Source organism: Caretta caretta, chromosome 27 (assembly GCF_965140235.1).
Source record: "Caretta caretta isolate rCarCar2 chromosome 27, rCarCar1.hap1, whole genome shotgun sequence".
NCBI classification, from domain to species: Eukaryota; Metazoa; Chordata; order Testudines; family Cheloniidae; genus Caretta; species Caretta caretta.
In genome coordinates this window covers 12684614-12815713 of record NC_134232.1, presented here as the reverse complement: position 1 = coordinate 12815713, position 131100 = coordinate 12684614, and the positions used below count along the sequence as shown (strand labels likewise).

At 49.7% G+C, this 131100-nt stretch overlaps 2 protein-coding genes and 1 long non-coding RNA gene across 7 annotated transcripts in view; 2 read left to right on the top strand and 1 right to left on the bottom strand.

The window, feature by feature from the left end:
* The window catches only part of NEUROD2 (neuronal differentiation 2), a 7661-nt gene extending 1170 nt beyond the window's left edge, over positions 1-6491 (top strand). Inside the window, exons 1-3 of one of the 2 annotated variants that reach the window (XM_048830363.2) lie at positions 1-221; positions 1036-1312; positions 3207-6491. The exon at positions 1-221 is cut by the window's left edge and continues 1170 nt beyond it. In XM_048830363.2, the coding sequence (XP_048686320.1) occupies positions 3212-4282 (1071 nt within the window). In that variant the 5' untranslated portion in view covers positions 1-221; positions 1036-1312; positions 3207-3211 and the 3' untranslated portion in view covers positions 4283-6491. The remainder of the gene's footprint in view (positions 222-1035; positions 1313-3206) is intronic. The other variant, XM_048830362.2, reaches the window with a different exon arrangement.
* Positions 6492-56183: 49692 nt separating this feature from the next.
* CDK12 (cyclin dependent kinase 12) lies at positions 56184-130385 on the bottom strand. Of its 3 annotated transcripts, XR_007353815.2 has the most exons (15): positions 128755-130385; positions 121535-122419; positions 116190-116366; positions 113619-113758; positions 111722-111892; positions 110073-110262; positions 108707-108763; positions 107999-108100; positions 103656-103733; positions 103035-103151; positions 102163-102294; positions 99498-99712; positions 97478-97927; positions 77759-77894; positions 56184-57265 (listed from the first exon to the last, which is right to left on the bottom strand). XR_007353815.2 is itself a non-coding variant. In XM_048829910.2 (14 exons), exons 1-14 carry the CDS (start codon positions 129816-129818, stop codon positions 94180-94182), a joined length of 4452 nt encoding a protein of 1483 aa, XP_048685867.1. In that variant the 5' UTR covers positions 129819-130385; the 3' UTR covers positions 90927-94179. The 3 variants fall into 3 exon arrangements, 2 of the variants coding, with proteins under 2 accessions (XP_048685867.1, XP_048685868.1); XM_048829910.2 differs by lacking the exons at positions 56184-57265; positions 77759-77894 and adding an exon at positions 90927-94853; XM_048829911.2 differs by lacking the exons at positions 56184-57265; positions 77759-77894 and adding an exon at positions 90927-94826.
* Positions 62567-80981, top strand: LOC142070198 (uncharacterized). Of its 2 annotated transcripts, none has more exons than XR_012666205.1 (2): positions 62567-63283; positions 80571-80981. It is a non-coding gene; the product is annotated as an uncharacterized LOC142070198 (long non-coding RNA). The 2 variants fall into 2 exon arrangements; XR_012666204.1 differs by having other exon boundaries at positions 80568-80981.
* Positions 130386-131100: the final 715 nt, after the last annotated feature.

The window sequence follows — 131100 nt, the reverse complement described above, 5'->3', positions numbered from 1 at the left end:
AGGAGGCGGGTGTGTTGAGAAAGGCGGTAATGACGCCCCATTATGCTGTATGGGGGCTCGCCATTACCCTGTTATTACCCACTGCAAGTTTGCAAACACGACAGCAGCGAGCATCCTAGCTGGCAAGCCCGGCCCTGTGATTATGCCTCACAAAGTCGGGGGCTTGTTCCTAGCCGGGGTCAAATCTGGGAGCGGCTTGATTTTTATCCTTCTCTTTACAGGTAGAGCCAAAAAATAGAACCACGCTCCTGGATTGTTAATTCAGCCGTGTGTGTGTTGGGGGGGGGGCAGAGAAAGACAGAGGAAGGGGTGTGTGTGAGAGAGAGGGGGTGTGTGTGTAACAGGGGAAGGTGTGTGTGTGTGTGTGAGAGAGAGAGAGAGAGAGAGAGAGGTGTGAAATATAGGAAGGGGTGTGTGTGACAGAGGGTGTGTGTGTGTGAGAGAGAGAATGGGGGCAGTCTTTGTGCACAATATTGGCAAATGCCCAGACATTTACCTACCCTCTAACCTGCTTAGTGTGTATGTGGGGGGGGGGGGGGAAGCTAATCAATAACACAGCCTCTCCCCAGATACAATTCCACCTTGTGTGGGGATTGGATACAGCAGAAAGGAGTGTCCTCTGCTAGAAACCTTCCCTGGCACCTGGCTCTGGGGTCCTCCTCGGGGGGTGGGGGTGACATAAATTTGGGAGCCTCCCCCGTGCCGCCCCCCCCGCTACCGCCTGGGCTCTTTCCCCTGGTTCGCTGGTGGCAGATCTGAGGAGGGAGCGGGGCTTGTCATTTTTTTGCAGCCTGCAAACCGCCCGGGCTAGATCTGGGTCCCTCGGTGCAGCCCCCTAGCCCCCCCAACATCCCCCCTGCCTCCCCGCGACAGGAGCCTGCCCCCCACATTCCAGGGGGGCGTTGCTCCGGCTCGCTCCCTACACCCCATTGTTCAGCCCCCGCGCTGCTTCCTTGCCCGTGGTCCCATTTTGCAGCGTGTGGGCAGATCTGTAGATTTGGAAAAAAAATTTTTTTTTTTTCTTTTGGACTACAGAGTGACAGATGGCGATTCCTCCTTCCCCAGAGAGAAAAATCTCCCTGAATGCAGGCGCATGTCAATCATTGGCTCTCATGTGATCGCTCCGGCCGATGACGTGCCAACCATATGGCATGAGCATCAGAGCCGGTACCCCCTTTGCTTGGTCGAGATGCCACTCTCGCCTCCTTTTGGATAGCGCACTGAAGAAAGCTGAGCACCTTAAGGAGCAGTGCCCGAGTCCCAGAAGATGCTGGGGACAAGGAAATAAGAATCCCCCCCGTTAGCTTTGAAGGTAAGTTATGTAAGAAGTGCAGGGGGGGTGCGGGGCTGGAAACTTGAATGGATAAAAAGCAACTTCCAGGGGCTTGTGGGGGGGGGTTCTCCCCCCCCCCCCCCCAGAACTGGGTTTATTTATTTATTTTTAAGATCCGATCTGCTTTTTGGTTGAGGGGGGCGGGGAGCCTCATTGAAATGCCCCCGATTTAAGAGGGCATCGCTCTACAAAAATGAAAATACACCCAATAAACTATCTTCCATCTGTTGTCCCACCCGGGAACCAGACAGCTCTGTGTATCTGCACACATCGGGTAGGAACAAAGATGAAGCTGGAGATTTTTTTTCATTTTTTGACGGAGGCGAGGTGTCTTCAAAACCAGAAGGCTCCGGCTTTAATTTTTTGCTGGTTAAAAAAATAAAATAAAAAATCGCACACAGACTCACACACACACACACAGACACACACGCACACACACACGCAGAGACACACAAATTGACATGAGATCGCTCCCTTCAGCCGCCTGGCTGGAGCGAAAGATTCTGGCGGCGAGATAAACCTTGCAAAGCAGAGGGAATTTGCTAGTTACAGCTCGCGGGAAACACACTCCCGCTGCAAACTCTGTAATTTTAGCAAGACACTCCCGTGTCTGGGAGCAGGGCTGGCCTCGAAGGGGCATTTTTATTCTTCAGTTGGATTTTTTAATGCCTCTATTTTTAAAAAATCGTTAACTGCGCTGGTTTGGTTTTAGTAGCCGCCTCTGAGGGGTTGATCTGGAGCCGCAGCTGGGGTGTGAATTATGTCTCGCCCCATACAGGGGGCTTGATCGAACCCGCAAAAACGGGGCGTGGGCAGGGGACAGTGATCGGATGCAAAGTTGGACAGCTGGGCCGGGGTCGGGGGGGGGGGGTGCCGGGGGTCGGATCGGGCCGGTCTGGGGAGAAGGGAGGGAGGTCAGAGTTATTCATAATAATGGGAATGACCTGATCCCTGTTTCAAGACGGGCGAAGGATGGGGGGACACGGGTCTGTTCTGACCCACACGGAAGGAAAAGTTGAAGAGTGTTCGCAGTGTCTTGGCCCGCAATGAATGGAGCAGAAATTGACACCCAGGGGGAGGAAGTATCAGCCGGGAAGGTGGGGCGGGGGAGAGAGACGCGAATGGGGTGAAATTGGTTTCCTAGCATTTAAATCCCAGCCCTGAGCCAAACGGGACGGAATAAAGACGGCGGGAAATAAAAATAAAAAGTAATTTAATTTTTTTTTAAATAACCGGGAGTTCAGAATGAATTGTGAACCCAAATCGATCAGCCAAACGAGACGCCCTTTCCCGGGATCCGTCGCAAGGCGATGGGGAAGCCAGTTAATTGTAATCACACTTCGAAACGATTGGATCGTTTTGACAAGGGATCTGGAGCGGTATCTCAGTCCTTCCGATGGCAATTTCTCCACCCTCCCAGCACACGCTGGGTTTCCATCTCTCTGTGTGTGTTCCGCGTGGGGAGGGTTTCTCACCAGCTGACTGCAGGGCGGAAAGTCAAGGGCAGAATGGCCATCAAACGAACATCCCTCCCCGCCCCCCTGCTTCGTCTCCATGGCCAACTGCACCCCTCTGCCCTCCGGTTCGGCGCCTGGGGAAGCACCAATGCAAATCGCGTCCTGTCCCCACTCTCCACCGGCAAAAAAAAAAAATCGAATCGCTGGCCAATCACCCCCCCTCCCCTCCACGGGTCAGGGGCTGAGATGCTGCTGAGCCCCCGCTTCATGCAGCCGAGCCAGGGGTCAGGGGACGGAATCGCCGCCGGGGCGGGACGCAGCCGAGACAATGAGCTGGGGGCGGGGGGGGGGGGCGGGTTGGGAAGGAGCCTGGCTAAAATGTTTCCTCTCCCTCCTCCCCCGTTTCCCCGCTCCAGCCATCATGTTGACGAGGCTGTTCAGCGAGCCCAGCCTGCTCCCCGACGTGCAGAAATTCCCCAGCTGGGCGGAGGAGTGCGAGGAGGATGAGCGGAGCGACAAGGAGGAGCGGAAAGGGAAAAGCTGCCCGCTGCAGGAGGAGCAGAGGGAAGGCTCCTTGGGCGAAAACAAAGAGGAAGGGGACCTAGGCGGGGACGAGGAGGAGGAGGAGGAGGAGGAGGAGGAAGGCGCGGAGGAGGCCGAAGGGGACCGGCCCAAGAAGCGCGGCCCGAAGAAGAGGAAGATGACCAAGGCCCGGCTGGAGCGCTCCAAGCTGCGGCGCCAGAAGGCCAACGCGCGGGAGCGGAACCGCATGCACGACCTGAACGCGGCGCTGGACAACCTGCGCAAGGTGGTGCCCTGCTACTCCAAGACCCAGAAACTCTCCAAAATCGAGACGCTGCGGCTGGCCAAGAACTACATCTGGGCGCTCTCCGAGATCCTGCGCTCGGGCAAGCGGCCCGACCTGGTCAGCTACGTGCAGACTCTCTGCAAGGGCTTGTCCCAGCCCACCACCAACCTGGTGGCCGGCTGCCTCCAGCTCAACTCCCGGAACTTCCTCACGGAGCAAGGCCAGGAGGCCGCCAGGTACCACGGCCCCAATTCTTCCTTTGCCCTGCACCCTTACACCTACCAGTGCCCCCGGCTCTCCGGCACCCACTGCCAGTCCAGCACCATGGCCAGCTCCCACGCCCTGCGGACACACGCCTACTGCGCCACCTACGAGAGCCTCTATGGGAACGCCTCCCCAGACTACAATAGCTCGGAGTACGACGCCCCCCTCAGCCCCCCCCTGTGCATTAATGGCAACTTTTCCCTCAAGCAAGACTCTTCCCCGGACCACGAGAAAAACTACCACTATTCTATGCATTACTCTGCCCTGCCAAGCTCCCGGCCGGCCGGCCACAACCTGGTGTTTGGCTCCTCTGGGGTGCGCGGGGGGGTGCACTCCGAGAACATCCTGCCTTATGACATGCACCTGCACCATGACAGAGGCCCGATGTACGAAGAGCTCAATGCGTTTTTCCATAATTAACCCCCTTGTGACCACTGGAAATCCACCCCCCCCGACTGCACATAGCAACCCCGCCCCCCCCCCAGAAACCCACTTCCATTCTGCTCTAGGTTTTAAATGTCTCCTCCGCCCCAAAACTGTGAACGTACAATTGTTAGGTGTCTCCCTGTAACACACACACACAGAAAGCTAGAATTTGCTCAACTCACGGCTGTATGTGAACTAGTATCCCCCTTTACTTGTCCCCCAAGGATAGCAGACCAGGACAGAGTATACACGGACAAGAAAATTTACTTTGGTGCAATATATATATATATAGAAAATGTACAAATATTATTGTTACAAAAGCTAGCCTTCGGGTTTGCAGTCGGTTGGAACAAGTGTCCATTCTGGCCACATGGAAAGAGAGTTTTAGGGAGAAAAAATTGGAAAATTAGAAAGCCCGTACCACTATTTTAAAAAAAATCATAATGTGGACAGTAAAAAAAGGGGGGAGGAATGGAGAAATAAAGCAATTTTCCCTCCCCTCAAAAGTAAAGTATATTGTTTGGCAACACATCAAAGTAAATTTTAAACAATGCCAGCTCGTTGGGTTTTTTTTTTTAAATTTTATTTATCAGGATGCTTGTAGAAGGGGTTATCTCAGACCAGGGGAATTCTATATTCTTTCCGAGGATTAAATAAAAGATCCCATGGAAGTGTAATGAAGAAACACATAATGTTTGCCTCTTCAAATCAGCATTTCGATGCAGTAAGAACTTTTAGAAGCAATAAAGAGGCAAACAGAAGATAAATATATATATCTATATATATCTATGCAAGTAGGCTCTGAACTAGAAAAGTAAAACACAAAAGAATTCATATGGAATATTAGACCATGGACCAAGCAACGTGTTGAGGTTAATAAAGGTGCACTTTTTGATTTGAAGGGAACTGAATGTTTGCCTTCCCTTCATTGTTAACAATCAGTGACTTCAGCTTTTTTGAACACCCTCGTACCACAAGTGACATGCTTTCCAAATTGTGCGTCATGATGTTTTTTACCTGTTTTAAAAACTTAAAAAAAAAAAAAAAAAAAAGAGGGAAAAACAAACAAGATTTCTATGAAAGGGCAAAAATTTTTCGTTATGCGTGGGTGGGAGCAAAAAACAATGCAAATATGCAAATGATAAAGGTGGTGTGAAGAGAGCATTCACTATGCTATATATTTTAGTTGGCTATTTTTCCTACGACGAGAACTCTTTACTTTAGTTCTTTATGTGATGCATTTTTAGGGGAGGGAGGGAAAAATTTGTGTAACGAATACATCCGTGTAAACCCATGATACCAAGAGCCCGACTGATACATCCCGGTATATTTCTTGGTGCATTGCTCTAATTTGTTTCATTATTATTTATTCCAATTGTCACGCATTCTTTCAACCAGGAGACACTGTTAAAATATTTCTAACCCTGCCTACATCACCTTTAAACACACCAGCATTTTTAAATAAAAGGGAGGAAGAGAATTTCTGATAAATGTTTAAAAAAAGTTTTACAAAAAACAAACAAACAAACTTGTAGCCAAGGTGAAAATGTCTGTCGGACACCAGAAGTGTTTTTTTGTGTTTCTGTTCCGTTTAATTAAGATGAATAAATATTTATGTCAAATGAAATGCAACAGAAAACCAGTTTCTTACAGTGATGTAATTTTTTAAAAAGCAGTCCTCTTTTGCTACAATCATTTACACAACGTCTCTTGCTTTTACAGACGTCCCAAAGTTATTCGACATTTTAGACAGCATCGTAAGGCAGATTCTGAAGGGTTAGGAATGGCATCCTATTCTGTATTTTCCCTTAAATCTCTCTGGTACTACTTTTTAAAAAGTGAAACCAAGAATGTGACGGTGTAAGCAAACCAACCAGAGATTCCGAGAAACTTACCAGACGGGGCGGGGGGGGCGGGGGGGGGGGAGGGCTGCTTACAAGCTAGAGAAGTTAAAAAAGTAAATAAATAAACTGCATGCATCAGTATAAAAAAAAAGTAAAATACTTTTTCCAGAATCTAAACTCGTATTCAATTGGATGTTTTAAGTATTACTCACAGTGGAAATTTCCACCAGAGCTGATATCTTCTGTGAAATGCACCAGTATACTCATTTGACGTTAAGAGCAGCAGTCAGTTGTGATTTGATTCAAAAGTGTAATTAACAAGCGTCCTAAGACGACAATTAATAAATATTAAATGTTGACTCTGTCATGTTTACTAGTTTACTTGAAATACTCATGCTAAATATATATACACGAGACCCCATTCTTTCAGCCAGAGCACTCTCTGAGTACTTTTTTGGAGTGAGGGGCAAAGGAGATCTCAGAACTACTCCACTCCCAGAAGCTTAACTTGTCTTCAAGGCAGCTGTCGATTGGCAACATGCTTAAAAATATATAGCGACTTTTGGAAGAGTCACATTCGATGTTATAAAGCTTAATGCAGTTTCCTTGTCTTGTACAGCTGGCATCTCCTTGTAACCTTTCTAAACAGTCTTTTTCCTTTCCTTTATTCTGTACGCCAGTTGCGCGATAAATTCAGAACAAAAATATATCTAAATACTGGTGCAATGCATGCATGGTTTGCAAACAGGGGAGAAAACACAGGGTTTTGGATAAGGTGCATAGGGCTTATATTTTAATATTCCGGCTTGCAGATTTTTTTTAAAAATACATAATAATTAACATTTGAAAATACCCACCAGCGGCACTGATATCGAATCTCTCTATACCAGGAAGACACCGTAGAGATAGTGACAACAATATCACCCCCAAATAAATACATAAATGCAATCTAGCTGCTTCTGATCGATGGGGGAGTCTGAGCCATTCACAATGGCACCCGGAGTTACCCTAAGGGGCTGGCAAAGAACGAAGAAGCGTTTGGTTCCCTTTCCCCCCGAGGTTTGCTATTAAAAGGCATTGTCTGAGGGACGGCCAGCGTGTGACCAGGCGGATCCTGGGAGCTGTCCAGACTCCCAGGTGCTGAGCAACCAGCTCGCAGGCAACCCGAAGCCTCCCATTCAAAGGGATCTTGGGAAGCGCAGACACCTGATCACCAATCCTTGTGACCCTGGATCCACCCTGGTCATTTCGTTCCCCCCCCTCCTCACTCGCCTTGGCTCATAAACCCAGAGTCGTGTCTAGGGAGGGCAGAGGGGTTACTGTCCACACGAAACAACCAAGGCATCAGGGAGGGTTTGACCGGCGCATGGTTTGCGCTGCCAGCCGCCGCACAAAAATGTCACAGTGGCCAGCCGAGAGAGTTGGAGCCTTGGCAATCCATGGACGGACAGGCAAAGGCACCCCTTAAAACACCGGGAGATAAATATCTCCCGCGGCTGATCGCTCCCCTTGGGGGGAGGTCTGGGGAAGAGGCCCAAGCCAAGAGGCGCCCTTGCAACCTCCCATGTGATGCGCCACGGCGTTTGGCCAAAATTCAGACCAGTGTTTTTTGTTTGTTTTGTTCCCCTCAACAAATTAATAAGTCATCAAGGTAGGTAGAAAGATGATCTTGAACTTACCAGCCATTAAAAACGGAAGAGGGGTGGGAATTCGCACCTTTATTTGAAGGCTAATTGAGGGGCTAATTGTGTGTGGGGGGGGTTCTTCCTATAACTCGCTGCGATCACTAAATGGACCTCCGTAAGTAAGGCTCAGGATTCCTATAGGAGAGGGTCTCCTTTGCTTAGTACTACGTCCTTAGGGTCTCAGTCCCTGGGGCAGGGGCCCAACTGGGCTGGGCAGCTGCCCATAGGGGGGTGGGAAAGAAGAAAGAGACGTGATTCTGGAACTAGCCAGGCAGTGGCAGTCAATCTGCAGTGCCCCTGGGTGGGAATTCCAGGACCCCTGGTGCAGTTCACCCTCATCTCTCTCTCTCTGTCTCTCTCTCTCTCTCTCTCACACACAAACACACACACAAATACACACACACACACCATTTTCACCCCCTATTTTCAAATCTTTGAATTTGAGGCGAGGAAGCAAAGGATGAGCCTGGAGCCACCCCGCCACGAGGATTTCTCCACAGAGCTGTGTGTGGACACACGCAAGCAGGCAGCCCCCGCACTGCCCGCAAAAGGAGGTGACCTAGGCTGGGCTTTGGCGTTTTGAATTTCCCAGCAACAAAGTTCGCCGGGATTTTCAAATCGACCCGCTTTCTGTGAATCCCAGGCACGCTCGTTATGCTTGGGTCGCCCTTTGCTAGGAGTGTGACTACATCGCACACACGTGTGCGTGGTCTGTGTACACTGCGCAGCTAGAGTTCCACGTCTCTTTCATGTATGATCTCTCTGCTCTGAGTATAGACACGTTTCTGGTCCAGTTATATTGATCGCACCTTGATGGATCATATGGAGGACAGTTATGGCTACACCTCGGTTGGAAACCTATTCGGAGGGGGGGGGGCGGTGTCGTGTTTTGCGGCGTGCCAGCGTCAAGATGAAAAGGAAAAAGGCTTTTTTGTGGGGGAAAACCACTGGCGATTTCTGAATTGCAGAGGGAAAGGCGCACTGGCGAATGAAAGGGAGCAGAGCAAGAGCAAAAGGAAGGCGTACAGCTGAAGACCCACTTAAGCAATTGGGTCTGGGTACAATCTGAGTAGCCCAGAAAATGTCACTTTTAAAGTTCGCATTAATTTGCTGTTTGTAGGATGGCCTGAACACCGCCCCCACCCCCATCTCCGAAGATGCGCGGGGCAGGCGAGGGGCCCAGCTGGCCTTCTCTTACACCCAGAAAGCTCCTTCCTCCAGGGAACCACCAGTAACTTGTTTCAACAATCTGCCCTTCCAATGTCCACCTTGGCTGGAAACGAGCTCTGAAGGAGAAACTACTTTCTAGTCCCCCCAGAGGGAAAGCCAGGGAAACCTCCCCCCGCCTCAATAAAGAGCTCAAATGTCGAACTCTTCGGTTCAGCTCCCAGCCCCGGCCAGGAGCTCCGGTGCCCACCCGCCCGAAGGACAGCAGGAAACGGAATCCATTCGCCGCCCCTCTGACTTCTGAATCCATCAAAATATCCCCGCCAGAAACAGACCCACCGCGACCCTCCGCGACCAGCGCTGAAAATTCGATTCGCGGCCGCGCGGGCGCAGGCTGCGCTGGTTCGGTTTGGTTGGAAATGGCAGAGATCGGACAGAAGAGCGCAGAAGTTCGGAAGTTCTCTAAAAGAGGGGCTAATTTGAGGGACTTTGGAAGAGGGGATCGGATGACATCTGGGGGTTATAATTTCACCTGAAGGCCACCTCACACACCGCCTTCCCCGCGCCCCTTTGCAAACTAAAGTTTGCCTGTTTTGCGGAGTTCATTTCTTAACACCTCTTTCCAGATCCGCTTTCCGCGCCGGATCTAAAAATGACCCACAGACCCGTTAGCGGTTTAAGCAAAACGCACCCCAGCCTAAGACATTCAGCAGGATTTCATTGTTCCAGTTCAAAACTTTCCCCCCTCTTGGCTTCCAATCTTGCCGTTTTCCAAAGGGAAAATTCGGGGTTTGAATTGCCACTTTCCCCCCTAAAATTCATTCCTTTCCCCCATTCATAAATGCACCGTGAAGCGGCTCGCTCAGAGTGCTCACAGCAGAAACAGTCATTCCAGCCGAATGCGAAACTCCATCAACTCCTTGTTTTTCGTTCCGGGAAGCAGATCCGGGCCCACAGTGCGGGGCGCGTGTCCCACTACCATCGCCTCTCCCGAATAACCGGAATTTGTAGCTAGATTTGAATTTCAGGCTTTGGAGTGTAGCATTATGTCCAGAGCGATTATTCAAACGTCCCCGTCTGGTCTATATTTTCAGTACCTACAGAGGCGGGGTGACAGAACCTTCTCCCCCAGAACAACTATAAATAGAAACAATTTCTAGATTGGGTTTATACAGTAGTCAGAATTACAGGTAGCAAAAATTCGCCCACGCAACAGCTTCTGGAAGCGAAGCAAAACCAGAAGAAAAAAAAAGTTTTGCTCACTTTCCAACCTTGCTGAGGAAAGGGCAGTCTGGATTTTCAGAATCGCATTTTCAGACATTAAAAATGTTCCCGTTCCTAACCAGGGCTCTATAACTATCTAACTCGGGATCTGCCCCTTTGGGCTGTTTTTTTTTTTTTTTTTTAAAAAGGGCTAAGCTTTTCAGATTCCTACTGTCTGGAAAGCTAGCTTAGCTGTAACATTTATACTTCGCACGCCGGCTGCTTCTCTGAGCCACGGTCTCTGGTTCCGCAGTGGTAAACCAGAGGTTCTCTTTTGGGAGTCTAATGCCAGGCGCTATTTCGTGCCAACTGCCAGCCAAGGGGCACTGCGGGGAAGAGGTTAGCCAGCTATCCTGATTCTAGGACATCTGTTCATTATATAGCAGTTTTAAAGGGAAAGGCCCCTGGTATGCGAGGCACACCCCAGCATACGTCCATTGCACTAACCTGCCGGCTACAGCTGAGCAAAAGCAAAGCCCTGAGACCTGAGGAATGTACCGTGTAAGAGGGGCCAGAGGAAGAGGGGTATTTACTAAGGTGGGGTGGGGAGGTGCGGTGGGAACTAGGATTCATTTGCAAATGTTGGAAGGCTTCTATTTTCTGAAGTCTCTTCCCTCCCATCCCTCATTTTCCTTGTTCTTCTGCCAAATTCCCAGACTTACAAATTCAACATTTTCTCCTTTTTCACCAGAGTTCGGCGTGATACAATAAAACTCTCTGGGGTTCCCCCCTTCTCCTTAAGAGCAGCTACTCTCTGCAACAATCCAGACTAGTTCCATATGGAAACGGCTGAGAAAATATGGGAAAAAATACGAAAATACAAACCATAGTAGCTGGCCGACGGAAAGATAGGGATTGTTGATGTCACCTTGGTCTTACTGAAGAGAGGGCAAAGATTTCCTGGTGATGGTGGCATCAAAATAACTCGACGGGATAGGGTAGATTAGGCTAAAACCCATCAAAGCTTAGATACAAGGGTGAAGGGCTTCACATAGGACCCTAAGATAGATAGATAGATAGATAGATAGATAGATAGATAGATAGATAGATAGATAGATAGATAGATAGATAGATAGTTTTGCGTGGCTCTGAACGGCATTAAGGATTTCGAGCTGGGGAAAAGATTTAGACACATTTAAATCAAGTCTGGAATCAACCCAAATCATTAAAAACGGAGATTTCCTTTTTCAACCCTACCATCCACGCAGCTGAATTCTGGATATTCCTCCCCCAATATTCGAGAAACACAATTTAAATTCATTTAAAAACACTAATATTTGATAACAATACTAGCAGATCGCCAGCGATACCGAATCACTCAGCTGGGCTCCTTTGGTCTATTTCATTTTAAAAGTTTGATCCCCCCCAACCCCAACCCCTAACTCTCTTTTAAAAGCGGCGGTAGCCAAAGGGAACAGCAAATCGCCCCATGGTTTTTTTTCCCCCCCCTTTCTTTTTTTCCTTTCCATGACAAAAAAAGAAGCGAATGTAAACACTCCTGTATGCCAACCTACTGCCACCGTGTGCCCACTGGGCAGTGCCAGCCAAAGAGGGGGGGGATGATGGGAGGAGTCATTGCTTCAGTTTAAATTTCATGGCATCTGTTCATTATTATACAGTGTGGATGTTTATATGGACAGCTAAATTAAAGACAGATTTCTGCCAAAATTGCAGCTCCCATAAAAAAACCCGATGATACAGAACCTGGTGGCTTTGCTTTAACCCCCCCTAGAACGGGATAGCGGGGGGGACGTGGGTTTTACTGTTACAGTAAGTTTTGCACAGGGTACGGGAGATGTGATATTTACCAGATTTCTGTGTGGAATAAATATAGGCGGAAAGCTGGGGGGGGGGGGGGGGGGAAGAAGGTCTTTTCTTCACATCGCACTAAAAACCAGGCAATTCCACCATTCTCAAGCTCAGAGCACGGGCAGTGGTGATCATTTTTAAATCGCCGGCTCAGATTTCTTCCGATGATGGCAGGCAGCTACAAAAAGGCAGAGAATGCAGGAGGCTTTTCGGGTTGGTTTCTCGCAAGAATCTGAAAATTTCAATTAAAAAAAATTCACAGGGGGATTGGGTTAGATTAATTTCCAGGTATTTTAAAATAAATAATAATAATAATAATAATTAAAAGACCCTGGTGGATTTAAACCTCCCCTGAATTTGAGGCGGAAGGATGGCAGTTCAGATTTCTCTTTTTCCTGCCCCTTATACAGTCTGTCTTTCCATTCCCCAGCCCCCTCCTCACCACTCCAGTCTGACAGGATTCATATCAAAAGAGTTAAAACAAGGACATCTGTGCCTAGAATTACTGTGAATATCAAAACCTGCCAATGACTGTTGGCATGAACCGAGTAACAAATGCTTGATACTCCGGAATGCTGAGCACTTGGCAACTCACACGCTGCTAGTTCGGGAGAGAGAGAGAAAAACCCTCCCAACTGGACCCAGTTGAAACTTGCTGCCCCTCTCCCTCTTCTCATAACCCGGCCACGTCTTTCAGGGCTGAGCGCCCCCGCGCTCGGCCTCTGCTGAGCTTCGCTCTGGAAGGCAACGGGACCCACACATTCAGTGCACAGATGGCAGGGAAGCCCAAGTTAAATCCAGCAGCCCCGAGGCTGGTTCCCCTCGAAGGTGAGTTGCTCACCCTAGAGGCAGGCGGGGTCGGAGGGCCGGATCAAAGAGCGAACGAGCTAGTTTTGAAATGCCCAGGGTCCAAAATGCTAAGAAAATTAATGACATTTGCACGGGAGTAGACAGATAAAACAGGTACCGAAAAAAATACATATATAATATATAACCCAGTCACACATTTCATATTCATGGAGAAAGACACGCATATATATTACTAACATAGATAGATAGATAGATAGATAGATAGATAGATAGATAGATATTGGGGTGTGTAGGGGGATAGATAGATAGATAGGATTATACCTTATTTTCACTTTATTCTACCTATATACAATATGTACATCGACAAAGATATATGTATGTACAGAAGAAGAAGGAATTTATATATGTAAATGATAAACGCGGGTGATGTGTGTATTATGTGTGTGTGAAGTAAAATTTCAATCTGGTCAAGTGTATTGTCCATATGATATCTAGATAAATAGAAGTCTAGATACATAAATACAGTGAGGGGGTGTAACTTTATTTCTACTTATTTAGAGACAATATGTGTGTACTCATAACATATAGCTATATATATGAGTGACATCAATTATATAATACACCCTCGCATAGGTTATCTCTGGATTATAATATGCTCTGTATTCACACCTTTAGAAATCACAGACCCTGCATTCTTTTTCGCTCGGGGTAGGTTTTCACTCCGCGTGTCTAGAAATCGGACAGTCAGAGGCAGACGTGTAGGACGGATTACAGACATAGAAATGCCGGGCTAGAAGGCACCTGACAGGTCACCGAGTCCAGCCCCCTGCACTGACGTAGGACAAAATAACCCCAGATTGCGATATACACACCTCGCATTCTTTAGTTGTGTAGCACAAACACACACGCGGATTTCAGCCCATCTATATAATTTATGACACGGCGATACAATCCGCACCCGGTGTGTGTAGCCATATCGGGGTGTTTACATCTCCTACGTCCATGCCTAGTACAACGGATCACACACCACGCCTCGATCAGCCCCTTTATCGGTGCACGCTGGTTTGTGTCTAGATACACATGGCTCATCTAGAGAAAAGATACAAAGAACCCCCCCACACGTATACACATAGGTGTCTACACCGCACCCCCCTGTACTCACACGAGGAGGGGGGGAGAGAGACGATGTATCTACATTACTGGGCCAAACCCTCAGCGTCGCTCCACTGAGTTAGCGGAGTTACACCGTCTACACCAGCTGGCGGAGGGAAATATACACAATTTATTACACAACCACAACACAAACCCATTCCCTCTTTACAAAGGGCTCTTCGTTTCTCTCTCTAATTGCACACCGAGAGACAACACGCCCAGCGCACAGGAGAGGTGCACAGAAGGGATGCCACCCTCCCACGTGTGGGTGCGTTTATTTTGCACACCCTTCCATATAATCCACCCCCCGCCCTCCATCCATCGGTCTCCCCACCCCCCGTCTCCCCCGACTCTGCTTCTCTCTAAATCCACATTTGGATGTGAGACTGGCCGGGCTTGTATTTTCCCAGCCAAAAAAGCAGGGAGCTTTTCGCCAAGAAAATGAAGCTTTCTCCAGGGGGAGTCGAGCGCCACTCCGTGCCCAGTGCCAGCTTGGGGGGGGGGGAGAGATGGGGGCTCCAAGGAGGAGTCTAGCTCGCATCTAAAATTCCAAGACATCTGTTCACTATATAAGTCAGATCCCGCTCTGGTTCAAGGCACGACAATTCTTGCCTAAGCCTTCAGCCCTTGTCAGTATCTCCGGGAGAGATGTATACCAGCCCAAAGATTGGGGTGTGTTTGTGTAGGGGGCGGGGACCCCCTTCCAGAAGGACTTCCCCTTTTGTATACTGGCCGAGAGCTGTTGAAATGGCTTGATCTGAATCCTGGGAGCTGGGGGCGGAGGGGCACTCACCCCCTCACAATTGTGCTAGATGGGAAGCCGAGCGATCTCGTTAAGGATGCAAGTCTCTTTCCCAAGCTGGCAAGGGTTTTGGCAAGGTTGCCACGAAAGGTTAGAGGACGAGGCTTTCAGTAGCAGCCAGAATCAATTAGTCGGTGGCCCTGTTATTACCAGTTTAATTTGGATAAAGGCTTAAACACACAAGAAAACTGCTTGACTCTTGTATCTAAAACGGATCAATGGAGTGGGGGTGGTGGGGGGCAGGCAAACGTTGTGGATCAGGACTGGCTGGGAGCTCAGGGGCAAAGGGACAGATTCCCTTCTCCCAAGGCGTGGGGAGGATGGGTTTGGGAAGGGGATATCGAAGGGAAACCGAGGAGATCACCGTCCGCGTTGGCACTCAGTGCTCTGGAAAAACCCACTGAACCAGAAAGAAACAAAGCAACGAGGCGCTCGTCTAGTGGGTTCTCTTTCAAATTTACTATTTAACGCCAGGCGGTTTCAGACCTACCTGAGAGGAGGGGCCCAGGGATGGGAGGACAGGGGCAGACCAGGGCTCCAGAGGACATTTTAGATCTAGATCTATCCTGTTGCTTGTTCAAATGCTCCTGATTACATGTAAATTCCGAGGCAGCGCGGGCAGCCTGTAATTAACCTGGGGGGGGGGGGGGATTTCAGGGCAGTTTGGCTCTTCTGCAACTGACAAGAAGTTGAGAGGGCGGCTGGGGATGGCATTTTTGGGCCCGGGTAAGATTCGGGTGACAGGGGGTGGTTGTTTATTTCCACACCCGCCGTGGGAAAATTCCTGGCTTTCCTCGTGCTGAGAGGACTTCGATCCACTGATCAGGTCAGCCTCAGACAACACCGCTCAGATCTCTCCAGCCTGCCGAGATATTTACCCTCCGATCCCACGGCTTTAGGGCCGGGGCTGGGAAGGGATTGCTTTTCTTTCTTCTTTTCTTTAAATGACCTCTAGTCATTTTTTGAAGGGCACAAATCTCGTTCCTGCCGCCTGGCAGGTGATCGGGCAGAGCTCGTGGAAGGATTTGGATGGTCAATTTAGTTTCAACCAGACAGATTTCAGACAAAGTGCTGGCGAATCAGAAATGCGCCCTCCCTCCACTCAGCCAAATAAATGAGAGCCAAAAAATGGCGATCTTGTATGGGATCCACAAGCCGCCGGCCCTGCGAGGATTTGCAGGTGAGCTAATGGAAAGGCTGGCCCCGATCCTGCAGGTGTTTAACTCTCCGCGCTGTGCGGTCCCAGCGGGGGAAATCCTGGCCCCGCCAAATGTTGTCTGGATTTCAGAATTTACCCCCATGGCGCTCGCAGGGCGCAAAGCAAAGCAGGTGGCCAAGCGCTTGAGGATCTGGGTCGTTCACAATTTCTATCCACCCAGTTTGCAGCTAGGGCAGGGTGACAAGGGCACTGAGCTAGTTAAAGACCCTCCCCATCTCCCCCCGCCCCCCCTCCACACTGAGAGCTGGGCGCTCTGCAAGCAGGGTGACAAAGGAAGGTGCCGAATAACTAGCGCAGACTTCAGTCCTTGGCACTTGGCTGTATCTGGGCTGCAGCTTCCTGCCTCCCTGGCCGGGGATGCGCCAGGAGCAGGTGCTACCCACCTGATCAGCTGTCCCCAGGCGGCACTGCAAAGGCTGGTAAGTGGGTTTCTGCTGCCATGTGGCCTGGGTCCTGCTGCCGGGCCTGGCTGGGGGTTTTTAAAGCCACAGGAACAAATGGAACCCCCCAGGGCAGGGGAGCTGGGTATTGGCCCCTGGGAGAGGGTGGATAATTGGGAGGGGAAATCAGCTCCCCCTCGCTGAGAGGCTACAGCCCAAACCTTTGCACATTCAGTAGCTGTCCTAGCTGCATCATACACCCATGGCTGGCTGGCATTTCAGCCACCCATCCAAACCAGGGACCCGGGTCCGAGTCACCCCATTCCTTGGCTGGGGGAAGGAGGAGCTCAGTTGCCTTTAAACCCTCTTTGCAATCCCTGTCTACATTGCATTGTAAACCCAGGTCCGTGGGACCCAGGCTCCGTGACTTGGTGGTTCCAAGCCAGCGCTTCAGCCTCCTTGGTTCACCAAGGCTCGGCCCGGGTCTCACAGCTGCGTCCGTGCTGCACCTGACTCTGGTGTGCGGCTTGACCTGCATCCACACTGCAAAAGGACATGGCTTGGACACGAGTCACACCGGGACTCGGACGCTGAGCCACACACCCCCAGCAGAACCCTAGGACCTGGGTCCTGAATGCTCACTGACCCAAGTCAGGCCAATTTGTGCGTGGACACAAGGGGGACTTGGGCTCAAACCTTAGTCAGAACCTGGGTTTAGTGCAAGTGTACACAGACCTGCAGGGCTGGGTGGAAAGCTCATAGGCCTCAGGGCTGCTCTGACTTCTGCTCTGCATCCCATGCTCCATCGCCATGGTCTGTGGGAAGCAGAGAACAGCTGTAGTCCTAGGAACACTGCTCACATCCTCTGCGCCCCTGCTCAGGGGGAGGTTTCCACAAGCAAACAGCATAAAGGGGCCTTAATGCAACTGGATGAGGCCTTGGGCCAGACGGATCACACATGTTGACCACAACCAAAGATAAACCAAATTATGCTGGCATAGTGGGGCACCTACTCTCCCATCTACCCTCTGCTGAGCCCAGCTCTGGGTTTTAGCCCCAGCCCAGGGCTGAGGAGAAGGGCAAAGTGCTGTGATCCCCAAGGGCATTGTCAGCCCTGGGTTTTTGTATGCGTGTGTGTGAGACAGAGAGGTCTGGACAAATTGCAGAAAGGCCAGAGAAGAGCAACAAAAATGATGAAAGGTCTAGAAAACATGAGCAATGCGGGAAGATTGAAAAAATTGGGTTTGTTTAGTCTGGAGAAGAGAAGACCGAGGGGGGACATGAGAACAGTTTTCAAGTACATACAAGGTTGTTACAAGGGGGAGCGAGAAGAATTGTTCTTCTTAACCAGTGAGGATAGGACAAGAAGCAATGGGCTTAAATTACAGCAAGGGAGGTTTAGGTTGGACATTAGGAAAAACTTCCTACCTGTCAGGGCGGTGAAGCACTGGAATAAATTGCCCAGGGAGGTTGTGGAATCTCCATCACTGGGGATTTTTAAGAGCGGGTTAGACAAACACCTGTCAGGGATGGTCTAGATAATACTTAGTCCTGCCTTGAGTGCAGGGGACTGGACTAGATGACCTCTCGAGGTTCCTTCCAGTCCGATGATTCGACCAGTTCCTGTGTGTGGTAGTTGTTGCAAATTGCATATGGGAAATGTCCATTTTGTTGCTACTTAAAAGCTGATTTACAGCCCCATGTCACCAGCCTTGGTTTGGCCTGAATCCCTCCCCTAACATGCCCATTTCTCTTGGCAGCTTGGGGATGGCCAGGCTTGGGGGAGGCCTGTATTGGATCAAAGTAGCTCTCCCCCCCCCCCATCTCTCTCTCTCTCTCTCTCTCTCTCACTTACTCTCCCTCCCAAGTGACTTTAAGCAGCCTGTTCTTCATGCTGGTGCTCACAGCTGTAACCCATCTGCTTTGATTGAACATTGACAGTGACGAGACAGGAGCATTGCTTGATGCATCCTGCATGCCTTGTGCTGACTGCGGCAGGAGGGAGGGGCCTTTATTAGTAGTAGTCGTACTGGGCTTGCATCTTTTGGGGGGCAGGAGGGGACCAGGCTAGTAAAATCCGGGTGTCCTCAGTGGGGGGGGGGATTAAAGGGATCTTAACTCCACCCCCCCCCCCCACCTCTTAGCTTCCCCTCTCTGGCAGGGACCTAACACACACCCACAAATGTCTAGCGCCTTTAAAAAAAAAAAGACAGGTGGGCTTGACACAGGTGGATGGGTTGTAGGTGGGGAAGCCTTGATAGAGGAGTGCAATGCAGAAGGTTTAGAGTCTGGTGACCAGACAGCAAGTCTGAAAAATCGGGACAGGGGATGGGGGGGGGGGGGGGTAATAGGCGCCTATATCAGAAAAAGTCCCAAATATCGAGACTGTCCCCATAAGATCAGGACATCAGGTCATCCTCGTTTAGAGGGACTGGAGCTGGCTGCTTCTCAGATGGACCCACACTGCCCACCCCTGTGGTATTCCTCCCAATAGCTCCGATGAGCAAGATCAAGGCTCTGAGCCTCTTGTGGGATGCAGGTGGCTGGATCGGGCCCAGCAGACACTGGTGACATTTGGAAAGCGAGGAGGCAAAACTGACATGCCAGAGATCAGGCAGTGCATGACTTCTCGCCTAACCCAGCCTTGCGGTCCTGAAGGGGGGACGGGGCCTTCTCTCTCCCATGCCGGGGTATTCTAGATCTGGCAGAGATGACAGCAAATGCGTTCACACAAGGGGTGTCAATGGTACTGCTCACAGACACGTCTGCTGGATCAGGGCCTGGTTTTTTAAAGGGGCAGGGAATCAGGTTGTAGGGAGATACTTCCCCTAAAGGAGGGGATGCCTTCCCTTCAAAGAGAGTGTGTGGGTTCTGGGGACCTCAGGGGACCCACCTAAAAGGATGCAGGGGATTTAATCTCTACTGTGGATTCCTGACTGGGGCCAGGCAGAGGGTCAGAGAGAGTACAGTATCTCCCCATGGAAAGTGTTTGGTTTTGATTCCATGAGGCTGCCTTTTTAACTCCTATGACATGCCAAAGGTGCAAGCTCTGCTCAGTCCTGGCACACGCCCCGAGAGATACAAACAGAAAGACTCCTGCTGGAAGGCTACTGCACTAGGGCCACTTGATTTCTTAGAATTCAGAGCAATAATGCCCAAGAATGCCAAGTCAGAGAGAGAGAAAGCAGGCTGCTCCCTAAAACAGGGGCACAATTCCGCCCATCTTATTCTAGGCTGGCTGGCTGACAGCTGACTGATTGCTTCTCTACAGTGCCCTCTAGCCTGCAGATAGGACCAGGAAATCCCTGAGGATTTTAAAAGTTATAGCTCTACAATTGTAACACAGTTTTCAACATACCGCATCCCCTTTCCTAGTGGAGAGGACAGGAGGGTTGCTCCTTGCTTTTATCAGGTGGACCCAGGCAGGATCAGGGCCCCGTGAAGAGATGTAGCCAGAGGCAACAACCTCCTGAACAGCTTACAATGTAACATGCTGATCTGCAGGTGGTCCTGGTCTCATTGAGCCCCCTGGGAGCCGGGCTACCCCCCGTGGATCTAATCCCAGGGTGGAAGGGTTTGAGCTAGGTCTTTGCTCCCTGCGATTAATGCTCATGACCCCACTCAGCCTCTATTCTCTGGGGGCTGGGAGAGGCTAACTGAGAACTGATGCCAGGACAGAGAAGAGACACGAGAGAGGAGGGAGGAAGAAGGTGAAAGGGAGGTGGTATTGCCTAGTGGTTAGAACACTGGTGTGCGTTTTATTCCCAGTGCTGCCACTGGCCTGCTGCGGGACCTTGGACAAGTCACGTCTCAGCTCTGGGCCTCAGTTTCCCCATCTGTAAAATGGGGGCTAAAGATACTGACGTCCTTCATGATGTGTTTTGAGATCTATGGATGAAAAGCGCTAGATAAGAGTTAGGGCTTATTTTTCTCTTGGCCCGTCCCTCTCCTCATGGGCAGCATCGAAAACCTAGATACCGCTTTAGGATAGCAAGTTCTGTGCTGTCATTACAGGTGTGAGGGGAGTGTTCTGGGTTCAGCCCAAGGGACTCTGGCGGCTCATCTGTGAGATGAGTTGGGGAGGTCTCAGTCCAGTTCCCAGTGGACAGAGCCAAACCCACTCTCATGCCTGGCATTCACTGGCCCCCTGGTTGGGCAGCCTCAGTAGAGACTGAGGACCACATGGGCCATGACAGTGAACTGTGCCTTTGGCCTCAAGCCCCTAGATGGTGCCTTGGACTCGGGGGGTTGGGGTGGGCAGTGTGAGGAGCTTCTTTTGCTGGTGCCCATGCGGTACCCATGCTGGGAATAAGCAGAGCACTCCCGTCAAGCCAGCACTAGACCTCACCTAAAGGCTTGCACTGTTTAAGGAGAATGGAGGACCTGGGTTTAATGCCCAGCTGGAGCACAAGTGGCCCGTCCCTGTCTTCAAACCACTCCAGTCGGGGGCCTTGCTTGAAGCTGCCATAGAGAGCAGGGGCCTGGCTGTAAATCAGGATTAAGGTGCCTCAGCACCTAAACACAGGCCAGAGAGTTGCCCCCCAGCCCCACGGGCTAATCCAACATCTTTTACAAACACACCCAGACTTGATTTGAAGACTCCAAATGTGAACTTGCCCTACCCTTGGGGCAGCAGCTCCAGGGTGAAATTCCCTCACTATTAAACATGCCTCTTATTTCCAGGTTGAATTTTGTCTGACTTCAAATTCGGGCTATTTGATCTCATTCACTCTTTGTCTGCTAGGTTAAAGATCACTTTACGCTCTGTTCTCTGCTCCTCACGTCGGTGCTCATAGACCACGCAAGAGTCACCTGGGAACCTTTTCTCCAAGAAGCTACATCGACTGATCTTCTCCCATCGCTCGCCAAGGGCCCTGCTGCAGCTCACCCGTCCGTCCGGGAGCTCTTCTCTGCAGCCCTCTCCAGTTTTCCAAGCTGGTCCCTGACAGCTGTAATCAAAACAAATCTCTGGTCTAGGCGAGGGCAAAGCTAGTCAAGTGTAGCTGGTTCTTTATCCTCACCGTCCTGGTTGAGACTGGGAGAAACTGATCATTTGTATGGAGAGAAAGTCCGAGTCTCCTTTCAGGCTTTTAAATGTCCCAGTCTGCTTTAAACACTCTGGTTCCACTCTGAGACCCGTTGTACTCAGTGAGTGAAGGAAATTGGACCTAGGGCCAGATCCTCAGCTGGTGCAAATTGTTGGCATCAGTGGAGCTCAGACCTTTTCAGAGGCAAGTGGGGAGGAACTCAGCACCTGGGACAAAAATCAGACCCTTCGGTGCCGTTGCTATGATTTTTGACCTGCGATCCCCGCGCAGTTGTGCTCATTCTAAACCAAATGACAAAAACCACCACTTGCTAAAATAAAGAGGCACCCTCCCTCCTGGCTTGTTACAGCGAATGCATCGACATAATAAGGCACACGAAACAATCCAATTCCAAATGGTTCGTTCAACTGTTATTAATGCTCAACCCACTCCACACACACCCGCACACTTCACTGGCTCTTTCCCTGGCACTCAACTGCGGCTGCAGCTTCGCCGTGGCCCAGTAATGCATTGCTCCCAGCAGTGTCTTGGGCCCTGCAGCTCTGGGAGTATAATGCCAGTGTCAACAGCTGGAAGAACAGTCTGGAATTCCCCTCCTCACGCAGGAAGCAGGGCATAATGATGGCACTCAATCAGCCCAGCGTTAGCAGCCTTTGTGCGTTATTAACAAACCGCCGTGTGCCGCCGAGGGGGCATTTGCTGGACAGCCTCCTTATGATTTCAATTTTGCAGGGATCCCTGTTGGACACGGTTGTTCTTTCCTGCAACGGGATTTGTCCAGGGCGACCTGGCCTCCACACGCAGCGTCTGAGGAGATGCAAGTGCAGAACAAGGAGCCAGCAACGCTTATGTTCTAATCCTCCGAGTTGGATCACAAGTGCCATGAGTTAGCTAGCCTCAGCCTGTGCCATAATGGGCCCACGCGTCTCTCCATAGGTAATCCACCTCCCCGAGGGGCTGTCTACACGGGGGACTTCGGTCAGCTTAACCATGTTGCTCAGGGGTGTGGATCTTTCCTAGTGTCGGACCCATTTCCTAGCGTAGACCAGGCTGTATCTGGTGTGACATCACTCATTCCGGGATGCCAAGGCCAGGTGGCTGGACACACACCAGCCCCTTAGCCTGTAATGCTGACACCGTGCATGCTCAGTACAGATCTCTTCCCGACAACTCCGCCTGCCTGCTGCATCCCTTATTGCTCACAAAATAATCCCTGCCTCAGTTTCTCCATCAACAAAACGGGGGTTACAGCCATTACTCAACCACCTTGCAGCAGTGTGAACCATCCAGTTGCTTGGGAGTTGGTAACTGATGTAGGATTCGGCTGAAGACATCGAAGGACCCATCCCCTGTGGTAGCCCGTGGTGGAGAACAGGCGTCTGCCCCCTTTAGAGCAGGTCGCTGCATCTCCTCTCCCGGGCAGGATTCTAACCCTGCCTCCCAACCTGTCACTCTAGCTAGAGCGTGGAACGGGCACCTGTCACCATAGCAACTTAGGGGCTTGGACCTAGATTTTCAAAAGGAACTAGAGATATTGGGTGCCCAACTTGAGATAACTCGACGGGGGGCCTGATTTGGGGGAGAGGGGCTCCGCAATTCCTGAAAATCAGGCCTCTTTATGGTGCCTTATGGTTGGGCGCCCTCCAGAAAAAAGCCACCCCCACCCCCCACTCCTAGCCCCCCTTTCAAACCTCGGCCATAGACTCTAGTCCCCGCCCAGGGGAGTGGAGACAGAAGAAGGGGGTGATGCTGGGAGCTGCCCCGTTGTACTGAGCTCAATAGGGTGGGCTCAAAGGTCAGATCCTGGCCAGGTCGTAGATTTAGACATGATGGAGACCTCAGGCAAAGGAGCGGGGTGGGGGATCTGCGTAGTTTGGGCGGGCGGGCGCACCATCTGCCTCAAGGCAAGGGGGGGGCCCAGCAGCTTGCTGCTCCTTTGACCAGCTCTCTGCACCTTGCGGCTTTAGGCCTTGGTCCTCCCCCGTCCCCAGCCTCGAGTCCCCCAGCAGGCCAGACGCAGCCCCCGTCTGCTTTGCTCTGGTGCCTGCAAGGCCAGGAGGGGGCGAACCCTGGGCGACTCCGCATCGCAGCGGTGCTAACATCTGTTCCTCCCGCTCTAACCCGGCTAATACGGCAGCAGTATCACCAGCCCGGAGAGCACAGGAGATGCCTTTGTGAATGCGAGAGAGACAGAGAACAGTAGGATCCAGACCAGATTCCTGCTCCACAATCTTATAGCAGGCAGAGATTTTTCCAAGACCCCCCCCACCCATTGTCAAACCTCCCCCCGGCCCCCATCGTCTGCTCTTTTTTCCAGGTGATCTTTGCAATGAGACAGGGAAGAAAGAAATCGGGGAGGGGAAACGTGACCCTCCCAGATCTCTACAGGACAAAGACGTGACTCCCGTCCAGACAAGATCAAATACGCCAGGACTGGCGAACGAACGTACACACGTCCCCGTCTCGCTAATGAGCAGAGCTTGGGCACAGGGCCCTCGCCGTGGAGGAAGAAAAGAGAGCGGGGCGGGCTTCGAAGAGGGGGTCGGCGGAGCTGGCTGTGGGGTGGCCCCCCGCGTCTGGCCACAGGAGAAGAGCCGACACCTGACACGAGGGTGGCCTGTTCCAAAGCCGGAAGGGGTCGTTCTTCCCGGGGATCTGTCAGGGGTGAGGATTGGCGGGATGGTCTGTGGTGCCCAGCAGGGGGAAGTGAACCCAAAGGACGGAAGAGAAGCTCCCCACTTCAGTGCCAACCCTTGAGGTAGTGGGGAGGGTGGTGGGAGCTATCGGGCGGGGACCGCGGTCAAGTGTGAGCGAGTAGGGGGTGGGCTCCGCACCAAGGCCGTAGGTGCCGGGGTTAGCGGAGACGGACTCAATGCTGACACCGGTGGTAAGGCAGAGCTGAGCTGCCGAGGGAGATGTAACCGTTTGTCACCACCCCATGCCGGGGGCTCGGCTCTGCAGCCCCGGCTGAGCTTTGATTCAGTGGGACACGGGGCAGATGGTTCCTTGATTTCAGAGCTGATTTTCTAGGCCACAGGGGAACTCGTTTCATGGAGGCTTGGTGAGCGATTTTCCTGATTTCAGACCTGATTTCATGGGACAAAAGAGGGACTGCTGTCCATGCATACAGGACACTGGTGGGCTGATTTAATTGATTTTTGACTTCATTTCACGGGGCACAGGCAGGTGATTTCAGAGCTGATTTTGGTGGGATACCAGAGGGACAGATTTCAGTGTTTTCATGGAGCACACTGGTATTGATTTCATTGCCTGTGGGACTGATTTCCTGGGACCCTGGAGAGTGATTTCACGGATTTCAACACGGAATGGCCTCCTCCGTGCTGCAGCTTTCCTGCTCTTTGGTCAATGTTGAAAACTTTAGCAGGCAAAGTAGTGGGGATAAAAGGCCAGTTCCTGTCCCCCATTAGACCCACTGCAGTGGGGCTGAACCTGGGAAGGGTCAGGGCCAGGCTGCAGGGAGAAAGGATGGCTTTTAGGCAAGAACTAAAGGCAGTAAATGGCTCCTAGACTTCAAAGCCAGCATGGACCATCGCGATCACTTCGTCCGACCTACTGCAAATCGCAGGCCACAGCCCCTCACCCAAGCCCTCATGTCTCAACTGCATGGAAAGTAGCAGTGCGGGTTGAGAAGGTGGGTATTGAACGCAATGCAGTTAAACCCGTGCAAAGGGCTTTGCGCCTGCGCTTCATTGTCAGGCCTGACCTGTATATCACAGCCATTACGTTTCCCCCCGTTGTCTTGAGCCCAGTGACTTGTTTGGCTCAAGCGCCTTGAGGTCTGCGGGGTAGAGTAAGTCAATTGCAGTGTCCGCCCTGGTTTACCTCTGACGACAAGGGGAGTGATTCTTTTACCGCTCCAGTTAAACCGGTGCAATGCCTAGTGTGGGGGGCCGTTATCCTGGCATCAAGGGGTCTTCAAGCACTTTCCTGGGCTTTGCGATCCCATTGAAAGGAGACAAGCACCTTCCCTCTCTCCAGCAATTTCTGCCCGGCGGAGGCATGGGGAGATGACAGACCCACAGTGGCAGGTGCTGAGAACCTCCAGCAAAGGTCTTGCCTCCCTCTGACTTCCCTGGGCCCTGAGGGCTGGAGAAGGAGGAGAGGTGATTTTGGGGGTGGGGGGGGTTGATCTCCCATGGAGCTCTGTAACCAGCAGGACTGGGTTTTGAACTGGCTCCAGAGTGCAGGGGTCAGAGGAGACGGATTCCTCCAGCCAGGGTCAGTCCAGAGCAGGTCAGAGAACATCTCCGGGCCATCCAGCAGCTGCATCTTCCTACCTGCCAGAGACCCTGGCCACAGCCAAACCCCAAAGAGCGAGTAGCACCGGGACAGTCAGACAGCAGGGGCTGGCAAGTTTCCTCCATCCCAATAGCAGCACGGGCGTTAGTCCAGGAGCACGTGTGCAGGGAAGGCGAGTGGCCTGGGATGAGGAAGCCTGGGGGAAACCTGAGGGTCTATGAGCGCAGCAAGGAGGGAACATTGAAGGAAGCTGGGGGTGGTGGTGGGGGGATTGTTTTCCAATCCCTGCCTGGACAGTTAGGGCCTTGTCCGGGAGCAAGGCTGGTCCAGGGCTCTGGGAGACCCCAGTGGGATTCCCTACTTCCCTGGACTTCAAAATCCTCCACGAAACAGAGCGTGAATCCTCCACCCAGCTTGGCTCCCAGCCTATTAGATTATTCTCTGTACTGCAGTAGCACCTAGGGACCCGAGTCATGGACCCACTGTGCTAGGTGCTGTACAGGCAGAACAGAGATGGTCCCTGCCCCAAGGAAGGTCCAATCTAAGTACAAGGCACGAGCCACCAGCTGGGTGCAGACAGACCGCATGGAACCGAGAAGGCCACATCATGCGGCAGCAGGATGGGACGCTGTCAAGTTCTTTGCAGGCACCAGGATACGAAGGACAACAAGGATTTTGTGTGTGTGTGGGGGGGGGGGGGGGGGGGGGGGTTATGGAGAGGTCAGCCTGGGACAAAGCCCAAAGGTGCTGGTTTGAAAATGTAACAAGTGGGTGATGGCTTGTCTCTCACTCTGTGTTCGTGCTCCACCGAGCGCAACGGGCCCCTGACCTTGGTGAAGGCCTCTGGGTGTGACTGTAATAATCACAATGGGCTTTTCTCTCCCAGATTCCTTGACTCGGAGAGATCACGGGGACTGCTCGGGCGTCCCTTGCCATGCAGTGAAAAGGAGCCAGGCACCCAAACCTGGGCCTGTGAAGTCTCTACCTCACCCCGCCAGCCTGTTCCCTGGGTGCCGGTGATTCCCGCGGGCCAGCCCTTTTGCACACGCCTAATTGAATTTCACTTGACTATAAATCTTACCGTTAAATGTAATTGAAAAACACACCTTTGGAATCATCAGATTAACCCACCATCCTCTTTATTAGAGTAATTAAGCCTTTCTAAAGTTAAAGCCGGTAGCATAGGCTGGAATGCTGCATAATCCCGGCAAAGCAAACAAACTCAGAGCAAAACTAATTACATTTGGAACAGCTGTGATAATAATCCTAATTCAACCCATTTGGAGCCTAAATTCCAGAGATTCAGGTGGCTAAATGAGGGGTGGGGGAGACACGCAGGAGGCATGGTATGCGTCAACCTCTCCGGGGCCGAGAGTCAGTTAGCTTTGGATCTCTGTGCCCTGGAGTTCTCCCAAAGGGTCTTGGGGTCCCTCACTGCACACCAGTGGGGTGAAGGGGTCAGAAAGACAGCGAATCCAGCCAGCTGACAATGCTCCCCCCCCGGCCCCCAGCTGGTTTAGCTGTCTCTACAGCTGCTCATTTACCAGTCCCTGGTGGCGGGGGGGAAGAGCTGGGGGAAAGCGGGCGTGGTCAGAGTGCTCCTGCGCCCTGGCATTCCTCAGCAGAGGTATCATCCCTGCCAGCAGAGTTTAGGGAAGTCCTGAGGCTGCTCTAAGCTACACTGGGACAAGGCTGGCATAGAACTGGGCCCAGGATCAGGAAGGTGCACGTACATCAGCAGAGTCCGGAGTACAACACGTGCTGCTGACAAGTTGGTCCAATACCAGATGTTCCCTCACCCGCCTTGTCTCTCTAATATCCTGGGACCGGCTGCATTCAGTGGGTCCCACTGCAGCCCTCAGGGAAGTGCCGGGAGCATCGTACCAAGCAAGGTAAAACAATGCACTGGGGAACAAGCGCCATGGAGACAGAAAGAGCCGAAGGGCTGAACTTTGGGACCACGGCCTGAACTTTCAGGCCCAAGCGGGGAGCTCAGGCAACCGTGGAGGGGGCAGGCCCATCTACTGCATTCAACTGACTACAACAGCAGCGTCTTGGGGCCACGCTGGGCTCCACCCTCTCTCACCCCTTCGCCGACGGCCGCGTCCACCAGCTGGACTGGAGGAGACGCAAACCCCAGGGCGCGGCGCAGATGCAGCACAAGGCCTGGGCGTTACTTCAGGGCTCAGGGGTTGTGTGCAAAGGGGTATTGCCACCCCCTTCCCCCTGTGCCGAGCAGCTGCCTGCAGGGACGCTGGCTGGCTCTGGTCCCCTCTGAACCCCATAGGGTCCTGCTCAGAGGTCAATGTGATCCAAAGGGTGGGGCTTGTTGTTATGGGAGTGAGCTCGGAGCCCCATGAAATCCAATCAGATTCCTCTCTCTCCAAGAGCCAGGGAGCAGCTCCAATGCCAGGAGCTCCTATTTGCATAGTTACATATGCAAATAAGGCACCTGCCATTCCAGTATTCCTGAGACAGCTTGCCAGGGAATTGATTGCCGAGTGGTGCTGGGAAGCCACCCAGAGGGCAAACGGGGACCCCCCAGGCATAAAGGGTGGCTCAAAGGGAGAATGGCCTCAGCCCTGGAATGGCTCAGCTGCATGAACTTGGACAAGCCCTGCTCACTCATCTATGCCTCAGTTTCCCTATCTGTCAAATGGGGGCTCTCCTGGAGCCTGTGCAGTGGATCCCCACACATTATGCTTTATGTTTCAGTTTGGCAGAATTCCAGTTTTATAACTTGGGAGGAGAACATCAATGATTATTTCCAGCATTGCTTAGGATTTTACCCAGTTAAATGTTCACAGTTGCACGAAATGATGGGTTTTAAGCATTTTTACCTATTTAAATGTTCACAGTTGTGTGAAATCATGGAGGGGGCAGGGTCAGACAATTATATAATGAGAGTAGACGGGGAGATTCACAAAGTTAAAGCTTGCCAAACCTCTCAAGCACAACTTGTCAACATCACACATCAAAACACACAAAGTCCGTATCCTGAAATCAACAACTCAGACCTGTTTTCACTACGCTTTCCCGGTCCGTTTTTCAAACGCCTAATTCAGAAGCAGCATTTCTCTTGCTTTGCTCGTGATAAAGGATGATCATCATTAAGGGAAATCTTTTTCGTTGGTTCATGTGCGTACAGTGAAATCAACACACAAATCTAGTCCTTTCCCACCTACTGACTGTTGTCTGAAGAGCACAGCTGAGATCACAGGGCGCCCACTGTGCAGACCCACAGGAAGAGACAGTCACTGCTCTGAAAATCTTCCCATCGAAATAGACACGACCGATAGGGAGGAGGAAACTGAGGCAGAGAGAGAAGGAACATGCCTAAGGTCACCAGCCAATCAGTGTCAGAACCAAGAATAGAACCCTAATTGCTCAACCGGGCGACATTCCAGGAAGGTATTAACGGCGCTGGACATGTCACCTTGGAAGGCAACCCTGCGCCATGGCCTGGGACAGCTCCCAGGGGGAAGAGGTGGCACCGACCCCGCCCTCCCGCTCCCAGAACACACCCCGGGGGGGGGGGGGGGGAGACAGACAATGGTACCGGTTGCACTAGCCTGGTACAATGTGTCACAAACGAGTCTGCTCCCACAGTGGGGTGCTTTGCAGTGACAACAGGTCATTCGGCTCCAGGTGCAGACGGCTGGCTGGGTAGCCTAACGCCGGCCCGGGGGGGCCTCAATTGCTCCTGGTGCCCCAGGGGAGGGGAAGCCAGGGATTTAATCTGGAGCACCCTGCTGCTCTGACCAGCTGTGAGGGGCGATGCCCAGAATGGCACAGCCATGGGCCGTGGGCACCTGGGAGATCGGCCTTGAACTTTCTGCGGTGCTTTCCCCGCAGGTCTCTGCGACGAACCTTTGCTCTGAGCTGCAGCCCCCTCCCCCCTCCCAGCTATTCCAGCCACAGGCTCCCTACAGCCAGCTCGGCCGATGCCCCTCCATCCCAACCCTCAGCCCCTCCCCCTGCAATTCCAGTCCTGCACCCGCCCCTCAGTCCTGACCCACCGCCCTCCTTTGCTCAATCCTGCCAGTGCACCCTAGTCCAGACCTTCCGTTTCCCCTGTTATCCCAACCCTGGATGCACACCCCCAGACACACACCCGACACACCCCCCCCCAGACACACACTGCTTTGCTGCGTCCCGTCCCGCAGCCCCTTTATATTCCAGTTTTAGTCCTAGGCCTGCATGGCAGCTGCTGACTATGGCACGTTGTGCGGTGACATGGCTGAGTTGAGACCACCAAACTCATCCCACTTGTGGCTTCAAATCCCTCCTTAGGGCGGAGGCCTCCGGGGAGATCAATCTAGCACAGCAGCCCGTCGTCCCCTCCGCTCTCCTCCCTGGGCTCCAGCCCCCGGCAGCAACAGCCCTTGCAAAACTACTGCTGCCGACTCCCCGTTCGGTGGCTCAGGCCACGGACTCCAGCGAGGCCCTCGCAGACCGGGTGAATTGTCAGGTGGGCCCGGGAGGGGCGAACCTGGTGGTGCTGCTTGAAGTCTGAATTCTCATCTCGGGGAGCTCCGCTGATGGAGCGGCTCAGAATCCGCACTCTCCTTCGGGTTCGTTTGCGGGGCCAGGTCTTTATTTCCATGCCAATTTAAACAAACAAACAACCCCCCCCCACCCAGCCTCTCTTAGCGCAGCCTCTTTCACAGCTAAATAACCTTGCATCTAGGATTAGGATTGTTCTCTAGAATAGAGTGTGTGTGGGTGGGGGGGGGGGGGGAGAGCACGTGCCAGCTACGGGGCAATTTATTTACAAAAAAAAAAGGGGGGAGGTGAGACGGGAGGCGGTGGGAAATAAAAAGGTTATTTGCATCTTTGGAAGATACCTTGGGGAGCGTTTGCTAGCAATGTAGAGTGGAGCTTTTTATTAAAGTTGCCAAAAATTTGTGTTAGCTAATGGCTTCTTAATTCTGTCTAAAATGAGAGAAGGAAAATTATGCTATTCATCTTGTATTGGTTCGAAATCACATCTGACAACTAATCGATCATACTGTGGAACATTAACTCTTTGGATCGGGGCCCAACTTGCTCTCTCTCTCTCAATCTCGCTTGCTCGCTTTTGCCGTTAAATTAACTACTTTACTGCTGGTATTTGGCAATAGTTGCCAGGGCTTGTGTGTGTGTGGGAGTGGGGGGGGGGGCTCTCTCCCATTTATAGCTGGCTTGTTCCATTTCATTGTGATTATTTTTCCCCCCCTGTCTTCTAAACTCATGGCTGTGCCTCCCCTCACTTGGCTTGCCAAGGATTTGATGGGTGACCTTCACCTGACCTTGCTTCCTCCCACCCCTGCTATAAAAGGCCGGCAGGGTTTGGCCCCCTGCTGCCCTGCTGCTTTGGCCCAATGCTCCGCGACCCTGCGGCTGGGCCTTCACTCACCATTATCCTCCATCTTACGGTGCCATTTACAGCAGTGCAAAGGTGGGATCCGAATGAGAGCGTTTCACGCCTCCTTGGGGTGACCAGAGACGTCCCAATATTAGGGACCGAGATGCAACAGAAAACAAAGCATCTGCACGGGGTGGTTGAATCGGTGCCTTGTTCATTCAAATGATGGTCTCTGAAATTCCTTCTGCAATTTCTCAGATGCTGGGGATGGGAAATAAAGTGGTGACATTTTTCTCCCCAATTTGAAATTTCAGCCAAAATGTCAATGACTCCCAATTTTGAAAATTAACTAGGAAAAAAGTCCCAAATTGATCAGTTTTCCCTGCTGGTGGGTGTGTGTATTAAAACACTGGAAAGTGTGGCCAAAATTTGGAAAAATACCTTGTGTGCGCATTGCAGCCTTTCCAGTGAATGAACACCGCTCTGGTTGACACCTCTCTGCAAGTGTGTTGTTATTAAAGAAGGGTTTGGAGGGAAATTTTGGGGAGCAGGGTAGGAGAAGGCTGGGGCAGACGCAGGGCTGCAGGGCAGAACTCAAAGAGACACAGAGAGATCCAAATCCTCAGCGGATGTAAATCAAGGTGTCTCCCCCAACAGCAGAGGCCTGCAGTGATTTACACCAGCTGAGATCTGGGCTTACTGCAGTGAGGACGATTGCATTCAAGCGGCACCATTTCCTCCCTCCGTTTTGGCTGGCAGATGGGACCGGAGAGGTGACAAGAGGCAGGGCCCCATTAGGTCCCGCACAGATCGAAAGGGGCTGCATGGATCCAGAGCTGCAGCTGGGTAATGCGGCCTGGCGCTGCAGCCATTGTTCTTGGTGCAAGAGACACCCCCCCCCCTTCACAAGCCTGCCGAGGGGGCAGAGGCAGGCAGAACAAGCCCCTGAGATCCTTCGCTTCCCCCCCCCCACCCCCCAGTCCCTCCATCCTTGTAAAACTGTTCATTGCAAAAATCAGTGGCCGTATGTTGCCTTCAGAGCTGACCTCCTGGAAGCCTGGAGGCAAAAGTTAATGCAAGAGCAGTTTGAAAAGTAACTGACTGGAGAGCAGATGAAACCATATGTCGGATCAAAACAAAATATCTAGAGCACACGTTTGGGCAGCTTACAGGGAACAAGCCACGGTACGTCTAGCGGCCCCCCCCCCCGTTACCGGAGCGGCTGAATGCCCCGCTCTGTAGCGGATCCTTCCAACCCCTCGGATTTCAGTGGGAGCTAGGGCCCTGAACATGGGGCTTTGGCAGAGCTGGGTGTGGGCCCAGGGCTGCTGCAGCAGCAGGGGGAGCTGAGGGCCTGGAGAGAGAAATGTGGGGCCCTGGTACATCACATTCCCTGGCGTCCCATCCCCTCCCATTTCACCCCGCTCACGCGGATGTTACAGATATATAGGGAGCCCCCCAGACGCGGGACCTGATACCATTGCCCCCTTTTCTCACCCCCTTGGCAGCCCTGGCTGTGGGTGACGCTGGAGCAGCAGAGCAGAGAGGAGGGGGCCCAGGGCGTTGATTGGCAGAAGCTCAGCACCTGTCTGCAGCTCGAATCTCTCTGCCGTTATTAATCTCTGGCTTTCATGGCGGCCAAGTTGACAGACGAACTTACACCTTAAGAACCCGGCGACGCTCACCGCAGCTACCTCCCCCAGGGACGCAGAGCCCCCGAGCCCCCGCTCCTAAGAACGTCTCAGCTGGCTGGCGATTAAGAGCCCCCTGCTCCTCCTCCAAAGCAGGTACAACCCCTCCCCGCACACTTCACTCCAACTCAGGTGGGGGGGGTATGTGGGGGGGGGCGGAATTTGCCCATCGCTGCTTGAGTCGGTGGCATCAAGGACATTTCTGTGACGTGACTTCGCAGCTCGCGTGACCCTCCCAGATGAAAAGCAAAGACCCTCCCGGCTCCCCCCCCGTGTTTCTGATCTCCCTGCTCCTGGTTCAGGAGGCAGAGATCGGACTGGCAGCATCCCACTGCCACCTTCCAAACAGCCTCTTTTGTTCAGCCGCCCCCCCCCGGGGGGGGGGGGGAGGCACTTGCCCGCAGTGGGGCCCACTCGCCACTAGGTGGCTTCGCAGAAACACAAAGACTCAGGGGACTGGCATCTGGCTGCGGATATTGCCCAGGGAGGCCTGTTGGCTCCTTGGCACGGGTTCCTGGCCAGCTGCTGATGGTTTGTAAAATCCTTCCTGATCTAGGCCTGGCCTCTCGTCCCGGGTCCCACCCCCACTCGGCTTCCCTCCTCTGGCATGTCCTTGGCCTGGACACGAAGGGCGATTAGTTACCGAGGCTGCTGGACCCGTCGTCCCCCCAGCTTGTTATTGTTACTCGATGGGAAACCACCCTGCGCTGATTTGGCCGCTGCCCTTCCGTCCTTTTCCTTCCCTGTCCTCGTCGCTCGTCTGGGTCGCCTCCGTTCCCCTCCCTGCATTTCGTTCCTTGCAGCAATTCCCACCCCCGGGCGTCTCTCCCACACGCCCGTCCGCGCCGGCTGCTAAAATGAGCAGCAATGGATGGAAGCGTTTACTCACTTCAGGTGGCACAGCGGCCTCTTCTCCTCTGCCGACAGGCACTCCTGTGACCAGGGAGAAACCGAGTCCACACGCCGATAGCCTGGCACCATCATGCCAGAGCTTCAGCCCAACGTCAGGCTTTGTGGGCCCTCCACCGGGGTCTTCAGGCCACCGCCCTGCATGGGGCGGTGGGGGGACCTAGGCCAGCCCTCTGCTCTGGGTTCCTTCCAGAGCAGGGACCCTGGACAAAGCAGACTTGGCCCATTTTTTCAGGCCCTCTGCTGTATCCCTGGGCTGCTTCCTGCCACGGTGCCCAGCTTGGCCTTTCTCAGTCTCTTTCCAGGCTGACTCTTCTGTGGAGCTCCCAAAAGAGGAGCCAAACTACTTAAAGGAAATAAAAGGTCCCCACCCCAGGCCTACCTGCTCCCTGGAGGGTCAAACATTGAAGAGTCTCTAATTTGGCTTGCCAGGCCTTCCTTCCAGAGCCAGCTAAAAAGATCCACTCCCTCACCCAATCACCTACTGCTGAGCTGAGCTCTTCCTCTTTAGCTCTTCCCTCCAGGCTTGACACCTGGCCCAGGTGTAACAGGGTGGGGCTGATTGGGGCCCCAGGCTTTCATTAACCCCTTCCTGGTCAGGGTGATGCCTGTATATCCCATCACACAATGCCACAGTCAATGTCAAACTTCAAGCAGTATTTTAACTGCAAGGCCAGTGAGATAAATAGAGGGTCAAGGGGGTCACATCTGCTTGAGTCATTGTTCTAGGCTGTCTGCAGACTCAGGAAGGCAACACTGCAGGGGGTTTGCCCTTGGAAGGTTTCCTTCACAAGCCCCCAAGGGCTAGAAACTTGCAAGGAGTAGAGATTTTTCACAACCAGTTGTGCGGGCCACAGAAATCCAGCTGGCAGCCCAGATCCAACCTGCAGGAGGTACATATGGGCCTCCCCCTTCGATCAGAATCAGGCCATTTAGTTATAGGACCAGTAAGGTACTTATATCCCCTCTCACAGCAGCCCGGGAGGCAGGACAGTGTCAGGATATTAACATCATTGTACAGAGCAGGCCCAGAGATTGACCCAGGTCACACAAGAAGCCTGTAGCAGGGCATTGAATCAGACTCCAGGCTCCTTGGGACTAGGCTAGTGCTCTAACTGCTAGCCCATCCTTCGTCTGCAGCACCCCGACCCCTTTGGAGGGGCTCAGACCCCCAACCTTTTGGTTAATGACCAAACCCATGAACCAATTGAGGCGCAGGGACTGCCGACTCTCCGTAGCTGCCTGCCAGGCTTCCGGTCCTTCTGCCCTTCCATTTTTCCCGGCTCTGCTTCCTTGGAGCCTGCGTCTCTGGAACAGTCTGGTTGGGTCTCCCAGTTGCAGGGCCCAGTTTGACTTAATCTCTGCTCAGCCTCTTGGATCACACACGGGAGATGGGCTCTTTGTACATGAAATGAGAGTTAAGTAGCATGTGGCCAAAATGCCCTTGTTTCTTTCTCGGCTACTACTTAAGCGTCAGCCAGCTTGTGGCTGGAAGTTGCGGCAGCCAGATAAGGGTGTTCAGGGGCTTTGGAGGAAGAACTGCTGCTGTACAAGCCACTCCAGCTTGGGCTGAAGGGATCCGCTGTGAGAGGGCCTGCAGCTGTGCGGTCTGCCCCCCTCCCGCCACCTCCCCAAAAGCGATGCAATTGTAACACTGATAGACCCCAGTCATCGGCGGACAGGATCGAACCTGGGACCTCGGAGCTTTAGTGCATGAGCCTCTCCTGCATGAGCTAAAAGCCAAACAGCTCTTAGCTAAGGCTACAGAGCAGACTCATTTTCTCTCTCTTTCTAAGTGGTTTCGGGGCCATTAGCTGGGGCAGAGCGCCACACCCAGGTGCTGTGTGGGTTACACAATCACCCCCCTTTCAGAAGCTCTGCCTTAAGCAGAAGGGAGCAGTCACACCTGCGCACAGCCTTTCCCGCTCTGCACCTCCGCTCCTTCCCTGACTCATTTGCCCGTGTCCCCCCCGACCACAGGACTCCACTCCCCGAGCCAGCAAGAGAACCCAGGAGTCCTGATTCCTCGTCCTCCCACTCCAACTGCCAGACCGCATTCTCATCCCAGAGCCAGGAACCCTGTCAGCTAGTCCTCAGCTGTGTTAACCTCTGGACCCCATCCCCTCTCCCAGCAAGAAGTAGACCCCAGGAGTCCTGACGCCTTGTCCTCCCTGCTCTAACCACTAGTCAGCAGTCACCGACCGATTCCAAAAGCCACTGCCCAGCCAGCCAGCTCCCGGCATAGCTGTAACCAGCACCTGAAAGCCTGCAGAACCCTGGCTGTTCACACATGTCTTTATAGACTCAGCGAGAAGCTTTAATTACTCCGCTTGGCAAGGAGCTAACCCTTGCTCTGGAGAGTTCACAGCTCCCTGAGCCGTGCGGGGACTGGAGCACCAGCCGCCTGCTACAGCTGCAGAGCCGGGCTGCGACATAATGCTGCAGCGTTTTCAAACGTCTGTGTCAGGAGGAGATTGACCTGCCTTCCCCTGCCAGTGCGCCGGGGCTGCTGCCGTCACAGGCGGGCTGGAGGGGAGAGCCAGGCTGGGACCGACTCATGCCCGGCCCAGGTGAAAGGCGCCGGCTGCACTGGTCTGGGCGACACGTGACTTGACCGAGCTTTGCTGAAGCCACTGGACTGCTGCTAGCAGGTGATGCCTTGGGGTTTCTGCTGGCCCCGCTGCATGGGGAGATTTCACTTGCACAGAGGCATGTCACACCCGTGTACTAGGCCCATGGACTTGGCCAGGGCTTTGGAGCGGATCTGGTCCAACGGATCAGGCACGAACCACAGGCTTGTGCTTCAATTCCTGGCTCTGCCACAGATGCTCTTTCGGATATTGGTCAAGTCAGTTCGGCCCATTGATTTCATCCCCATGCGCATCATCCATCCATCGCCACACACGCTCCTCTCTCCATCCACCCATCCACCCCCATGCACATCATCCATTCATCCCCATACACACCTCTATTCATTCACCCATCCATCCACCCCCATGCACGTCACCCATCCATCACCATACACACTCCTCTCTCCATCCATCCACCCGAATACACATCATCCATCCATCCCCATACACACTCCTCTCTCCATCCACCCATACATCCACCCCCATAAACATAAACCATCCATCGCCATACACACTCCTCTATCCATCCACCCATCCACCCCCATGCACATCATCCATCCATCCCCATACACACTCCTCTATCCATTCACCCCCGTGCACATCATCCATCCATCCCCATATACACTCCTCTATCCATCCACCCATCCACCCCCGTGCACATCATCCATCCATCCCCATATACACTCCTCTATCCATCCATCCATCCATCCCCATTCACATCATCCATCCATCCCCATATACACTCCTCTATCCATCCACCCATCCACCCCCATGCACATCATCCATCCATCCCCATACACACTCCTCTCTCCATCCACCCATACATCCACCCCCATACACATAATCCTTCCATCCCCATACAGACTCCTCTATCCATCCACCCATCCACCCCCATGCACATCATCCATCCATCCCCATATACACTCCTCTATCCATCCACCCATCCACCCCCATGCACATCATCCATCCATCCCCATACACACTCCTCTATCCATCCATCCATCCATCCATCCCCATTCACATCATCCATCCATCGCCATATATACTCCTCTATCCATCCACCCATCCACCCCCATGCACATCATCCATCCATCCCCATACACACTCCTCTCTCCATCCACCCATACATCCACCCCCATACACATAATCCTTCCATCCCCATACAGACTCCTCTATCCATCCACCCATCCACCCCCGTGCACATCATCCATCCATCCCCATATACACTCCTCTATCCATCCATCCATCCATCCACCCCCATACACATCATCCATCCATCGCCATACACACTCCTCTCTCCATCCATCCATCCACCCCCATACACATCATCCATCCATCCCCAAACACACTCCTCTCTCCATCCACCCATCCACCCCCATGCACATCATCTATCCATCCATCCCCATACACACTCCTCTCGCCATCCACCCCCATGCACATCATCTATCCATCCATCCCCATACACACTCCTCTCTCCATCCACCCCCATGCACATCATCCATCCATCCATCCCCATACACACTCCTCTCTCCATCCACCCCCATGCACATCATCCATCCATCCATCGCCATACACACTCCTCTCTCCATCCATCCATCCACCCCCATACACATCATCCATCCATCCCCATACACACTCCTCTATCCATCCACCCCCATGCACATCATCCATCCATCGCCATACAGACTCCTCTCTCCATCCATCCACCCATCCACCCCCATGCACATCATCCATCCATCACCATACACACTCCTCTATCCATCCACCCATCCACCCCCATGCACATCATCCATCCATCCCCATACACACTCCTCTCTCCATCCACCCATACATCCACCCCATACACATAATCCATCCATCCCCATACACACTCCTCTCTCCATCCACTCATCCACCCCCATGCACATCATCCATCCATCCCCATACACACTCCTCTCTCCATCCACCCCCATGCACATCATCCATCCATCCCCAAACACACTCCTCTCTCCATCCACCCATCCACCCCCATGCACATCATCTATCCATCCATCCCCATACACACTCCTCTCGCCATCCACCCCCATGCACATCATCTATCCATCCATCCCCATACACACTCCTCTCTCCATCCACCCCCATGCACATCATCCATCCATCCATCGCCATACACACTCCTCTCTCCATCCATCCATCCACCCCCATACACATCATCCATCCATCCCCATACACACTCCTCTATCCATCCACCCCCATGCACATCATCCATCCATCGCCATACAGACTCCTCTCTCCATCCATCCACCCATCCACCCCCATGCACATCATCCATCCATCACCATACACACTCCTCTATCCATCCACCCATCCACCCCCATGCACATCATCCATCCATCCCCATACACACTCCTCTCTCCATCCACCCATACATCCACCCCATACACATAATCCATCCATCCCCATACACACTCCTCTCTCCATCCACTCATCCACCCCCATGCACATCATCCATCCATCCCCATACACACTCCTCTATCCATCCACCCCCGTGCACATCATCCATCCATCCCCATACACACTCCTCTATCCATCCATCCATCCACCCCCATATACATCATCCATCCATCGCCATAATCACTCCTCTCTCCATCCACCCATCCACCCCCATGCACATCATCCATCCATCCCCATACACACTCCTCTATCCATCCACCCATCCACCCCTGTGCACATCATCCATACATCCCGATACACACTCTTCCATCCATCCATCCATCCACCCCCATGCACATCATCCATCCATCGCCATATACACTCCTCTATCCATCCACCCATCCATCCCCATACACATCATCCAACCATCTATCTGCATACACATTCTATCTGTCCATTCTCATACACATCTAACTATACAGCCCTCCATCCACCTTATCTGTCTCTCTCTCTCTATCTGTCCATTCTCATATACATTTAGCTATCCAGCCCTCCATTCACCTCCATACACCTCATCTGTCTCTCATCCACCCATAGCCATACACAATCCTCTGTCAATCCATCCATCCACCCCCATGCACATCATCCATCCATCCCCATACACATCATCCATCCATCCATCCATCCTCATACACACTCCTTCTCACACACATCTAGTTATCCAGCCCTCCATACACATCATCCATCCAGCCATACACACTCCTCTCTCCATCCATCCATCCATCCATCCATCCACCCCCTTGAACCTCATCCATCCATCCATTCCCATACACATCATCCAATCTAATCTATCTGCTGCACCTCTCACCATGGTATTCAGGTGCCATAAGCACTGATAAAAACCCATCTGGAGAAGGACATAAGCTCTCCACTGCCTCCCCATTGCAGATGCTGTCCAGAATGGGCCCACTGGGCTCTCAGGTCCCAGGCCATCCCCAGCTGTTACAGGCCTGTGCAAAGAGCTGGGCTCTCGCTTTGTGCCCGTAACCAGGAAAGCCTCAGAGCCATCCTGGCCTGCTGCATTAGGAAGCCTCACCGGGGACTGGCCAAGATGAGGAGAGGCTCATGAGCCGAGCATTGCTGACATCCCACCCCAGGGACCTTTCTCCAACGTCGATGCCTCCTGCTCTCCACTCACATCTCCCGCTTCACAGAGCAAATAAAACACCTTCTCCCTCACTTCTTTGGGGCGCAGCTCACTAGGCTCCATCTGAAACTGGACCCCCTGATCTCCAGGCTAAGAGGGCACCCCAACAACACCACGCCACGCTCTGGAGCCAAGCGCCGGAGCAGGGTTGTGGCACTTTCCCAGATGCAGCCCACTCCCTGTTTTCCTCTGGAGCCAGGCCCCCACTGTGTGCTAGCAGCTAAAGGAATCAATCACCGTAATGAAGCTGCAGCCTGCCATGCATGCCGGCTCACCACAGGGGCACTGAGGAGAGGGAAATGGTGCCAAGTCCTCCAGACGGTTCAGAGATTCGGGGCCCGGTGCTTGCGTGAGCTGGGCCGTGCCGGAGCAGGAGGGATCTGACAGGCTGGGTTTGTCCCAAAGCAACTGCACCTTGGCAATGGTCACATTCACGTGGCATCAGAATCAGGGGGCCCAGGTACAGTCTCTCTCCTCCCTGGTTCCCCCCGCCCGTCTTTTCATAAAGCTCCAAGATGGCAAACAGGGCCGGAGTTCGGCTGCCACACAGGAATCTGGGCCCGTGCGGTGTCAGAGACCTGCCCGTTCCCTGGCTGACGGGGTGCCAGGCTGGGTGCTGATAGGGGACTCAGGGGACCTCCTGTGGGCAGCGCTCCCACCCGTCCCGCAGAATTCACCCCGAACGTTACAGCCCAGCCGTCCGTAGGGATGGCTCCCACGGCCATTGCGCCACGGGGTGTTTACATGCTGGGCAGGGTGCAGACTGGGCAGGGTCAGGGCGGGAGTCACCCTGTCACAGCTGAGCAACCCCGCCCAGCACCCAACACCACCACCGCCCTGCCCCAGAACAACAACGGTACCTCCATCAACGCCAACAGCTCCATCCATCACCGTCACATCGATACCGTCACCTCCGCTATCCCACCAACACCTCCACCATCATCTCCACCCGCACCGTCATCCCAGAACTTCCACCATCACCCCAACACCATCACACTGACGCCAACCCCTCGCACTGAATCTAGCACCCCCGCCGTCATGCCGCCCCCCATCAACACCTCCGCTTTCACTTTGCCACCCTCAGCTTCGCCCCCACCGACACCCGCATTTCCTTCCAGTGTCACACAAAGTGGTGGGACTGGCTTGGAAATGAGCTAGGGCTCCTCTCTCCCCGGTGCCATGTGTGGCAGGGCGAGCCACCGATCTTCTGGAACCGGCTTCCCCGCTGCCTGGGCTCGGACCCTGCTGATTGGAGTTATGTGCTGCCCGCTCCTTCAGACCCGAACGGGCTCTCCCTGCCCCAGCACCGAAGCAAGGGGCCAGCGCTGTTCCATCAGAACACCACATCCCAAACAGCAGCAGAAGAAAGATCGGCCGGCCAGAGCAGGCCATGGAGTCCAGCCCGCTTCCAGGACATTTCAGATGAAGTGATCTTCTCCCCGGAGATCCCTCCTCCCCGGAGTTGTCTGCCTATTGATGGCCAAGCACGGCAGCCTCTGCTCTCCCTCCCTCCCCCCGCCCCACCAGCTCCTCCCCACAACGCCCATCTGTGGATCATCCTGCATCCTACTGACATTGAGAGTGACAATGTCCTACTGGTCTAGAACCACTGGCTTTCTCAGCAGGAGCCATCCCGAGCTGGTCCCAGCTGGGAGTCACCTCCCCAGGCTGGGCTGGTAGGAGGGGGTCTGAGCCAACAGTCACTCTCCAGAGATCTTACAGATGCCTCATTTTGCTTGGCGTGACTTGATCCAGAGGCCAGAGTGTAGGACTGAGAGCCAGTAGCTGTGGAGTTCCAGCCCCTGACACCCACTCTCTCTGAAGCTGTGAGCAAGGTACTTAACTCCTCGGCCTCAGTTTCCCCATCTGTGAGTGGGGATGGGATATTTCCTCCCCCTGGGGAGCTAAGGGGATTAGTTAACATCCGTGCAAGGGGGTTGTATTCCCAAGGGCAATGGAGAGCTCCCTGGTGTGGGATGTGCAGGCTCTGAACTAGCCAGAAAATACAAAGCCTGTTTTGTGAAAAATGTCAAGGTTTCAACAATTTTTTCTTATCCCCGAGACCATTCAATATGTTTCATGAAAAACTAATAAGAAAGAGAGAAGCCCAAGCCCAGATGGCCAATAGCCCAGTGGTTATTCCTGGGACACAACAGTCACAGGGTCAGGTTCTCAGTCCAAATCATAGAGCGGAGGGAGTTGAACCCAGAACTCCAACAGCCCTGGAAAGTGTCCGCCAATGGGCTATTAGCAAGGCTACTACTGGCCGTTTGCTGGTTCTCGCTCTCCCTAGTTCTGACCACAAATTCCATCCGGGCCCTCAGAACCTTCCCAACGAAACTTTAATTTAAATCGAGACGTCTTTTATTCCAGTGTCGACTCCAGCTGCAGGCCCACCACTCACGCACGTGTGCTGACCGCCCCCCCCCCCCCAGCTGTGGCCCCCTCCATTGCAGACCTGAGCCGGTGCTGTTAAAGCAGGGAGAGTTTGGCCACCAATTTCAGTGGATGCAGGACTGGAACTTCTATAAACAGCTTCTAGCGTTTCCATTGCCCAAAATCCCAGGATGGGAAGGCCAGGCCAGGCACATTACAGTCATCGAGGGCATCCTGCTGCATACCCAGACTAGAGCATCTCCCCGCCAAATAAGGCAGTTATTCAAGGGACAGCCAGATTTGAACCAGTGACTGTTTGATTGGCACTCAACCACTGTACCACTGAGTATAAGCCCACCACTAAAGAAGCATCCGTAACCCTGCTACATATTACTTCTATGAGACTTGCTCTGCAGAAGCACTTAAAAACTCACCTGCAAAATCTTATTGAAAAGGGTAGAAGTGTCTTCTCTCCCCTAGTTCTTTGGAACCTATGAAATTATCATCTCAACCCTCATGCTCCAGGGCACAAACCAAGCTCTAACCTAGTGGGTCAGGAAGAAACTTCTTTTATTGAGTGGTTATTCAGTAACTGTCCACTTCTGAGACCCAGCTCTCCAGTCAGGGAAGGTTGGTCAGAGAAAAGCATGATCTAGGGTTGACCCTCTGTTCCCCTTAACTCTGACCTCATTGACATTCCCCAACTTCAAGAGCTTCCCATGTATGTGTGGGGAGGCACTCTCTGGCATCAGATCCCTCCCTTGGCATGGAACATTCACCCATGCCAGGCAACTTCTGCCTACCCTCCCCCCCTCCACACACCATCCAAAAGAAAACAAGAAGCCCAGCAGCATATTCCTTCCACATCCATCTATGCCCATCAAATTGCCGAAGAGGGGAGGGTCCGTTTGCGGTGGTGGGGGGGGTGCGATATTGTTAGCTTTTGACTGGGTCCCTTCTGTGCATTCGCTCTCATTTAAAATTCCGATTTAACCCAAAGAGCCTCTTTAAATTTCCGCATTAGCATGCCGTTTGTATGTTAGGCCAAGATGCTGGGGACGCGTTTGGCATGAGCCATCCTCCGACAGCTTTTGCCAGCAATAAAATAACACATGAATAAAAGAAAGTGAGTCGCTCTGGCACATGATCGCAAGGTAGCTTTGTACTCGGGGGGGGATCGAAGAGCAGGGCCGGGGGGCGGGGGCGTTGGGAGCTCAGTTCTGAGGGGTTCGGGTCCCCTTTGGCACTGTGCAGTGGAATGCGGGGGTTCTGCTGGGGACCGAGAGCAGAGCACGATGCATTTGCAGGGGCAGTTTGAGCCCTTTTATTATCAAAGGGAAGGTCTCTCACTCGCTCGCCCCCCCCTTAGCCCAGCCCCCACTCCCCTCCCTTTTCCCCCTTGGGTGATATCTTCCTTCTTGGAGGGGACAGATGTCTCCTTTGATGAGGACATGAGGATTTGGCTGGGATCCTGTTCAGCCCAACTTCATTAATGGGCTTCCACTGAGCTGGGGAACAGGTGGGGTCAGAGCGTGATCAATTCTCCAAAGAGCGTCTTTGCGCATAAAATACGACGTGTGGGATGGTTCTGACAGACCGAAGGACGGGGAGCAAAGCCGTCTAGTTACTCACAGGCGAGGGCTCGGGAAGGCGTCTCTCTCTCTCGCACACGCACACAGACGCGGCTAGGTTACTGATCACTAATTCTATGGGCACGCACACACCTTGCTTCACGACCAACGCGCGTGCACGCCTCCTGCTCCCAGCGTGGCGTGCCGGCGTCTGCTAATCTCAGCCCTCCTCAGCTCCGGCCAGCAGCCTGCAGTGGGTGACTCACTAGGCAACAGAGTTGCCAAATGCCCTCCTCTCTCCTCTGCTGGTTTGTACAAGACGGATCCATTTAGCCCTCTGTTTATTACAGGGCTGGGGCGATAGGGCAGGATCTTAGTTCTGCCCAGGCCAGCCAGGGCACAAGGCCCCTGCCAGAAGGGGAGCCTGGTGCATCTTCCACCATAACAAGTGGATGAGGCTCAGGGGGCGGAAGGACATCATATGTGCTTGCATGAGCCCCACTGATATTGACAAGCATCTTTGTTTATCTGCTCAGTAGCGTCCCGCCATGATACCCCGGGGCATGACACCCTCTCTCCTACAGTCCAGCCAGTTCAGCTGGCCCTGATCCCTAGGTCTCCTCCTGGCAAATGTGCACGAAGCTATTTGTTCCCCCAAAAGATTCCAAATCTTCCATGCTCCCAGGTTATTAACACCTGCTTTGTCTTCCTAAAGCATCTTACCTGGCAGGAGCCGAGAGCCCTTTAGATCCATCCATTCACCAAACCTCCCAGCACCATTATCAAATAGCTGGCTTTATTCCAGATGAGTAAACTGAGGCACGGAAGTTAAATGACATGCCCAAGGTTATCAGTAAGGCAGGCAGAGATAGAGCTGAGAATAGAACCCAGGAGGCTGGAGTTCCGCCCCTGTCCTCTAACTCGGAGGCCTGCTGAACCGCTCCTGTTGACGATGAGCTGCCAGGCGTGGTTGGCAGAGGCACCAGCTCTGCCTGAGATGCTGTTAAGTTCAGCACTGCGGTTTCCTTGTGGAAGGCTGCAGATGCCCCCTGCGCCCCAGCCGGCTGGGATCAGACAGAGGACGTGGCAGGTTTTGAAGCGGTGGTGGAGGGGCCAGGGAAGTGCCACGATCTCACAAACAAGGAGTTTGCTCTAGACTGTCACTGGCTCAGAGCAGCAGCTGCTCTTGGTTGGATCTGAAGAGGCCTGGGCCAGCTCCTTCTGCTGAGAGATCCCAGGCCAAGAGGGGGATGGGCGTGGGGGCAGCCCCATCCCTCCAGCGGGGAGGGAACATGAGCAGCCTCTGCCATGCAAGATTCACACCTTCCTGCTGCCAAACCCATAAAGCCGGTGTCATGGGCTCTCCCATAGTGCCCCCCACCACCCTGGGCCGATCCTTTCGACAGCAAATTCCCCAATCGGGAGCCTCCTGGGCGGGTTGAAATACAATTCAGGGACCCCTGAGCCAAGGCCTGCCCCAGATGCAGGGCCCCTGCGTGCAGCCAACAGGCGCCTGATTGGGGTTTTAACAGCCAGGAGAGAGCAGGGCTGGGGAAGCAGGGCACAGAACAGAGCCCACCTGCTGTGCCAGTCGTGGGGTCCTGCCTACACACACCACTCCACTGCTACCCAGGGCTTAAGTTCTCGTAGCATCTTTCCCGGGGCTCAGGGCTTCAGCCCCGACTCCGGCCGGCTCCAGCTGAATTTAAGCCCTGCTGATAGCCCTCCGTCCCACCCCAGGGCTCCCCCTCCCCACTATCCCCACCCTGGGCTGCGCCTCCAGCCACACCTCCAGTAAATACCCCTCAATCCTAACCTGTAACCTCCACTGCTCGTCCAGTCCCCCTCCCTCTCTGCCAAGGCATCTCTGCAGCTGGCCCGCTGCCCTTCCAGGCTTCCCCCTGCCCCGCTCTTGCAGCCCCCCCTTCTGGCAGTGGGCTCACCTGGCTATCACCACAGGATCTGAGCTGTCACAATCCCTTCCAGTATTTCTCCTCCCTGCGGGGCAGGGCGGGGCTTTGACCCCCATTGCACAGCGGGGGACCTGAGGCCCAGGGAGGCGAAGCGAGGCTCCCGTGGTCACGCTGAAAGTCCAGCCGAGCAAGGAATTAAACACACGTCTCCCAAGTCCCAGGCTAGTTCTCTAACCACTGCACCCTCCTTCCTCCGCTGCTCCAGCTCGGTGCTTCTCCTGCACAAAGACAGACCCCAGCCTTGGACGGGACGGTGGTGAACTTGGCCTTTGACCCAAGCCAGAACTGGACACCAAGGTTCCTGCGAGGAAGGTCCCGAGCTCCCCGTTCCTTCTGACTCTGCACAGGTGGTGCCAGGCCAGGCTTTCCAGCCCTCTGCCCCCCAGGGCAGCTCAGTACGCTCACGGGGCCCTTCCGTTCTCAGTCAGGGGGGAGGGGGGGGTTCGGCTTCCATTTTTGTTTCCCGGAGTTGCATGAAGGTTTCTTCAAAAACAAACAAAAAAGCCCCCAAAAGAACAGTAATTGACCCCCAGACCCAAAGGCCCCAGTGCCAGGGATTGATTCAGAAAAACGGAGTGGGTGTTGCTAAGCAACAGGTCTCCGCAGAGGGCTGGCAGCGTGATGCCCCCCCTGCTGAGAGGCACTTTTGGACCACTTGCCCAGGATCAAGGCGGGCGCTGGGTTCCCTGATCTGAATCCAGGGTGAAAGGGACGATGGGCTTGAACCAGCAGCGGGGCTGGGCTGACGTTTCTCATGTTTTTTTCCCCAACAGGGTTCAACGTAACGACAAGAATTTGCTCTTCTCTAGCCCCTTACAGCTGAGTCACCATGCGCTTTGCAACCAGGGTGCAGCTCCGTAAACCCACATCATGACAGGGAGGTTTGACTCAATCTCAGTTTTACACATAGGGAAACCGAGGCAAAGTGACACCGTCAACCTGGCTTACAAACCCCAGACTCCTGACTCCCAGTTCTCCTCGCTGGCTAACCTGTCTCAGAAAAGATCTAGCGGAAATAGAGGAGGGTTGGCGATAGGCGATGAAAATGGCTAGAGGTCTGGAGAGATTTTTGCATGAAGAGGGGCTGGAATGATTGGAGCGGTTTAGACAGGAGACTTGCTAGAGAGCTACAAAATAACGACCAACCAATTTATTTGAGCATGAGCTTTCGTGAGCTACAGCTCAAGTGAGCTGTAGCTCACGAAAGCTCATGCTCAAATAAATTGGTTAGTCTCTAAGGTGCCACAAGTACTCCTTTTCTTTTTGCGAATACAGACTAACACGGCTGTTCCTCTGAAAAATAACGACCGTCATTGAGGGGTAAAAAACAAACCTCTTTCAGTTTTCAAAACCACCCAATGAAAACCCTGCTTTCTCCATATTTTCATTTCATCCCACTCTGCCAGTGGCAAAGTGGGGGAAGAAAGTGGAGGGTTGGAACAAAGTAAAAAACAACAAAAAAAGAGAAAATCCAGAAAACATCAAACTTTTTCACGGAAAAGTTTGAGAAAAGGAAATTTTAAAAGGAAATGCGTGAAACATTCTCACTAATTACATGAAACACTTGCCACACCTTTGATAATTAGCCTCTGGAACTCATTGCCACGAGAGATCTTTGAGCTTAGGAGGACTCTGGACACTTATATGGAGAATGAGATCACCCACAGTTGCATTAGAGAGCATGAAAAGCATTTTGTTTTTTAGAAGAGATAAATTCTTGTATCAGCTCAATTGGTAACCGACAAGAGTTGAGGGAACACTTTCCCTATGGAAAACTGACCACTAGGGGGGTGTTTCTTGCACCTTCATCTGAAGCAACTGGTGCTGGAGACAGCTGGGGATGAAATACTAGATGGAGCAGAGTTCCTCATGATAACAGTGGCTGCACACTGGCCCCGCTGGCCTTCTCAGGGAGGCAGATAATTGGCCCACAAGGAATGATAGCAATGGGAGAAGATGGCTCTTTCCAGATGGAAATTCTCCTTCTCAGATCAGATGAACTATTGTGATGGGCACATTATAGGTAGCTGTTGCCCCTTCTTCTGACTCCAGTGTCCCACTACTGCCACCATCCTCACCCCTTTGGCTAGGAGTAGCAGGTGTCCAGGGCCTTGCACGTTAGCTTTCCCACAGAGGAGAAATGAGTCTCATGGAGTTGGGGTTTGCTCTGTTTTCACACCCCCACCAGTCCTGCAACGATGACACAGCACACAGGCAATCCCTGCTCCCAGGGATCTCAGCCCACCATCTGTGCCCCATTCCCGAGAAGCAGTTGAATTTGCCCCAGTCAGAGCTCGAGGCCCAGTGCAAACTCCTGCTGCTTGTACGGCTCCCAAAGTCGCCTCTGCACAAAACCTTGCACAGCCCAAAACTTACAATACCCCCAGCATGTCTTCCTCCCAAGAGTTAAAACTCGCTTGCATGCCAAGAACCGTGTGCAGCAGCACTGCCTACGGAGGCAGCCACAGCAGTACAAATGTGGACAGCCCAGGGCTTTTTGGAGGTTCAGGAAGCTTTGGAGCCAAGCCAACCTAACCCACAGTTCCACCCCACATCCCACTCTGTTTCCAGGACCAGTTTTGCTCAGACCAATTCAAATCCCAAACTCACCGTGACATTTGGGGAGTGGGGCATGAACAACCCCCCCCCCAAAGCGAGGCTGGAGGAAAAGGCCGGCTTCAACGCCCTGCAGGCCAAACACACGTAAACTCCTTGGCTGCAGGAAGCTCCAAGCAGGAGGCCAGGCTGGCTGGGGAAATAAATACTTCCCTTAAATGCAACGGGGTGCGCACATAGCATTTTGGGTGCCCACTAATGGCAGCTGTCATGACAGGGCTTCTTAGTAAAGGAAACGCAACAGCGGGGGTAGAACTCAGAACCTCTGCATCCAACTGCCCAAACTAAAGGAGAATCTCTACTACACACAAACACCGGGCAGTGTGGGGTCTATGACACAGTTGCTTCGTGCGGATCTCACCCATTGGGGGGCAGCGGTGCGCACATCAGCCCTTCCTCTTTTCTCTCCCATGTGATGCTGAAGGAATGGAACTCGAGGGCCCTTTGGAAGCGGCTCGTGGGAGGTTCCTAGGGGCTCAGAGCCTGCATCTATGGCTTCTGCCACTGGAAGATTGGCTGGGGTCATCCGTGGTGCAAGACTAATTTACACCAGCCGAGGATTTGGCCCAGCCCCGGTGCTGAGACTCAGCTAAAGAAGCAGGGGGGCAGCTGCTTGGCAAGCAAGCTAGCAACCTGGCATGGCGCTGGGCAGCCCTATGTCCAGCTCTACCAGTCGTGCGGGGTGGGGAATACCAAACCACTTGGGGTGCAGGGAAGGAGGGAGACTGGCACCTCCTGCTGGCTCTTTAAAGACAGCTTCCATCTCAGTCGCCTAGAACCGCGCCCCTTTGCCCTTCCCCCATCCCTTCCAGCCAGATTGGTGAATGCTGCCAGGGAGAGGGGGCACTCACTGGAGGGGAAGGAGAGGAGATAGGCTGTAAAGGAGATTGGTGAACATCTGGCCCGATCTGGAGTGACTCTTGGTTCAGAGCCAGGAGGAGGAACCATCCTCAGATGCTTTGGCGGGGACTGGGGAGTGAAGAGGAACCGCAGGGCCTGTACAAACCAGACTGAGTAGAAGAGTCCATGGGGAGATGCCCAACGGGGTGGGAAAGGGGAGGGGGGGCGCTAGTGTGGGAGGGGAACAGAGGCAGCTTCCAAGCAAGAGACATGGATTTTTGAAGGGACAAAAGTGGGGCTCTTTGACCGCAGTAGGAAGCTGTTCCCCCCCCCCTCCCCTGACTGCTGCCATCCAGCCACGAACAGCTTCGGCCCACGGCTCAGCCAACGCCCCACCAGGGGCTTCTGTGGCATGTCAACGTGGCAGGATCTGGCCATCCCAGGTCAGGGCTGTGGGACGAGATTAATAATGGGGGGGGGGGCAGAGGATGGGTAGGAAACCCCCTCCCGCTGCCCCAGCTGTCCCGTCAGCCCCGCCAAGCTGGAAGAGGGCAGCAGTCGGAGCAGAGCAAAGGGTCAGGGCAGGACGAGCAGGAGCCTCTGACAGTGCTGTCTCTTACAGAGTGGCTGGGAATACCCGGACACCTGGGTTCCAATCTGGTCCCTTGTCGAGTCAGTGGAATTACACCAGGGCTTTCTGTGAAGAGCCGGATTGATAACGGTTGCCCCCTTTCTGAGCCTGATTTAGGCCAGCCATGGGGGGGCTGGGCACAAAGACTGGGTTAAAATTTTCAGAGCCTCCACCTCCCCTCCCCTCAAGGATACAACACAGAGCTCCTCCCCACGGCCACAAAGTGCCCATCACCTAGGTATCCAGGCAAGACTGCCCTCTCCGCGCAGCCAGTCGAGAGGAATAACTCGAGACAGCAGGTTCTAATTTGGCTGCCGACGAGTTTTGCCCCCGTGCGCCGTGCCAGACGCTGTCCAAACGTGGCCAATTAACTGGCCTAAGGGAGAGGAGGTTCAAAGTTCCTCAGAACGAACCCCCCCCCCCGGCCAGCTGCCTCCCCTTTTCATTTAACCCTTTGCCTTGCTGAACCAAAACACCGCACCGGGGGTTAAACTGGGGGCGATGGGGGGGAGCAGGATAGAGGCATAGATGCCAAAGCCGGAAGGAACCATTGTGATCATCTAGTCTGACCCCTTATATGCCACAGGGCAGAGGCCTTCCAGACATCTGCGTACAGTAGGCTGCAGAATCCAAGCCAGACACACACACACACACCCATGCACAGGGCTGGGTTTTCTCTCACTCCTTGGAGGCTGGGGGTAGGGGGCTCGGCAGGAGGGCGCGAGTCACCCCCTTTATCGGGAGCCCCCCGCTCCCCAGCACGCAAAGGCTAAACCCCAAAAGCCTGCCCGCCTCAAGATGGGCGAATTAAGATATAGAATATTAACGTATGTCAGGAATAAATGACTGCCACAGAGGTGCCTAATCTGTTTTTCTAATATGACCACAAGCAGAGAGTTAGTGGAATTAGGACGACAGCTGCTGTGGGGGTTTTTTTTTTCCTCCCCTCCCTCTGTCTCTCTCTCTCTCTCTCCTCCTCAGCGCTCCACACACCGATCGAAACGGTGCCCTTCACTCTATTTCTCTTCATCTTCCTCCATTCTGCGCTTTTTCCGCAGGCTGTTCTGCCAAAGCTGGCTGTCGTTGGCGTCACACCTTACTGCTTTTAAAGATTGCTCCGCAGAGAGCTGGGGGAAATGGCAATTTTGTGTTGATGCAGCCTGGCAGCAGTTGGGAGCAGGGGAAAGTGAAGAAAAGTTGGAACCGGTGCCAAGTTTTCCCTTGGGAGAGATACGGGAGGGAGGGGAAGAAGAAGAGAGAGACACACACACACACTGAGAGGACACACACACACACACACATACGCACAAGACACAGATGATGGCTTATGTATGCTAAAAGCCCATGAATTTATAAGCCCTTCTGAAATCTACCACCAAGACTCTAAGCATGTGCCAACACAAGACATGGAGCTGTATGTTGCTGAGTGTATTCCTGCGTGTGTGTGTGTGTGTCTGTGTGTATGTTCCCTTTTTTTTTTTTTTTTTGGATAGCAGTAGAATGCAGTATGCAAATGAGATGGTTATTACCGCAATGTTCGTCAAGCTGAGCTGAGAAGACATTAATAGCCTGATGAATATGCATGTGAATTTGTTAATTAAGTTAATTATTCTGCTGAAAATGCATTCGTCTTCCAAGGACATTTTCCCAATGATTTTTACATGCTTCAGTCATTAGTCATGCTATATTTTATCAGGGAAATGAGTTTGCTTAAGTTGTAAAGAAAAAGAAAAGAATGTAAAAAAAAGGGGGGGGGGAAATGAAAAGACAAAAAGAAAGAAGAAAAGTTGAGAAATGCAGAATTTATTACCAGAAAAAAAGTTTGGAGAAGTCTTTGTGATTTGGAAACTAACCCAGGATTTCTTGAGGGGGGTGGCTTAGGATAAATTCTACTTTGCAATTTTTTTCTCTCTCTCTTTTCCTCTCTCTCTCTTTTTTTTTTTAAGACAAACTTTTTTTTTCCAGTGCCAAATTTCCAACACATTAATTAATTGTTGTAGCCAATTAACTGTAGTTGTGCAAATGAGTTTAGCACTAATTACCATGCAGTGCTTGTAATCACATAAAAAAACTTGCTGAGAGAGAGAGAGAGAGAGAAGGGGAAAGAAAGAAAGAAAGAAAGAAAGAAAAGAAAAAAAGAAAGAAAAATGGAAGAGAAGCTATGCATTTAAAGGACCAGTGCCTTGATTCCACCCTACGCCCCTCCACAGGGGCAGAGCTGAGGGGAGTGGAATCGTAGGGGAAGATTCCTGGATGGCTGAGTAACAGCGGAGAACGCGCATGAGCTGCCTTTTGTCTCCTAAACGCTGGTGGGATTTTAAGAATACAACTCAAACTCCAGCCGTGATGATTAAATCAAGTCATCTCCGCTTTACATAATATTTCTGTCGTTCCTTTAATTCCACCGCTCGGCAAGGAATTAAAGCAAGTAGCCCCCAATGGAAATGGCGATAAGCAGCCTTTTTAAAGACCTCTTTTTAATAGAAGTGAGGAGATTTGTATCCTTCCAACGGAGGCTGGGCGAGGTAGTTTTCCTAGTTTAGAAGTGAATTTAGCACCTGTGAAAGTTGCCAACGCCGTGGAATTATGGGATGACCTGGGCAGTTGCCGTGCAGGCTTCCTGCTCATATGCACACTCCGGGCCTCTGCTCAAATTCAGAGCAAGCATCACCATGGGAATTTGGCCTCCAAGGCCTGTTAAAACCCTGCAGCTGAAACTCACCTGCCTTGCTATTACATGTATTACAGTAGCACCTAGAGATCCCCAGCTAAGATCAGGTCTCATTGTGCTGGATGCTGCACAGAGGTAGAGGCCGTCCCTGCCCCAGCAAGCTTCCGATCTAAACAGGCAAAGGGAAGATGATTCTACCCAATTGACAGATGGGGAAACTGAGGCTCAAAGAGATGGAGTTTGTGCCAGAGACAGGAATTCTGTCCCAGAAACCCAGTTTCCTACAGGCCAGGCCAGCACCTTACCCACAAGCCCACACAGCCAGGTCGCAAACAGGCATGGGACCATAGCCACTTTGGGTTGCTGTTGACCTGGGCTGCATTCAAAGCCATAACCAAGAGGTGAGAGCCTCCATACCCCACTCCTCCTAGCCTGCCCATCTCTTCTTTCTTTGCCCTAGAAACAATGGCAATGCTGAAGCTCCGTCTCCCCCTATCTAGTTGCAGAGCATGACGTATTCTGGGCTCCTAAGAGCTTACAGCGTAAAGGCCCAACCCAACTCCCAGCCACACAGGGGGCCCCAAGGTAGGCAAGACACCAGTGCCAGAGCGGTTCTCACAGACAACCCTTCCAGTCAGCGAGGGTGTGGGGCCCGGTGGGTAAGAGCAGGAAGATGGCACTGTAGGGGGCTCGTGGTCGAAGGAGCAAAGCCAAGGCTGGGAGAGGGAGGCCGAGGGAGCAGCGAGGCAAAGAACAGAAGAGCGAAGGGAGTGAGAGGCAGTGATTTTGTTATTCTGGTTACAGCTGTGCCCCACCTCAGGCCGGTGGTAACGTGATGGCACCACGTGCTGTTAGCAGCGGGTACAACCTATCGGCATCAGCTGCACCCAGGAAAGGGTTTCTCAGGCAGAGGGACTCAGGGAGGGACCAAGCTTTACCAGCCATGTGCTCATTGTCTAAGTACTGCACCATAACTGGCAATAAGCATTTCTCCAAAGATCTAATGCCTTTGCAGTCAGATAAACGCAACCCTGGGCTCATGGACAAGCAAAGCACCCGGCCATTTGGAGCCCACAACTCACAGGGAGGCCTCGCCTTCCTCTTCAGCGATGGAATCAGCTCACCTTCACCACAACTTCCATTCCAGCAGTAGGAGCAGAGGAGGAAACTCAAGGCCAAATCCTCCCACTCCATAAATCTAGGGGCTCGTTGTCACTTGGGGGACTCTTGAACAAAAATCACAAGCCCCCAGAGGCAACCAGGAGAGCCAGAAGGGCACAGACATTTAAGAGACCACTCACGAAACACCTTCCCCTCCCCGCCCCCACACACCTGAATGAACACCCAAAACATTAGCCAAAACTTTTTTGAACCTCCGACATGGTCCAGGCTGGGACTAAGGTCCCAAGCTGGTTATTGGATCTAAGTCAGTTGTACTGCTGTCCACAGTTCCTACTTCCTATCAGGAAAACCCAACGGTCTTTGATTTCTGCTAGCACAGGGTGGCATGTGGGTCAGTTACAACCCTATCATGAGCTTGGTGTCAGCCTCTGAGCCAGGGGGCTATTTCTGTCTCAAGAACTTGCTAGTCTCCAAATGCTGATGCTTCCTCAAGCAGTAGATTCCAGAAGCCTCTTTGACCCAAGCACAACCCCACCTCTCCACCAGGTGGAGCTGTTTTTTGTCCTGCTTTGTTGGGTGTGTCTGGTGTAAACTCAACTGCGATCTGCTTTGCAGAAGTCCCCACAACTGGAGCGAGCAGCAAACCCACTGGGGGGCCAGAATCAAACCGTCAAGTGACCTGCATCAATAGGGGTGTGAGGGCAGCTTTGCTCGAGATGTGCGTCAAGGGATACGAAACCAAACAGTTCAGATACACCGTGTGCGTGTGTAAAATGCTGCAGCTTTGGTTTTAGCTCCTCTCCTGATTACCCGCATGCTTTTCATGCTCCCAAGCAATTGAGTTGCTTCCGGCAGGTCGGGGACTGGGAAAGGAGAGACAACGCATGGACTGTGAGACTTCCTGGGCAAGTCACTTAATTGCTCCGTGCCTCAGTTTCCCCAGCTGTAAAATGGGGGTGAGGGTCCTGCCCTCGATGGCGGGTTGGGAGGGTCTGTTCATGCTAGCAAAGGGGGAGGGGAGAGCTTAGCATTCACATCCGGGCTGCTTTCCACAAGTGCTGAGCACGGGCAGCTCCTCTTACAGGAACACTCTAGACACGAGGGACGTCTGAACACACGTGAGTAGCTGGTTAACTAACGAGGTGCCAGGGGTTGGCGCTCAACAATACGGAGCATCGTTCCTGGGGTTTGCAGGGGTTGGGCTAGAGAAGAACCGATTGTGAGACGCAACCCAGACAGGAGCACAAGCGCGTAGGTCACACGCCCGTCGAGTGCAGCACCGCACACAAGCCATTGCACAGAGCAGTGATGGAATCGGACTCACAAGTGAAATCCGTTGGTTGGTCTGTGTTTAGTCCTGAATCCGCATTGCGGAAGAACCACCAGAGGGCTGGGAGCGGCCTCAAGAGACGGTCTGGAATAAGGGGGCACTACAGGCTGAGAGGCATTGGCAAATCTGGACGGGGGAGCCCCAGATTGTATCCGGGGGGTGGGGGGCGCTGTAGGTCAGGAATGAAGACCGCTGGCAGAGCTGGGAGGCCCCAGAACTGGAATAGCAATGGGGCTGCATGCTGGGCTTGAGGGGCACCAGCTGAGCCGTGTGGGATGCCCAGGACGGGAACAAGTCACTCGCCATCTCCAGGGCAGAGGTAGTGACCGTGCTGGGCGACCCGGAGGAAGGGGAGTTTGACATCACGTGGGTTGGCTGAGTCTCTTCTTGAGGGGCCCAAATGCCGCCCAGGGAGGCTGGGAGGGTCGGGGGAGGGAAGGTACCTCATGCAGCTGGGGAGAGAAAGCCAGGAGGGGTCAGGCAGGTTCTATTTGGGGTCCTGGAATTGATCATCTTAAGTCTCCGCGGACGGCTGGAGCTTCTTGTACCTGTCTCCATTTCCCAGGAGCTAGGCTCTGCCCACAGAGTTGAGAAAAGGAGACTGGACCCGGAGAGGAGGGGCCCTGCTTTGCCTCGTCGGTTGCCTCTGTCAGGGCCGCACAGATCCAGGCCAACTGGAAACGTCCCACACGATGGGAGACTCTCGACGGATGGAACCAGCGGGACGTTTTGACCCGTTCTTTAGCTGACGTTTCCCCGAGTGCGATTTCGCCCTGTCCTGGGAGAGAATCTCCAGCCCTACACGTCTGCCTGCTCTGGGCTGGATTTCTCAGTTTGAGATAAACAGCAGGTGGCCTGTTATTACCAGTATCCTGGCATTACAGAGAGGAGCCGGCCGAGGTCAGGGCCCCATGGTGCCAAGCACTGCACAGACAGGCCCTGCCTGAGCAGCTGACAATCTTCATCGCGTCGGGAAGGACCACTGGCTCCATTTTACAGATGAGGAACCAGGGATAGAGAGATTAAGGGCGTTGCTCAGGATCACATAAGGAGCCTGTCACAGAACAGGGATGAGAACCAGGATCTCCCGAGTCCCCACCCGCTGCCTTTAACCACACGGCAGTCCCTCCTGCGCGTATAATTTTATTTCAACAAGCCATCCTTAAACCTTTCCCAGCCTCCCCCACCCTCCTCAGTCACAGGCTCCAATCTGACCCAGGTGGCTAGTAACGTCAACTGGAAGGCAACATCATAGTCTGTGTGAATGAGTTCACTGGGACTCAGCTCAGTTTCTCGCGGGGATGGGAGTCGATGTCACAAGACACCAGGATCGCAACTGGCACCTCTTGGTTTCAGCAGAGCACTCAAGGACCGAATGGGCCATGGAGATGGAGCTCTCCTTCCACAGTTTGAGGTGGGCTGGGACGGGGCAGGCTCAATGTGCCAACTCAGCCAAAAGTGGGCACTGGGGGATGATACTCCCCCCTGCCAGGCGCTGAGCATTCAGCCTCCACAGCACTCCGAGACCTTGCTATGTCTCCCATATGGCAGTGCTACCCGGCTGGCGCCCCAGGCATCATGGCACAGAGGCACTCGACTGATATTGCCATGCAGAATTCACAGCAGGCCCCATCCCCCCCTTCGAACTTTCTGCGTCCAGCTGGGGAAACACCCTCCTGGCCCAAATGCAGGGGCAGCAACCAGTTCTCTGAGCACACAGTTGCTGCTGGGACACCCATATGTCTAGAGAAGATGCCCTGGTGCGGGGAGGGTGTCCAGCTTGGGCTATTTCACATAGTCTCTTTCCAGAAAGATGCACTTTAAAGGTGCCCTGCAAAGAGGAAATGAATGGGCTTCTGCCCTTTTCCTGTGTGGTTCGAAGAGGTGGAGAAGGAAAGCCTGACAGGTGTTTTTTCCTCTGCTCCTTCCTCCCTAGAAATCTCAGGGATGTCACCTCTGATCTTCCCTGGTTTTGCAGAAGAGCTGCTTGCAGGACACTGGGATCGGGGCCTGGGGCTTTTTCAACCCTTTGTCGAAGGGGCAAGGAATCCTTCCCGAAGAGCTTTTTCTCCCCCGGGTTTTCCCAAAAAAGTCTGAATAAACATCACTTCCCTTCTCACACAGCCTTTGCTTCCTTGGTATTCACGACGTCATCTCTCTACCAGTTCTCCTGTCGTCCACGGAGTCTCCCAGGGGAACGAGATCAGAGCGGCTGATGTGAAAAGCAAACAGAATAAACACACTTAATAATTATATTATATATTATGCGCACAAACACAGGGCGCTGCCCCCCCCCACACACACAAAACCAATCTAGATTTTTATGATGTCATCCATTACTGTGTTCTCTGCGTAGTCATAGGCGCATACACACACACCTGACTATGTAAGCTTTTATCAGGTCACCCATCACCGTGGTATTTGCTGCATCAGCGAAGAATCAGTACAAGGAAACTCTTTCGGAGCCTGGGGGGGTGAACTCTCTCTTAGCCAATCAGAAGCCAGTAGATTCTCATATCTATTTGTGAGCTGCTCCTTCTGACCAATCAGATCAAGGGAAAAGCACATTGCATCCTGCAGCCACGCCCCTAACTTTCTAGCCACCTGATCTGAGCCTGCTACTGACATACTTTGGTCCCCTGTGATCGGATTGGTGGGTGGCACATGTGCAACTGGAAGGGCTGCCATTGGTGGCCAATCAATCCAGCTTTTGCAAATTGCAAGCAATGGAAAGCAGTGGCCTGATGGACTCAAGAGCGGATGTACCATTTTGAAGATTTAAAAAAACCCAATGAAATGGAACCATCTGGCAATAAATATTCAGTGACGTCCTGTAAGGTTTGCCAAAATCTGAATGGTCACAATGTTTTCCAGCACATTCCCAGTAGGCCTGGAATAATAAATGATCATAATACTCTGAATGCTTTGGCGTCTTTGACTGGAGAATCTTAAGGTACATGCATTAGTTATTCAAGGTAGGTCAGTGTTATCCCCCCATTGTATAGATGGGGAAACTGAGTCAAGGGGGGCGAGAACCAGGAATCGGTCCCAGCAACCTCAGTTAGAACAGGAAATGGTGAGCCAAGATTCTTGCATTCTATTCCCAGTTCTGGGAGGGGAGTGTCACCTACTGGACAGAGTACGGTGGGGCTGGGAGCTGTTAAACTGCACTTTCTTACCAGGCACGGAAACAGAACCCAGGAGTCTTGGTTCCTAGATAACGCCTCTAACCACTAGACCACCTGTCTCATTCTATAGCTGTACATTAGCAAGCCACCCACACACATGCACATGTAGGGCCCGATCCTGCAGTCGTTCCTTCAAAGGGAGGTTTATTTTGGACTAAGACTCTGAGCACCTCGTGTTGGATAAACAGAGAGAGTCTGGAGGAATTCAGAATCCATCCTACCTATGGAGTAAAGACGAGCAGGTGTGGTACGTACATCAACCACGAACGTATGAACTATACGTACATCAACCACGAACGAGTGGGCTTCATGCAGGAACTGGGGGAGATTCTCCGGCCTGTGCTAGGCAGGAGATCAGACGAGATGTTCAGAATGGCCTAGCAATCTACGTGTGCACACACACACACACACACACACACAATTTAGAGTAACCCAAGCTCAAGCATCAGCACCGTCTCCTCTCAGCCTTGCTCTGCTAGCCGTGTCTGCAATCTCTCTCTAGAGCCAGATCAATTGCATTCATATGAGGGGCTCCCACCCTCTGTTAACCAGACAGCCTCCGAGCTGGGTTCTCTCTCCTGCCAAGGTTCATTCATGCCATCAAGTTTTCACCTTGTGGGCCGGTTGCCTCAGTTTCTCTTAACTCCACCAGGATTCCTTGCTTTCCCACCAGCCATCCGGACGGGAGAGGGTTAAAGGGACAGGATGGGTAAGCTATAAATTTCACATCAGAGAGTGGGGAGAGCGGAGCTGTGGGGGGAAGCTGGGAAAAAGCCAGTGGGCTGTCTCTAGGTAACAATAAACACGGCGAGCAAGGAGCAGCTGTTACACTGACTCTCTCTGCATCACAATGTTGAAATAACGCTAATAAACCACACACGCACACACGCCGCCGGTTCATGGGGGGAGAGGGTCGTACCTGCGGCCCGGGTGGCCTGGACCACAGGCCTGGGGATGGTGAGTTGAGTTTTGCTATCCAGAGAGGGGGCTGGTGGTTAGCACGAGCCGTGCCCCAGCTCTGGAGGGGGAAAGAGGAATGGAGAACAAGTCATAATGAAAAATGCTGCCAAGAGAGGATGGAGGCCGCGATCCAGTATGCTACAGAGCGTGAAGTCAGCGATGGCCCGGGGGCGGAGGGGGTGTCTGTTTATTAGGCCCTTGGCAACCCTGCATTGGAGCAGCTTAGTCATTAAAGGATTCAATCCTCAAACAGCGAGGGGAGCAGCATCCCCGTTTTACAGGTAGGGAATCGAGGCACAAGGCCGGCAGAAAGACTTACCTGAGGAGTCTGCGGCTGAGCTAGGAGACGAACCAAGGGCTGGGAGTTCCCAGTCTGGTACCCTGCCCACTAGGCCACCCACTTGGTTCTACTCACAAGACCAAGACCCTAAGTTTAGACATAACAGGCCACAGTTAGCCCCATGTTTGGATGTATAGGTGCCTATAGAAACACGCTTAGATGTATAGGTACCTATCAACCCATGCTTAGAGGCATAGATGCCTATAGATACACGCTTAGATACATAGGTGCTTATGGGTACATCATGAGATTTAAATCTAGGAGCAGCCCTGTCAGCATCACTGAGTTCAGTGCAACTGCTCCTGCGTGTGCAGCGTTACCAACTCTCTGTTTTTCCAAGTCCTACAACATTTGGTGTTTCTCGAGGTCCCTTCCAGCCCGAATCCTGCTGCTAAATGGGACAGGAGCGAAAAGAAACAAAGGCCACATCTTTTGCAAATGTGACTAGCACTTTGTGGGCTGCACCCTGACACCTTTAAATGGGGCTGGTTTCCAGAGGGTGGGTACTCAGCACTTTCTGAAAGCCAGGCCCTTTGGAGGTGCTTCTGGTACCCCAAATCACCAGCCTAAGATCCACGGGGGTGCGAGGGGAGGAGTTGATGTTTTAAAGGAAGAAAACGGGGGGGAACGTGGTGAACCTAAAAGGACAATATTGGTGTCATGGACCTGGGGCAGATCCCACCACCCTCCAGCACTAAAGCTTTGGGGAGACTGCGCCCCACCCCTCGGAACCCAGCCCAGGTTTTGGGAGTTTAGCTGGGGCTGGGTGGATTCTTCGGCAATGCAGACAGGATCAACAAAGCTCCTGGTTTGTGCTCCTCACAACGGAGTCTTGGGGCTCTGATGGAAGGATCATCGTGGTAACTGAAGAGTTGGCACCCACAATTCTGTGATTGAAAAGCACCCACAGTATGGCTTACACATGGACTCAGAAATGGCCAGTGGAGCCCACTTCCATACTTGACTCAAGGTTGGTGGCGACCATCTGACCATGCTTTGGTGGTCTCCAGGTGTGGCTGGCACTAGTGCTGTGGGCACAGAACAAAACAGCAGCTGCACTTGAACATAAGAACGGCCATTCTGGGTCAGACCAATGGTCCATCCAGCCCAGTCTCCTGGCTTCCAACAATGGCCAACGCCAGGTGCCCCAGAGGGAATGAACAGAACAGGGAATTATCCAGTGATCCATCCCCTGTCGCCCATTCCCAGCTTCTGGCAACCAGAGGCTAAGGACGCTTCAGAGCATGGTTTTGCATCCCTGCCCATCCTGGCTAATAGCCTATCCTCCAGGAACTTATCTAGTTCTTTTTTGAACCCTGTTATGGTCTTGGCCTTCACAACATCCTATGGCAAGGAGTTCCACAGGCTGGCTGAGTGCTGTGTGAAAAAATACTTCCTTTTGTTTTAAACCTGCTGCCTATTAATTTCATGTAGTGACCCCTAGTTCTTGTGTTATGAGAAGGAGTAAATAACACTTCCTTATTTACTTTCTCCACACCAGTTATGATTTTATAGTCTCTATCATTTCCCCCCTTAGTTGTCTCTTTTCCAAGCTGAAAAGTCCCAGTCTTATTAATCTCTCCTCATACGGAAGCTGTTCCATACCCCTAATCATTTTTGTTGCCCTTTTCTGAACCATTTCCAATTCCAGTATATCTTTTTTGAGATGGGGCAACTACATCTGCACACAGTATTCAAGATGCGGGTGTACCACAGATTTATATAGAGGCAACACGATATTTTCTGTCTTATTGTCTGTCCCTTTCTTAATGATGCCCAACATTCTGTTCGCTTCTTTGACGGCCGCTGCACAGTGAGTGGATGTTTTCAGAGAACGATCCACAATGACTCCAAGATCTCTTTCTTGAGTGGTAACAGCTAATTTAGACCCCATCATTGTATATGTAGGGTTGGGATTATGTTCTCCAATGTGCATTCCTTTGCATTTATCAACATTGAATTTCACCTGCCCGTTTGTTGCCCAGTTTTAAAGCCACCTTTAAAGAGTGCTTGACCTCCTCAGCCCTAGGCGGTGGCAGCTCAGGGTTAAGGTCAGGTACGTTATAAGAGGCCATGCGCACGCGTTCTCTGCTCGGTGGCTCAGTGCAAGAGCGTTGTTTTGTAGGGCTAACAATCTTGCACCCTGGCTACCAATGGCGAAAGGGAAATGCAAGCTGGTTTGCTTTGCTGTCGGAAGCAAGGCAGCCGCATTCTTGGGAGTAAGAGCATGGGGGAGGCTCTTTGAGCCCCAAATATAACGATGCAGCTGCTCTAGCTAATTAATAGGCCCTGGAGTGTCTAATTCCAGTAGCTCATGGTGCATGGATCTGGCAAGAAAAATATTCCCAGAAGATCTGGGATACAGGAGGAAAAATCCAAGCCCCATTGGAATTTCAGAGGCGATACTTCCCATATCCATTGGGCACCGATATCTCCACTGGTCCGATTTGACTTTATCCCAGTCATTAAAAAAAAAACCCTGCTTGGCAAGCTGGCGGAGTCGCAGTTTTTGGGGAAGGGATAGCTCAGTGGTTTGAGCATTGGCCTGCTAAACCCAGGGTTGTGAGTTCAATCCTTGAGGGGGCCATTTAGGGATCTGGGGCAAAAATTGGGGATTGGTCCTGCTTTGAGCTGGGGGTTGGACTAGATGACCTCCTGAGGTCCCTTCCAACCCTGATAGTCTATGGCTCTATGACACCTGCAAGGCAGATAAACCCAGAACTGCCCCAGGAGCCCATTTCCTTGGCTCCCGGGAATCTGCAATGCAGGCAAGCGGCCTCCGTGTGAGCCCTGTGTTACGGCAAGGGGGGCCGGGGGGAGAGACTTGATTCTGCCTTTGCAGTCTGGGCCGGTCTCGGAAGCTGGCTTGGGCATGCCAGCTGCTTTCTTGGCACTGCCTGCTGGCGAGGGAGGTGTTTAGCTAGAGACGGCAGCGGTGCTTTTTGATGCCAGCACGCCCAGCCCGGAAGGGGAGCCGCGGATGCTGCCCCCAGGATCTTAGCCACAGAGATAGTGACTATCGGTCTAGTCCAATGTCTCCCCCTTTCTATTCAGATCAGGAAGCAACTGATGCCAGTCAAGTCTATTGCAGCAAGATTCCATCTCTCCGCCTGTCCCTTTATTTCCTCCGTCCCTGTTCTTCTCTTCCAAGTCTCTGTCATTCTCACAAGAGAAACGCTGCCAAGATGCAAGGGGGGTATACAGAGACTGTATCCAGGCGTGATGCACAGACACGTACACACCCCAACCCTTCAGGGAGGTAGGAAGCCATGTAAACAAGCACGTGGGATAGCAAACAGGCCCCGTGTACATGGAGAAGTGCTGTCTGGCACAAGGTCTGGGTTTTCAATTCCCATCATGCCACTGAACGAGGGGGAATTCTGAGTAACATCCGTCCGAGGGAGCGTCGGAGCTGAGAGCAGCATCAAACATGCGAGCAGCAAGGGAACGTCCTGGGTGGAAGGTAACTGTTGTTCCAGCAAAGGGTGAGAAGTAAAGATTCCTGAGATGATCAGGGCTGTGTGCTCTTGTAGGCAGACTTTCGCCCGTGGACTGGCAAAGGTTTTGTCCCACCCTGCCAGCTGAATTCATTTGATCGGTGCGTCAACTCATGGTGCCCACAGGAAAGGAGACATGGCCAAGGATGCACAGTTAGTCCCTGGAAGCAAGAGTAACCAGGGAAATTAGACTAACCATAGAAGGTTAACCGTTTGGAGGAGCGATGCCAAGCAATGGAAGCCAGGTAAGAAGGGATGGAGGGATGGACGGATGGGTGTGCATGGGGATGGGTAGGTAGACGGATAGCTTCACTCCACACTTCCTATAGCAACTCAGGCATTGCCAGAATGGGCCAGAGCCGAGGGCCATCCAGCCCAAGGTCCCATCTCTGACAGCGCCAGCTACAGTTGCTTCAGAAGAAGGTGCAAGGAACCCAGAGTGGACAGCCAGGGAATAGCCTGCCTGGGGGGGGTGGGTCTCTGTCTTAGCCCCCACGCGTTAGAGCTCGGCTTAGCCCGCACTCCCAGGCTCTTGCTAGGAAGAGCCGTGTGTGTCCAGCTGGCGGGGAGATGATCGTCAGGGCCCGGCCTGGGAATCAGGAGCCCTGGGTTCTAGCACGGACATGCCGGTGCCCTCGGGCAAGTCATTTTGTGCCACTGTTGCCCTTCCCTGCCGTCTTCCGGGGCAGGGCCGGTCTCTCACTCCGAGCCTGTGCAGCACCCGGCCCAGCAGGGCCTCTCCATGCTCCCGACAGGCACGGGGCGGGGGGGGGCGCTTTGCCTCCCTCTCTGGGCTTGGCGGCACGTGCTGGCCCACGTGGTGCTGCCGGCACGGGCGGGAAGAGCGAGATCCTGTCGGTATAGAAGCCGGGCCTGGCGTTGGGCCATCGGAGGCGCCTGGAAGAGAGACGCTAACCCCCCTTCAGCAGGCAGCGGAGGGGCTGTACTTTGCATTCCAGCGCAGACGGCGGCCGTGCAGCAAACACGGCAAGAAAAAAAAAACCCCAAATGACACTAAATATTAATGGCTGCCCTACATTAGGCAGCCTGCACCTGACTCGAGTGAGCCGGGAGAGCCGAGTGACTTCCCCACCCCTTGCATTCTGCAGGGCAGCTGCCCTCGCGCATGGCCCAGGAGACAGCCTTCCCTTCCCTGCCAGCAGGACGCCCCCCATCCCGCCCCCGACTGGGACACGCCAGAAGGTGGGGGGGAGGGGGCTTGTGCAGCCGAGCAGGAAGCTTGTGCACCAGCTGCGCTCCCCTTTCCAGAGGTTCCCCTCTCGCACACACACACACACGCACCTCCCAGGCATCGGTGTGCATGGGAGCCAGGGAGGGGAAGATATAAACAAAGCAAAGGAGGGGGGCTGGATGCTAAGTGGGGGCTTCAGGAGGGGTGGGCTTTGCCCCTAAGGGGTAGCAGCACTGACCGGAGGGGGGGGTCTCAGCGGAGGGTTGGGGAGCAAAGCTGATGAGGATCCAGCTGTGTGGGGGGCTGGGTGAAGGGAAGCATTGGATGGGATCCAGGCCACAGAGGGAACCCACCCAATGGAGGAGCCATCAGCCTCCCAGCCCTGGAAGGCAACAGCTCCTTGGACAGTGAGTCGCATGGGAAAAGATCGATCAGCTGTTGAGTCCAGCCCAGCCAGAGCCCGGCCCACCCCAGCCAACCCGTGCAAGTGACGCACAGGGAGGGCCAGGGTCAGCTTGTGGGAGCAAGGCTCCATCCAAGCGCAAAAGGCTTCCCAGCCACGGGCATCATTGCAACACTCAGTGTAGACGGGCCCCCTCATCCACCTGGCTCTTAGCACGGAAAGGGCCCATGGGTCCTCATCCTCCAGGTCTCGCTACGAGGAGGAAGCGGTCACAGGAAATTCCAGTTTGTTGCCCCGGGTTGAAAAGCGTTCCATTCCCAGGCACCTGCTGGGCAGCGCCTTCCTGCCCCACAGCAGGACCATCCATCCCCATCTCGTTCTGGGAACATCCCCCCTCCCTGCTCGGCTCAGCTGGGGGCCCAAACACCATAGCAGCACTCGGGTTTGCCACGCAGGACCCAGGCCAGCTCCGCCCTACACACAGCGCTGCCTCTCCTGGCCAGTGGTGCCCACAGATCGTCCAGGGACAGCCAGTGGAGAGAGCATGGGGGGTAGGGGGGTTCATGATCAGCTGCTAAAAGTGATCCAAAACTCCGTTCTCTCAGCATAAGGGCTGGGCTTTTTGGGACACCCAGAATGCACTAGTGCAGCACAAGGCCCTGCTATATATGGCCACGAGCTGACAGCTTCCAATCCAACTGATGCTGCTGGATGGACGCTCCAAGCTGCCATAACCCAGGGGCCAAGTGAGACGTGCTGAGCTCCTGCCCCTGTGACCCAAGGCCGGGTCCTCGCTTCTGTTTTGCTGTTTCCTCAGGTTGTCCTGTAGCTCCCCGACAGATCCTGGCCACAGAAAGCCAAAGTTGCCCTGGCCCTCCGGAGGGCAGAGGAAGCTTCTATCACAGTGTCTGGGCAACAAGGGGTTACCTCCCTGCTGCAGCTTGCTTCCCTGTCGAGTTTGATCTTTTGCCCCCGCTCCCCAGCAGGGCTGCACCCCCCACCCCCAGGAGAAACCCCTTTAAAGCCCCAGGTCCAGGGTGGAGAGCCGGTGGGCCTGGCCTTTGCTGAGGTGGGGTCTGCATTGGAGCTAAACCCCAGGTACCCGTGTTCCAGCCAAGGGCTGCGCATGGGCACACGGAGAACAGCTGGGAGCGAGGACTGCTCGCCTCTTCGGAGCGACCTCCATCCTGGATCAAGCTGTTGGCACCACATGGCGTCTCTCTGCTTGCTCCAGAGCAGCTTGAGGACACTGCTGTCCTGGAGGCAACGAGCCAAGGGTCACCTACCCCAGCTCTAGAATGGGCACTGAGGATCTCCAAAGGCCTGGAGGTTGGTACCGCCAGCAGTCTCCTCTTAGGGGTGGGGAAGGTGGACTGGAGGTGGCGTCACAGCCCGGGCCCTCCCGTCTGTCCGTCCATCCAGAGAGAGAACCGTCGTGGCTTAAGGGGAAGCAGAAGCCGCTGGATCTCAGGAAGGCCCAAGCGTTGTCTTTGCATTGTGCAGTCAGAGCATCGGCCGCGGGGTCTCCGCAGGGCGAAGGGAGGAGACGCATCAGTGAATCCTGAGGCCGTTAGGGGAGACCGGCTATGGGTCATCCTGCACCTTGCACGGCTTTGTCCGCCTGACTGTCCCACAACACCGTACGCAGCTGCTCAAATTACCCAGAAGTCCCTTCTTTCAGCAACAGGCCTGGCTCTCCAGGACTCCCAGAATGCACCGGGGCAGCAAGGGACCCTGGCGTGAACAAGCAGAACGGTTCCTGTCAACACCAGAGGCTCCAACCCCCCAAGCAGTGGGAGGGAGGGCAGCAGCTGTCCCACGTGGGGCGTGAAGGACAACAGCAAGAGGGCGACAATTAGGAGGGGAAGTTTGCTTTAAAAGAGCCAAACCCGAGAAGAGCCCCAGCTGGCCATCACTGTCTGCACGAGGTGCCGTCTCCCACCCGTTCTGTGCCCGCGCTGCACGAGGGAACAGCGTCTGCCCAAGCTGCTCTCCCCAGCCCAACCATGAGCCGCTCTTGGACGGAAACCCGCCCGCTGCTACCCCGAGGGGCGCTGGCTCCCAGCCTGGGCTGAAGGGGCACAAAGGGCCAGAATGTGGGGCACCAGCCCAGCTTCAACGTCCAGCCGGTCTCAGATTGGGGACCGCCCCGTGGCCAAGAGGAAGCAGACCTGGGGCCTGGCGGGGAGTGGGGTGTTTCCTGTGCGGGTGACGTCAGCCAGCAATTCCCCCAGCGCAGTTTATTTACAGAACGTACCCACCTCCCACGCTCTCTGGGTCCACACTGCACCCAAGCCAGCCTCAGGCCTCTGCCCCATCCCTGCCTCTCTCGTTCATAGGCTCAAACCCCAAACAGATCCATCTACCTTAGCGGACCCACGGTGCCCGTTTTCCTTCAGCTCCTTGTTCCGGGTTTGTACAGAGCCTAGCACAACGAGGTCCTGGGCCGTGATCCAGGGCCTGGCACTGCACAATACAGAGAGCAAGCACCTGGCCGGAAGGTGGGGATGGGGGGGAATTGGGGAAGGCTGTTGGGGGGGGTTAACAGTGGCTGAGGGTGAAGGGTGGAGCAGAAGTGGTGGAGTTGGGGCGTTGCTCTCGGGGCTGGCCCATGGCCAAACTTTCCCCTGCTCTAAACTGCTACAAAGCATGTACACAAGCACGCCCCCCCCCCAATGTAAGGCTGGGTCCAGCCATTCAGCTGGCACCCATGAAAGGCCTCGACTAGACCGGGAAGAAAGGTCTGCTTTCAAAGACACGTTAAAACCCTAGAGTAGACAGGGCAAGCCGCATTTTAAGCTGGGTTAGTTGGTTGGGGTGAAACATGGGATTGGGGCAGGAACTGGGAGTTCGTCTCCCCGCCAATACACATCAAAACTCCAACTGGCCTTGTCAACACTTAGGATTTCACCCCGTCTCCGCGAGTGTACAATCCGCTGAAAGTGAAGAGCTGACCCTGGCTACGCCATGGTGAAACCGACGAAGGGGACTGGCTGCATACCCACGCTGTCCTGCAGTGTACCGGTGTACTTTGGAAGTGACGATACCAGTGTAAAGGTCCCCAGAGGGAAGGGGAATTAGCCAGACTGGGACACAGTGCCATTATACTGGAACGGTCTAACTAGAGTGGTATAAAAATCACCCCCCTTACTGACCCAGTTATTCTGACACAATCTTCGTGAACACCAGGCCGTGGGGCGACCAGGCAGGTCTGCAGTGATTTCACCCAGAGGGGTTCAAATCACATCTTCTGGTCAATCCACGCGACTAGGTGTGTAGACCAGGCCTCAGCCATCGGGCTCTCAACTCGCTGGCTGCTGGCAAATGGGAGTGCAGGGTACATGGGGGTAGTTTAAATTTCTAGACCTGGAGGAGAGGGACAAGGAGCAGCCCTTTGGCTTTCTTAGCCCCAGGGCCAAAGCTGTGGGACTGACCCCAGTCATCCCGGCCTGCGGAACCAAGAACCAACTCCAGCTGCCTTGGGTGAAGGCACAGCGGAAACACCATGAAGCTAGCGGAGCAAGCACCAGGTGGGGACTCAGGAGATCTGGGGTCTTATCCCAGCTCGGCCACTGGGTGGCTAGGTGACTGTGCCTCAGTTTCCCCACCTGGAAAATGGGGATAACAATCCTGCTCTCTTCCGGAAAGCACTTGGAGATTGACTGACAGAAATAAGGTGAACCAGGGACGACGATTATTGGGTTATTACCTCTTGGGAGTGCCTCCGATACAGCAGTGAGGGAAACCCTTCTCAACAGAGTCAGCCACTGAGACTTTGCAGGACATGTGGCTCTCATCTTGGCTGAAGGGTTCTCCTCCTCATAACCCTCTTAGGGCGAACTTGCCCCCTCCCCCAAGCTGGCTAAATGGCAGAGGCTGGAATATTCATTTTCATTTCCCCCCACACACACCCCCCCGCTACCCCTTTTCCCTCCGCGCTGATCCCCAGCCAAGAGTCCAGAGCTGAAAGTAGCGCGTGATTGATGGCAGTGTTTTCACGGTAAGCGCACCCTGTAGTCCAATCCTTGTACCTTTCCCAATTCCTCCCTTGTCCCTATTCAGAGATCATGTTGTCTCATGTTGGTCCCAGAGGCACCATTAATTAAAAATACATCCAATTAAATGGCAGGTGAAAACGTGCAATTCCTGGCCCATTCCACCCCGGTCCCCCTTCCGCCTTGGCTCAGCTGCGCTTTGATTTGAGCGAGAGGAATAGGGGAGGGTTCTCTGAACCTCAGCCAGCAGCGCCCGGGCCAGTCTGTTCGGGTGGGTGTGCGCGTGTGTATGCACGAGCACTGATCTCCATGGCTGGTGGATCATCAGCTGTGCCCTGCTGCTCTTCAAGTCGCACGGCTCCCGGCTCCCCTTGGCCACTTGGGGTGCCAGGGCCGAAGCTGGGACGGCTGGGGTGGGCCCCGGTGAGCAGAGCTGTCGGAGTGACAAGCCGGTGCAAAGGCTTCTGCAGGGTAGAACACCCCTGCCCAAATACTCACTGTGCCCTCCCCCCGAACGGATAGGACAGACAGACAGAGGATAACAGGCCTGGTAATGATGTGACAGCTGGGATACGAATGGCTGAATCTGGCAAGATGCTCATTACTGATTGTGCCCACGGACGCGGGGTGGACTCTGTGCCAACTCCCCCCTGCCCTTACCGCTGGGAGAAATGAATCCTAATGGGCCAGTGGAGCCAGGGTGCCCGGTGGGCATTCCCTCTCAGGGTTGGGGAGGGCGGGGGAGACGGGAAATGCCAGAAGGCCACGCAGGGTGGAGGGGAAGCCAAACGGCGGGGGTGGGAGTGGAGGGACACATGGGCTGATGGCAGAGACCTGACTAGAAGCTGGAAGACAGAGACAGAGGGAGCACAGACACCTAGCCAGAGAGCGGGCATGGCCAGTGGAGAGAGGACTGGGTGGAGACACAGGAGACCTGTGCTCTAGTCCCAGCTCTGGCACTGATTTGCTGTGGGACCTTGGGCCAGTCATTCCCTGCTTCTGTGCCTCAGTTTCCCTTCCTCTTTGTCTGCCTTGCAATTTAGACCGTCAGCTTGTTGGGAGCAGGGACACTCTCTTACCCTGTCTGTACAGCACCTAGCGCCCAAGGGCCTAGCCCCAGCTGCAGTTGCCGGGCACGCCTCTGTTGCAGAGAACAGCAGCTGGCAAAAGTGACCAGGTGGCTAAACAACCAGGTGCTTCCTGGCTCGCAGGCTGCTTGTCACTGTGACGTCCAAGTGCCCTGCAACCCCTCTGCAGTCGCACATTAGCCAAGGAAATGACAGGCAGGTAAACGGCCAGGGCCAGACACAGAAGCCACAGACATGGAGACAGTTGCCAGTGGCCGGGACGCTCTGGTGGCTAGAGCCCTGTGTTAGCCACCAAGGAGGTGGGGCAGGAGCAAAGCAGGGAACTGGCCGGTGGACACACCTCGCCAGCAGCCAGGACCTGTGTACAGCGCCTGGCACCCCACCCGAGGCGCAGTAACTGTGGAAGCAGGCAGGAGGGGGCCAGTAGATTGGGGCTGGGGGAAGGATGAGGGCCCCTGCTCCATTTAGCTCCCGGACAGGAACAACCAGAGTAAATACAAGAGACAGGTCTGGGTGGGAAGGGACAGGAGGCAAAGGAGTGATCCGAACGGGGGCTGAGGTCCTGGGCCAGGAGGCGGTTCAAGGGGGCCAGGCCATTTGGGGCTGGGGAACCCGCAGAGCTTCGCCGGCTTCACTTTAACGCTAATTGGAGCTTTTAATCTTCAGTGACTTTCCGCTCGGGGGGCCGGCAGGCGCACCAGCTGTGCTGCAATTCCACCCGCGCCGGCTTTTTAATCAAGCCGCCTTCGCCGCGGAGGGCTGGGGGAAGGGAGGACGCAGAGCAGGGTCGCTGAGGCCAGGCGGCCTGCTAGCCCTAGCAAGGGAAGCCAGTGCGCCCGGTACCCCCACGCCCAAGACCTGAGCTCAGAGATCTCAGGCCAGGGCCAAGCCCGGGAGTTCAAAGGGCGGCTGGGCTGGGGAGGTCTCATTCCAGGCATCCGGCCTGCACCGCGCTCCACCCCATTGTAGCAAACAGCACAAGGACTGAAAGAACCCCGGAGCCAGACTGCCAGGCTGGGTCCCTACAGCTCTGGGCTGGCCTTCAGCAGCGGGCGGGGACAGGGGAATCTGACGCTGCAAGTTCAATAAGTGAAGCTTCCTTGGCAGATTACTAGAGTCTGATCTCCCGTGTAGCATGGGCTAGAGACCCTTCCCCAGGGGTCCCTGCCTCCAGCCCAGATCTTACGGCTGAGCCAGAGCAGAGCTTCTAGAAAGAGACATCCAGTCCTGAGTGGAAGACCCCATGTGATGGACAATCCACCACAGCCCTAGTGTTAATTCTCCTCCCTTCAAATTCTGCACCTTATTTTTAGCCTGAATCTCTCTCTGCTTCCACTGCCAGCCATTGGCTCTTGCTCTGCCAGAGTGGAGCCTTCTCCCTGTCTAGCTAGTTAGAGATCAAATCGCCTCTTAATCTCCCGCTAAGCTAAACTGATCAAGCTTCATAAGTGCAAATCACGCGAAGGCGGTGAGGGAACAGAACAATCCGGTGAAGGTGGCCACTTGCCCCGGCTCGTACGTGGGTTTTCTACAGCACCTGCCAGCAGAGTCTCGCAAAATGGCGAGATTTAGGCTGAAATTGACAACGCCGCCTACGGGATTTGCCACCCAGTTCTCCTCTCAGCCTCCCTCACCCTACCCCATGTCTCTCCCTCTCTGGCTCAGGGATGTGACACTTTTGAGCTTGTGGAAGGGTGATGGTCAAACACAGGGATCGGTACTGAAGAGAGGTTTGCAGGCAGCTGTCCCCGAGGCCACCTCGATCTTTCAGAAAGGATGACCCCGTGGCTAGGTGCTAACCTGGGACTTAGGAAACCCAGGTTCAATTCCCTGCTCTGCCACAAACATACTGTATGATCTTAGGCAAGTCACTTAGTTGCTGTGTGCCTCAGTCTCCCCACCTGTACAGTAGGGATAATCAGGGTGCTGCGAGGATAGATACCTTAAGAGAGTGTGAAGCCCAGTCACTACGGTGATAGGGCCACATAAGTAGCACAAAGAGAGATTTCTTTTTCCCCCCGAGTGGAAATGCAAGATCAAGCGCCACATCTGAGCTGTTCAAATTGTTCTTTGCAATTAACCCTGGATTGGCCCTGCCAGACGGGTGCCCAATTGCCAAGCTCACCATGGCCCTGCTGAAGCTCCTCACGCAGGCTCCTCTAGCACTGACTCATCTCTGGGTGGCATCCACAAATTTAGCTCCCTCGCTGTCTTCGATGAGAGAGGCAGGGACTCTGGAGAGCTCTGCAGGGCCTTTCAAACCACAGCCCAGGGCAGCAGGCTCCCAACCCTGAGGGGTGTTGAACCAAGCCCCAGCCATGGGAACCTGCATCGAGTTTCTGGTTTAATGTCTGGGTTGAACAGACAGAACCAGGGCTGGGCAGAAAATAAGGGCAGAAAATTGAATGAACTTTTTTTCAAAAACTTGGCTCTTAGAAATTCCAAATTTTGAGGCATTTCTAGCCCCTGAGAAACCACTGAAACAGAAGCACATTTCATTGACATTTTCCCCCACGTGGTGGAGGGAAATTTGGGTTCTGTGACCTCTAACCCAGTAGTTCTCAACCTTTCCAGACTACCGTACCCCTCCGAGAGGTGGATTTGTCTTGTGTACCCCAAGTTTCATCTCACTTGCTTACAAAATCAGACATAAAAATACAAAAAAAAGTGTCTCAACCCACTAGTACTGAAAATTGCTAACTTTCTCCTTTATAGCAGGTTTCAGAGCAGCAGCCGGGTTAGTCGATATCTGCAAAAAGAAAAGGAGGACTTGTGGCACCTTAGAAGCTAACAATTTTCCACTGAATGCATCCGATGAAGTGAGCTTATGCTCAGATAAATTTGTTCATCTCTAAGGTGCCACAAGTCCTCCTTTCCTTTTATATCATGTAATTGTAAAATAAATTGCAAAACCCCCCAACCCTCCCCCCAGTTTGAGTAACACTGATATAGTCTAGAGAGCAGTACAAACAAGTCACTGTGTGTATGAAGTTTTAGTTGGCACTGACTTCGCTTGTACTTTTCACGTAGCCTGTTGTAAAACTAGGCAAATCTCTAGATGAGTCGATGTGGCCCCGGAGAACCTCTGTGTACCCCTGGTTGAGAGCCACTGTTCTGTCCCAAACACCCTGAACTGGTCATTAAATGAGTGGGCCGGGTGGCTTTTTATCTATCATTCTTTTATCAACCACCCCTACATTACCCTAGTATCTGAGCTTCTCCACAATCTTGTATTTATCCTCACAACACCCCTGGGAGGCCAGGCAGGGCTGTAATCCCCTTTGTACAGATGGAGAAACTGAGGCACAGGGAAACTAAATGACTTACCCATGGTCACCGGGGGGGGAGGGGCGCTGTGGCAGAGCCAGGAATTAAACCCAGTTCTCGAGCCCCAGACTAGTGTCCTAACCACTGCGCCAGCTGTCTCTGAGGATGGCTGTTTTCTCAGCAAGCTATCTGAGCGTAAAGTAGGATGAGGTTGCTCTGGATCTACACGTGCGTTCTGTGGATCAACGACTGGTCAAGAGCAACACGGGAAGAGGGTCTTGACAGTTAACTACAGGTTGAGTTCAGCGGGAATCCTGCAGGATTTGCACACACAAGGTCTCGAAGTGCATGTTGTGGGGTGGTAGGTACCATTCAAGGTGCCTGAAGCATTCGGCGCTGATGCGTTTCCGTTTGTCGCTCGAAATCACCCAGCCAAGGTTTCATGCAAAAAAGTTCCCACCGTTGCTGTCTCCACCTTGTTTCCGGTGTGATGGGTTGCCCACTCTGTGCCCCAAGTGGAGGGGTAATGAAGAGGTGGGGAAAGTTGTGATCAAGCCAGCACTGCAGAGAGATGCTGTGGGGAAGCAGGCTGGTTTGCAGGCTCTGGCAGAAACAGGCATTCTGGGCCCCTCTTGTGAGCAAAGCTCAAGAGGAGGCAGGGGAGTTCAGCCCGATCGAGGAAGATGGCCGTGCAACACATTGTCCTGGGCATGCTCCACATCTCTCTCTAATGGCTGGTCCACACACGCGTCTGCTACAGCTCCCACCTAGGAGATTTCGGTAACAGTTGTGCTGAAGGTTGCGAGTTCAAATCCTGCTGCTCGGCAGCATGAGCACAGAGCCTGTTACTCCGGCAGAGAGGAGCGTGGCGCGGCTCTGAGCACTGACAACACATATCTTCTCCGCGCGGAACGGTCCCATGAGCACAGAGAGCCCAGAAGACCACCAGACTATGGCCAGTCACTGTCTATCTTCAGGGATCATCTGGGCCCCGGCACTGTAGTGTCCCAGAGGGGCTAAGTGACATGCTCATGGTTACACAGGGAGTCTGTGGCAGAGCGTGAAATTAAACTCAGCTCTCCAGAGTCCCGGTTCAGGGCCTTAAGCACAAGGCCAGCTCTCCATTGTACTGGCTCATCCCTACGCTAAGGCCAAGCGCCTTCCCGCTCGCCATCGGCAGCCCGGCTCATACAGGCTGCAAGGGCTTTTCCCTGGAACTGCCATCTGCTAGATCCAGCACAGGAGCCTCTTTAGGCACCCACCTCCCCTCCCCGTTCACCAACCACTTTCCCCAGGTGGCCTCCCCCGTCCCATGCGGCTTATGAGAGCCATGAGGCCAAAATTCATTGTGCGCAAGCCAGGCCCCTCTTGACCAGAGGCCGAGTGTGAAACGCCAGGACAAGTGGGCAGTGGGGAACAGAAACCCAGGTCCCACGCGGATGGAAGCTTTGACAGCAGGTCACTCTCCCCAAGACACAGCATGTGGGAGAGGAATGCAAGCAGGGATGGAAAAGGGGGTCTCTTGTTAGGACGCACAGCTGCCTAAGAGATTCCAACCCAACCCGCATGTGTGGGAAGGGGGGAGGGGGAGGTTTACTGGTTTGCAGTGCCCTCGTGTGGCCAGAAAAGAGACGGGATCCTCCACAGATAAACACAGCCGGACACACACATGCACTAGAGTCCTGAATGTCATTGGAGGAACAATATCTTCCGTTCTTGAGTTCGGGTACAAGTAGAAAGTAACTTGCAAACTGCTGGAAGCTAGCAGGGCTGGAGGGGGTGACGGGTGACCCATAGAGAGCTAGAGGGGTTGCAAACCTCTCAGACTAGCGTCTGGGCAAAGGTATTTGAAATCAAAAGCCCTTCGTCGTTAAAGCAGCATTCAAAAAGCATGAGTCAGGCCCCAAACTGTCAGGTCACCAGATTGACTTAAAAACTGGGGATTTTTTTTTAAAACAAATCATACATTTGGGATTCTTTCTTGGCCTTCTGGTGTCCGAGCCAAGAATTCACGTTTTTAAGATTTCTCTGAACCATGAAGACTAGAAACTTACTTTGTATTTGAGAGCCGAGATTCGCACCTAAACCAGGGACTCTGGGGCTTTGAGAAAAACTGCAAATATTACAAGAAAAGCACGAGCGTTGGCAACAATGTTTAAGACCACTTTTCTTCCCCCCGCCCACCTCCAACCCATTCGATTCACACACACACACACACAGCCCATCAGCTTGAAGTGTATCAGGGATAGGTCACCTAGCATACACAGAGCACACCCCAATACAGGATACAGAGGGCACATATTATACATTAAATAGGTTGATATAGATCCTGCACTCTTGGATTACTCCCTTTCCTGCTCCATTTTTCACCTGCTGTCCTGAGCCAAACAACTCAACCTAATCACGTCAGCATCTGAGCTGCACTTTGAAACCAGCAGCATTCTGGTGGCTTTGAAATTCTTTGGGTGTTCACACAGCCCCTGCAGGATCCCTCCACCTGGCACACATGAAAGCATTTATTTTTGCAAATCCCCCCGCCCTGCCCCCGTAGTGAGGCAGGGAACTGTCATTCTCCCCGTTTTGCAGGTGGGGGAAACTGAGGCACAAAGGGATGGCGTGACTTGCCCAGTGTCCCACACGGGAGCATGACAGAGCTGGGGTTTGAATTTTGAGGTCTAGAACTCCAGTCCAGTGACTTATTCACAAGATCAACCTCTAGTCCAGTATCACCCAAACTGTTCTTAAAAAAACTGGGAAAACCAAAGACTCTGCATGCAATACAGTATCAGTTTTAATAAACAGGTTCCAGGCCTAGAACATGCCACCAAGCATTGCAGCCCACTGGGTAGAGCACTGGACTGGGAGTCAGGACGCCTGGGCTTTATTTATAGCTCTGCTGCTGACTTCCTGTGCGACCTTGGGCAAGTCACTACCCTACCTGTGCCTCAGTCTCCCCCTCTGTAAAACGGGGGGATAACAACACTGATCTTCTGTGGCAAAAACCTGAAGAGCTGGGGATGAAAAGCACTAGGCAACAGTTATGCATTATTATTAATGGAGAGTTCCTTGGCTTTTTGCATTGAATGCAGCAGCGATCATCCATTTGAGAGGACAATTCTTTTTCAAACACTTAAGCAAAGGTGGTAGCAGCTTTGGAAGGAAACAGGTCATATTACAGCGGAAACCTGTAACGCAGATATAAATAGTATCTGGAGGGAGAAATGTAGGTGTGAAAATTTAAAGTGACAGACTAACTTTTGTTAACTTTAAATGTGCTCGCTACGAAATCCTGACCACAGTGCTACACGGTCACTGTGCTGAGAGCGACATCTGGTGGCTATTTCATGCTTCCACATATGGCAGGCATTACTGGGTGATTCCGAGCCCTTCCAACACCTCCATTCCCAGGGTGCATCTACACTGCATTGTACACCCAGGTGTGTGGGGCCCGGGCTTGGGGACATGGTGTTTCCATGCCCGTGGCTTGAGCATCCACCCTACATTGTAAAGCTCGGGTTTATAATTGCAGGACCCAGATCTCGCAGCTGGGACCTGAGTGCTTGCTGTCCAACATCCGACTGACTTGTGTGTGGACGGAAGAGGGGCTTGGGCTCAAACCCGAGTCAGAGCTTGGGCTTAGTGTGAATGTAGACATACCCTCAGTGTCTGGAAATGGATCCATAAATTAGGTGAGGATGGATCCACAAAGGACAGGTGCGGCCTTCATTGCTGACCATCTGCAGCCATTAACTTGGATCCTGAATGTTTGGTTTGCACCCAATGCCCCAGCCCACTCTTCAGAACAAAGCAACGCCTGCTGTGGGGAGCAGATTAGGGAGTAGCTGCAGACAGCTTCCTATGGCCACAGACTGCCCATTGGCTCCCAGTTACGGTGAGCTCTGAGCCGCAACGTCCTGATCTGGATCCAGACTCTGTAGCCAGTTCATATCTAGTATAAGAGTCTGACCTGTAAGTAGCAGCCCTGCAGCCTACCATGTGCAAGAGGGACATGTCATGGTGTCAGAAGCAAAGGCACTCAGAGGAGAGCACAAACAGAAGGAAAGCAGCAACAAAGGTTGCAGGATCAGTCTCATGAACATGCCACTTTCAGCGCCCCAGAGAACTTCAGCTTTGCCACACCTCCAGATAGGGACTGGCTACAGAGCTTCTATTCCAGAGAGCGAGAGAGACTAGAAATGTGTCTTCAGTTCACTGCTAGCTCCTGCTATTAGCAACTCAGGTAGGTTACACACGGTACCTTCTCCTGGCTAAACAGGGTATTGCAATTTAGCATTCCATTCCATCTCCCGCTGTAAGTTTTACATTCCTACCATTTACAAATCGTGCTCTATCATGCTGTCTTTAGCGCTCAGTACGTATCAGTCTCTGGATTATGCTGGTTTTCTAATTACACGACTAGCAGCCCTACAATGGGATCCACAAGCAGGGCTCCCAGGTGCTGCCACAAAACAAACAAACAACATTAGCTGGTAGCAGTAGAAGGCTGTTATCCACTGGGAACCAGCTACCAGCGGGAAGACACTTTATAAGCATGCGAGACTTTATCCAGTGTGGGTTGGCTTAGTGGCATCTCATTTCCTTTCTGCCTTTATAGACTGTTCTAAACCATTCCTTGCCTGCCTTGAGCTTTCCCTCTCCCTAGCACAACCCCCGTCCCCAGTTAGCAGATACACAAGACCACATCACAAGAGGACAGTTTGCAACCAGCCCTTGCAGCTGGGGTTGGTGCAGCTCCTCGACCATTGGTTACTCACGAAGGAAGAAGGCTTAAAGATGCCAAGGTGCCATGGGCCATCACCCTCCACAATGAGCAGGGACTCTCAGACGGGCGTTGGCTAAAGGCATACTCCAGTCAGGCATCAGCTGCTAAGAGACGTGCCAGCACCCGACCTAAAACAAAGAAGAAGACTATACATGAGGGTGTATTGAAGGAAGGGGCTGCAGAGTGAGCCTGGCCATCCCCGAAGGGAGGTTATTCAAGCCTCTGTTAAAAGAAAGAGGGCGTTGAATCTGTTCCTAGCACAAAAGAGTCCTGGTCCAGCAGTGAGGCTCCCTGGAGCTACTTCAGTAAAACATAGTAAATAAGAGTAATTTAGCACAGACTACCTTTCTCCAGCGTGTTCACTGGTCATATTTGTTCACATGTACTGAACGTTAAACAAAAAGGGGAGTGCTTTAGACAGTCTTGGAAAAACCCCTTCCCTTCTGCTCTGAGAGGCACTGCACAAGTTAGTGCAACACCGCAGGGTGCAGAGAAAGTCCCAAGGAACAGCCCACGGCTCCCATTGCCTTTACTGTAGCCCAAGTCAAGAAAAACCTTTGCAGAGATTTAAACTGCCCAGCTGCCCTGTCGACATTTTATAAGAACAACTGCGGTCTCCCCATGTTATGGCAGCAGAGAAGTGGAAGAGGAGTAATGAGCATTAGCCCTTCTCGAGCAGCACCTGGGATTCCCAGAGGATCTCAAAGCACTTTACAAAAGGCAGGTCAGTCTCATAAAACATTTCACAGGTAGGGAAACTGAGGCATGGGGACTCACTCAAAGTCACTGAGTGAATCACCGGCAGAGCCAGGAAGAGAACCTAGGAATCCTGGCGCCCATTCTCCTGCTCCAGCCACTAACCCCTACTCCTTCCTCTTTCCCAGTAGTACATAAAGCTGCAGCACTCACAGTTATGGCCCTTAGTGAAAGAGCAACAGGTGTTTAAAAATAACCTTGCTGGAAACCGCAAGACCAAGGAGGCAGCACACACTGATTTCCAGCCACTACTTTGGTATTATTATTTGTATTTCAGCAGCATCCAACAGCCACTTTTCAGAAGCAAGGCCCTGTTGGGCCGTGCACGCTACACAACAGTCAGGAGATGCAGGCCCTGTCCGCTTTGATTTCAATGTTATGCTCCGTTTCCTTTTTCTTCTCAATCATCGATTCACATGCATAGGTGATGTGATTTATTTTCGTATAGACATTTAATAACAACCACCCCTCACTCTTATATAGCATTTTTCATCAGTAGATCTCAAAGCACTCTACAAAGGGGAGCAGTTTCATTATCCCCATTTTACAGATGAAGAAACTGAGGCCAGGATTGGGGAAGTGACTTGCCCAAGGGGTCACCCAGCAGGCCAACAGCAGAGCCAGGAATAGAACCCTGGTCTCCTAAGTCCCAGCCCAGCACTCGATCCACTGGACCACACTGCTACATTCACTGAGACTTTAAAAAGCTGACTTTTTAGAAACACATATTAGGACCTCTCTAGCCCCTCATTCAGAAAATATTTAACCTCTCCATAGCTACGACAGCCCAAAGGCACCACTTGCTTAATCGGGTCCTGTGTGCCAGAATTACTGCAAATGGCTAATCTGCAGCCAAACAGCAGCTGTGAAGGACGCGTCATTGACTCCTTCAAAGCCTCACAACTAGAAATCTGAGAGGAGACCCCATTAGCCAGCTCTTCCTCCCCTACTAAACAGACCCCATGACTATCAGCAAGCTAGGGACCTGGTTCCACCACAGTTAACATAAGAACAGCTATAATGGGTCAGACCAATGGTCCATCTAGCCCAGTGTCCCTGTCTTCCAACAGTGGCCAATGCCAGATGCTTCAGAGGAAATGAACAGAACAGGTAATCATCAAGTGATCCATCCCGTCACCCATTCCCAGCTTCCAGCAGTCAGAGGTTTAGGGACACCCAGATCATGGGATTGTGTCCCTGAGCACCTTGGCCAATGGCTACTGATGGATCTATCCTCCATGAACTTAGCCAATTCATTTTTCTACCCAGTTATACGTTTGGCCTTTACAACATCCCCTGGCAAGGAGTTCCACAGGTTGACCGTGCGTTGTGTGAAGAAGTACTTCCTTTTGTTGGTTGTAACCCTGCTGCCCTATTAGTTTCTTTGGGTGACCCTGGCTCTCATGTTATGGGAAGGGATAAATAACACTTCCCTGTTCCCTTTCTCCACCCCATTCCTGATTTTATAAACCCCCCAGAACACCTTTGAAAAGCATGGCCACGGTAGCTATTTTTACTTGCCCGTGTGGATATAATCATGTTAGAAACCCATGTTCTAATCTAGGGATCTACCAGGCTTACAACATGGGGTTAGCATGTGGCCCACCCATTTCCCCCCACCCAGACACGGTAAAAGAAACATGCCACACCCACATGGTGGTTTTTGGGGTAGAATTCCTCCTCCGTCCAAGACTTTGCAGCCTGGTGTCAAGACAGTGGTGACGTGTTGTCCACACTACAGCTTTTAACTCTATTGTACCTGGGGTAGAATCACAGTGTAGACAATGGGATCAAATTTAGGAGCCTAAGTCCCATTGGCGCTTAAGTCTCATTGAAAGCCTCAGTCTCTTCAAAAAGGACACTGAGGTGCTTTTGAAAATGTTACCAAGTACTGTAGAGGTGACCTGAAGAGGAGGTGGGATGGAATTTAAGCCGGGGGCCTCCTTTTTCCCCCTCTTTAGGATAGGAAGAGAAGCATTGAAGGGTTCTTTATATTTTTATTGTTAAGGGTTTTCTTCCTGCCTTGTTTTTTTTTTTTTTTACAGTAGAAATTCAAGGCTTGTCTGAACCGGGTGCCTCTCTCAGGACTGAAGACTTAGCGCCATGACGACATCATGAGAACCAAGCCAGTGAAAGCTGAGCCATTGACAGGGGAAGACATTCGCAGTCAGACTATTGGGTGGGTGGGATGGTTTGCGTCAATAGCGATTGACAAATACAAACGGCCTGTTAACATTTTGGAGAAAAGAAGCCTTTGCTAAAGAACGCCCATTATTCAATTAAAGTTAACAAAACCTCCTTAGGGACCCTCTAATGAGTTCTCCAATGAAGTCAGGACACCAGAGGTGACATTTCTAATAGTTTTAAGGTTAAAATTTTTTTATTTATTTTTACAGTTTCAAGCTGTCAAGTTTACACCATTAAGCAAAATAAAGGGCACAAACCCAGTTAAAAACAAATCCTTCGCAGGTCTCTAATTTGGCTACTAAAATGCCCAGCTAACCGGCTATAACAGCACCTCAAAGTGCCTTGGGAGCAATAATACTTTGAGCAAACCCATCAAACATAACCTTCTGTAGTGGATCCTGCCTCTCCTTGCCAGCACACATTCAGGCAACTAGATAAGCTGAATCTTGCCTCAGTGATCCCACCTGATCCACTGTAACCTGGGGACGTCCTGTCCCTTGGCTGGAAAGGATGGGATGGCAGCAGTTAACATCTCCATTTTTCATATTCCCCCAAATTGGGGTGTTTCAATTTGGATATGCCGCTACTGGGCCTCATGGGAGTTACAGTGCAGTTGCCGAAAGGTCTCCATTCTCCTGTCTCGGGCAGGGTTCCCAAGTGGACATCTCCCATAATGCACCATGGCCAGGGATTTCCAAGACACATGGCTTCTGCCTCTCCAAGAGGAGAGATCATGGGAGATGTAATCCAATCAGGCAACCTGGCCTTTAGAGGAGAATGGGAGCATGGGGCATTTGAACTACAACTCCCATGAGGCACCACAAAACCAGATCCAAATCAAAATATGTAGAGTGTCAACTGAAGTTTTTTGGTTTCCAAATTCTTGCTAAACAAAAAAAAAGTTACCATTTTTCATGAGGGGAAAAAAGAAAATTCAACCAGCGCTACTAAAGACTATGCCACGGACTGCAAGATTGGGATCACAGAGTATGCAAAAGAAAGCAGTGATCAGACAGCTGTAATTACTGAGAATGGCAGGGACCAGTGAGGACAGAGCCAGGAATGGCCTTTTTCAGCAAACAGGCTATAAATGTATTGAACCTTAAGTTGTCTTCTAACCAGAGAGCTGTCCTGGGCCAGTGGTCACCATGGCTTGGCCCAGGGGCTCAGTTCCACTACCAATGTCCCACCCTGCAACATGGGCTAATCAAGATGGGCCAGACCTTTTTGCTATAAAGAAATGGATCATCATCCAGTCTCTGAGAAGCAGGGCACCTGCAGTAGACGCACCCTGAAAGGTGCCATTGGTTACTAATCTATGGCCTGCATGATGCTGGAATGCAGGATGGAGGATCAGAACAGTTGCTTCTTGATTTCATGTCCAGGAATCTAAGGTTTCACTGCACTGCCCTGAACCTGATCTGTAGCAAAAAGTCTTAAAAATACATAAAAGATGGGATTTCTGAATTTGATTCATAAAAATATGAGGACCACGTGCACACACAGACATGCCATTAGTCGGCAAATAATCACCTGTGGCTGAACCACTTGAATTTTGGACCTTCAACTTATGTATTAGATCTGATTCAGAGTAGAAGGGACCATTAGCTCCTTCTATGTACACACAGTGCCAAGAACACAGAGTGCAATCATCAGATAGAATAGAAATGATCTAGCCAGAAGCAGGGCAGTTCTGTTACCAAAACGTAGGCAAGAGGCTTTTCTTGGAGCAGAGCTAAAGCATTTAATGCCATTACCCTCTGCTTTGGATCTTAAACCAGCAGTATTGCACCATACTGTTTTAACCAAATGGAAACATGATCTTAACTAGACAAGGAGGAAAAATAGGAGTTTGCCAACATGTACAATAACCAGATTCCAGCTGTGTTTGCACCATTCTAGTCAGACCAAAAGGGAGGGATCTGTATGCTCATTCTGCCTCATCTTGGGAGCAGCAAGGGCATAGCTAGCCTGTGGAACTCATTGCCCCATGATGTCATTGCAGCCAAGAGTTTAGCAGAATTCCAGAAGGGATCAGCCATCTTTATGGAGAACAAGAGCAGCCAGAGCAAAGATTTTAAAAGTAACCAAGAGTTTTGGAATGTTCCTGTATTAGGGCAGAGCCAATCTCTAAGTGTCTGAAATTAGGAAGAAATCTCTCCAACCAGCAGATTAATCCATAACCGCCTACTGCAAAATTTCTTGCACCTTCTGGTATGGTGCACAAGACACTGGACTAGAGGGGCCATTGAGTTGATCTGGTATGGGAATTCTAAGATGTCCATGATAAACATTCAACGCAGCTTTGGTATCTCTACTGTCAATGGACAATGGATTTGGGAAGAAGGGGCAGGAGGATATGGGGATCTCAGCTGGGAGGGGAAAGGTACTAATAGGCCCACGGGAGAAAGGGGAGCAGTGGACATAGTGGTGGGAAGAGAGGGAGTAAGTTCAGTGTTGGGGTTTTCACTCTGGCATCAACAGCACAGTCCCACAGCCACTACGCAAGCAGCCAGCTTTAAAAGACACTTTGACACCGCACTGGGGAGATACACGAAGCAGCGCTGTGCACGATCGATACTGGCAGCGTGACGAGACTGATGGGAATGAAGCCCGGGGTTGCCAAGGCCTACATCACTGCAGGAGACAGAGAGAAGAGCCTTTTGGCTTGCAGCAAATCACAAAGTCCTCACAGCTGTAATGGGCCGCTAAAGGCTCCCACAGGCCTTGCTCAGATCTGCTTAAGGCGAGGAGGGAGAGTTTTTAAAGGGGAAGAACTGAACATGAAGACAATTACCATTGTTCATAGGAATCTGCTAATGGGATCCTTCAGAGGGGCGACCCAAAGGATTGAAGATTTAACCTCCTTCCCGCTCCTTAAACCCAATCTAATTAATAAGAAGTCGGAGACGCTTTATTGCTTGGGGAATGGGATGAGACTAAATCAAACTAGGGCATCTACGACACAGCAGAAGGGTTTGCCGTTGGATCGGCCCTTAGGAAAAAGCAGAAAGGGTAGGAAACATGGGACCTTTAAATTTTTGGGGCCAATAAAATAAGCAGGACTCTAATCAGTTTGACTGTAAGCTCTATGGGGCAGGAAATATATCTCTCTGCTGTCTGTACAGCACCCAATGCAACTGGGATCTCTAGGTGTTACCGTAATGTAAATAAATGAGATGTTCAAGACATCCAGAACTTGTGCATTAGAACATATTGCACCAGCAAGAAGCAGAAAACACCCTTGACTGCAAACTAGAGAGGTAATGGGATAAGTCTTCAGTGATGGGTCTTACTTTCCAGGGGGTTTTGCTTCTTTTTGTTACAAAGACCCCAGATTTTACCTTCCACGCTCTTTTAGTGCCATTATGTCAAATTTGGGCCCAGCAGTCCATTGGTCCCATATAAAAACTGCAAAAGCAGCCCCAGTTATGAACCTGCATTCTCAAGATAAAGGAACAGTCAGCCATACATCTGTCTGGATATTTTTTTAAAAAAAAACTATTGCTACTTGTAATTCTCCTCCTCCCTTCCAAGATTCTTGTAACAAAGAGCCAGGAAAAATGACATTTACTTTTCCAGTTTGTTTATTTTGCACACTTGACAGTGCTTTGAGGCTAGTCAGTTTCCCAAGGTGTTTGCATGGGTCTTTCACAGAAGTGATGGAAAAAAAGACTATTTAAACCAGCTAGGAAAATGTGATTGTAAAACCATAATTGGCAGGGAGACTTGGGGCAAATACAGCAACTGCTGCTTCCCCTGACACCTTTTAGATGGACTACCTCACGAGTTAATTGCATCCCTTGAAGTCCTGGTGAAGCCTGTTTGAATGAGAGTAGAAGTATTTGACAAGGGACGAACCATGGGTCTCACATTCCCCATTTCAGACTGTGACCCACATTTGGGGTTCCTCACTAGGCTAAGTGCTGAGGAAGGCATCTGTATAGGGGTGAATGAACAGAGTATTAGCTATACAAGGCAGAAAACCAGACTCCAGTTCTCCCCAGTGCAATCAGCAGCAGGAAGAGTCAGCAGAAAGAGCAGTCAGGGGATTTAGTTGGATTAGGGGAGATGGTAGGAAATCCATCTGAGCCTTGGCTATACTACCAGTTCTATCATTGCTATTTCCAGTTGAGAGTTACAGATCTGATTTTTCCCCAGCATGAGACAACCTGCGGGAAGCGGGACCGCTGTTGCGTGGGATGGAAGGGCAACAGAAGTGGCCAAATAAAGTACCTTAAAAAGCATTTCAAACGTATTCCATTAGGCCAGGATTGTCAGAACAGTGGGCTGATTGTTGGTTGGCTAACGGCTCAGTTTTGGTGAACACTCGCTTAGTCCAAACTCGTGGGAGGAAATCTCTTTGGTAAGGACTCCTCACCCCCGCTGGTAAGGGCTAAGACGACTCCTGAAACGTGAGTCGTCCTGGAAGTCCTCCAGCAAAAGGAACGATGATATGATTTGACAGTCCGAAGGCAGTGGATAAGGCACTAGGCTGGGACTAAGGGGACCAGGATTGTATTTCAGAAGCAATAAATGTGCTAGGGAGTAGTGTGACTTCTGACTGGGGTTAACAAACAAGCCAAGGCCTGCAGTCTTCCTCACACATCATAAAGCAACAAACAAGTGTGCAGGCCCTTTAAACATAATCATTCCCAAGTCACCTTTAATTGTTCAAATCTACTGTAAGTTCTTAAGTGGGGGAGCAGTCTTGAGGTGAACACCGCTTAGACCCCAAATACAGAGTACTTTCTCCTGGGGGTACTGGTAAAGGGTTCCTGAGCCTTCCCCCCAGGGCACTAGTGCAGAACGGACACAGGTAAATGAGGATTAATTCCCAATTTGCTGCGGTTTAGGGCCCAACCCCCTTGTGAAACCGGCTTCTCCAACTGTATGCATTTGCAGCAGTGTCCACAACGCGCCAAGCACTTCCCAAAGAGGGGGCCATTCCTGCTCCATCGAGCTCAGGATTTAAAGAAAGTCCACAAAGCCCCAATCAGGACAAACCAGCAGCTCTGGGCCTTTTCATTGGCAAAGTAGGCTAGGATTGAGGGAGCCCAGGAAACAACTCCCATAACCTTAGAGCACAGCCAGGTCAGCAGTAGGTACAATGGCGGGACAGCTTGCACTGCGGCTGCCGGTTCTGCAACCAGGAGCTCTCAATCCAGCAGTTTACACGAGTACAAAACACACAATGAAGAAAGCTCAGTTTGTTGGTAAATGCAAAACATCATGGGGAGGGCGGGGGGAAGAGAACAACTCAACAGGACAAAGTAGCTCAGTGCTCAAATTTCATCTACCTTAGAGCTTCCCTTTTGATGGAACCATCAACCCCCTCTTTCCCATAAATGCTCCATAGAAATTATGATCTAGGATGTGTCTCAATCTTACCCTCCCAAGAAGTGCCATAATCTTTGATGTCCCACCATGTGGAACAGATAAAGACTCTCCATGAATTATCTGAAAGACCCAGACAAAACAAACCGCACAGAACTCTTTCTGGCCGGAGTGGACCTTGTCTGGACTGGAACCTGCAATCAGGGTGTTAACAGGCATTTCAAACCTTCTGGTTCCCTGCCCCATTCCACTGACCAAGCCATCTTCCTCTGTAGCTACAAACATCAGAGCCTCAAACTAATGTGATACTGGGAAAAATCAGCCTTGGATCTCTCTACTTCACCCATCAGGACCATCATCAGCTATGAAGAACCCGATTCTCAGCCATGGATCCCACCATCTTTCCTCACACAAGTTTTCCACTGAAAATCAGTGGGAATTCTGCTTGAGTAAGGAGTACAGCCTCAAGCCTTGTGTTGGTAATTTTACTCTTGATGTGCAAGGCAGAATAGCTGGGCCACAGGTAGGATTAGGGTTTCAGCTACATCCAAAAACCTTTTCAACGTCCAACAGCAAACAAAGCAGGGCTGAACTGAAGATGCCCAACTGCATCTTCCTGATCCCAACCTTTAAAACATGGTATCAAAACGCCATTTAATTCTTCATACTTAGCAGCTCTCCGCCAGACTCATTCAGTGGGGACATCAATCAAGTCTGAGGCAGTCACATCGGGGGTGATGGATGGCAATGCAGATCCTTTCCGTGGTGTCCCATGGCCAGGTAACAAGCAATTTGTGCTAAGCGAATGCATGCTGCTGGGAACCTGCCAAGGCTGTCCAACAATAAATGTCTTTCAGATAGAACTTCCCTCACATAGACTTATAATTCAGCTGGTTTTTACAGCTACCAAGAGTTTTGCAGAAAGAGGGAAGCAAAGGAGTCCTCAATCAGGCAATGAGACACACCAGTCTCTAAGGGTCTACGCTGACCGATCTGCCGGCTAACCTCTACATTGCATCCCAGTAAGCTCGATTTTTAAGGCTCCCTGGTGGAAGCACTTAAAGCCCGATTATCCTTAACGAGGGCTCCTGCTTTATTACTCCCTCTGTTTATATCTGAGCAGGTGTGGGGGCACGGGAAACAGCTAGAGTTAACTCTTCACCCGCTGCTCTCTGCGCCTATGCTGGCAAGGGCATCCAGCCAAAGATAACATGGCAATTGCCATAGGGTTCTGGGCAAAACCATTCAATGTATTCATGGTTGCGGACTGTCACTTCGATTTGAAGATAAAAATGTGCTAAATCCAGTTTGATCTAGTTCATCACCTCTTCCCTTCCCCTGGGCTCATGGCAGCTGCTGTAACAATTAGATTCACAACACATGCACAGTAATCCTTTTTCGGGGCTCTACCAACTCCCCCTTTCTCTAGAAGACAGGAGCTAGCATCACAATAGGTAGATGAGACCCACTGAGATCATCTCATCTGCCCCTCTGCAAATGCAGGAGACAGGCCCAAGGGAGGGGAGCCTGGGTAGCAAACTGGTATCACATCATCTTAGTTTTGATTCTCTCTTGTTTGGCCTGTAGGCTCAGTTTTGTCCTGGAGTCCTTAACTTGCCCTGCTGGACCCATCTCTGCCTACACGCTTTCCCACAGCCTGCAGTGGGGACACACCAAGCCATGCTGTGATGCTGAGGCTTCTCTTGGGAGCGGAGGTGTTAAATAAGACGCTTTTGTTTCTAAACCTCCCCTCTCAAAGCTTTATATTTAATCTGGTTTCCGAGGAGAACCTGCTCTGCCTGCCCTGCTCTGAAGATGCAGTGTCTAAACGCAGGAGCTCAGGCAGAACTAATCCTTCCATTCCCTATGCTCTTCTGCAAACCGAGCTGGAATTGCTTGCACGCAACTCCAACGGCGCAGCCTAAACCCAAGGGAGGGATCTCCTAAGGGCCACAGTGGTGGAAGACCAGCCCACGTGGTGAGGAGGGGCCTCCCCTCCATGATGGGCAAAGGGCCGCTTTTTAATGTGTAAAGTCTCCCCACTGCCATGATTGGCCAACACCCTGCAGACTAGGCCCCCGTGTGGCCCTGGGGATGGCTCAGAAGGGCAGAGGAGTCAACGCAGCAGGCCAGCTGCCCTGCTAATAAGTCACCACAAAAGGGTCAGAACCCTAAGTTTTGCCACTGCTTCCAAGCGCACAGCAAAGCATGAATCCCTGGTGCTGCCTCTTTCCCCGGCACCCGCCCACTACAAACTGATCTCTTTTAATAGCGTCAGAGGCAGGGGGGACACCAACCCAGGCCTCTGCCAGGAGAGAACAGGCCAGATCTAGGATTAGGGACTCTAAAGTCCAGCGAGGACTAGATGATCTGCACGCTCCTGATGGAAACGCCCTGATGATCCATCACTGCTGGCACCCTGCCAGCAGGACAGAGAATGCCTGAGAGATGCCCATCTAGCAGGATGGGTGAGCAGACCTCTAGCTCAGGAAGGCGCTCAGGCATCGGTGCGGTGAGGACCATCTAAGCACCTGGATAGACTGGAACTGGACCCAGGCAGATCTGAGCACACAGCAACCCAGTTTCCCTTCTCAGATTCTATCCCACCTCTGCCAGGGCAGGATTTGGCCCTACAGTACGGTCTAACAGGGAAATCACCTGTCCCAGTCAAGAGAGAGTCTCAGGCTAGACACACCCATCAAGGACAAAGGTCACTCGGGAAGGACGAGTTTAATTCACCCTGGAGGAATGAGCCAAATGTTACAATTCTGACATGGGTCTGGTGGCTTTCCCCAGCTTTAGAGGCCAAGCTTGTACGGCTGTGCCTTGGCTCTCCATAGGGGTGGAGCACACAAATCGCAGAGAGCTAAGGGAATCCTCTGGTTTTAGCAGCTGCTTGGAGCAGGGTAGGGGAGAGCTATGCTATGGCTTGATTTGCATGAGTCAATACCCAGCATGCTTTGGCTCACAGTTCTGGTGTTGGGGGCAGAGCAAAAGTTGCCTTCCGAAGCATGCCACGTGGAAAGGGCAATTTTGTACATAAGAGGGGATGGGACAGGTGGATAGCAGTAAGGACGGCACCCCCACGCACACACTAGGAACAAATGGTACAAGTCTCCCTACTAGGCAAGGGCCACGCTCAACCCTAAGAGACTGGCACTGTGCTGATCTCAGGCAAATCAGCCCTTTAGTGAAAGGCTGTGATGGCAGCTGAGATCTTTGGGAAATCTGACGAAGGCTGCATCTTCAATGCAAAAAGTGTGTTCTTAACTCAGGCTACAATAGCAGTGAGGACACAACGTGCCTCGTCACTCAGGTTAGCAGCTCAAGTTAAAGCCTATACAGCAGCTTATCTGCTAACCCATGTTAAAAGCTGAGTTGCTATGTCCTCCCTGCTATTTTAACCTGAGTTAAGAACACATGCAGTGTAGACACACACAGAGTCTGGCACTCCCAGGGAGGTGAGAGGGTTGCTCAGGCCACACCCACAGGAGGGGAGGAATAGGAGCCAGGTTTGCCTCCTCTCCCTCCATCCCCTTTCTCCCCTTGTTGCAGTAACTCCCACCCCTTTCACTTGTTACTGAGTCCCAGCAGCTCTTTGCCAGGCTCTAATTTTAGATCCCTGCGTTTCCTTCCACCCTCTGCTCCCTGTTCTCCTCTCAGCCCTACCACCAGCCAGCCCGCCCACCTTCATCTCTCCTTCCTCGTTCTCCCTTTTTAGGCCCTTTCCAATTCTTGTTGCTGCTTTCTCATCTAGGTCTCCAGACCATGATCCCCACACCGAATTAGCCCATGCTCTGGTTCTCTCCTTCTCCCTCCAGCTTGCTGATGCCACCATCCTTTCTTCATGGCCCAACCATGTCTCCCCACCTTCTGAAATTCTTGCACTGGCCTCAGCTCCTCTTTACGTATCACCTCCTGCCTAGTCAGACCCAACCTGGCTTCTGTCAGCTTCTTGGGTTTGCTCCTTCACTGTGTCTTCATGCCCCCCCCCCCGCTTTTTTTTAAACCTTGGGAAAGGTTTTTCCCAGCAACATGCAACAAATCCCATCCCCTTCCCCTCAGATGCTTCAGGAGGCAGACCTGTTCTGGAATACATGCCGGTAACCCAGACTGCACACCTGTCTGCTCTCCTGCAGCTCTTTTGGAATGGACTGTTCCCTTTGTTCATAAACCTCTTGGCCCAGGAAGTCTGTTCTGGTTTGGCATGTTCACTAGTTGGGTGTGCACGATACACACCCAGTGGCATTATAATAATTTTCTCTCAATACACCTAATGGTCTTTCCTCCTCCAACTCAGACCTGGCTTGGCTTCTATTTCACCACTGCTTCCCCTCCTTCCATTCACTGTGTTTTCCCAAATTTGTCCTCCCCTTATTTTTCCCTTCACCTGTACAAACCTAAGATTTAAGTGTTGCCCAAATAAACGAAACGCCCCAGTGTCCAGAGCCTGTCCTCCACAGACCTAACCAGAGTAAGCATTAGAAGAGCACAGGTAACTTAAACACTTCAAAGCCACAGTTCTGAGCGACAGACAAGGAGATTCAGGGAAGGATGGAGACAGACTCCTGGGGCTCTGGTATTGACTCAATTGAAAAGGATTCTCTCCACAACCTGGGCCTTATGAATGGACAATGGTATTTCAACAATGCATCTAAGAGGCTGGGACTATGTGTTGGTGCATTATGGCAAATCCTATACACCCACACCAACCAGCATTAAGGTAAGACCCACTTACCGGTATATCTGGCCATTCAGCATCAAGCTACAGTTGGGAATGGAGAAGTGGGAAAAGAGAATCCTTTAAAGGCAAAAGTTACCATATGTGCTTTAAAGACTACAATGAGGAGCGTAATAACTCAATGCAATGGAGCAAAAGATAATACAGTAACAGGAAATATTTAATTTTCCAATCTCCACTTTCCATTTTTATAAACTGAAAAAAAAATTAATATATTACAAAATATCTGTACAGAGACAAAGGTACAACCAAAAAAAGGCGCGCTCAGTCTCAAAACAAAACTCAGGAGAGGTACAAGAAGGTGTTGGTATCAGACACTTCTCTGCTGGGGAACACAGTGGCTACAGCTTTTAGACATTGGTGTTAAACCCAAAGATGATCTAACATTAAGAAAAAAAAAAAAGGAGGGGTGAATAATCATCTAATGAGTTCCCTGTAACCTGTACCACCAGCTTATAATCACATACAGTTTGTTTTTTCTTTGTAAAATCCTTTAGTCTTCTACGTACAGAGTCCCTCAGGATAAATTCAGATATGGCTAACGAAAGGGAGTAAACAAACGCTTCCACCACCCTCCTTCCCCAGGATCACAAATACAAAGTAGAAGTTTGTGTCCCTTCGATCTACAGCTCCCTTCATCAGAAATTGAGCCACTTTCTCTCATCTGTTCTAGAGTCACTTGTGCAATGGAATTAATGTCTTCATGGTGCACTTAAGTAAACGCATTTTGGATGGAGCTCAGTGACTTCCCCCCCCACTCTCATTCTAACTAGGAGAGATTTAATTCTGTTCAACTTTGCTCAGCATGTTTAAAGGGATAACAGATGAACAGCAAATACCATTTCCCCTCCCGCCAAGATCCCCTGGTATTCAAAGGCATGACCCAATGCTCACTGAAATAGATGGGTGCTGGATCAGGTTGAATATCAGGTGCATATGGGGGGCGGGAGGGTGTTTAAACTTAAAATCAAACAAACAAAAAGTTTAGATTTTGTCTTGTTTTTAGATTCAGACTTGAAAGGGGAATGAAAATCCACTTTCACATTACCACTGCCTTTGGGATCCCCAGCATGGTTTTAGGGCATCCTGCATAATTTATTATTGAATGATGCAATCAAAGAAACAAAATCAATGTAATAGCATTTGATGGTTTGTGACACAAATACGTGCATAGAAACAGCATGAACGGCTGTTCTCTTTATTCACGCTTATGGGGAAGCTGGCAGGACAAGTCAGGGTTCACAGCATTGCTTCTTTTCAGAGCCAAGTTTTACTACAAAAGCCAAGACAGATAGTGCCCTCGCATCTTGAGAGTTGCTCCACCCAGACAGACTGAGGAGCTCAACTAAAGTCAATACAGGCCTGGTCTCATGGAGCAGCTCACAAGAATGAGGTTCTTGACTAGAACTCCTGGAATTCAGTTCTGTTAGAAAGCGAATAGCACATAGATGGGGCCACATCAAAAGAATTCAAGTAGATTTTTGTTTTCCCCTAAAGAACACTAGTTTTGGGGAGGCGGACAAATCCGTGGATGAAAATTGGTAACAAAAGTGGAAAGGAAATAAAAAATTAAAGAAAGAAAAGGATGCATCTGCTTCCTGCACAGACTCAGGACTGTAACACAATTCTCCTTCCAAAATTCAAACAGGCTTGGGAGGAAGAGCAGGACAACTAAAAATGTGCCAGAATGTCTGACAGCTGCATGTTGAAAAGAAAAATATATATATATATATATTTAAATAAAATGTCTGGAGAGGTTATTCTGTTTTATTTAGTGCACTCTGCATTTTTACAGTACTATTTTTGCACATTAGGCATTAACTGGCAATTGAAAAAAAATCCACAAATTTACACTTGGAATTTTGCAAAGTGTGTTACTAGTCTTTGCTGAATTGACAATATAAGGATTTGCTATTTTAGTCATACAAATGGACTCGTATATATTACAGGATAATATATATTCTCTCTCCTTCTTCCACCTGCCTCTGGAAAGCTTTTCCCTACAGTCACTTGTCTGTGTTAATAAGGCAGATTTTTGCCCTGCAGGTCACGATGCACCACCTGTTGGGGGTAGGGCGTGGCTTTTATTTAAAAAAAACAAACAAGAAAATAAATCCTTTTGCAATGATCAGAAGGTCTCACGGCCATAAAGTTTCTGATCCATTTTACACATCAACTCTGTCATTTTAAAAATTAAAAGAATAGATGTACGTTTTCCTTCAGAAAAGCCCACTTGGAAGAAAAATCCCAAAAATGTGTATTCTTGTTTTATTAATTTGTTTTTGTTTTGAAGCCTTACTGAAGTGGACAACATTGCAATGTTCTGCAGGAGAAGAAAATCCATTGTAAATACTTTCTTGACCACACCAAAAATATATACGTATATAGAAATGATACATTAACCCTCGAAGTACTCAAACGCTGTCAGCCTGGTTTAAAACAGCAGATACACACACCACCAGCCCTGAGAGCATGACTGACATTTACAAAAGACACTCCCAGCTGGCAAAGTTTCCCTGCCAGAAAATTTCTGCTTTAAATCTTAAAATGTTTTAGATTTTAAGTATTACAAAGGTTTTTTTCTTGCTGTTGTTTTAAAGTCAGGAGTTCTCTTAGGCTCTTGAGTTTCTAAAAAGACCATTTCCACTGCAAATGTATGGAGGAATAATAATAATAATTAAAAAAAAACCCCAAAGAGCCCTTTCAAAAGCCAGTGCACTAAGGCTGCCATCAAAACACACCATCTAGGATCTGGGAGGGAGCGAGACTGAGCTTGTGATCTCCCAAGTGTAAAACTTTGAGAGACGATCTGACCTGAAAAGAAAGAGGGTGAGGGGGTGTCCAGCAACCTAGTGGAAAGAAGGGACGCTAAATAAAAATTTGTAATACAAACCAGTGCCATATCCTGGTTCTCCAAATCCAGTATAGGTGATCTAGGCACCATTCCATGAATACTTTAAATAAAAAGACTGGGGACAAAAAATTGCCTTGGGAAATGGACCCTCTCCGAGTCCTACCTGAACACCAAGATGGTTCTCTTTCTGAGAAGCCCAAGTGCCAGGCAAGTAAAACATTTTTATTTCCTTTTTCCATTTTTTTCTCCTTTTCCAAACGATTCCCCACCATCTGCAGACTAAGGCAGAAACCAACTAACCAGGTGAGAAGTTTGGCTAGCAAAATGCCCAGTTAGGATTCTTACAGTATTTTGGAGGGCACCGGCTAGCGGCCTAGCGAGCAAGGAATACAACATAGAGCTTTGCAGTAGCCGAAATGTAGACAATACCTCGCTCTGGCAAAAAAAAATAAAATAAAATAAAATAATAATAATAATTCATTTCACTAAAGGTTGAGAGGCAAGGGAGGGAAGGAGATCATCACAAAACTCAAGTCTCTTAATAAGGAACCCCTCTGCCCCTTCCCCCTCTTGGAGGCACTCTACTAGGCCCACGATAGGCCTTCCCATAAATGCCCCAGTTGTGACCTGTTCCTGTCCCGCTGGAGCCAGCAGTCCCTGGCCCCAGCTCGCTGTAGTTTTGAATTTTGGCCTCTGGGTGTGCCAGTGTGTTGTTGCTCCCCTCAGCTTTTACAAAGGACTGCCCAATAACCGAATGTAACGCTATGGGGACTCTGGTGAAACGGAGGTCCTGGTCCCCTGGAAACTGGACAGATCCTGTGCCCTGGTAATTGCTCGCCTCCCCATGGTGGCTCACAGAGCCCAAAAAGGTCCTGCTTTTCCCCAGAGTCTGGGCAGAGGGTTCTGTTAAAGTTTGGCCAGCATTCCGCTCGTCAGCACTGAATCCCCCCTCCGACTCCTCAGTGCCGTAAGTCCTGGACGACTGTGATCTGACGTAATCCGCAGATCTCAAGGCTTGGTGATCCTGCGTCGAGTGGCTTAGCGGCTCCGCCTCTTGCTGAGAAAAAAGCTGCAGCAGAGCAGCCGTCACAGCTGGGTTCAACTCCTGTGCTGCACTGGAGAGATCTCCTTCAGACAGAGGAGGTGGAGGCGGTGGTGGTCCAGGGGGCTCAGGGGGTCTCTTCTCTGGTGGGAGAATGCGAGGAGGACATGCTGTGGAAGGGTTACTTCTTTTAAACAACATCTTAAATCACATGTTAGCAGATATCAATACATTTACAGAAAACAAACAGCCCACCACTGGAGACAGCCTGCTTTCTGGGATGGACAGAGAAAGAGGCGGAGTTTTTAAAGCTGGTAATCCTTGAAAGACAAGTGTACAGTTCATTAACATTTTCCCCAGCTCTTACTCCCCCACCTCCCCACATTCTTGGTTCATCAAACACTGCTGCCCTAACACACGGGTACCTGTGAATACAATTCCTACTTCTAGATCAAAGACTAACGCAGCGAGGGAGAGAAAGACAGATGCGAATCACATGACAGAGTGTGCGCCTTGAAAGCGCTACCTCTTGCGGCTGCAAAAGGACATAAGGCGTCAATGCTCTATTAATACACTTACTGGCAGCTGTATCTCGGAGCTAACTGTATGCAATTTTACTGATGAAGCATGGACCCACCGTGTAAAAATCAAGATCAAGTTTTGACCAAGATCCGAGCCTTAGAGTAAAACGTAATTTCCCTTCTTCACTACTTAGGAAGCTTGTGACAAGAATTATATTTTTTACTTGGTTTGTTTTATAGCAGCTTAAGAAATAAATTTGCACAAGGACAGTCTTAAAAAAATATATATAAAACACTTAGAAGTATAAAAATGTTTTCACATGATTTACAGATTGCCAGTTACAAAAGGACAATCAGTTTCTTTTGTGCTCTGTTTTGCCCAGATTTGAACGAATGAGGATGTTTGTTTCAAAAGGATCTCCCCTTATGAGACCAAAATATTTTCTGCACATTGTCATGGTCACAACTCTGTCACTGGTGCCTATTTACTCCTGCTACTGAGTCAGTGGTAAGAACAAAGCGTTCTGCTTTCTTACATCACAACAGTGAAGGGTTCCATCCCATTCCCAGTTAAAGTGCAGTCACAGACAGAAAAGTGACTATGCATTTAAAAAAAAAAAAAGAAAGAAGGCAATTTCCTATTGGACATATCTGCTTCCCTAGGTGTCTTTGTGGCAGTGTGCTGGCTTTACTGAAAAAAACAGTCCTGGCTCTTGTTAGGCTTGCAGAGCCAGTGCAGCCGTAAGAATGTGATTCAACGTGAGCTCATTGTCAACAACACGATCAGCTGAATGGATAATGATTCTTGTTATTACCGATGATGTTATAAGATGCAGCAAGGACATTGCCTGAGAGCCAGAGCCTTGGTGGAATTTGCAACGATGGTAATGAAGAAAATCATTTTTTGACTTAAAGCAGATCAGATTTGGTCAGAACATAAAGCACACACTTCCCTGTAATATTTTTAAGTTTACTTTTCTATTAATTGCTCTTTAAAACTAGGTTGTGTTAGAATCCAGAGGACAAGCAAGACTCTTTTGGGCCAGTGCCCATTTTTCAAATAGTTAATAATAATACAAGATGTTGCACTGTACTTGAACCTGTTCTGCAATAATTATATTTCAGTACTGGGGCAAAAGTATGATCATGACTAAATTCTGATGGGTGTGTGCATTTGGATGGAGTGATTGCTATTACTGAAAAGCAAGGTCTTCAACTGTATTGCAGAGAGGAGCTGTGAATAAGGTTGAAAGCGGTTCTCCGGAGAAATAAGTTGTAATTCATATGCAGCAGAAGCTTCTATAATCTGCTTCTCCTATCATCCTCTGTTGGCACTAATGGAAAATATGAATGCACATTTAAACTCACCTCTGGAAAGGAAATCCAAGATTCCACTGGCACAAGCGAAATCTTTTAGAAACAAACCTCTCCCTCTCTCACTATCTTAGGAATGAGCACTCAGCTCAATTTTGTTCAAGTCTGTTGAATTTTAGGACTCATGAAAATGAGAGACAGCATTAGAATGGTCTAAAACCAGGCGTAGCAAAGCCAGGTGTGCCAGCTTTTTCCTTACAGAACTGCTGCTGCATTCCCTGCCAATCCCATCCCCAACACACTTCAGTCTTTTCTATATATATTTTTGCATGTGTGAGAAAGACCACTACGATGTTAAGAGGAATTAGTCACTGTGCGGCTCTGATACCCCGTGCAAAACCTGCCTGCATGTGTATAAATGCAACATGAATTTATTAGCACAGTATCACTGGCCAATGTTAATCAGCCACTGGGCACTGGATCATACCAAAAAAGAACTCATCGGGTTTGTCTTTTACAAGAGGAATCTTTTCAGACTTCACTGCCCATTCCCCACCCTGTTGAAGGATTTTAAGTGCTCTGGAGAAGTGAGGTGGCCTGACCAATTTTTGAAATATCTGTGGTGTGCTTGGCTACTCAGGAAGTTTTAACCATCTGCCCTAGCTGCTCAAGCCTATTTATGAGATTCTGCTGCACCCAGTCTCAAATAAAGCGACTTGAGTGAGTGGCCAGTCACCTCCCACAGAGAGTCCTGCAGTCTGACACACTACCAAAGCTGGTGTAAGCCTGGCACCATGCTTCTTTTCATCCCTTTGTAAATCACCCTCTTTACAATGCACAAGAGGCCTGGCTCCCCACGGTCACAGTTATAAACTAGATGCACTTTTATGGAATGCTTAAGATTCCTCAGAAGGGTGAATGGCACCCAAGGTCCACAAGCAACAGTCACGATTATTTACCTGTGCTTTCCTCCTGATGCGTGGTAGGAGTTTTCCTTGGCCCACGTTGCTCACTGCTCTTTTCCCCGTTGCTTTCCTCCAGGTTTACAGCAGGTTCCTGGGTCTTCATCAGCTGACTCAGAAGAACAGCCAGCATGTTCTGCATATCTCCCTGAGTGCTAGCCGCTTCTGGGGTTGTCTGCTCCTCTGGCGGCTGGACCTCTGTGGTTGGCTCTTCTTCTATGGCTTCCTCCAGGGCCACTTTCTGAGAGTCCTGCTGCTGAGTTGTGACTTCTGTCAGAGCACTGATGGACTGGTTGAGAGCTTCCAGCTGCTGCTGCATCTCTGGGTTAGAATGTACGTTTAACAGCTGGGCCATCTGTGGGACACTGAGATCCGTCTGGCTCTGCAGCAAGTTCAGTAGAACAGCCAGTTCGCTTTGATTCAGCTGCTGCGTGATGTCTCCAAGGCCTGCAGAGAATACAAGAAGCGTCACAGAAAGCGGCTCAGGAGAGGCATAGCACATAAGTGCAGAACCATTCCTTTGGAAAAGCAGAGCAGAAAACCCACCCCCCAACCTTTCAAAAGCAAGGAGGGAGTTTTAGGAAAGGAATTCCATGTTAAAGTTTGCTCAAGTACTTCCTGACGATCTCAGTTTGGGCACTTAGCGTTTGGCTGTTTTGGCTGATTTTTATCCCCCTTTGTGTGGTTAATATTTTACATTCACCTAGCACTTTCCAACCAGAATTCCCCAGAGTGCTTTGCAGACCAGAAGTGCTTCCTTCAGCCCTGAAAAGCAGGTCCTTCTGGGTTGGAATGCAGCAGCTGTTTAACAGCACACATGACAATTTGGGGCAGAAAGTGCAGCAGCGTAGGCATCCAATCAAAATGGGAGGGGAAATTGTACTGGGAAAAATGTAATTTCTCACGCTGGAATCTGGTCAGAGAGCATGTGGGACTGGGCCCTGTTAAGCATGTGTCAAAGTCTCATCTGAAATATGACACCACCAAGGGCACAGCCTCCCTTTGCACCAAGCTGGAGCACAGCATCTGACTCAGCGGCCGACTCAGAGAAAAGCGCCATTTGTTGCTGAATCACCAAGCTGTGAGTACACTGTCAGATAACCAGTAAGAAATTAGCCGGGGTATTTTATTTTATACTTTGTTCTTTTTTGCAAAACCGTCAGAAGCTTGAAAACAAGCTTCCGTTACTTGTCAGGCAAATAGCAAGCTGGGATTTCTGATTTTCCACGTCACTCGGCATGTTTTATTGTTCCCTCATTCACCCAACCCCATTCGTCTTCTTTCAGCCGCATGCTGCATCCCAACGCACAATCTCACTGGGGCATGGACTGTCTTCTTTGTTCTTTGTCTGTATAGCACCTAGAACAACGGGGTCCTGACCTGACTGAGGTTCCTTGGTGCTTCCATAATACAGACAACAGATTTGTTTAGAAAACGTTGCATATGTCTATTTCCAGGAGTCAATATGGCTCCCTTGCGTTTACTTAATATTTAGACACCAGCATGAATAGATAGTGTAAGGTCCTGATCCTGCAAATGTTTACTACCAGGCATAATATTTACTACAATGATTAATGGGCAAAAATCCATTGATCCCAGCAGAGAATTTGGACTTTGCCTACAAGATATTCCCAGCTCCTCCTACTCTGAAAGTTAGTCATTATAATGCAACACACAATTAGGTCAAAAACAGTTACAGAATAGAATTCTTAGGTCATCCAGTCCATCCGCCTGCCAGTGCACGATTGTTTCCTTCAGTATATTCTCAGATACTTTGCTGGTCTTAAGTGACTCACAAGATTCTCTTTCATGTTTGTTGTCATATAGGAATACATGCAAAGGAGCAGAGGGTGTATAATTGTATGTACTAGGCGCTCATTTCCTCTCTATGTAAAGTATACTCCAGCTGATTATAAATTCCACCAGGAGCCTTCAGAGACCGGCTGGAAACATTTGCAACTGACAAAGTTCCCACTGGAATAGACACAGGAAACTGTTGTGACAACATCAAACTGACCTATTGCATCTCCAGCACCAGGCTCTATCTTGAGCTGGACAGGCTGTGGGTGTGCCGGGCTGCTGCTGTTCTTCACAGCGTCTGTGCTCGTTACAGAGGTAGTTTCTTTCCGAGAAACTTTAGACGACGGAGGCTCCTCCACTGTTATCCCACTTTGCCGCTGTCGTCGGCGTTTCTTGCTCCACAGCTCATGGCAATCCTGCCAGTGAGGGAGGCTGGAAGAGGACAAAACTTGATGAGAGAAGAAACATAGGAAAAGCAATGAGAAGTCCTGAGTTAAACCTTGCATGGGCTGGGGAAGTTCTCAGTAACACAAAGGGATCACTGAGACATTGTTCTGATGGCAGCAACATTACCAAACAAGGAGGGGTTTGTGTCCTACAGTGATGAAGAAGACATTACTGTGCTCACACCGCTTAAACTGTACAGGGATCTTAATTAAGTCAGGGCTAGATTAGCTTTGAGGCATGTAGCTCCTAGTTAGGACTCAATAAAAGGGTAACTGGGTGAAATTCTATGGCCTGGGACAGACAGAAGACTCAGATTAGATGATCTAATATAGGGGTTCTCAAACTTTATTGCACTGTGATCCCCTTCTGACAACAAAAATTACTACATGACCCCAGGAAGGGGGACTGAAGCCTACACCCACCCAAGCCCCACTGCCCCAAATGGGCGGGAGGGCGCGCCTCAAAGCCAAAGCCTGGGCGGTGGGGCTTCCACTTCAACCCTGGGCAGTAGGGGGTCAGACTTTGGCCCCGTGTGGTGGGGTTCGGGCTTTGGCCCTGGGCCCCAGCAAGTCTAAAGCCAGCCCTGATAACCCCATTAAAAAGGGGTTCATGACCCACAGTTTGAGAACCGCTGATCTAATGGTCCTGTAAGGATAAGGCCTTTTCCTGTAGCCATATTATAAGACCTAAGGTCTTTGTCTGCAGCCATATTAAGAGCAGCAGCCATTAGCTTAGAAGCAGGAAGTCATCCTCACATTCCATCTCAATTACATTAAAACAATGTCATCTCAGGCTGTTAGGAAGGAATCCTGTCCTAATGGCACCTACTATAACCAGATAAACAGATTTTAAGATGGTTAAAGAAAACTTAGTTTGACAGCATCTTGTCGGTCAAGAAATCGCTTATCAATAGTTGTGAAATCCTCATTTCTTTATTGTTTTGTCATTATGGTCCCCACTTCTCTATTGTTTGTCTGTATGATCTCTGTCTTGTTCATTGATTGTTTCTGTCTGTTACATAATTAATTTTACTAGGTGTAAATTAATTAAGGTGGCGGGATGATTAGGTTAGAGAATTTTGTTACAGTATGTTAGGTTTGGTTAGTAAAATTTTAGTAAAATGATTGGGCTAAGTTAAGGCACAGCTAAGCAGGACTCAAGTTTCACTATATAAACTGGGGTCCAAAAGAAAGTTCTTTGGGAACCAACTCCAGGACACAGCCCCAAGATCAGAGCTCAACACTCTGCCAACCACACCGTGCAGAAGCTGGAGTCCTCCAGATGACCTGATCCTGTCTAGCCATCAGGCAAAGTTAATCTGTCTTACTGGGAGTGATGAGCATTGTATGTGTAGCGTGTGCATTCTGTTTTGGTGATTGTTAACAAACAGAGGGTAAGTAGGATATTACTGTGTAAGGCTCTTTCACTGGTAAAAGATCCTGTAAACTCACAAAAGATTAAGCCCTGAGTCCACAAGGAATGAGTGTTTGCTCTGAGCCCAGAGCCCACGGAGGGTAAAGTTAGGTGCCTTTTGCCTGGAGCCCTAGGAACTGGGAAAGGGTGGTGGTGCCTACATTAACCGGGTTATGCCTCGAACCCTAGGAACTAGGTAGGAGGTGGGTTCTCTAGAGTGTGCAAGTGATAGATAATTTTGTGTGGGTAACAGTCCCTTTTGGCCTTAAAAAAAAAAAATCGAAAACCTCAATCTAGTTCACAGGCCCAGGAAAAACCGAGACTCCCATTTCACTGCCTTGCATATGTCTGGATTCCTCATTTGGAGCGTTAAGAGAGTTCAGTGCCTCGCTGAGACCTTTCAAACAATCCAAGTATGTTTATAGTTTTGGGTTTTGCTTGGGAACAGCCAGCTGCTCCAGCAGATTTCTAAACCCAAACCCATCAGGGCCTGGCCATTCATGTGACGTGCTAAATTGCGAGACAAAGTGATGGTCTCATGACGGGGCTGCCCTTGGCAGCTCTAAAGGGGTCACAGGTATTTCAAAGCCAGTCATCCCTGCATACGGAGACACAAAGGAACAGGGTTTCACAATCAGTGTGCTCTGTGGGTGGAGCTGTGTGATGCTACTCAACAGCAAGCCTTCTAGCCAATTAATAAGCAGTATTAACGAACTCAAAAGGCCCAGCCAATCCTCCTTGGCAAAGAGGTTGGGGGTTTTTAATGATACTTTACCGTTCTATATCATCTTCCATCAGAGGATCTCAGAGCACTTTACAAGCATTACTAAAGTGAACTTCAGCCCCTGTGAGAGATAAGTGGTATCCCCATTTTACAGAGGGGAGAGGCAAAAGAGACACTAAGGTAAAGTGACTTGCCCACAGCCACACGGCTGGGGCAGAGCAGAGCAAAGAGCCTAGGAATCCTAGCTCAGGCCACCACTTTTGGCAAACTGCAGTGGGTGATGCCCATCAATACGTACTCTGGAGGAGCCATCTTGCCGAGGTCCACATCCTTAAGAAAATCGCTCTGCAAGGCCTGTTCTGCCGTGCAACGTTTGCTGGGGTCCAGCGTCAGCATGTGGTCCAGCAGATCAAGAGCAGCCGAAGGAACGCTGGGTGAAGATTATGGGGACCAGGTCAGAATTAAGAGGCTGTTCTAAAAGGAGAGGGCGGGTAGAAACTGTGCCACATGCTCAGAAAATGGCTTGACCACTCCCCTTGAGACATGGGGAAGACCCACTCAGTCCAAATTAATATTGGAGTCGTACCGGCTCAAGCAAGGAACACACTCCAAAGTATCTGTGGCACAAAAAACAGACACTGGATTCATAATATTTTCAGTGTCACTTTAGCCACTAGTGACTTTAAATTCCTATTTGAAGCCACAAGGCAAATCACATGATTAAGGTCTTCCAGAGACCATGCACACCACTGTCCTTGGAGGCAGACAATTGCAGCTTTCTGGGATAGCTGGTCCCTTGGGCCTGGTTCTCATGAAGGGAGTCTTGACAGGCTGATGCTGTCCTGAAAGTTTCCTAGCCAGTGGATTTAAAGTGAGCGCTGCAAAGAGCTGTGGGTGGGGTTAGAAGGCAGCTCATTCTTGAGCAACAATCATGGGGTAGAAATTCAAAGAGGTGTTGATAGGCCACCTCCAGCTTTCCTGGGACAGGAAAGAGTCCCCCAGGAGGGCACAGTGAAATGGGAGAACTGTCCCTTCATCCCACCACCACCTGCCATGCCACCTAAAGTAGAAGGCAGCCAGTGGACATTACAGTGCCATCACTAGCAAGCAGTTACAGAAGGTCACAAAGCCACAAACACAGTCACTCATCTCCTCTCTTATCAAACTCACAAAGAGAACTCCTCCCGTAGGCGCCTTCGGTATTGCTTCTTCGGTTTCATAGTGTTGAAGTAGGGCAGCTTGATGACGTCTGGCCACACAGCTGGGCAGGGGCTCCCGCAGAGCCGGCTACAAGAGAACCGGGGAACAAGAACACAGTCAGCATGCGCAGCACAGACAGCAGGAGAAGAAGAAGAGCTGCCCAAGTGAAACAATTTCCTCTCTGAATCAGCTTAGCATACAGACAGCCCAGGTCTGAGGACACACTGAGGAGGATTAGACAAAAGCTCAGGTAAAAGCAGTATCAGAAAGACAGAGGCTTACCTTGGTTTTAAAACCATTTGACAGACAAGAGTTTTCAGTGCTGATCTCTATTTTTGCAGGAGTGATTTTTACACTCAAATACTTACACCCTCACTTCACTATTGGTGTAAATATGAATAGTCAGGCATCAACCTGGTTTGCAAGCACAAACACCTAGAGGCCTAACTACGTGTATCTGGAGTTACGGTCATTGCTGGTCTCACTTTGCAAACTGATTAGGGTTCGAGAATGGCTGTGACACCTAAGACTAAGTGCATGAGCAGGTTCCCCAGTACTACTACTCATAGACATGCGTGCACAATGCTTTACCTGATTAATTCAAGCTGAGCCAGTTCCAGATTGGCTTGAAAAATAGGCTTCTTTGTAAACAGCTCCCCGAGGATACAACTGGAAGAGGAAAACCGACAGGTCATGACAGCAGACACTGGGGACGATCATTTGACTAGTGTTGCATTTCTGGCTATAAGCAGCTTTGCCTGAGGGTTCATTTGCATCCGAGCTCAAAACTTGGAAAAAGAAAAGGAGTACTTGTGGCACCTTAGAGACTAACCAATTTATTTGAGCATGAGCTTTCGTGAGCTACAGCTCACTTCATCAGATGTTTACCGTGGAAACTGCAGCAGACTTTATATACACACAGAAATCATGAAACAATACCTCCTCCCACCCCACTGTCCTGCTGGTATGGGGTGGGAGGAGGTATTGTTTCATGATTTCTGTGTGTATATAAAGTCTGCTGCAGTTTCCACGGTAAACATCTGATGAAGTGAGCTGTAGCTCACGAAAGCTCATGCTCAAATAAATTGGTTAGTCTCTAAGGTGCCACAAGTACTCCTTTTCTTTTTGCGAATACAGACTAACACGGCTGTTCCTCCAAAACTTGGAGCTGACCAACTAACCTACGTGCGAAGAGTCAGCCATCACATGCATTTAGGGAGCAACACTTGCCAGTGGCCCTGTTAAGATGTCACACCTGCGACATATTAACTCTTCTCAGGCAAAGGGAAATGTAAACAGGATCATGAAGGCTTAGCTAGGCTAGTCTATAAGAAATTGCCAGCAGTATTTCACCTGCCTTGAAAAAGATAAATTGAGTCTATTATACCTCCAGCTAGGAAAAAAATAGAGGAGGGAAGAGTTCAGTCTCCATTATCCATTCAATTCCCGGCCTCTGTGGTGAGCCTTCCGACAGGAGTACCAATTAGTGCCAAATATAGCAGTGGTCTGATGTGGGCACCTGGGCTAACAACTCTTTCTCTGTTGGACACTGAACAACAACTTGACTTCATAGTCACAGTTTTCAGAAGGGATCGGCACTCTCAGATTGGGGCCAAATTGTCAAGAGAGCTGAGTTCCCACTAAAAGGCTAACATAAGCAAGCAGATTTACAAAACAGAGCTCGGCCTGTCGTGTGCTGAGCTCAGCTGAAAATTCATCCGAAAGCATCACAAAGAAAGCTGCTGGGTGCTGAGCCCTTTGGAAAATCTGGCCCCACCTGTGGATCCTGCATTCTTGAAACTCAAGTTCTGAGATTCTTTAAAAATCTTGCTAAATTCACAGGCATCAAATTGCTCTGGTGGCTATATAAGGCCACTGGAAGGCCCTGAGTTCTCCAATTTGTGATCTTGTATGGATATTGCTCTCTTCTGAGAAATCTAAACTTCCTTTAGCTTCTCTGTTTAAATAAAGTTTCCTTGATTCCGAAGAACCTCCATCATGTCATCAATTCATTGATGCACTGAGTCAGCAAGCTGCACAAAATGAACAAAGAGCACCTGAGAAATGAACTTCCCTTGCGCACCTTAATGGGGCATTAACTTCAAGGCTTACTAGTTAAAATTTAAATAGTAATGACATCTAAGCAAGTGGTTTAGAACTAAACACAACGATGCCTCAGTCACTGTAAAAAGCTAACTAGGTAAATTTTCAGAGGAACAGCCGTGTTAGTCTGTATTCGCAAAAAGAAAAGGAGTACTTGTGGCACCTTAGAGACTAACGAATTTATTTGAGCATGAGCTTTCGTGAGCTACAGCTCACTTCATCAGATGTTTACCGTGGAAACTGCAGCAGACTTTATATACACACAGAGAATATGAAACAATACCTCCTCCCACCCCACTGTCCTGCTGGTAATAGCTTATCTAAAGTGATCAACAGGTGGGCCATTTCCAGCACAAATCCAGGTTTTCTCACCCTCCACCCCCCACACAAATTCACTCTCCTGCTGGTGCTAGCCCATCCAAAGTGACAACTCTTTGCATAATCAAGTCGGGCTATTTCCTGCATAGATCAAGGTTTTCTCACATCCCCCCCACCCCCATACACACACAAACTCACTCTCCTGCTGGTAATAGCTCATCTAAACTGACCACTCTCCAAGTTTAAATCCAAGTTAAACCAGAACATCTGGGGGGGGGGGGGGGGGGGGGGTAGGAAAAAACAAGAAGAAACAGGCTACCTTGCATAATGACTTAGCCACTCCCAGTCTCTATTTAAGCCTAAATTAATAGTATCCAATTTGCAAATGAATTCCAATTCAGCAGTTTCTCGCTGGAGTCTGGATTTGAAGTTTTTTTGTTTTAAGATAGCGACCTTCATGTCTGTGATTGCGTGACCAGAGAGATTGAAGTGTTCTCCGACTGGTTTATGAATGTTATAATTCTTGACATCTGATTTGTGTCCATTTATTCTTTTACGTAGAGACTGTCCAGTTTGACCGATGTACATGGCAGAGGGGCATTGCTGGCACATGATGGCATATATCACATTGGTGGATGTGCAGGTGAACGAGCCTCTGATAGTGTGGCTGATGTTATTAGGCCCTGTGATGGTGTCCCCTGAATAGATATGTGGGCACAATTGGCAACGGGCTTTGTTGCAAGGATAAGTTCCTGGGTTAGTGGTTCTGTTGTGTGGTATGTGGTTGTTGGTGAGTCGCTATCTTAAAACAAAAAAACTTCAAATCCAGACTCCAGCGAGAAACTGCTGAATTGGAATTCATTTGCAAATTGGATACTATTAATTTAGGCTTAAATAGAGACTGGGAGTGGCTAAGTCATTATGCAAGGTAGCCTGTTTCTTCTTGTTTTTTCCTACCCCCCCCCCCCAGATGTTCTGGTTTAACTTGGATTTAAACTTGGAGAGTGGTCAGTTTAGATGAGCTATTACCAGCAGGAGAGTGAGTTTGTGTGTGTATGGGGGTGGGGGGGATGTGAGAAAACCTTGATCTATGCAGGAAATAGCCCGACTTGATTATGCAAAGAGTTGTCACTTTGGATGGGCTAGCACCAGCAGGAGAGTGAATTTGTGTGGGGGGTGGAGGGTGAGAAAACCTGGATTTGTGCTGGAAATGGCCCACCTGTTGATCACTTTAGATAAGCTATTACCAGCAGGACAGTGGGGTGGGAGGAGGTATTGTTTCATATTCTCTGTGTGTATATAAAGTCTGCTGCAGTTTCCACGGTAAACATCTGATGAAGTGAGCTGTAGCTCACGAAAGCTCATGCTCAAATAAATTCGTTAGTCTCTAAGGTGCCACAAGTACTCCTTTTCTTTTTAGGTAAATTTTATGCTACTGTTCTTCAATACTAATGTACACTGGCCTTCCGACACGCGTTCAAATATTCCACACTCGCTCTTAAGAGTCCTTAATAAATGTTTCAGTTACTTGGGTGGTAAGGCACCCTTATTTTGGATCCAGTTTAAAAATATTTTAGACTCTGCCTCAAGTTTTTTCATAAAGATATTTACAAAGCTAATACAAATTTCACTGGGTTAACGTCAACTGTTATAGCTAGAGAGAAAACTCTGCTAAAGAGGCCTTTTCTCTACTCCTGTCCCCACTACAGCTCAGTCAGGGATTCACAGACATGGCATGGTCACAGTTTGTAGCACAGAATTGACTTAACCATGTTCTGTAACCATGCTAAATCCTTGGACAGGGTCTAATAATCACCAAACCTGTCATCTAGGTTTTGACTGCAGCACCTTTGTTTACCCGGTGTAGCAGAAGAATGAAATTCCACCTAGATCTCTTTGACCCCATGGAGATTTTGCCAGTTTAGAAAAAAATAAAATAAAATCTTCGGACTTGTAAACTGAACTAGTTTGACGTAAAAGTCAACGAGAGAGAATATAGAAATTCTACAAAGGTCCTTTGTGCAGAATATTAACTGCATTGGATTTGGAATTTACCCAAAGTTTGCTAACTAAGCATGGCTGAAACTATACCAGGGATGAAGGAAGTGAAAAGAAAGAGGCATTACTTTAGTAGGTGGGCTACGTATAGTAATGGTAGTGGTCTTACATATGTCAAAAAAAGAAAGTCATTATAACCAGGAATTAAGCCCTTTACAGGGAAAGATACAGCTACGAATTTTTAGCAGACCATCCCCAAGTTTCCATTTAGACGAACCCTTGTGTTAAAAGTTTAATTAATGATAGTTCTGGAAAAGACACAAGGGTTTTCGGAACTTCTCAAATGTTGCAGAGACGAGATCAAGTGGAAGCTACCTGTACGGTTCCTACTCCACGACCAACAGATACAACACATTACACAAGGCTGTTCTGTCAGAACCTTTAGAACCACATTTGGACTCTTTCGGATTCTCACAGCTCAAACAAAATGCTACCGAATAAAACGAGGCCCTTACCCACAGCTCCACACGTCTATGGCTGGTGTGTAACGCTCCTCGCCTAGCAGCAATTCTGGAGGTCGATACCATAATGTAATGACTTTATTTGTGTATGGACGGCTGGAAGGGAAGATGACAGACTTACATTTGTACAGTTCTTTTCATGTCAGTGGATCCCAAAATGCTTTAAGAACCATGGCCTTCGCTTTCAAACACAGGGGCCTAGAATTAGGCAGTTAAACAAGAGCAGCCTGGTTTTCAGAAGTGTGGGGGAGGGGGCACACAGTTCCTCTGTAAGTCAATGAGAGCTGTAGGTGGGCCACATGTCTGAAAATCAGGCCACTTCTTTAAGTGGCTAGCCTCAGAAATCCTTGCCGATACACCCACATACACAAATCACCTAACCCAGCACTGAAGTGCAGCTAACTCTAAACTGGAAGGTAGCTGAGGTTTAACAGCAACCCTGCTGAAAAGTTAAGGTAGGAAGTGAAAAATAATGGTACAAAAATTTGAAGAGCAGACTCATGGTAGTCAAGGAAGTGAAACTTCTGCAAAGTCAGCTGGGTTTGTCTAAAGAAAGGCTATTAGACAGCTGGCACAGTATTACACATTTACTCTATAAAGGGGCTGCCGGCTAGCTTCCCAGGCTGACCGAGTACTGGGGCATCAGGAGACTCAGTGGTTCAATTCACATATGTTAGCAAATTCCCCCTTTGAGTGACTTACCTCTCTTCAGAGCTGTACAGTCGAGCAAGTCCAAAATCTGCAAGTTTGATCTGCCCACTGAAAAACACAAGCACAACTATGGGCATGAGTTACAGATGGGATCACTTGCTGAAATAGAAAGAAAGGTAACAGAAAGGATCAAGGACAACTGGTGTTTGGCAACTGCTCATGTTGGATATGCCTGTCTGATTTTTAACAGATCCTATGCTCTATGGAAGGATAGACATACAAGCATTCAATTTCACGACCATCACAAATGGGCATGTGGCTGCAGTGACTTGCAGTGTTACGATCAGATTCTATCAGTTTTAATTTGCCCTCACTGGCGTTCAGATGACGACTTGAAGAATCCTAGAAAATTGTCTCCAATTTGTAACCTATCCCACTGCATCCAGCGACTTTAGCAGAAGACTACATAGGAAGTCATTCTGACACCTCTATGCCACTCCTAAAACTGGTCTCCAGGTGGTCAACAGTGAGGGACATCGGAGCTCACATCCAATACACTGCCACCACCACAATCCCAGCCTCTAAACAGCTAAGGAATTAAACTCTGACAGTGCAGAGCATGGGTGGCGTCTGCATGTGATGGGAAGTGGGGAGGAACAGTCAGAAAAATCCAGAGACATTGAGAGAGAGGAAGACTCCTTTCCCACATTATTTATGCCAACAAAGGACTCAGTGGAGATGGTGCTAGAATAAACCCATTACATTCTCCCCCAGGGACTTTGAGACTTGAACCTAGCAGCAATAGCTGCAGGAATACTCCTTTGGGCTCTTTCACTGAACAAACACCTTATTTATTACAACTCAGCCTTCCCACAATGTTCTTTATGACATTTTGTTGCAGATGGTTTTCAGTAGCAAAGTTTAACCTTGTGATGCACCCGGAATGATCCATTCCAGGATGCCACTTCCTATTCAAAAGGCATATATGTTTCCTTTAACATAACCAAACCAGTCCCCTAAATACTAGTATTAAATAAGCAACGTTTTTGTTGAAATGCTGTGGAGTCAGAAACTGCACCCAGACACGGTTTGCCATCCTTAAGAGACTGAGATAAGGAGCAGTAAGTTTGCCAGCAAAAGGTCTCTTCTGCAGAGGTTGCCGCCAACAGGAAGTTAAGCAGGTTATTAGGCTCATTCACCTTTGGTTAAAGAAAACTCCTATTACAGATAGGGGACCTATTGCTTAATTAGAATATCTGTCACTTCTGATGGAAACACACAGGAGACAGGACCACTACAGCAGATAAGATCCTTGTATTCTTTCCCATAATCTAAATGAATCAGTGAGCTATCATCTCACAGCTCAAATTAGCCAGTTTGATGAAATCATCATCTACCCTATCCAGTACCAAGTTACCTGTTGTTTAATAAGATGTTGGAACATTTAATGTCTCGATGAAGGAAGTTCTTTTTGTGACAATAATCCAGCCCCTCCATCAACTGTTTCATGAAAGACTTGATATGGTCCTCTGAGAAATGCACCAGGCCGGATTCTAGCAGCCCCATGAGGTCATGGTCCATGTATTCAAACACAAGGTAAAAGGCACCTGCCACAGAAACAGACAAAGTTTAAGACAGGGGGTGAAAAGTAGAGTCAAAAGTTTCAATGTTTTTGGTTATGTAGAGGAATTGCTTCAAGATAAAGGCCAAGATTTAGAAAAAGGTGACTTGTGATTTTATATGCTCAGCTGCATACTTCTGAGGCAGGGGGCGAGGAGGGGAGGGGGTCTGATCTCCAGAGGGCAGGAGCTCAGCACTTTTCTTTTCATGGAAAGCGACGAAAGGCCAGAGTGGAAGCATTACCATAAGCTACCTATGGCATCAAGGACTTGAATCTGCTGGAAAAAGGGACTCTTCAAGTGCAACCTAAAAGGGCTGTGTTTTTAAAAGCACCATCAAACTTAGAAGTGAGACAGGATGGGAAACCTTCCATACCATTAACTGGCTCTTGAGACAGGCAACGTTATCCAGCATAATAAAGGGACTGCCCAGTGCTGGGGGAAAAATACTACAGCTAAACCAGCAAAGGCAAACTCAGTTTTAAAGACTGATCACTCACAAACCTCCCGGGATAGAAACAAGTATACTTTACCCTTGGGACGCACTAAGTGTGCATCGGCTCTGTAAAGTGACAGGACTCTAAGATTGGTACCTTGCATTCCACATTCATTGCCTCCCAATCACATTCATCTCAAGCATGCTTAGTTTACAAGAACAAATATATTTCTTCTAACAGACAGTTCTGCAAAGTCAACCTGGACCCTTGTACAGCACCACCATTATTAAAGGATCTGCAGCCCATTTTTACACCTATGAAAATCCACAGTCTTCAATAGGAACAGGGTTGCTCAGGTGTAACTGATTAAGATTTAAGCAACAATTCTGTTGTTGATGCACAAGGGACAGACTTCAGCTCACTCTCAGCTCACAAACTCCCCCCACCCCTCCCATTTTAGACAGTCTGATACCCTGCAGAGCCAATGCAGCCAAGGGAGAAGACGCTGGAGTCTTCTCTTTAGAGCATCAGAGTAATTCATTATGTTGATACCAGTTTCCAAATGGCGTAACTATTGATCTCGGCCTCTAGCAGCTCATGAGCTAATGCTGCTATAAGACTGCCGCAAAGCTGGATACTTGGACTAGTATGAATGCTTGGAGTCTTGGGAACACTTCCAAGTAATGATTCTGTACCAGTGATCAGAAAACGCATGTTCTGTTGCAGGCAACCCACAAAAAGGATAATATCTGGTACCGAAGCAAAATCAGTAGCAGGCTGTGGAGATTTTGTTGCTGTGATCTGCAGTCAGAAAATACATGTAGATTTTTTTTTTTTTTAATCCAGATGCAGACACATAGCAACAGGCAATTCTAGAGTTTTCTCTAGCAAGAAACCCTATAATAAATCAGAACTGTATCAGATTTCTAGACCCACCCTTACACCAGGACAGTAAACAAGGTGCTGGAGACATTTCTGTTAGTTAAACCACACTATGCAGCTAGCAATACCTTTGTCCTTTTTGAAGTCCAGTGCATCTTGTTTGTCTGTAACAATTTCCTTCATGTTAACAACGCTGCGATGGATCAACTGCCGAAGGATTTTAATCTCGCGGATGGCCGTTATGGGGAAGCCTTCCTTCTCATTGTCCAATCGCACTTTCTTTAAAGCCACCAGTTCACCTGTCAAAACAAGTCAGTGTCAAAGTGTTTGCGGACAGATACTCCAAATAATCCAAATGATAAACTCTTCGTGCTGTCCCGCCTCTGGCCTGCCCAAGCCTTTGAGTTTGGTCTTTTTATGATTAGTTTTCATTAAGAAAACTGCTCATTCAGTCTTTAATTATGTTCTTAGCAAAGACCTTTCTAGGTTCCAGTTACATTGGTAATAGAAGAACATTGCAATCTGAAGACAGTTAGGGATGGGCAACTTTAAGGTAGTAGATGGCCACAAAAGCCACTAAAACCCTTTGGGCTGGGGCATGTGTATGTTGGGTCCTGCCCCCAGAGGGTGTGACACAGTGTATGTGTGTCGGGTCCTGGCCTCCAGGGTGGGAGATGAAGAGTGAGTCCACCTGACAGCGACGGCTATTGTCCCAGAAGGTTAGGCCCAGCTACCTGATCTGGCCCACTGGTTCTCACCATGTGATGCCTTGCCCCACATGCTGCTAGATGCCTGCCCTAAGCTGGGCTGTGGCAGGCCAAATAAGATGATCTGGTGGGCCTGCTGCTGCCCATCCCTGCACGAAGACATTTTCCAAAAAAGTTACATGGCTCAATCTGAGCTCTATCTTAAAGTATTTTTTTGCTTGCGAATACTATTTCACTAGTTCAACACAAAAGAGCTACTCAGTGAAGTGGTGGTTAGAACCAGACAGAGGGTATCAGGATTCCTGGTTTCTATTCCCAGCTCTGCAAACGGCTAACTATGTCACTTTCCCAAAGTCAGTTCAAACCATGTGGCGTGGTTTCTCAATCTGAAAAATGAGGACGCCACCTTCTTCACACAGGAATAGGGCTTGTGAGATTCAGTGTTTGTAAAGCATTTTGAGATCCTGAGATGAAAGACATCCTAGAAATGCAAGGTACATGACAGTAGAGCTTCACTAATTTGCACTGACTGGGAGACACAACACAAATTAGCAAGTGGACAGCACACTAAAGAGCAAGGATCCCACCATCGCAGAACGTGGTTTGTTCATTTAATCTGGAATTGATTTCTTATACTTTGTAATTCACTGGAAAACGCACTGTAGGACATTGGGTGAAACACTTCGTATTAAGCAAACTCACTATCTACAATGCTGTCTCGTCTACTAAAACTTTGCTAAGTGGGGAGAGAACACCATCTATGTGCAAACTATAAAGTGCAGGATTAGCAAACTCTCCCATAGTATACCCACACAAAACCAGAAACATTGAGAGCAACAGATGCTACAATACTAAGCAGAGAAAGGTGAGTTAAGAACAGGATCACAGTTTTGTTGAACTTATTTGCTTTGGTCACTCTACGTTAGAGTCTTTGTTGTGCCAATGATCTCATCTGTGGCTTGAGAGACAGCAGCCATGAAAACAAATTTGTGGGTTTACAGGATGGAGTAACACTGTGGATGCACATGGGGAGATTTTCACAGGAACAAAAGAACAGTTAGGTGCCAACTTCCAAAGAAGGCCAATGGCGTTTGGGAAGCCTTGCTCCCCGAGAGTCCTCTGAAAGTCCACGTTCCAAAGTCCATTACTGGTCATGGTGGTATTCCCCATTGAGTGGTAACAGCACTAAAACTGGAATGAGCTTTTAAGCAGGCTCACTGTGATAGCACCAAAAATAATCAAAAAGACATCCAAGAATCACTTCGGGAAATTCTTTCAATATTGCCTTATTCAGACTAAGGCTATATCTAACCTTTACCTGTATCCTTGTCCTTGGCTTTGTACACTTGCCCATATGTTCCCTCTCCAATAATCCCAATGATATCAAATTTATCCACGCAGCGCTTCCCCCAGTCGCTTTCTGTCTGTCTCCTCTCACCATAACGAGGACAACAGATTCTGAAAAAGGGAAGATTAGTTTTAAAATTCCGAACAATAGGACTTGATCATAACTGCTTTAAATGGAAGTGAATTTTTTAAATTTAAATCCTAAAAATTAATAGACTGGAGAGCAATTTGGTCATCTTACCTATCCAACTTGTAACACAGGATTGTTCCTCAGACTACAGTATACCTTAAATCTAGATAGTAATTACCAACAAGCAAAGGGATACCATCACTTCCTTGGGGGCGACTGTTCTGTAGTCTAACAGATTGCAGAGTTAGGAATTTTATACGGTGTGCTAGATCAGTGTTTCTCAACCTTTTTGATACCAGGGACTGGCTTGCTGCGTCAGGGAGATTTCAGGGACTGGCGCCAGGCCAAAGACCGGTTATTGAGAAACACTGCGCTAGATGGAGGTGAATTTTCTTTATTCAATACAGCAGGCATCACTAGACAAACATTTATATCAACCCATCCCACACAACAATATTTATATATCATACCAAGAACAGGAAAAAACAGGAAAAAAATTAACTATCCAAGCAACAAATGCCATCTTTAATTTAAAATGGCAACTACTGTACTCATTGTTTCAACCTGCCTTAAAATGAGGCCTGTAACAGGCTATTTCCATGGTCGCTTTCATGACTAACTCTCATTAAGTGCTATTTTGTAAATTTTTACTCCAATAGTCTTTAGTGAATTATGCTATATAGTCCTATACCTCCTACAGGCAGAGTAGCCAAATGGGACTTTTTTCTATGCCCATCATCCTGCAGTGTTATGCTATATCAGGTCCCTACACTTAAAGAACAGACCTAACAATTGTACAAGACCAAAGAGCATAATTTGAACTCCATCCAATGTCATCCCTTATTTCTCCAAATACAATGATCTAAAATAGGGATCAAGGGTTACGATGTATCAAAACACACTACTAAAAGGTTCTCAGTATGTCTCACCATTCTTCAGTTAGCCTGTACCTCAAACAAATGGATTTGCCCTGTCTTATGAACGGAGAATGATACACAGGATTCTGCTAAAGATCTTGTTATATTGCTCTTAATGTGAGTGGGGTTTGGACAGAAGCCAATTGGTATTCTTTACTGTAACATAATTCTTTCATAATTTTAGATTTGTTAAGTATTTGGAAATGAACATAGGACATTTGATTATTATTTAGGACACAATGTAGCAAATATGCCTTGGGAAAGGAAAGAAAACATAGAAGACACTCCTAATTATACAAAAGAGTTTATACTCTTGACGAATGTATAGTTCTCATTAGCGTTAAAGAAAGTCAAGTATGCCCACTGAGTTGAGAATAGATCACCAATACTTCACCAATGTCATGGGTGAAGGTATGTAGCCCCTTTTCCTGAACAACTGCTTCCTAGAAACACTGAAGATTCTACATCAGGTTGTTTGCCAGCCAGGTTTCTTTGGCTTCAGAATGACAGGTCCTTTCCCAGTTCAGCCACAATACTGTTTTCAAGGCAATTGTTAAATGAAAGTTTATGGGAATTTTCAAGGTGGACTAGGTTTAAGGTGTACATGAAACACTCCAGTAATTCACACCATAGGAAGGATCATGTAATAGATTATAGAACGATGGGACCTGTCAGAACCTTGACAAAATAAAGTCTGAATTACAGGCAGGCATTGTGATGCAAATATGCTACATTTCACCTGCTCTTCCCTCCCCCCCACCCCCATCTGTAGCCCTTCTAGTTTGTTAATATTCAAATGGATGGAGAAAGGACCCCATTCTCCTGCATGGACAAACACCCGTGTTTAGACTGACAGACAGAGCCTTAAACCTGTCAAATGTGAACTAGAAACCCAAAGGAGTCGGTGCAGCGAATAAAAGAAAGCCAGCACAACAGGGGTTTAGTTTCTTTCGAACAATGTTTTGGGTTTTTTTTAGAACCACAGTATCATGATTCAAGCCTGTCTCAGGTCAAATGATTTCCAGAAAAAATTATGGGTTGTCCAGAAGAGAGGTAAGTTGGGCTGTAAAACAGAACATGCCCCTTGAAGAAACATAAAGCTGAGATCCTGAATATGTGTAGTCATTAAAAATCCACTAGTACTTTTTGCACAGCTGGTAGCATTAACAGCAGTGTCCTGACTAGACTCCAACTGGACATTTGCATTGTGCCTACTTACACTTCTCTCTTCAGATTCATCAAATACATTAGGAATTTTTTTTTCAACCTGAAGTGACTTGCTAGGTTGCTGAGAACTGCTAAAACAGTTGCAGATTTAACCTCAGAGGTAGGTGCATTTTCATGATAGGGAAAACAGTTTCAATGTCCAATCTATAGCCACATTCTAAAACACTTTGGGATCTTTCTGGATGAAAGGTGCTATATAAACACAAGATCACCACCATAAGACGACACCGTTTAGAGATGCTAGCATGCAGTCTGTGCAAACACTTACTTTGGTCTCTTTTTGAATGGTTGCTGAGGTGGTGTGGCTGCCTTTGGTTCTGGAGACTCCGGGGGAGATGGATCCCCTCCAGGAAGCTCTGGAGGGAGCGGGAGGTCCATGAGCAAGTGTCGTGGTCTCTGCTCTCTCTCTTTCTTCACAAGTTTTGGAGGAAGAATCTCCTTTGGACTAAATCCCAGAGAGTTACAGCAAGTTAATACAATATGGTCAAACTTAAGATCCCACTTCAAATAAAGAGGATCACAGGCCAAAAGTTTCAGACTTGAGTGCCTGAAGTTAGGGGGCCAAGTATGGATTTAGGAGCCTAGCTCTAGACACTCAGGGTTAAAATTAAGCATCTTTCTTGTTTCAAAGCCAAAGTCAACGTAGAAAAATACTAAATTAAAAACACAGTCCAGCCTCAAAAGACCACATAACTCTTTGCAACTAAAAGTCTCCCATGACAGTGGAATAAAAATTCTTAACATTATATAAACGCAACAACAAATTTGGGATATAACCTGTTATCTATTTATTGAGCCCTACTTCCCATCTCCTGTCTACCCATTAAAACAGATTTAAAGGCATGTTCTGATCCTTAACCCCATTAATGGCTATTGCAAATCTACAACATGGAAGCAAAACTAACCATCTCTCCACTATATTGTTTTTAACTCAAGGACCTAACGCAAGGACAGAAATGGGGCAACAATAACTTCTGCATATTGCAGGTAGATCACCAGCTCATTTCTTCTTTTATTATGGTACCAATGGTAATGTAGTGTTATCTTTAACTAGTGGGAGACTGATATTCAGAATCTAGTTTATCGGGGGTTAGGGGGACATGGAAGGAGTATCAGGGAGAATTCCTGGATTTGAATAAATTGGAATTAAAATCCAAGTTGAATGGCAGTAGGCAAGTCACATTATTCATAATACTTACCCTGTACAAGACTCCACCCTCCCCAGGAAAGGGAAAAGCTGTCTATTGAGAAATAGACAAGCAGCCTTTCTTGGATCATTCTTAGGGCAACCTGCTTGGGGAGGTTGATGCATGTCAGCATCAGCAGGTCTAAAATTCTGCTCGTCAGCACAAAGAAGCCAATGCAACTGAACTGATGGGAACAGAAAATTAGGAAAGTTACCTTACTCACTAGCCACTTCCCAACCTAGCTGAAACCTGTGATGAAACACAATGTATTCCACAAATGAATACAGAAGCAAGACATGGAAGGAGGTTCTGATTGAAGTACAGTACTTTCCCCTTTGGAATAACTGAGTTCTGATACTCTTTAAAGGAATAGACAAAAAAATTTGTCTTTTTACTTCTTCTGAGGTCAGCACATAGGTTTAGTGAACTAATCAGAAAAGCCCTGCTACTCCAAGTACTAGAGGAAAACTGTCACTGATATGTATCACTATGGCTGTTATAAGCCATGAAAGTAACAACAGACACAAGAGAAAGACCTATGGGCCTGCTCTTGCCTCCGTTTAAAAGTCACCCGAAGTACTGCAGTTGACTTAGAAGATAAGGATTGCCCCGTATTGGTCAGTCTTAATGAAAGCAAAGAACATCAGCGTTAAGGCTGACAAGAGGAGCCCTCAAAATGGGATTCAGACATGGGATCGAGACGGCAGGCTAAAAATAGCAGTCTAAACAGGGGTGGCCCAGGCGGCAGCTCGGATTAGCCGCTGGAGTACGAACGTTCCTGGGGGCGTGGGCAGGTTTGTACTTGGGAGTCAGCACAAGCTGCTGCCTGTGCTACCACTGGCTGCCCTGCTATTTTCGGCGCACTAGCTCAAGCATGTTCCCAGCTGCAGTGTAGACATACCTAAATGTCGGATGAAGGCACCTAACTCAAGTGCCACGTCTGAAAATCAGTTCTTGTGGTAGAGCCTGATAGACGTGGTCAAATTATCTCGCCAGCTTCATAGGTTATAAACAAGCTATTTGAAGAATATTTAAAAGTTATTTATTCGGATTCAGCACCTAGTTATTTCAGCCTGTGTATGCCATTCACCATCAGGAGAAGCAGTTCCTGTTCCACCAACTGCAATGGAGCTTTACCCACTTTTGCTAGCAGGGAATTTGTTCTAGATCCGTAACATTATGCAGTGTTTTAACATGCTCCACACACCTTCATCCAAAAAAGCCTGAATTTGATACTTTTGCAGCTTGCTGGGAAGCGTATTTGTTTGACAGGGTTTTTGGGGAAGGATGAAGATGTGTTGCTCGGTAGCATCTGGAGAGGAGAGCCTTTTCTGGAGTTTTTTCATGGTCATCTGCTGACTGATGTAAATTGTCACCTTCGTTTGATTATTTAAGGCTGCTGGCTAGCTGGAGTTAATTTATTTGTATCTCAGAATTATGCTGCTAGGTGGCTATTTTAAATTTAGTTATGGTCAGGGCGCAAAGACATTTGCATAGCCATTCTTTTTTTTAAACACTAAATCTAAACAAACATCACCTCTGCATTACCTAAACCTGAGTGTTGCATACAGATGGAGTGGAAAACCTTAAAGATGAGCTGCAAAGCTTCAAAAAACCAAAACCCCATCAATACAAAGAACAAGGGAAATAAAATCCCATAACAGTAAAACAGCTGTAGCTGCTCTAAAAAACTGTAATTAGCACATCTCTTAGCTATTTTGGGGATAGTCATTACCTCCCAGAGATCCCGAGGAATTCAAGCTATGAGACTTAGAGTGACGTCAGCCATCACATGCCTAAAATGATTCTAAAACCTTCGTTTCCACTCCCTCCTCATGCCCTCCCCTGTAAGATGAAACATCTCATGCTGCATCTGAATGCAAAGGTGAATCCTTTGCAATGATACATCGTGAGTCTTCTTAGCATTACACAAGCATGAAGAGAAAGGTACAAGAATCTTTATTTACTCATCTGAGCTGCATTTTGTACTTGGGTAACTCCAATGGGATTCTAAACTTCATGCTTGCCATAGTCTTAGAAATCGAGAAGGGCATGTGTTTTTTCCACATGTTGGAAACAGAATAAAGAAACTTAAAGAAATTTTGTTCACCGTCAACAAATAGTTATAAGTGATTGAAAACAATGTACTGTGCATGGTCAATGTGTCATTTGCAACTAACACCTGCTAACCCTAATGAAGTGGCTTTATTTGTTTGCCTCCTCTTTTTTCAAATGAACTGGCTGGCTGAGAACTTGTTTGCCAATCTTTGGGTGGAAATATATTCTGCAATTATGTTATAAATCTCTCAAAATACACAATGGTAGTGGAGGTAAAATGAAGAAACTGACAAAGCTGCAAGTCAACCTTGAAAGAGTAATCAGCCACTCATCTGGGGACACATACAATATTAGCGTGGCAGCGATGAAAATAAGAGGTGTGTGAGTTTGTGGTAAAGTTTATGATGCTTTACAAGGCTGGCTTAACTATACCAGAGCTGACTCTATAGGCTATTACACCATGTTAGCAACCACAGCATTATGTTTAGTGTGTACTTTTCCAATACAAGTACTGGTCTAGATACCACATTAAGGCTATTCTTTCCACTCTCACTGCTATTTAAAAAGCTGAACAACACTAAACCAAGTGCTGTTTGTGAAAGACAACATAAGGTTGCACTGGTCTAAACTTTTATAACGTATTGTAATGATCACAATTACAGCAGTACCTTGCTAATACTAATGCCTAAAAGATCGATTGAGAACAGTAAGTGAACAAAGAACATATAATGAACTTTGTTCACGTAAGAAGTGGTAATAATACTTCAGAATATACTAGTAGATTGATTTGTTTTACATTATGCAAGAGTAATTAAGTCTTATATTAAGATATCCCAGTACCTCTTTACTGAGAAGTAGAGAGAGAGCAAGGGTTTTGGTGAGCAATTTAGTAAAGTAAAAAATAGTGAGGACCTAATGTGGAATCACTCACAAATTACAAAACTTCAAGAAAGTATTCTGCCATGACAAAAAAGTTTTTAATCCTTTTTCAGTTGATTCTATTTCCTTTGCCCTGGTTTATACAGATAATTTCCATCACCATAAAAAGTGAGTGTTTGGAGTCATCTAGGGGATTAGTTGAGTAATCAATCAGATCTCAAAATGATTGGAGTAGCAGTCAATACTACAGCTCTCTTGGGAAAGGACTCAGTCTTGACATTCTGCTTAGGGCTCATCTATAAGTGAACTCTCAGGAGAATTAATTAGAATTGATTTAAGATGTGAAATTAAAGTAGATTGGTTAAACTGCATTAAACCCCTGTGTGACACAATCAAAATTAAGGTCACTTTTATTTTGAATAAGAGTATCCACACCTGGGTTTAATTTGGTTTAAGTAATCCACTTTAAAAGTTAACTTGGATTAATTTCCTGAGCCTCCCTATGTAAACAAAACCCCTTAGAGATAGACAGTAAAGGGTTACCCTCTTCCACATTAAAATTATATAACAATGTAATTAGATAAGCAGCATGGGGCACAGATAAAGAACAGGTTGCACGTAAAACCACAGGGTGAATTACCATTAAAACTACTGAACTACGCATGGTTTCCTTATTCCCAACAACCCTCCTCCCAGATATGCTACTTAACTTCTGAGATTCTTTTATTTTCTGTCTATGGCCTTGCTTACAGGACACAGTTGCACCAGGTGCAATTTTAAAGCAGCTTAGTTAGTCTGAGGCAAACTTCTGTCGACACTCTTAGTTCAGTTTATTATAAATAAATAAAATACTACCTAGTTCTCATATAGTACTTTTAGTTTAGCTTAAATCAATTAGCAATTGATTAAAAAACCCAATGTAAGTTAAAGCAATGCAATTTGTTTCAGGTAGACAAGGCCTGCATGTCCGAACAACATGCTGCAAGTGCGACACTGCTTTGTGTTGTCCTCTCCTATAAGTCACATGCTCTTTCCTGTTACTTTAACACAGCTTTTTGGAGCATTCCAGTTTTTATAATAATTCAGGACCTTCTCTTGCAAGTTGCTGCACGTAAGAGGATCCCTTCTCCCATATTTTTTTTTTTAACTGTTTTTTAAAAAAAAGCCTCTAAACTTCTCTTCCTCACTGAGATTTTGTGTTAGTTTCAGCACGGAATCATAAGCCCCTCCAAATAGCTATTCTGGATGGAGAGACGGACAAGAAGATAACATTGTGAACGACGACGTGACAGGGCATTTAGTTATGAGTGGTGTTTTCAGTAGAATGGCACAGGCTTCAACAGAATCAAGTACAAAACTAGGTATCTTCTAGGAAACATATACAGGGTAAAGGAAGAGTCACCAAGCTAAAAATAAAATCTCTTCTCTGTAACGTGTTAGTACAATGTATTCCAACCCAAGCAGAACTGAGGTTTCCACATGACCTTACCTATCTAAGTCATCTTCCCCAAGCAGAATAGGTGGGAGCGGGAGTGGAGGCAGCGTTGAAGTCTTCAGGTGTGGGATAGCAGCCGTCAGAGTCACCTGTGGTTTTGTAGAGACCTGGACAGAGGGCTGAGAGTTTGCCTGAGTGGACAAAGCAGATGTTCTTGAGTGGGAAGAAGATGGCAAAGAGGCTGGGACTGAAGTAGGGACCTGAACAGAAGTCAGCTGGGAAAGCGGTAGAGGTGGAACAGCTGGTGATGGAGGCAAAGGAGGCAACGGGGGAATCTGAGGTGGCGGCGTAGTCGTTGGTAGAGGTGGAAGAGGTGATTTTATTGAGGGCAATGGAGGTGGGTTCTCCTTCTCTGTTGTCTCTGTCTCTTTTGGAGTTGCAATCTCCTCTTTCGCTACTACAGACTTGGAGTCTTTTGTTCCCATCGTTTTTGAGTCTTTAATTGGAGCTGCATGCTTCTTCTCAGAGTTCTCGTCTATCTTGGTTTTTATTGGCTCCAGAGATGTTTTAGTCTCTGCATTTATGTGTATTAAATTAACCAGTTCCGTATCGGAGGCTGATTTTTCAGATTTAATGATTTTGGGTACCTTTTTAGACTCCGCCCCTGTCTCCTTAACCTCAGATGAGCTGTTCTCTTTTATAGACAGAAAAACAGGTGAGTTCTTTGCCTCCTTCCCATCCACCTTTGCTGCTGCTGCCGCTGCTGCAGCTCGTTCCTTCTTTTTCCTGCTGAGCTCTGCTCCCAGGCTGGAGTTCAATGGTAGCCTCGCAGGCGATATACTGGAATGGCGACTACGTGAACCGGACCTCTGCTTTTTACTGTGAGATGATGAGTGTCTTGAATATACAGGACTTCGACTTCGGGACTTCACAGACTTCCTATGGAAAGAGCAGGAAGCAGAAAACTGAGATGCAGTCTGATGCATACTCTGTTAGTTACTGAAATTAACATATAGGGATAGCCCTCTTGAAAGACAAGAGCATTCATAAATTGTCAACTCCATTTCTGACCATACCCAAGGCTTGTCTGAGGACACTTAAATTAAGGATACCAGTTTGATGACACTTGAAAATTATCCAACATCTAGGGAGCTTCCAAGGTCAAAGATCTTGCTGCTTACAAATCAACAATTAAAATAACAGAACCGCAAGATGAGGGTTAGACAAACCCCAAGTTGAAGAAGAGATAACACATGCACAGTGCTTGACTGGAGGATTTTAGTTGAGAGGATGAGCTGACAGTTTACGAATCTTTCAGGGCAGTAGAGCAGGAGGGAAAACACAATGATAAGACATGAGTATTGCTTGTGGGAATGTTCTGCACAACCTTGCGGCGTTGATCAGTGGTGTTACAGTAAGGCAGTGATACTCAGACCTCAGTGGCTAAGGAATCAAACTAGCAATCAACATTACCCAAAATAGACACAGTAGTGTGAATTCATTGTTTCATTCACTATAGTATTATATATTCACTCACACAGTGTTTTAATATCATATGCTGCACAGAGCCGCAGGAGACCCAATCAAGAGCTACTTGCAGCTCAAGAGCCTAAGTCTGAGTATCACTGCAATGAGGCATTCTCCGAGTGAATGCCACTTTTGCCCACAGAACATCCTCACTCCAAGTAGAAGTTTTACTATTACCATAAATGCATTTGTACATTGCAAGTCAGAAAGACAATTTGAGGCTTTCACCCTGATTTAGACATGTTCAGAGATACTCTAAGTCTGAATTTACAAAAAGTGAGCTACAATTTATTACATAAGCAGAGATATTAAATGAATTTGGAAATCTGCACCGTAGTGTGAGCCACAAATAAGAAGAAAAATGCCTTCCTTTAAAGTACACGAGCTGAATAGAGGATAAACTTGGATTAGGCACAAGTCTGCAGTATCTGTGAACCTAGTGGAGATTAGGAATGAAGATTCATTGGAAAGACTGGAAATAAAAACCAAACAAACAGAAAACTGGTATTTTCAATTTACAGGTCAGTGAATATTTTCTCCTTTTTAAGGAAGATTGGGATTTTGCAAGTCATGGGACAGTGTATTTTAAGAGGAGTAATGTGGAAATGATGGACTTTAATGATCTGGAAGACACATGTTACTAAAAAATAAAAAAAATCTTGAAGTCAGACTCTACCCTTGCTTAGTTGAAATCATGTTCACAACTGATTTTTATTCTATGATTTATTCAAACCTAGAGTTCTCTGACCACAGTAGAAAATATAGCATGATTTTAGATCATGGTTAAAAGAAATTCCCTTTTCCACACAGCTCAGAAAACATGTAATAGCAACTGTGTTTAAACATGGAAGCTGTTAGCAGATTTGTCAACTATAATTGAAATGCAGTGTAAGAGACTAATATAATTTGAATAAGATAAGAGAATCGCAATTTTAAACAAATATTCTGACAACATAAATGCTTTAAAAATAAGCTGAAGGATAGAAATGGCTTATTATAAAGCATTTCACTAGACATTTGTGACTGTAGTGGCCAAATATCAATGTGACTAAGTGGATCTTACCTTTAGTCTTAAAGAAAAAAAAAACAGCAATAAGAGTATAAAAAAAGTCAAGACTTATTTCAGATCCTGTCTTCAATGTTCATGGAAGTTGTGCTTAAACAGAAGCTGGCAATATGCCTCAAGCTGGTATGTCATCTTCAGGGGACTCTGGATAATCAGTTTAACGGTCACACACACAGGCAGAATTTGCCATTTGGATAGTAGTTCACTTTCCACATCCCGCTGCAAAACTGTCAAGAGCTGAAATAGCTAGCAGCATGCTTTCACTGCACTCAGAGGTCACACTTGCAGACTTTGCTGAGGACAACATTCCTAACTGAACTTGTATGACATGGTTAGCTGCAAACAGAGCTAACTTAATTCTAAACGAAAAGAGCACTGAATCATGCACTAAATCCCAGCTACAAGTGATTCATAACATGGATCTGGAAACCTTCCCCTCCACAGGCAATATTAGCTTTTGTCACTGCTGACTGAATTGAAATATGTTTTAAGAGAAGCAAATATATACAGGAAGTTTTGTAAGGTGTTTCCCCTGTCTAGTGTAATCACTGAGTAACTTTATCTCTGACCGAGAGGTTAGTGATTTGCCCTCACACATCACCTTTGCAACCAACACTGCACTGCAGATTACCTAGTTTATAGGACTTAAAAAGGGAGGAAAAGCTCCCAGCTTTAGAGATGTTCAAGATTTTCTTTCCAGCTATAGCGGAATGGTTACAAAATTCCTGTATTTCTAATGCAGGAAACTGGACGTGTAAAATGCTAGCCACCAGGCCCGTGAATTAAGACAAAGGTATCAGTGGGAGAGAATGGGAATGGCTCACTAAACAAGACCAAAGCACTCTGGGAACAATCAGAGCGGTACCAAAGAGATCGTTGGAGGAATAACTGATAGAAGTCTCTAGCCCTATCTATACTATGAAACTGGAAGTTGCTAAGAGTTGTTAGCAACAGTTTCCCCTCAGCCAGTGATGAATGCAGAACAAGAGATGATAGAGAGAGCACAACTGGACACTTCCAGAATGCCTGTCACCTGAGGCTCTCAGAGCAATTTAAAAACATTAAGCATACCTCACAGGTGAGGTTATTTGGCATTATTTCCCCATTATGCAATGGAGAAATCACAAGCATAGTGCTGAAGTGAAAGTTAGTGGCGAAGGTGGGACTAGGACTCAGGCATCTTGACTCCTGATTTCTTGTTTTAACCACTAGAGCAGGGGTGGGCAAACTTTTTGGCCTGAGGGCCACATCTGGGTATGGAAATAGTACGGTGGGCCATGAATGCTCATGAAATTGGGGTTGCGGTGCGGAAGGGGGTGAGGCCAGAAATGAGGAGTTCAGGATGCGGGAGGGGGCTCCGGCTGGGGGTGTGGGCTCTGGGGTGGGGCTGGGGGTGTAAGAGGTGCTCCAAGCTGGGACCAAGGTATTCGGAGGAAAGGAGGGGTACCAGGGATGGGGCAGGGACGCGGGGCGGGGGGGATGAGGGCTCTGGCTAGGGGTGCAGGCTCTGGGGTGGGGCTGGGTATGAGGGGTTTGGGGTACATGGGGCTGGCTCAGGGTGCAGGCTCCGGGTGTCACTTACCTCAAGCATCTCCTGGAAGCAGTGGCATGTCCCCCGCCCGGCTCCTACCCGGAGGCACAGCCAGGCGTCTCTGCTGCACGCTGCCCCTTCTGCAGGTGCCGCCCCTGCAGCTCCCATTGGCCACGATTCCCAGCCAATAGGAGCTGCGGGGGCAGCGCTAGAGGCGGAGGCAGTGTGTGGAGTGGAGCCCCTGGCTGCCCCTACATGTAGGAGCCAGAGAGGGGACATGCCACTGCTTCCATGAGCCGAGCGGAGCAGCCCCCGACCCTGCTCCCCGGCTGAAGCACAGGAGCGGGGCAAGTCTCAGACCTTGCTCCCCAGCAGGAGCTCAAGGGCCGAATTAAAACAGCTGGTGGGCCTGATGCAGCCTGCGGTTTGCCCACCCTTGCATTAGAGAAACTACCTCAAATTAAACCTTCTAAATCCAGTTCATGGACATCTGACAATACATGATTTTGTGCTGCACACCAGTGACTATGGCGCACATACAAACCCAGAAACTAAAATCTCATAACAGTGTACAAGCCCACATCCATCAAGTGGGGTGTTACCTGAATTCTTTCTCTTGGCTACAGCTGCAATGGCATGGTTACTACAACTGCTATAGAGAACAACAGTGATTATATCTGTTACTTTCCCTCCCAACCAAAGACTCCACATTTCCTCCTTAACCAAAAGCAGTTTGTTTGGAGGGCCCACTTGGAATGTGACCTACAGTGTGCTTTCTGCATCAGGGACATTCCAGTATTTAGTTCACCATCTTCCTTCTCAGACTACATTTTGGGAATGGGGAGGTAAAAGAATCACTAGGAAGGATTTCACCCTCAGCCAATGAAAAAACATCAGTGCCACAGGAAAGACGCTTTCCTCCCCCTCTGAGGAATTTACACTGAACTTTCCTCACTGCATGGAATGCAGGTTCAGTGAAGCAACAACTAACACAAGCAAACTGAAAATCAGAACTCCTGTGTGTAACAGTTAGAAAGAAAATAAGGTCTGAACATTTCCCTCTGCTCATTTAAGTGTAATATTGTACTTTGGGGTAGCCATTTTCCGAAAGCTTCTTGCACACTCAGTTGACTCTTTATTTCTTGCTTTGTGTTGCTCATTGAAACCGAGCTTTGATTAAAAAGAGTGTGCTATAAAAAAAACTGCAGACCAGCTTTAAGAGAAAGGGGCGGGACTGTGGGGGTTATCAATTTAACCCTAGATTCAAAGAATTTGAAATAAACAGAGTGTAAACAAGCAGTAACCTTTGGAATTTTTTTGGGTTTGGTTAACTAGCTAAGTGCTGTACCAGAAAGATGTCCTCGAAAACTTTCCCACATGGCTATGCAAGTTCACGGAAGCACATTCAAAGCTGCTTCCATGAAACCAGGTTCAGAAAAAGTGATCTTCACTTCACAGGAGTAACTAGCATTATACAGACTAAAGGGAGGAATGGAGGGAAAACACAGAGCTTTAGGATCCCACTGATTCCTCTACTACCCTCCAACCAATAGCAACCCTCTTGCTGGTTAAGGAAGAGTAGATACACACCTTTAACAGAGCCTACAAGCACAGCCAGAAAGGATACACAACGCATCTGTCACCCAGTAGAGTTTTCTAAGGGGCTTAAAAGCGCATAGTATGTGAAAGCAATATCTTCGTTCCCCCCCAATATATATACATTTTTACATGGAGATGTCTCCACTAGGATTTTATATCAAGATGGCTAAGGGACAGGTAGCTTTTGCTTCCATGTAGCTAGTCAAATAAATTCCAGATGGGGGGAGAATAGGGTTGACCTCAGTGAGCTAAATTGAAGCAAAAATTACCAATGTCTTATCGCCACTAGGATTTTACACTGAGATAACTATTTGCTGTGAAGACAAAGGCAATGTTCTTAGCCCATACCAGCCCTAATTTTCATTGGAAAGCCTACTCCCTAAATGTTGAGAGAAGTGGATGTGGTTTTAGGGCTCAATTCCACAAGCAAGGAGTTCAATGGGACTACCCACATGAGAAGTACCAATCACATGGATAAAGATTCCCAAGACCAATCTCCTTGCTCACAGCTCCCAATGGAATCCAGGGAAGCAACACAACTAACATTGTACATGTTGTTTTGACAGTTTACCCTAAGGGCTTACTTCTTTCAAGTTCAGTTTAGAATTATGATAAAGCCATAGTTCCATAACACACATGCTGTGAACTGGAAGTTCATGGAGACACAAGCTTTAGATTGAAAAATAATGTTAGGCTACCTACCAATCTGTACTCAAAATACTCTTGATTACTATACATCCGAAATAAAATGCAGCACTATTACTAATTTCAAACAAAAATAGGCATTTTTTTTGTGTGTGTCAAAGTTACTGGTGCATAAAGAGAAAAAAATACATCTGTTCCAAAGTAAAAAAGTTACCTAATTACTCTTCTAGAATGCCAAGGAGCTATTTAAAACAAATGGAAGCAAATGATCCATAACTGAGCAGAACACAGCCTGAGAAAATCAACTTTAAACTAGAAAGAAGCAACTTAAATACGGTCAACTAATTATGATGAAAGAAAAAAATTAATCAGCTCAGAGTGAGATATGCTCTGAATTAAACAATCCTTCTGACAACTGCGATAAATCTCTTTCTTAGAATTTTGATCAAAGTTTCCAGAACGTGAGAGCTTTTTAAAGTACATTTAGTGCTAATGAAAGGTGCTGGATTTTTATCGCTAGAAATTTAGATACTTTCTACAGAACACTCACTAGTGCAAACTTCCCCACAATGCTTCACTCGTATTCTGCAGGAGCCACCTCTACAGGCAAGTGTAATTCAATCCTAATGGCTCATTCAGTATTGGCCTCTTTGCTGAGGCTGCCAACACGGAGGCTGATCAGTGCCAACAATGGCGGTGCTTTTTAAGATGCGGATATCTATCAAAAGGGAACTGTAACGAGCCCATCAAACTCACACAGACCAGTGAGGAGCCCTTGGCAGTAAGAAGTGAACACTAATTACCTGGGCCAGACCTGAATAGATGATCTAGAGGGTCAATCACTCGCAACCCCAGAGCCATCCAATCTCCCCCCAACACATAAGAGACAACATAGAGATCACACACCTGGCTACTGGACTTCGGCTCACTGACCGCTTGGCAACAAAAGGACTGCTCGAGCGCCTTCGGCTGTATGGGCTGGGTGACCTCCCGCTGTACGACCCACTTCCTCTCTCATAACTGGATGAGCGCCTCCTGTTGTACGGGCTGACGGACCTCTGTCTCCTACTGTAAGGACTAGGAGACCGAGTATTGGACTGGTATGCTACAGGTTCCTTGTAGGGTGGGCTGACCGACTGCCTGCGTGATGAGCCACCGGGGCTCTTCTTGTAGGAATCATAGTTGCTGGATGTATGCGACCGTGGAGGGCTGAGATCATATTCTTGGGTGTAGGATGCTCCTGAGGGGCTGTCATCCTGTTTGGGGCTGTCAGCCCATTTCCTGTGGGGACTCCTGGATTTCCGTTTTGGACTATCAGTTGCTTTGTAGCTTTTCAGAGTGTCCCTTTTCCGATGGCTTTTACTGCGGTCTTTGTGCCCAGACTTCAGCTCCCGCTCTTTTCTGGACTTCTCCTTGTGTGCTTTGGCCGACCTGGACTCCTTGTTGCTGCTTCTTGATGGCTGTGACTTAAAATGTTCCTCATTCTCCTCATTGAGTCTCTTGGAGGTCCCCGACACCCGGTCCTTGGTGGACCCTGACTTGCTGGACACCTCCTGATTCTTTTCCAGTTTCTTCTCTTTGTCCACCTGCTTACTCCTGATCAGCTCCCGAATACGCTTGTGCTGGTGATGCCGGTGCTTGTGCAACCTGTCGCTCCTGTCTGAACTTCCTTTCCTTTCATCATTCTCCCTTCTTTCCAGCTTGAGGGCCACATCGTCTGAGAAGGTGTCCGAGTCGGAGCTGATGTCGTCATACTCCACCAGGGGCTTGATCATTGCACCCAGTGGTGCCGCCGCCTCTTGAGCCACCAGCGGCGAATCTTTGGAGTGCTTGGACCTGTGCCTCTTGTGTCTGGAGACCAGCCGGTGCCTCTCCTTGCTGTTCGAACTGCCACTGCTGGATGTCTGCTGCTGCAAGGACCCCCCTCCTCCTCCATCCTTCTTGCCCCCATGTCTCTCTGGATTTGGCATTCCTTCTCCACTGTGCTTGGAAGAGGGGAGGGGGGAATCCTCCAAAACCCCCAAACTTTAAACCCCAGTCACACACACACACACCCCGCTACAGGCCTCTCTCCTCTTTCCCTGGCTCTCCTTTCTCCTCCCACCATTCACAGCCACTTGCCCCCGCTGCCTGTCCTCCCTGATTCTAGCTCTCTCCCTGCTTCATGGGGTGCAGCTCTTTGGATCAGGCCCCGGGGTGGGTGGCGGGGGGAGGGGCCTTGACCTCACAGGGCCCCTAGGCAGGAAGCTAAAGGGCCTGGAAAGCCCCCGGGAGGGGGGCCTGGGGAGGAGGGTGGCTGGGCCCTGGAGCGGGCGCCCTGGCCTGGGCAGAGGGTCGCCTGGACAGGGGCCCCCTGGGCCTCTGAGCAGGTCCCTAGGCCCGGCTCCCTGAGTGGCTCCCGACGCGGAGGGTCCCCGGATCCCGCCCCCTCGGCCGCGGCGCGGCGGGTGCCCGGCTCGCGGCCCCCTTTGTCCGCCCCGCTCCCGGGGCCGCCTCCCCTCTCACTTCCCAAAGCGAAACGGCACCGCTTCCAAGGGGGCAGCCGCCAACTCTCGCGAGACTCCCGCTCTCGCGCGATGAGCGAAGCCTCCCCGCCTCGCTCGCCCAAACGCCGCGAGAAACTCCGGCCGGGCCCGCTCAAACCTCGCGAGAGCTCCGCGCTGGGCTCCGCAACAAAACTTTATTGAGCGACCTGGTGACGCCGTCAGAGAAACAAGCGAGCACAAGGCGGCCTCTCTTTTTAACAAAACTTTATTGAGGAGCCAGGCGAGCTGTTCGGACAGCTCCTCCCCCCCTCCCCCAAACAAAACTTTATGGAGATGCAGAGTGTGGACAAATCGCTAGGGCCCTGCCCCAAACACACTTGTGTTCAGCAAAAAGAAAAGGAGGACTTGTGGCACCTTAGAGACTAACCAATTTATTTGAGCATGAGCTTTCGTGAGCCACAGCTCACTTCCTTCAGTTCACTTCACTTCACTTCACTTCAGGTGTCAGAGTGGCAACCGTGTTACTCTGTGTCCGCATCTGTATCAGAAGCACCGTGGAACGCCCTCTCCAGCTCCAGAGGGAGCCTGAGTGCCTTGCAATGGGCGGCATGAAACACATACCAAGCACGCCCCCCAGCAGTGCCCCCAGGCAGGGAGGGGATGTGTGAGTCAGTGCCTGTCTAGGCCCAGCTTCATGGAAAGAGAACCCAGGCATCCTGACTCCCAGTCCCTTGCTCTAACCACTAGACCCCACTCCTGTTCCCAG

What these genes read in the sequence shown, in the direction of transcription:
- CDK12 (XM_048829910.2), bottom strand. Translation starts at nt 129,818, where the DNA reads ATGCCAAATCCAGAGAGACATGGGGGCAAGAAGGATGGAGGAGGAGGG. An exon ending in CCATTCAAAAAGAGACCAAA is followed by an intron (nt 113,759 to 116,189) that starts GTAAGTGTTTGC and finishes TCCCTTTTTCAG; the next exon opens with AATCTGTTGTCCTCGTTATG. An exon ending in CTGTACAGCTCTGAAGAGAG is followed by an intron (nt 108,101 to 108,706) that starts GTAAGTCACTCA and finishes CTTCCCTTCCAG; the next exon opens with CCGTCCATACACAAATAAAG.